The sequence below is a fragment of the Mustela nivalis genome (assembly GCF_964662115.1).
Source record: "Mustela nivalis genome assembly, chromosome: 2".
Classification (NCBI taxonomy): Eukaryota; Metazoa; Chordata; class Mammalia; order Carnivora; family Mustelidae; genus Mustela; species Mustela nivalis.
In genome coordinates, this window is record NC_139021.1 from 106,848,421 (window position 1) to 106,969,135 (window position 120,715).

A 120,715-nucleotide genomic window follows, 5' to 3' on the forward strand; every position below is an offset into this window, starting at 1 on the left:
CTACAGAGTGGAAAGCGGAAAGGGGCAGAGGCAGCAACCTTTTGCCCAGCGTCCTCGGCTACGGTCCCTGGGCTGTCTTCCTCAGCCTCTAGCCCCCTGTTTGACCACGGAATCCAAGACCTACAAATGTCACTCTAAAGGGTCTTTACTTTAAGCTTCCAGAATTAAGTGGTGTACAATGAGGCAAAGTAGGGATTTTTCCAACACCTACTTACATCTCCCAAAGATATTTACTTTAAATAAGCGACAAGTACAGTCCATTTGGTTTAAATATCCTGAGCTTTTTCCAGCTAGCAGATCACTCAAGTGCACAGAAGATGAAATAATTGGTAGAATTTTTAATCTTCCTTTGTTTTTCATGTGACCACTTTGTACAATTCAAAAGGATATTCCAACAATAGCACAGCCTGCGTCATGCTTGTTACTAATATGACTGCCAATTAATCCTGACATGGGAGCTTGGCGGGTTACCCAAAACCTGGTATTTTATCACCTCAGGGGGTGAGCACTTGGACATTTCTATGACATTTTATACTAATCAATCAACTTTCCTTTTTTAAAGGCAAGCCTTTCACAGGAACTACAGAAGAGTCCTATACGCCCCACACCCAAGGCCACCCATTTCCCCACAAGAAATGCATTTAGTTCTGTTGATTATTACACTTCGAAGCCAACTTTTGAAAATGTTTATTCTTATCTCTTCCCTTCCAAAGGGGAAATCTATCTCAAATGTTAAGACAGGAATTCAAGTCCCCAAGAGTTTCCTCATATTATTGTATATTTTAAAATATTACAGGAGGGTGCCTCTCGAGGGAAGTGAACTTTAGAGCTGCCAAAGATAGTTGACTTTCTCCAAATCTGCTACCTATGGATCCCAAGCTGGTTTAAGTCAGTTCTGTTCTGAGTAATGACACACGCAGCTGCGACAAATGCCATTGTAAGATATTTCCAGGACCCCCTGGCAAATGGTAATTTATCTGGAGACAGCCAGCCAGGCAGAAGAAGGACAAATAGGGAGAATGAATCTCCTGGGAGCCCTCTTACAAAGCAAGAGTCCTAAATCAGTGCCAGGGACCATGTTCTCGGGGTGAAGGCCCATCTCTTATCACTCACTCACCCCCCATCCTCTGGCCTCCAGTGATTCTTTCTACCGTTGTTAGGATAGGTCATTCAAAAGACATCGCCAAGCTGTGAAAATTTTACTGGCAAACTTTCAGTCTTTTCCTATTCCCTGTCTCCTGGAATTGCATGAATAACCCCAACCTAAAGCATGAGCTTTGTGCTTCCCCTATGACTTGAATGGCTGCCTTCAGGAAGCACCAAGGCACATGGTCCCTCACAAGGAGCTTTGCCCTGCCGCCATTTCTATCCTCTTCCCCCGTCACAAGCTTTACTGAGGTAACATTGAGAAATAAAAATTGTATGTATTTAAGGACTACAACCTGATGTTTTGATACATGTGTATCTGAGGAAAAGTTTATCACAGTAAAACTAATTAACATATCACTTAGGTAGCTACCATTTTGGGGGAGGGTGGGAGCAATTAAGATGTACTCTCTTGGCACGATCCAAGTATCCGATACACTATTACTAGCTGTAGTCACCATGTTGTATACTAGAGCTCTAGATCCCATTCATCCACGTGACTGAAACCTGTTCCCTCTGAGCGGCACCTTCCTGCCCAGCTTCTGGTAACCACCATTCTCCTCGCTTTAAAAATTGGAACTTGGGGCACCTGGGTAGCTCAGTAGGTTAAGCCTCTACCTCCAGCTCAGGTCATGATCCCAGGGTTCTGGGATCGAGCCCCGCACTGGGTTCTCTGCTCAGCGGGGAGCCTGCTTCCCCCCCACTCTCTGCCTGCTTGTGATCTCTGTCAAATAAATAGATATAATCTTTAAAAAAAAAATCTGACCTTATCAGATACTACATGGAAGTGAGATCAGGAACCTGGAGGCATTATGCTAAGTGAAATAAGCCAAATGCAGAAAGACAAATACTGTATAACTTTCCGTTTTTTTACTTCCTCCTTTCTGTCCATTTCTAATTCAAAGAAAGAGCCCAGGTTGGTTGTCCAAGGTCATGAAATAAGGTGGAAATATACCGGCCATTAGGCAGAAATCCCAGGCCCTCCAGAGAATTACTGTGTGATTCTGGTTAAGTTGCTAGCCCTTCCCTGACTGTTGCCTTATGTGTAGTAGGGAAGGATGTCTGTAAATCTGGCACAACACCAACTGTCTGCTGTCAAGAGACCCAATGGCCAACTGATTGGGGATCAGACATCACATGGGACATTTTTAAAGTACCATTCTGGAGTATTCCTTCTGCCCCAGGCCCTGAGGTATTACCCCTATTTAATCCCCCCCATTCTGGCAGCTTGACTACCCTTGAGTTTCGTGAAAGCTGAGGCTCAGAGAAGCCCGGGCGCTGGTGAGGAAAAGAGCCTGGGTCTGAACACAGGCTTGGCTGCAGAGCCCAAGCTCTCACTCTCTGCTTCACATGTGCAAAAATGGGTTCAAGCAGGCCGTTCCCTTAAGAGGAAAGGTGAGGTCTGGTAGAACCCTGAAGGGCTCCCCAGAAATGAAATGCCATTTAGCTCCAACTTATGTGGATTGTGTGTGTGTGTGTGTGTGTGTGTGTGTGTGTGTCTCCCAGGGAAGACAAGTATGGCTGCAACCTTACTCCTTGGTCAACCCCCACTGCCATTTCGCCCTCTGCAGAGAAGTTAACTAGCAGCCTCAATGTAAACATCATGCTTTAATTTTACTTTGCCCCTCTACTCAAGAGGCAGATTTCCTATCACTAATACAGGGGAAGGCAAAGCGTTGTTTCTCGGGAACAGAGCTCATGTGTCCCCTGACGTTGCCAGGGCAACCTTGCGGCAGCACCGAGTCCTCCTGACAGGGAGGGGTGGCTGGGCAGAGCTGTGTTCGAGGCACAATACTGTGGGGCCAAGACATGCGGGCACCACAGGAAGCAGAAGCCAGGCACTTTTTTAGGGGGGGGTGAGTAGCAAAGGCACAGGGAGGTGTGGAGAGTGTCTCCTTATGGCTGACAGAGTCCTCTCTCATGGAGAAGACTAATTTCATAGAATTTCCAATGACGGCTAGTCTTCTGAAGCGTCATCTATTAGTTTGGTCTGACGTCCCAAAAATGTTGACAAGCTGCATCCTGCGCATTATTTATAAGTTCACTGAGGAGAGAATTGTTTCTGAGTGCCCATCCCCATGAAGTTTCCAAAACACCGAAGGAGCTTGATACACAGGCTAAACACTGCCCCCACAGCCATGCTCCCTGCGCTCAGACACCTGCAGAAAAGAACCCGGTTTTTGCCATGGCCAGAGCTTGCCTCTTCTACCAGTCAGGAGCCATCTCTGGCCCAGTCTTATCACCAAAGTACACCAGGGTCCTATCTCTCATCTGGCCACTTGTCTTACAGATGCTAGAACCAAAGTGGACCCAGTAAGAGCAGCAGGCTGGCCTAGGAGGAAGCAGGACGCCGGGGACCAGCCAGAGACAAAGAACAGATCCTGTGTCTGTGGTGCGATGTCTGGCTCCAGACTCTCCTCTCCCTGGCTGGGGGTGGAGGATGGCGGGGGGGGAGAGGGGGGGGCTTTGTGCAAGTCACCTCCCCTCCCCAAGCCTGAGGGCTCTGCTGCAAGAGGGAGCAGTTAGAGGCTGTAATACTGCCCAAGCATCCTACTTCTAGCAGTTTCCGCACAGAGCTTTGGACATGGGACATGCTCAGGAAATGCTTCAGAAGCATGAAGAACATCTGGTTGACCTTGGGCCGTGTGGCTCCCCTCCCCACCTTCCCCCTTAGTGCTGTGCGTGTGAGTGTGTGTGTGAGTGTGTCTGAGGGTTTGGGACATGGGGGGACGGGACAGAGATCAGTCGTCAGCTGAGCGGCACGCAGGACATCCAAGAAGAAGGGAGACATTGGGGGAGAGAGACCGCAAGCCAATCAGAAGCAGAAGAACTGCCCCAGGGTGTAGGGTCTGTAGGGAACGAAGGGGATTGTGAGTTAAGAAGGTATTGGCCAAAGAAGGTTTCCGGTGAGCCTGGTCCTTGGTGGCAGCAGAGTGGGGAGAAAAGAGAATAAACTCCAGTGACCAGTATGAAATGACAGCCAGTGCTCGGCGCCTGTGCCCTCCCCTAGCACGACAGGAAACAGAGATCACCGCGCGGTCACTCCTTCCCCCCAAATACAGGAAGAACCATGAAAGCGGCGGGAGTCTCCTGATTCCCAGCACCGGTTCTGTGACTCACCAGCTCTGCGGGCTCCCGCGAAAGTGTTACTTCACCAAGCCCCGGGGCCCTCCAGTGCAAGCACGAGGCCGACAGTAACACTATTACTCTCCCACAGCCGTCAGGAGGGTAACGGCCGGAGACCTAAAGTGTGTGAAGAGACTTTGCAAACATATAAACACGTAATGTCTTGCTAAGTAAGTAGCTGAATAGTTGTTATTATGAAAAAAATCAATAAAAAGGCAGAATAAACACTCCGCTTTGACTAAAGGCAGGAAACCACTGTTCACATGCCATTGTGGTTCTGCCCTTGGGAGCTCTGGATTAACCCCAAGGAAGTCTCCTGGCCACTCTTCACTGGCCTCTAGTCCCACGTGAGGCTTTGCAGGGTGGCTCTACCCAGCTCCTTTGACTTCAGAAAAAAACGTTTTCTTCTGCTTCTGGAAGAACGAACCCATAGGAACTCTTGGAATTAACACCTCACTAGTGACAGTGCCCCTGGTTACCTTAAGACAGAGTTACACTCTCTGTGTTAAGTTTAAATGATACTGGTGGTGACCAACCCAAGAGTACTTTCTCTTTCAACAGGCTGCTGCTTTGGGGGGAACACAGAATAAGCATAATAAAGAAATTGATCCCAGTTTGACTCTGCCACTCCACAAATAGAAGGCCTGAAGATTCATCACCCCAGCCCCCTCCTTCTACAGGTGAAGACACCAAGGCCAGCTCCGGGCCCAATGACCAAAGTCACACTCCCAGCAAATGCGAGTCAATCCCAGAGTTTGTCCTTCTCCCGCTCTGCGGCGCTTCGCAATCTACATTTATCGTGGTTTAATGCACTTGTAAGATTCAAACCCAAGCAGCCCTCCCTCATTAGCCATCCATCTTTAAATGCATTGCAGGAAACTGGTCCCTGCTTTCCCCCGCCCCCGCAAGTGAGCTCCAAACGGGAGTTTGGTCCCCGCTCTTACCTGCAAATTTGCACAAGGTGGTAAAACGTGAGTGGGGATTTCATTCTCAGACCCTGCTGGCCCCAGGGGCTTATTCTTGGCCCGGAAGGCTGTGGTGGTGGTGGCAGTGGTGGTCTGAACTGGGAGGGCTGGCTGCCACACGGTCACATCAGAACCATTGCCAAAGGCTTGAATTGCATTTTCTGCAGTAAAACAGGAGGAAATCCAATTTCAAAGTCAAGCAGCAAATGTAACAGACAGGATACATGAAGCCAGAGAGGCACACTAGAAATTCTGATTACAGTATTGGACTTCCCTGAACAAAACCCAACCATCCCTCCGCGCGCGGAGAGCCAGCCATCGGGTCAGGTACTCAAAAATCAATTCATTCATTAAACACCGACATGGACACTTCGGTATGCTTGAAGCACAAGACAGATCATGTTCCTTTTTATGTACCAGGGGCTGAGCAAGGTCCTTGCCCTGAAATACTCATCAGTCAAGCGCTTCGAAACCCAGCCTCGAACCTGTTTTTGGGGGATCACGATCTTCTAAGAACATCCCTGTACTCTGTTAAAATACTATGCTAAAAGCAAACTAGTTAGTGATTTTTTTTTTAAAGTAACATATCCCTAATCATGAGGCAACTTGGTGACCCCCACGCTAATTTGGCAGGCGGTAAAATCAAACAGCCAAAGACGTGACTCACTACCATAGAGCACCCGGCACAGGCTCTGAGCAGCTACTATGAGCCAAATGCAACTAGTACAGATGCAACTAGTTTCCTTACAAGAAAAAAAAAAAAATCTACCCCAAATCTCATCAATACATAGTGAAAATTTAAGTAAGATTATTTTTTTCCTTTCTGCTCCCAGTCTTCCAAACAAAATCTGCATAATTAGGTAGGAGCAGCCCTGCTTAAATGAAAAGTTTAAAATGTAAAACTTTAAAAGCTTATTACAATTTCATGGGATTAGATTGTTTTTATGGCAAGAGTAAATTGGTTGTGTGTTGTTCCCCTCCCCAAAATGAATTAAAAACAGTTTTTAATCAGGTCCTCGGGGATTTGGCCTGGCTTTAGGAATTTTTTATTTCATATTCATTGTATAAGAAATCAAACTCCTCCATTTGAGACCTGAATGTGCAAATTGTTAATATATGATTCTTAGCTGGCATCTTCCGATATACAAGACAGAATAATTTAAGCCTAATCTTCCTCTTAGAAGTGACATTTTGTTCTAAAATTGTTATCCTTTAAGTTCAGCAAATTGGAAGCTTGTTTTCTCAAACTTTACATTTTTTAGGCCGTAAGAAACAGCCTGGAATTAATATAAATTTGCTCCTAGCGGTCTTACATGGCTTAACGGGTGGGTGCAATGCAGAGAAAGAGGGACAGGGGGACGGGTTTCTCCGAATGGCCGAGAACCACCACCACCACAAGCTGCAGAACGCTCCTTCCTCTTTCCTGTTCAGACACGGAGATCCAGGAAACCCCTACCATGTATGGGCACTACCTGAGCTTTTCCCCTGTGGTGGTCTTGCCTCCTGGGGTGTCTGTGCACTTGCTCATTTGTTTACTCGAATGTCAGTGGAAGCATGGACTGCGTGCCAGGCTCTGTTCCGTGGGCATCCAGCAGTGAACAGGAAGGATGGCAGCAACAGACCAGAGCCTCTGCCCTCCCTAGAGCCCGTGCTGGCTGGGGAGGGTATTAAGTGAGATAGAGAATCCATTCGGTGCTGAGAAACGCCTGGAGGAAATGAAGCAGGGGTTGAGAGTGTGACGGGGAAGCATAGCTCCCATACCGCGGTCCAGGGAGGTGAAGGAGGCGTCTGGAGAAAGACCCAAGTGAGTGGAACTCTGAGCCTACCTCCATCTCCGACTCATTCTTCTCTCTTCCCCTCACCCTGGCCATCCACTTTGGCTTAAAAATAACTGCGTTTCCCCCCAAGAACCAGAAATAAACAATCGGTTAAAGCTGTGTTCGTGATAGAGGAATCTGGGAGAGATCTGGTTAATCTGAAGGCGGCAGAACAGGGTTGTGACATTCGGGTTGGAACCTACAAATTTTAATGCCTTCTACTTTACAGCCTTTTGCAGGATATGAATTGACGGCCCTGTGTCTTTGGTGGGCTGTGCCCCTTCTCATCCAAGTCTAAATGGGATGACTGTGAAAAATTCTGGCTGGCTTTGGTCCCTGTTGAAGACCAAATGTATTTATTTTTATTGAGACGTCATCAGCAAAACGAGACCAGACCAGTCTCCCCTTCACCAAAATATTATTAAGCAGAGACACCTTTAATTTCTCCATGAGGGAGCGGTTTTCCAGGCAATGTGACTACAATCTTTTCTCACACTGACCTATACTGTCATTGCTTTATCTTCATTAAAACTTGCATTCTGCCAAAAGAATGTGGAAAAGGAGGATATATATATATATATATATATATATATATATATATATATATATTTTTTTTTTTTTTCTTTTTTTAAGTCAAGACCAAACTGGAGAGCCGAGGTTCAGTTTGAGGGTACCCCCAATATCTCAGCAAATGTCTCCATACTTCCCACTAGTTTTGTGGTTTTCCATTTCCCTTAGGTGTCCAGAAGCTTGTGTTAGTTTTAAGATGATTAAAGCATTTGGTTACAGCCACATGACTGAAGCACCTAGTAAGCAAATCATTTAGATCTGTCTTCTCAACAAAGGAAGCGATAAAGAGGTTTGAGAATAAGTAACACTTAAAAGCTTTTCCGTGTACACATGGTAAATTGTTAGCTAATTCTCCGGCCGTCAGTCACCAGACAGCAGACCATCATGGAGAGTGTTCACGGCTCTCAGAGGGGTGGCTGAACCTTAATTCCTAGAAGCTGGCTCCACATCTCTCACCAGGAAGTCCCACTTGGTCCCCGGTGTTCCGCCATATGTTCTCAACCAATGGGCCCTTTGATATGAGGCATGACACAAAAGCCTCGGGGCACAGGGGCTGCAGAAGGAGGAACTCGAGCTTCAGATCCAACTGTGGCCTGGAGGACCCATGTGAGTAACAACTGTTGACTCACCTGTGAAATGGAGAAGCTCCTACCTACACCTCCTTGCACTCTTGTGCAGAAAACAGTCAAGGAGACCATGTATCTATCGCACTTCCTGTGGAGTGAGTTGAAGGCCCCCAGTACACTAACGGCAGCTGCCACCAAAGGAGAGCAGGTCCTCAAGCATGTCCGCTGGATCGTCCCCTCAAACGATGCGCATCTCCACAGACAGAAGGGAGGCTCTGCACGGTCTGATGCCTGCCCATTGTTCACACCTGCATGCCTCTCGCTCTCCCTCTCCCTTTGGGAAACAGGTTTCCATATAGCCTGAAGAAAGTGGCAGTAACAGCCAATACTATTTCCAAGCAGGAGCAAGCTTCCCACCGCCCCCCAGCTCCCGGGTGCTCATCTCTGTCTCCCGAGATAACGGACATCCCGAGGCTCCCGCCTGCACCGCCAGCTTATCCCACTCAAGAACTGTGACTTCTCCTCTGAGCCAACCCTGAACATCCAGGGGGCTATTGATGTGAACGCTCTAATTTTTCTCAGCAAGCCCTCGGAGGCTTACCCCCACCTAATTTGTCTGAGCTTCTCACACCGCATATTAGACCCAGGTTTTAAGAACCTTTGGAACAGACTTCATGCTGGTGGCCAACATCAGAATTTGATCTGTGGGTAGAAGGGTTCTATCTGACAGGATACACCCTCTGTTGTTCGAATCCCTTGCTCTCTTAGGCCTTTGGATTCACAGACTTGGCAGCACCCACTCGCTCTGTTCCCTGCTGCCTTGTGTAGTATGGCCAGGAGAGGCTGAATTCACCATCAGCGAGCCGGAAAAAAGATAGGGGGGAGAAAGAGAGAGAGAAGAAGGCAGGCACAAGAAATGCAAAGGTATAGCTTGAACACAGAGAGGAAAGTGTGTTTGTGTGTTTGCCCCCCCCCCACTTTTTTTTAAACTCACTGAGACAAGTATTGTCCTTGAAGAAGTTCAAAAATTTCAGGCATTCTTCTATAGCGTTCCCACTGTTGCTGCAGTCACACCACGGGGCCACGCTGAGGCTGCTGGAGTCTATGTAGTTGGGGGTCATGACTGTACCTAAGAAAGTAGAAACAAGGCACCTTGTTCTTATGTGATCGTACAGAATTTACTCTAGCCTAAGGAGAGACAAATGTTCCTCTGACACGGACACATCACGGATAATTACAAACGTTGTGTTGGCTGAGTGGGAAATTATGTGAAGCAGTGCGTTTTCTTGGTAATTTATCTTGAGCACATAAAATAATTTACACATTTACTTAAAAAATTTTAACAGAACTCCTTGAGCTGCACTTAGGGTGTTTTTTTTTTTTTTTTTTTTTTTTTTCCCTGCCCAAATGGTATGGATGTTATGGAGCAGGAGAGAATTAACTTTGAATGCATGAGTTCCCAAATCCCTTGCATTTTCTTGAAAATGTCATTAATCTCCATAAATAGATAGAACTGGTTTCACGTATCTTAAAAAATCCTTTTAGGACTTTGCATCCACTTCCCTCAGAAGCAAATGGCTTCTTCAAAGGAACACAGAGGAGCTTCGAAGCTATCTTTTGGGTTCCCTGACATCCGGAACATATATAATGAGGCCTCTGCTCACCAGACACTCAACTGCTTTAAATAAAGTCTTCCAAGTTGTGAAGGAATTGGAAATAAACTGGAAATCCTCTAAGCTGATGGCTTCTAGAGTATTGTCTCAGAAGTCCTCAAAAGCCCTCAGAGAAATGCTGGGTGGTCTCTCTTGCCTACATCTTCCTATGCTCATGGTTTTTCTGATGAGCTCTGTGCTGGCACAAATAAGCAAAGCATTTATACTTAATACAACCCAAATGTCTTCTTCTGGGTGGTTCGCACCAGGCGATGCCTAGTCATGCCAAGAAGCCTTCTGTTTTTCTGTATTTTGTGGACATAAAAGTAACAGTGGTCAGTGAGTCACAGGATATATTTTGTTCATTACAGAAAACAAAAATTCTTTGTAAGCTCTTCTAAGTCAAAGATACGTCTTTTTTACCCTACATTCCTTACCAATTCAAACACCATTATCTCCTGTTATACCTTGGGATGGGAACTTTGACCCACAACAGAGAGTAAGCACTTAATTTGGACGAGAAAGGAGAAGGTACCCCAAACCCTGAGTCCAGAGGTTAAAATGTGTCTACTAAGTAGCCAGTGAATGCCGAACACCATGATGGGTCCCTGACATATGGAAGAAGCAGGCACAAGCTTTGTCCTGAAAGACACCAGAACCCAATGACCGGTGCGGAGGGAAAGATCCAGACCTAAGAGGGAAATAGATTTTGGTCTGTAAAATGCTTTGCTTCAACCATTTCATTCCATTATATGATGAGTCTTTCATCATCCTGGCCATGCGATGGCTTCCAAGCCAGAAATGCCTGGCAGCCCTGTGCCTTGGCTACTCATGGAGGATTTAATGAACACACATGCCTGGAAGAATATGGACTGAGGTATTCATAGGGATTCTATCTGGGAGTGGAGTTGTAGATCCTTCCAGCTGTCTCCTTTGGGTTTCTCTGTATTTATATTTTTAACTTTTTAAAATGAGCACGGCTTAATTATTTCCATTGTTGCTCACACCTGTAATTCCATAGTTGATAAGTAACCCCTCGCAGAGATCAACTTACTTAAGAAAAGGAAAGAGCGAATGCAAATTTGGGGTATTGACTCAAGGAAGTTACACTCGTTGGGACATAGCCACAAAAATGGTAAACAGCACTGGGGAAAGGTCTTGGCCAAGAGAACACAGGTATTCTTTAAAAAAAAAAAACAAAAAAACATGGGGATGAATGCACAGGCACCTGGAATATCCCCCCATTAAATACCGTCATTGATTTTCCCGAAAGCTCTTTCCAGTTTTAAGCCACTCTGGTGATAAAAAAAAAAAAAAAAAAAAAAAAAAAAATTTGAGTCTGTGCTGTCATTCTTGGTGGGAAGTTCTTCCTGCCCGGTGACTTGTGCAGTCGCCGTGGCTGAGCCATCACGCTTCTGACAAGTGTGATTTCCCTCATCCCTCCACAGCCTTCACTACACGTTTGTCCTCAAATGTCAGTCGTGACGGAACCCTGCCATCGGGGCTTCTTCAGGCTCCAGGCCCTGGAACACCTGCCTCTCTGCCTGCCTGCCCCTTTTAGCCATGGACACAAATCTGCCTCACTTCTGACCTTCTAACTCACTGGTACCCTAACCGCACTGTTGCCCCAAATGCCAAGACCCCGCTTCCCTTCTGGAGAGGCAGAAAACACTGTTTCTGCTAGGTCTGTTCTCCTGGAAACATCCTAGGCCACCTCACTCCCTGCACATCAGGAGCTGAATTACCAAAAATATCAATGGCAAGAAGGGCCCCAGTGGTTAGGGGTTTTATTTCCATTTCTGGGGAGCAGCCTTTTTTATATCCCCCGGACGGAATGACTTCCAAGTCCCCTAATTCAATGAGCTCAGAGGACTTACTCCCCTCTTCCTTTCCTGTTGTTCTGTGTGGTTGGTTCCCCGCCCCCCAAGATACTTCTCAGGTGCTCACACCACAGTCTTCCTGCACTGGGAGATTCCTTGCTTCCTGCCTTGCCTTGGCACAGCCGTGACCCCCAGGTTTCTTTTTTCTGCAGGTAAGTCCTAGAGGGCTTCATGTCAAAACCCCAGCATAAAGGTTACTGCGATTTTTCCTCTCGCAGACAGTGGCAGGCTACAATGGGAAGAGTCCGTGAGCATCTGTAAACCAGACTTCCCTCCCGTTCCGCTTCTCCCCCATCTTACCAATAAGCCCTGAGTACGCGAGGAGGCAGTCGGCATAGTTTTCCTTCAGACAGCTGCTGGCGGACCTCGACTCGGGTTGGCAGTTGGTAAAAAAATCCGCAAGGCGAGATCTGTAATGGGGAGAAAGGGAAGCTGTGTGTTTCGAAATACCCTAAACTTCTGGACCAACTTTTCTTTGTTCCTTCGTCAATACGCCTTTTTCCGCACCAAAAGAAAAGCTCTTAGGATGGGAGCACCCCATCTTACCCGACTCCCCCACCCAACCATCCCCTCCTTCCCCAGCCCTCTGCCCACCTGTGTGTCTGCTTATTTGCAGAGAAGTCTTCAGGGCCTGTAGCTGGAGAAATCTAGATGCTTTGAAGTTTCCATTCAATATTTATTTCTGACAGACTTATTTGCATCTTTAGGAAATATGCTTCTCTACACACTCACCAGAGATCTACACTGGGAAAATATTTACTTTATACAGAAACATGTCCCTGGCATCCAAATAGGATCCTACAGCCCATCTGCTCCCGTAATTCCTGCTGGCTTTAAAAATACGTGTATTTGTCTTGTAAGTTATCTCTCACTCCCCAGCCCAGGGGACAGGGATTGATTCCTGCCAAGTGACACTGAGGAGGGGCTCACTGCTCCAGAACCGAAGGAGGGACAGGCGATGCTCACTTGAGGCACTGTTTCACTGTGTGATGGGGCCTTCTGGGGGAGGAGGTACCTGGAGGGGCCGCTAACCATTGCTGCACCTGTCCACAGCTGGGAAGCTGCCCAGGGGCCAGCGCAGTCCACTGGGAAGCCATGAGTGGTGGCAAAACTGCAGAGCCCCAGAGATGAAGAAGGGCCACAGACACGCTGGTCTGGGGAGGCAGAAGGCTCTTTGTGGCCAAATGGCTGTTTTTCAGTCTGAAGAGCATATTGTTGGAGAGATCCTGAATGAGAGCGGGGCCACTGCCGAGGTCATCTCAGCAGACAACAGCTCTGCTTCTGAGCGAAGAACACAATGGACTTCAAGAGAATTTAAATTATCCGGCAATTATGGGAGACAATGGATGGTTGTCTCGGCTCTTTTCTCTTCAGCATACCCAAATTGGCAGACAACATACATAGTGCTGTTTTTCCCTCCTTCCACCCAAAAAACTGTCTTTACTTAGCATAACTTGGGTTATGTGCGAGCTTGCGTGGCGGGGCAGAGCCAGGTAGTGTGTATGGAGATCACAGGGGTTTGTAAAAGGTCTGCAGGAAGCCCATGATGTGTCCCTTTACTACAATCGTAGCTCACGGGGAGTTAAGAGGCCCAATGAAGTTGTCTGAGTTCATAGCACACTGCAAAGGCTGCAGGGTGTCTGTGAGGGTCTGCTCTCTCCTCAAACCCTTTTAAGCAGGGGTATCTGAGCCTCCCGAGCTGCGCCCATCTGGGCCCCGTCCATGTGTGCCTGGTGCCATCCCTGTCAATCCCCAGGGCAGGTGCTACAGCAAAGCTTTATTTTCTTTGCACAGCACCTGGAAGTCCTCAGAGAGGCCCCCACATCCCGCTTCCCAAGCAGGGCCATGTGCTGAAGCTAAGGGTCTTGGCAAAATCCTCCAAATGAGACTTGAGTGTGAGCCCGTCTGCGTGTCTGGATCTCCCAACCATCTAAGCCTCGTTGATGTTTTCTGACTCTAATTGAACACACTGGAGGGCATAAAACCTGGCCATTTTCTGTAGCCTGGTTAGAGGATTCATGTTTCCGAGGAAGTCCCTAAAGGTGGCCCGGGCTTACTCAACTGACTCCAATGGCATCCAGCTTGGACTGAGTGTTAATTTCAGAAGAATTTTCCCGGTCATGAAAGTTAATGATCTGGTGCTGCCGGGCTTCTAACTTTGCAGAGGCCAACTGTGGTTCAGGCAGCTGGGCTTCCAGTGCTGCCCACAACCTGAGCAGCTCTCTGACCTGGCAGCCCTGCACTCCCAGCCTGTCCCCCAGAGATGGACAAAAGGTCGCTTTGTCTCCGAGTCCCTGTTTCTCATAGTCTCTCAAGCAGACTTTTAACTGAACGGCACCGCGATGAGGATTACTATCCTTCAGCGCGAGGCTAATGCCACCAGACTCATTTTGCTTAACAACCTCAGAATTGACTCACAATTGGACTCTGGAATGAAAGGGTGGCTCGGTCGGTCAAGCGTCTGCCTTAGAACCCTGATTGGGAGGATAAAACCAGATACATGGCTCTGAGCAGAAGCCCGGACAGGCTGGTTTGTGACAGAAGACTGTCAGCACAGATCCCGGTCCTAAGATGCACACGGCTAGTGGACAGACAGAGTTTCAAGATGATGATGAGCCCAAGTAGTGTTGCCCAAACACCAACATTTGCCTGTTGTTTTTTTTTCTCTCTCATTCGACCCACCAACATTTCTACTTGGAGACAGGACTGTAACTTCAGAGGACTCACATTTTATAGATAGAAAAACTGAGGTTTACACAATGCTGTGCTGGAGGTAGCCCATGCTTGGATGACTGGTCCGTCCTTGCCAGTCGGTTAACATCACAGTGGTGTTCTGAGAGTAACCTCGAAGGGAGTATTTGCACCGCGGTGATGGGCAAACACCCGCCACATCAGGGCTCTGTGTCGTTCTTGGATAACCAGCTACTTAGCATGTATTGGCACGACCCTGTTTGAAGACCAGCAGGAGGTATTTAGTCCTACTGATAAAGCCTGTTTCATGCCTTGGGAGTGAAGTCCCAGCCCATCCAGTCTGACTTCCCCTTTATTTCCAGTCATCTTTGGGCCAAATAAAATGGTATAGGACCATTTAATCTCCAGTCCTTAGGGCCTCTCAAAGACCCTTCCTTCCTAACATCTTCTCCTTTGGACATGGTCCTGGGAAATCTCTTAAAGGAACATATGAAAATGGTAACAGATGGTTACATGTATCCTTAAAGCCACTGAGTCCTTGTCAGTTCCATAGTTCCATGGCCTGAATGATGTGTCAAGTGCCTGAGAGGCAGGAAGTTCTGTCTCTGAACTCGAATCACCCACCAAGACAAACAAGGAAACAGATTACACTACTACTGTGACGAGGCAGTATTATTGTAGAAAGGCAGAAAGGCTGCTAATAAAATAATATCTAACATGAATGAAGTATTTATCATATGCTAGGTATGTCTTTATATTTTTCCCTGAGAACTCTTAATAAGGTAGAGGCAATTATTTTCTTATCTGAATTTCACAAAGGAGGAAACCACAGCTTTAGTAGCAGAACCAGGCTATAAGCCCACGACTTAAGCTTTTAACACTCCTTGGCTAGAGATGTTCGTTCCAGAGAGCCTGGGAGTCAGAGGATGGCTCGGGTCCATCAGGCAGAGGCGGAGGGGGTATCTCAGGCAGAAGGAGGCAGCACAGGATAGAGTCAGTAAGTTCATACAACACCCGGGGTAATGATAATGGAATGTCTGTATGTGCCAGAGACTGATTTAAGAGCTTGACATGTGTGCACACGTTTAATACACCAACTTTAGCAGGTGATACTATCAGTCCCATTTTGCAGATGAAGAAACTGAGGCAAAGAGAGTTTAAGTGAACTCCCTCCAGGTCACAGAGCTCTGTGGTGGAGCTGGGACACGACTACGTTCAATCTGACTCCAGAGCTGGAAACATTCGCAACTGCTACACTGAACACACGTATCACCCGGAACATTGTTAGCTGTCCCCATGGGACGGCCAAGCCACGGGAGGCAAATGGTGAATGACAGGTAATGAGATGGCAAAGGCTTGAAGAGCCTTGAATGACCTCAGAGTTTGGATTTTATCCTCAAACCACTGGGAACCACTGAAGGTTTTTACTTGAATTTAATTTTATGTTTTAAGATTTTATTTATTTATTTGAGAGAGAGAGTGAAAGGAAAAATGAGCAGGAAAAGAGGCAGAAGGAGAGCAAGAAGCAGTCTCCGTGCTGAGCAGGGGGCCTGACGCAGGACTCCATCGCAGGACCCTGTGATCATGATCCGAGCCTAAGGCAGACGCTTGACCGACCGAGCCACCCAAGCACCCCTACTGAAGGTTTTTAAACAAAGGAGTAACATGATCAGATTTGCATGTTGGGAGGACTTTTGGATCTCTCAGCCGCTCAGCAAAGATTTGCTTGAGACGTATCCCATGCCCTCACTGCCCACAATGGGGAGGCAAGACACTGGCCAGTGGGAGACATTGCTGCTTAGGAGACTGCAGCCAGTGGGGAGCCAGCGGGGAGACCTGGAGGCCTGAAGGAGAGGAAGAAAGAAGGATGCACCGGAGGCAGGTTTTACTAGAACGGAAGTCAAGACTGTCGAAAGGAGGGGCAGAATCGAGGCATAGGCAGCTCGGCACAGGGTGGGGCTGCGGAGGGACCAGTCTGCAAGGAAGATGAGGCTATACAGAGTTCACTGCACCGTGGGAGGCAAGTGCCTTGCAGGTTCGAGCTTAAGATCTTCACCTGCCCAGTCACCAACCAAGGCCTGAGCACCTGCTATGCCCTGGTCCCCAGCGTCCACGGCTGCACACACTTGCCCTGCCTGCCTTGGGTTAAAGAGTCTCATTGTAGCCTGTTGTGGTTGCTCCCCTGCCTGGGCTGCACTGATCCAAACACAAAAGCTTAAACGTCCAGTGTGGGATTAACAAAGAAATTCCACAATTGGATCTCTTCTGGAGACATGAAATCTCCATGACTACAAGCGGTGATGAACCTGATTTTCTCTAAGAAAATGAAAAGGAAATGAATAGGCACTAATGTAGAAATGTGTCTCCCTCCGAAAGAGAAAATTCCCACCCTTAGAAAGGAGGAAAACACCGTAAATGCCAAGGTAGCCTCAGGAAACCGGCAGAAGAGAAAAACAGTGGTTTATGCAGAACGTATCACACTAAGGGTAGCGTGCTGCTGCTAACGGGAAATAGAAAAACGATTCTAATGATAAAATCTAGGAGAGTCTTCTCAAACAGCAGATGGTCTTTTGACAGTGGGTGGGGGAGTCATTTACCTACTTTTTCTGTAATATTTTTAGGAAAATAGTGTTATAGCAAAGAGTTAAAAAAAAATCCAACATACTAGTAATGCTCACTTTAACTCCTCCTGGATCATCCTATTCTTTTAAATGTGGTTTTTTTTTTTTTCAGGATGAATCTCACACTTGGACATAAGCCGTGTGGTTCACGGAAATGAGCTCTGGACCAGGAATCGTGAGGTTCTGAGTGAGATCCAGCCTCTTGACCCGAACTCCCCAGAACTCCCACATTCATTGCTGACTTCTTAGCTCTTGGATTTCTCTTCCACTTCAGCGATAAAATCTAGGGCTGCTTGAAGATACTTGGGAAAAAAGAGTACTTGTTTTCAAAGCATTATTATTGTTCTCACCCACGAGTCTACTTTGCTATGACACATGATTTCGCATCTAGGCATCAGAGATCCAGATTTTTCCAGTGGACCCCCTTCCTCTCCCAGGTAAGAAAACCCAAGGCCAAAAGGTTTAGCTCCTGCCTTGAGTCACACGGTGGGTGGCGGCAGATGGCAGGTGTCAGCCCTAGAAGGGGAAAATGCAGAGGGGATTGGCCAGACTGTTCTTCATTTGACCAGACTGTTCTTCAGAGCCTAATGTTGTACTCTAGCCTCCATGAGCGCTCTGAATGGCATGCGGGAGACCAGCAGGGGTCATGGATGCATCCAGGACCCTGAATCTGAGCCTGACGAGTCTATCGATGCATTAGGCTTCCCTTTACTGAGGGGCTCTGGGGCCACCGCTGGGGTCCATTGAGGACTGCAGAGCTTGACTGACTGGTCCAAACCCGGAACCTTGGGAAGGGATCCCTTTATTCACCCGCTTGGGTAAGAAATGACTAGCATTTGTCTCTGACCACAGCGGGACCATCAGGGCTTTCAAGTCTCAGTTTTCAAAGCAAGCCATGTAGTCTGGAAAGGTTTTCTTAATTAGAGGAAACCAAAGTCCGAGGAAACAAAGCACGCCAGGCCCAAGAGGGACACGCACCTGTCTCTAGCCCCAGCTCTACCTTTCATCTTCTCACACCTTAGCAAACTAGATCACTTCTCCAACTCCATTTCTTCACCTGGAAAATGGGGCGAATGCCATCCACAGTCGCTTTACGTGGCTGCTGTGAGAACTCATGGAAAGTTCTATAAAGCTCCTCACCCAGAATCCAGAATACACATTACCCAATACATTTTCATCTCGTAGCCCTTCTTTTTTTTTTTTTTTCTCCCCAATTTCTGGTCCATTTCAACCTGAAGCCCTTGTAGCCCAGACCCACAGCAAGTTCAACACAGGGGGACATGCCTCTTAGTCTACCTTCCGCCGGCCTCTTGTATCACACACGGAGGCTACGTCAGTGGAATGACTCTGACCAAAACAAATTTCAGAAGCCTGAAGCCAGGAATCCTGTGGTGTTACTTAATACCGCTCAGTCATATGAGCTCATAGAATAAAGGCACTTTTAAGAAAAAGCTACTTTTCCCCCTGGGACTTAGGGGGAAAGACATATTTTTTAAATGACTAAGTAGCAGTGAGTTTGTTAATACTGCTAATCTCTTATGCAGAATAAAAATAATTTGAAAAACATGCTGCTAATATTAGCACCGGGATGACAAAGCAAGAGTTCTAGAATGGTGATTTTCTGGTACGGTGACACAAAACAGATTTTTCTCGTTCCGTTTTTAGAAAATTACCTTAGCCCTTCTTCCCCGGCAGCCTACCGAGAGCACATCTGGAAAGCATCGTCTCGCAGATCAGAGCCTACTATATTCAAGACATTCTGCAGAGGTGTTTTCTTGCCTTGCTGTTCCCCACTTTGTGGGTGCATGTGAGCTTCCGGCGGGGGTGGGGGTGTCAAAGCCCAGCATGTTCTCTGGGGCACAGTTTGCAGAGCTGGGGGGATGCACAGGTTGCCCTTCAGAAAGCCAGGGTCTTCCCCAGGCCCGTGAGAGAGTGTGGCTTCCCTGGGGCAATTCTGGGGCAGGTTCACACCCCCAGACACACATACCCACAGCTCTGCGCACCTTGAGTTTCTCAGCCCCCTAATGTGGGTTTCCACCCTGATGGGATGATTAAAGCCCAACCAGTTAATGGACGTCTCATTGACAGCCAAACTATGACCCCCTATTTTCGGGAAAGTACTGTTAAGTCCAAGAAACTTTGCCTAACATCTCTGTTTCCTGGCACAATACAGCCCTCGCAGCCAAGAAGAGGTTTGCCCTGTTCCTCCCAAAGCCCTGCTCAGCTTCATCATGATACTTGGGAGGCTACAGCCCATTTAATACACGCCGCTGTCCTCACTTGCCCTGGGGAAGCCTGATCACAAGGAGCTGCTCGTCCAGCTCCTTGGTACCTCTTGGCCCAGCATGTGGGTCACAGGAGGCTATGATCACCACCTTCAGGGCTTGACCCCTGGTGTGGTGACAAAGCCCTTCCAAGGAAGGACTTCGGGAAGTGCAGGTGTCACCCAGGGCTTTAGTCCCTGTGTCCTGCTTGGGGGTTCTCTCCAGGGTGAGGGTTCCGGGCAAGCACGCCGCAGGGCAGAGATGCTGTGTTTCCTTAGCCTTTCTGAGGACGTGAAACAGCGGCAGCCCCCTGAAGGGCGTCCAGGTCGGCATCTGATCGATCTCGGCATCCCTCATGAAGCCACCTTGCACAAGCACTGACAGCTGTCAATCAGCAGCTGCGGAGGGGCTGACAGGGTTTGACAGCTAATCTCTACGTGGAAAATCTGAAAAGCAAGCTATGGCAGTTGGCAAGGGAATCCATTCCAACAGTGAAGGGGCTCTTGACAGCCTTAGGTCGGATGTCCCAGAGCTGCCCTCAGGCCAGAACTCCTCCCTTCAACCCCCCTCTCCAATCCCTCCATGGACTCACGGATGGTCATAGTGTAAGCAGACTGTAAGTCCCCCTCGGGCACAAAGACCCTGCCAACAGTCCTACACTGGCTACACGGCCAAGGCAAATAAAGTTGTTCTGTATTATCCACGCTAAGAGATGTCCTCCAGTGCACAAAACTCCACTTGGACAGTGCTTGTTTTTATGAGAAGCAATGGAAGGAAAAGAGAAATTTGAGGTTTTCTGGATGATTAAATTATCATAAAACATTCAGATATCTACTAACGGTCTGTGACAAATCAGTCAAAACTCTTTGAGAGTCCATCTTATCCAATCAGTCTTTCATATTTCTGCACAAGTATTAGTCATCAGTGTTGTGGCTTTGGGCCACAAGAAGAAACAGAAATCTAGACGCTCAACCAATCTTCATCAGTACAGCCACTCCTTAAAACTCCAGACCAACATAGGATGAATTTACTTCGTGAAACTCTGCAGGCCCCTCCATCTTCAGGAGTGAATTATAGCAGTTGCCCTACATTCAACCCGGGAACCTGAGAAGCCCCAAGTCAACTAACTGCTCAGGCACCCCTGGGGCAGCAAAGGTCACCCTCCATGGTTTTACTGAATTATTTATGCCCACTCTCACTTTAGAAAGAATTTCAAGATGCCTTCAGATGTAGCTTTCTTTGATGCAACAGATAAATGTAAACGGAGTGAAGGTCTTTGGGGCCACTGAAAAATCAGACAGAGGGAGTAGTACTATCACTACAAAATGCACACATACCCTCGGCTGGATGAAAGTTACATACTTGGCTCTGTGATTTCTAGCAATGACCGGGGACTAATCTGTTCTGCAGTTCATGATATACTACCGTAGTAGTAGGGGACTAATCTGTTCTGCAATTCATGATAAACTACGGTAGACAGAAGATGTCTATACTCTAATCCTGGAACCACGGTGTGAACATGTTACCTGGCCTGGTGATGAAAAGGGCCTTGGAATATGTGCTTATGGTTTTAGGTCTTCAGGTGAGCAGATTCTTCTGGATCACCAGGTGGGCTCAACATAATCACAAGGTCTTTAAAAGTATAAGACGAAGGCAGATGAGGAGGTCAGACGCCATGTGCAAAAGACTGGACCAGCCTTTACTGATTTCGAAGACGGGGCCATGAGACAAAGAATGCATGTGGGCAAAAGTCAAGGTAATGGATTTGTCCCTAGAGCCTCCAAAAGAAACTCAGTCTTGCGGGCGCTTGGATTTCGGCCCCACAAGACTTGTGTATAGCTTCCAATGTCTAGAAACGTAAGAGAATCAATTTGTGTTAAAGCTATCATGTTTGTGGCAACCTGCTATAAGAGCACAGAAAACATACACTCTTCTAAAAGTCAGTGTAGAGTAGAGGTTTTGAATACAGAATTTGAAAATGGACCAGGTCTTTAGTGTGAATTCAACCACTTGCTAAACATGACATTTGGGGTGAATACTTTAACTTCTCTGAAGCTTGATTACTCCAGTTGAATGACAGTAACGCCTTCACAGCAGTCCTGGAAGATGAGGGTGCCAGGCACCTAGCCCCTGTGTATGACCTCCAGTTTCCTGGAGGAGGATAGGATTCGTCAGTGTGGTGTCTTCTGTTTTGCTCGGGACCAGCCCAGGATGTCCACACTGCCCTGGAGACCTCTATGAAGCCTTAGGGTAGAGACAGTCACAGTAATCTTTTTCTTCAAATTCTGCTGCTAATAATTTGGTGTATGAAATGCTTCATCCTGAGATCACTAATCTACATGTCTAAAGTCTATATGTGCTCAAATAACATCATGCTTAATCCTACTGTTATCACTAAAGAGTGACGTCTTCTGTGAGTCCTCCGCATCTTCTAGCAGAGGAATGTGTTTTATAGGCCAATGGAATCACACTCAGAAACAGTTCAGGGCAATTCCACAGGTCACTACATGTGGTCCCCAGATGTGGTCCATAGTCTACTGAGCTGGCTGGCATCAGGCCGATATAAATTTAAGGAGGTGCTGTCTGACCTCTTGGAAAGAAGCGTTGCATCATGTAATGCTCAGAGCCAGAGAAACTGAACTCTAATTACTTTAGAGAAACATAAGTAAATTCTAGAAATTATCCCAAATGCTGCCTGGCCTCCTTCAGTCAAACCTTGCTTCTTTGGGGGTTCCCAGAAGATGAAAAATTGAAATTACACAGGCTCTCTTGACTTTAATAATTTGCAAAATTCCTCCCTTTGCCCTTACCCCCAAAGGACAAGCGCTAAACACCTCTGTGGTACCTGAGCTCCAAGCTCAGCAGAATGTTAATCTACCCTCCACACATTAAAAGAGCCTAGCTTCTGCCTGCCCTGGGAGGGGGTGGAGGAAGAAGGCAACGGATGTCTGAATGGCTAACAGCCTACACTTGCACAAATAGACTTTAAGCAGAAACATATGAAAATAAGATTCCCTATTAATCTTTAATAGGGTTGCAGACTTCCTAAGGAAAATTATGTTCAATAGTAAATATACACTAGGTCGTTTTTCTTCCAGGCAAGTTGTTTTAAGGTCAACAGAGACTTTGAGCTCAGCAAACAACTAGTCCCTAATATCTTCCTTTCCGGATGGGCCAATGCTCAGGAGACAGGGAATTGTGGTGTTACACGTCAAAAGAATAAATCACTTATTCCGTTGCCATCAGGTAACGCCCCCTTTTCCAGAATATCCAAAACTCTCCTCGGTAATCCCTTCTCACACTGACTGTCCTCTTGTCAACAGCAGCCCCTCCCCCACATCTCAGCCCCATTTTCCACATTTTCCCTAACACTCTCTGCTGAATTTAAAACATTTTCCCCTTTATTCTTTAGGGCTGAGGAGCCGGTTTTTATGGTCCCCATCAGCCATTTTCTAGGACACCGTCCCCTCAACCAGTCTACCCAACCAGGTGAGCTCCGGCCTTCCTATAACCCACTCACAGTGCACTCAGGGCTCTCCTGGGAGCCTCCCCCAACTGCGTATCCTTAGAGCCAGTCTCTGTGGGCAATGTTTTCTAGGCCCGTGTCAATGAACACACAAGAGCCTGATCACTGGGGTTAGCCCTCCTTTACAGTGGAGGACACTGGGGTCCAGAAAGGTCAACATCCAGCCGAAGTCATGGAGCTGGTTAAGAGTTAGAGCCAAATTTTCAAAAAAAAAACCATAGGTTCTCCAGTTCCTACTCACCCCCACAACACGGATAGGAACATGAACGCTCAATTAAAAAAAAAAAATTTTAGTCTTGGGCTTTTGATGCCATTTTGACAAGAATTGTGTGCTTGAGAAGCTGAAATCTGATTTAAGTGGATGTAAGTGATATTTACCGGGTCCAATAAAGTGTAATGACAGAATGAGTGGGCATCCTTTCAGTTTAATAGTGTTTGCAGTTTAAAAACATAAAAAAGTAATATCTGTTGTTACCGTTCAGTAAGGCTGAATGCAATCCCATGATACAGCTCCGTGAACAAGTCCCTCAGCCCAAGACTTCCCCCACTGAGCACCCTTTCCCCACCCCTGGCGGTGTATACACTCCCCCCGGAGGGTGCTACTGAAGTCAAGAAGTGCGGGGTGTAAGACAGGCCACGGGGAGAAGTCAGCAGCCTCCCCAACAAGGCCTCTCTGGACTGCAGAGAACACTCTTGAGGCCAGAGACAGAAGGCATCTGGCAGGAGCTGGCTAGGCTGGGGCCATCTCCCTGGCGCCTTCCTGGAAGAGGAGACACATGTGTGGTCCCTTCCCAGAGCTTGTGAGTGTGGGGCATCATGGTTTGAAAAGCCAGAAGTCCTGAAGTCAGACCACAGGTTCAAAGCTCCACGGTCCCTGCTGCTGTGTTTCATCTCTGCATCCTCCCATATGGGGAGGACTGAGGTCCAGGACCCACTGCCTGGCACAGAAAAGGGCTGGATACGAATGTTACTGTGACTACACTCAAGGTGTTCCAGCGCTGGCTCTTTCTCTCTCCTCCCCCACAAGCCCAAGTCCTGCGAGGCAGGGAATGGAGCAGGTGCCTCTCCTCCGTCACATGGAAGAGAAGGTATTACCTAGTAGATTATCAGGAGCCTCAGCCAGGGAGGGCCAGACCCCGCATGGAAACGGCTTCGGCTGGGTCACCCCCTGCCCCGCGTGGACAAGGAACACTTAGTCTAGCTCCCTGGAGGGGCGCTCTCCCCTGTGGGTTGGAACAGAATCCAGCGGACAGGTAGTGTTTGCTGGTACCTCTTGTACACCCAGAAAGCACCCCTTCTGCTTTCTCTGAGCTTGGGGATGCTGGGGTTGCAGCCTGAGGGCTTCAGGGTAGACACGTAAGGCCGTATCAGCATTCAGGCACCCATCGCCAAGACTGCTCACCTTGAGCTTGGTAGTCCTGCCCCAGCCAGCCCAGCACCTGGCCCAGACTGCAGATGGCTCCCACAAAGCACTAACCTTCCAATGACCAGACATGATACACCGTCAGTCCAAGACACTAGGTATGAGGCCGTGGCCATGGTGAGCTAGGGTCAAGGCCAGAGATCGGTTCCTTTTGGGATATGGCCTCCCCCCACCAATATCCTCCACTGTCCCTCTCTTACAATAAGCAGCGAGCTAGTTCTGAGACCACACTGTCACTGTCCAGGCCTAGGTTCAAGGAGACCTGGGCTCATGGAATCACAGCACTTTGGCAGGTCAAACACCCGCGTGTGTCTGAGTAATCTGCATTACAGTGCGTCACCAGCAGTGCTGCCCACTCCCACTTCCTCCTGACAACCAGAGACAGATGCTTCCACTCGGCAAAAGTGACAAGAGCAAAGCAAAGTGTCTATGTCAGCATTCCTCATTTGAATGGTTCAGGTCAAAGACTGCTCCAAAGGTCATTCTGGAAGGAGGATTTCTTTTCAAATAATTACCTCAAAACCCTCTGTTTTACTTCGTATTTTCCAGGCATAACTCCGCCAAATGAATTCCAATCTCTGGCCAAGCTCAGACTACGGAAAACAAACTATCTGTGTCCTCTCTGCAAAGAAGACAAGCTCCCGCCTGGCAGCCCTGCTGCTCAGGCGCCAACTTACTAGACACACGGTAGCCATTCCTCAGTAGCCTTGGCTTCTAAGGCCCTAGTCTGGGGTTGGGGGTGGGTATCAGAGCCTTTCACAGCGGATCCCCACAGCCTTCCAATTAGAGCCGGACATCAGTGCAGCATGGAATCTGAACTGTTGTCCTCATTCTGCCGCTGCCACCACAGGGCTGACGGCCCACGCCGCAGCCACAACGTGCTGTCCTCTCCTACGCCCCTCCTCACTGCCTCACAAGTCCAATCTGGCTACTGCTCCTTCTCAGCCCCATTTTGCAGACCCCTCTGAGAGCAGAGCAAGACCATCAAACCAGTGTAACTGGGTCAACATTCTCGTGGCTCTCCGGCCAAGTGTGGGCTCCAGCAGCATCACTGGGAATGCTCTAGAAATGCAAGTTATCAAGCCCCATCCTAGGCTTCACAAGTCAGGAAGTGATCCCAAAGCAGGCTAACATTGGAGAGCCACTGCTACAGAACAATGGAACCTAGAAGTCCCCGAGCCCAGCTCTCTTCCCTCCGTTGGGCACATTCACACTGTTCAGATGGCTCACTTGTCTCTGACTCTCTGGGTCCCTCAAAGCACCTGGCACTGCAGTCCTACTGAGCCACTGAATAATCCAACCACCAGCTAGTATGCGAAGCAAAAAAGCACATTTCTCAAGCCATATACCTAATTTTTAGCTAAACCAATTTTTTAAAATATTCTATTTATTTATTTGACACAGAGAGAGGTCACAAGTAGGCAGACAGAGACAGAGAGGGGAAGCAGGCTCCCTGCTGAGCAGAAAGCCCAATGTGGGACTTGATCCCAGGACCCTGAGATCATGACCTAAGCTGAAGACAGAGCCTTAACCCCCTGAGCCACCCTGGGACATGGAAGAGGTATTTCCCCTTTTGCTTTTGCCTATTTCCGAGAGAGGTTTTCCAGCAGGACAGTGTCAGGATTTTACACTGAGGTGAATATTCTTGCACAAAGGGCATTCTCTCTCCCCACACCTCCATCCCAGCAAGTTCAAAGCCATCAGATGGAGGCTGCTAACTCTCCAGTAGGCATTGCAACTGCTGAGCACTCACAACAAACCCTCAAACTTCCAGGATCCTGCGTTTGTAACTGGAAGGGTTCTCCCAGGTCCAACACCAGTATAATCCCGTAGCTCTCGCCATGGCAAAGGATCACGTGGGATGGCTCCCCTCAGGCTGTATCACCCCACCCAGCACACCAAGGAGCAGAGGCTTGCCTGCAGCATGGGCTCCTACCTATGAGAAGAGAACCACTGAGTCTTCCGGACACAGATGGATTTTACACGTCAGCCTAGAGCTCTGCCTCACTGAGCAGAACGTGACACTGAACCCCTCTGGCATGCTAGAACAGAGAAGGAAAGGCCGTCCTTGAAGGTGCTGCCCACCAGGAGGGCCTCTCTCGGAGTGAGGGGCCAGGCACGCCAGTCTGTCACACAGCCGTGGGGGTGGCGGCTAATGGGAATCAGCAGTTCTGTGGGGGATCAGCATCAATTCCACCTGGCACTTGGTGGCACCCCCCACTCTCCCAACCTCACCATTCTGACCTGGCAGAGCTGAACGGGTTGGGTACACACTCAGGATGTCCTAGTTCAAGGATGCTATGGGAACGTGTGTGCCCACACACGTCTTCCAGCCCGAGACCATTCTGGTCCTTCTAGTGCAGCAGTTGTCCCAGGGAGGTCCAGGGACCCTGGTAATCTCAGCTTTTTAGGGTCCATGAGGTCAAAGCTGCTTCCTACCCATACGAAGTTCTGATTTACCTTTCTGTGTCCCATGCTGTCACTGGAGGACCTTGTTTTTCCAGAAGCCACCCGATGTGGGATACTGCAACCAACTGAAAGCCTAAGCGAGTAGAAGACCCCAGGTGTTTTACAGGCAGACACTAGACTGGAAAAGTAGAAAACAATGCCTTATTTCACCTTATATTTTTTGTTTTGTAAATATAGTGATTTTCAATAAAAATATTTTCTGTTATTTTGAGTAACATGTAATGGGCTGCTCGGTGTTATTTTTTCCCTTGATGTTATTTTTAAATGAAGGACTAAATATGTAACCCTTTCTTCACCTTTGATTCTCAATATCGTGTCAGTTAGATCTGTCCCCTGCCCCCAACAAAAACCTCTTGGGATTCTCAGTACTTTTAAGAGTGTAAAGGAGTCCTGAAACCAAAAATTAGAAAGCCACTGTTTGAACGAGAAGTGAAATGTGTTTTGTGAGGGGCACTTGAGCTCTATCTGGATGAGATCCAAAGGTCTCTTGTCCAAAATTTTTGTTTTAAGAGGAATCGATTGTGAAAACAGAGTCCCCTCAGGTATCCAACTCCACACACGCTGAGCGGCTCAGGAAAAATTCTGTAGGCTGCTTGCAAGAGGCACCCACTTCGCACCAGAGACAGGCAGCACAGCGTACACAGAACCTGGGCTCTGGCTCCCACAGACCCTCTGGGCTCTCGTCACTGCCTCCACCTGGGTGACCTCCTCATCCATGAGACAGGGTAGGAGCTAGTGACAGCCCCGCTTCAGGAGCTGCGGTGAAGGGCTCAGCACAAGGGCCTGGCACGCCATAAATGTCACACAAATGTCACTCTCCTCATCATCCTTCTCATCACCATCACTGTTATCCCTGCCTTCCTGTCACGCTGTCCCCGGCTCCGCAGATTCTGGGCTCCGGAGTCCTGCACCACGAGCCACTCTGCCCCCGGCTGTGGCTAGCCTCCTAATGGGCTGATGGAATGATTCACAGCACAGAACCAGCCAGAGGACAGGAGGGACCGGTCTCAGTGGCCCTGAGTCAGTCACCGCCCTTTGCTGCATCGCTCACATCACTGACTCAGACCCAAGCCCCTCTGAGAACCCTTTATTCACAGTTACTCTGGGTCACTGAAGCAGCACGTGCCCCGAGAGGCTGCCAGGGGTCCCCCCACTGCCTATTCAGTTTCAACAATAGTGAATTTAGCACGTCAGGCTGAACAATCTCGTGGCCACCTCTGTTCATGTCTTACTGGGTTATCTTTGCATGCCAATAATTGTCCATTCGCGACAGGAATGTTCTTGAGATGACACATGCTCCAAAGACCTCTGGACTTGGTCCGCCCCCGCCTCTGGCCCCTACTTTTCTCGAACAGTGCAACACTGGAAAGACGGTGACGTGTCAAGCTTAGCAACATGGTCTCACATAACGCCGTTGACATTTCCACGCACTGCTTAATGCTGTGGGTGCACAGAAGTGTAAAGCAAAGAATCTACCCCCTCCACCCACCAAGCCTACTTTAAAGGTCTCTGCCTTTAAAGGGGAAGGGTACGTTACATCGGGGATTTAAGCTTCTTTATCCTTTAGGATAACAGCTTACATGCAAAGAGTGACAGATATCATTTATTGAGTGTTTGCAGTGTTAGGCGGTAGGCACGGCGTTGATGCCTTTGCATAGATACCTCCCTTAGTCCCTAGAGCTGCCCTGGGAAGAATGGAATCCTCAGCTTCCTTTACAAACACCAGACTGAGGCCTCCAGCCACCCGCTTCCTAGAACCAGCACAACCAGGGTGCCCACTCAAGCCCACCTCACTCACCAGCAACACTGACAACCACAGGGGAAGGAGAAGAAAAGTCCCAACTTCAGCCTGGAGTGGAACTTTGCACAAATTCTTGTTTTCCTTGGATGCAAAATTTTCTGCATAATTAATTGCTTTTGGAAATTACAGAGCAATTTCCCATTCACTGAATTGGAAATACTCCATAGAAATGTAAATGCCAACATGACTGTGGGATACCTAACTTAGGGTAATGCCTGAGTAGGGGTCTGGGGCCTCCTGGCTGGAGCAAGACTCCCAGCCTGGCTGTGACAGCCTGGCCCAAGCGTTGCACAAGAGCTAGCCCACAACTGAAGGGGCAGATCTCCTCCTACCAAAATGAGACTGCTCTGGGCCATGGGCTATGGGTCCTTCTGTGAACCCTAATCTTGTCTCCGGTAAAGGGCAAGTATGGAGAGGGAAAAGTCGGCTTCTTGGGGCCAGCATGCTGGTCAGCATGGGATGCCCCTGGCCCCCAAAAGTTATCGGTCTGGATGAGAGGGCTGCCCCTCCGGAATACTGAGGTCTCCCCTTTTCCCATTTTTTGTCCAGTGGATAAAACTCATTTGCAAAAGGAGCTGCAGGAAATCGAAACAACACCTTCCTTTGGAATTAAAAACAAGAAGACATCATAGACTCTATGTGGTTGGGATTAGGATGACTTGAGGAGGAAGCCAGTTTATTTGTCAGTGAACTTTGGTCTTAGCATGTGACATGGCAGCTGGGCAGAGCAGCAGACTGCACAGAGGAGCAGGGGATCGGCTGGGTCTCTCTGTGGCCGGCAGTCTTGGACAAGGCGTCGGCCATCTTGGGCCCCCCATGTCAGCACTTTCAGAAATGAGTCCACATCTCTCATCTACCCTCCCCCCCTTTTGCCCATGCTGTGGTCAAGATGCAATTCAGAAAATGGAGGTTTTCCTCTGATTAATGACATGGCCTCAGGGCAGGGAGAAGGTAGGCGGGCAAACACCTGGATGACCCCAACCTGGTGACATAACCGTGGATTATTTAGAGCTTGTTGTCACTCCGTGACAGCAAAGAATTCATCTCCCATGAGATACACAGCCAGGTCTCCGATTTCTGCTGCCTTGGGGTAGGTGAGGGTTGAGGACCCTGAACTCCCATGACAGCTGTCAGGGAGTTATGGAGCCCAACCGGGGAAGCGGGAGCTGCTGGGTGAGGGGCACATCACTTACATGTCCAGAACCCTTGAGGTCAAATAGACTGTGCTCAGTAAATGTGCTCCTAGTGAATGACTGAGTTAATAATAATAATAATAATAATAATCATCAGAGTAAACCAGTGTGGTCCACGAGGGTTTTCTCTTATTTGTAGAAACAGTTTTTGTCATCACTAAGCTGTCACAGAGAAACCACTCTGTAATAATCAGTGAGTGCTCAAAAGGAAATTAGATAAAGAACTTAATGAGCATGTATTACCTGAGTAGTTTTTTTTTTTTTAAATGATGCAAAGACGGACATTATGTCCTAACTGTCTGCGAAAGCGGTCTTTAAAACTGGTGCTGTCTTAGCTACTGAGCCATGAAGTGCGTCTGGATTCAGAGGCTGGCCGGGATCATCATTCCGCCTGTCTGGAACTGAAAACCGTAAGGCTGAACAGTGTGAGAACATTGTATTCTTGTCAGGAAAGACAATCATTTGGAAAAAAGGACAGAAACCAGGTTTCTGAGTTAGCAAGACCTGGCTGAACCAGGGAGGAACCAACCCCAGGGCTCCTCGCCCACCGCCTGTCCCTGCAGGGCAGCTGGGCTGCTCAGAGACCACCTTGTGCGCTGTGTTCAGTGCTGCTCGTCGTCAAAGCCTGGTGAGTAGGTTGTTGCTGACATCCCACGCCTTCCTCACACCCACGGGCCCAGGCCTCTGTCCCATGACCACCAAGCCTCTCTCTCCAGGGCTGCTCATCCCTCCAGCCCAGCTCAGAGGCAGCTTCTCCAGGAAGCCATGCTGACCCACCCTGCTGAGGTGGCTGTTCTCACCTCTGTTCTCCCATAGCACTTTGTCCCCTCTGAGCACAGACTACCACACCAGGCTGCAATGACTCTCGGTGCCTGCCTTCCTCTCTGCCCTGTAGATGAGAAGCTGAGTCTTTACTCCTGGCACAATAACTGAAGGCCAGCTGGATGGATGGATGGACAGATGGATGGAAGGATGGACAGACGTAGGTGGATGCATGGATGGAGAGACATCTTTATGAGTAGATGGTAGATGCACAAATGGATGGATGGGTGGATGGGCGGATGGAGAGATGGACAGATGGGGTGGGCAGATAATGGGTGGATGGGCGGATGGCTGGATGGATGGACAGATAGGTGGGTAGATGGACAGATAGGTGAGTAGATGCATACAGGGATGGCCTGATGGGTGAGTGGTCGCATGGATGGACAGATTTCCTATGTGCTAAAATCAGTGTCATTCTGAGTTCTACTCCTTTTCCCCCTCTGAGTGACTGACACCTGTGCTCACCATGATTTTCTTCCTAAAATTCTATTCTCCCCTCAGCTTTGGGGACTGTGCCTTTACCTCTGAGGGCCTCTCTGCACAAGCCTTCCCTCTCCGTGTGGAACATGGACATCCTCGTGCACCACAGACCCCATGTTGTTTTTCTGAGCCCAGCCCAGTCTACTACTACTCTGGTAGTAGACTCTGCCAACTCTGGCTTCAATTAAGCCAAAATATACATTCCTTCTCACCTCAGTGGCTCATCCAGGGATGAGCACATGCCACAGCCAAGGCCACTCAAAGTCCTTGTGCAGGATTTTTCTAACAGGTTATAGTGGGGAAGAGTCCGTCTTTGATTATGAGGTGGCAGCGTAGGTGCCTTGCAGCTGTGGGGGCAGCATTCACTGAGAAACAGGATGAGAAGGCAGCAGAAGGAGCAGCGAGGTGACAGTGTAGCTCCGGTGACACTGTGCCTGGCATCTTGGCTGTGACCAATTACCCTGCCTCCCCAGGCCTGAGTTAATACAAGCCCCCTCTTCTGGCCTAGCCACCTAAGCTAGGTTTCTCTCATGGAACCAAGAGTCCCAAAGAACACAGCCCGCAAACACGGCAGGGCCCAAACAATTCATGTCCTCTTCCCACCCCTCCAACCCTAGAGACAAGTCTGTTCCTCCTTCTCCTGTTCCCCGTCTTGGCTACTAACGCCATCATCTCTGCCTGGTCACCAGGCTGGAGAGACCCACGGTAGCCTCTGCCCATGCCAGACACTCTCAGTAAACTCTCCTTTCTAGGGTGCCTCACGCTTCCCAACTATCACCTTCTCCTCCTGGTTCAGCTCCCATCCCGCTCCACCATAAGAACCTCCCACCTGCCTCCTGGACTCTCCCCAAGCTGATCCCCCTCCACACTGCCTCCTGGGAGCCCTCTGAGGCCCAGCTGGTCATGTCTTTCTTCCTTCCTAAAGCTTCCATGGATAAAGTCAATACTTCAACATGGCACTGGAGGCTCCCAATCTCTTGTCTTGTTATCACACATACGCTTCTCTCTCCAGGATGGTCTTCAGGCCCCTATTCCCACCTCCACCACAGCAACCTCCCTAAACCCAGCACCTTCCTTCTGCTGGACTTTCCCTGCTTCTCACCCACTGAGGCCCTTGGCTCCTGAGACCCTCCGCTGTGACACCTCGCCCCCTGAGGAAATATGGGCTCTCTCTTTGGGCTTCCCGGGCAGACTCCATTCCATCCTTCTTCCGCCCACCTTCATCCTCGAAGATGGTCATACACAGTTCTGGAACCAAGGCTCCATCTGTCCATGCAGCTCTGGTAACTGACAGAATGTGCAAATATAAAGTCTCTGACTCTTTCTGTCTCGGGCCGAGAGAGGCAAAAGCAACACTGGTGAGGACGTGGGCAGGTGAGGGAAGGTGGAAGAAGGTGAGGCAGAGACTCTAAGCTCTGGGAGGCACCGGGAAGGGGTGGTAGGAGAGAGACAGGATGTGGTATAAATCTAGACCGGCATTTTTTTAGTGACAGACTCCAGCAGGAGCAGACAAATGGCCCCACACCCGCCTCTGCCCAAGGAGAGATAAGGAAAGAGAAACGAGGTGACAGGATTGCACAAGCTGTAGCGGGTTCTGTCTGATTCACCCTTCAGGTTACCCCTATGAGCTCTGACACCGCTTCCGCTTCCGGTGTGGACTTCCAGCCTACCTCAAGGGTGCACAGGCCCGGAACAGGGGCAGGGGCTGGGGCCTGGAGGACCTGAGTAGAAGCACGTTCTTCCCCCTGCTGCACTCAAAGGCAGCAGCAGCAGAGGTCAGAGGACAGCCTGGCTCTTCTCTCAGGATCCTGATGTTGCCTGCACACAGGACCTCCCCCCTCAAGAGTCTTGGCCGGGGGGCAGGTTCCAGCACACAGTCTGGGTGGCAGGCTGCTCATGTAGGTGGGACACATCAAAAACGCAGCCGTTCACCACTCCAGATGCATGGCTAAAGACTCCCATGTAATCATTTGAAGTAAAAACTGCTCAAATGAACTGGAAAATGTTTTACTTGTATTTTCTCATATTCCCGAACCTTTCTTTCCATGGTTCAAAAGTTTGCATTGTCTAATTGCTGATTTCCATTTGTGAATGTATCAGCGTAAAATAAAATTAAGTGCCAAATTAATCTACCCATCTAGTTTTAGGCATTAATTATCCTCTGAGCCATTTTCTCCCTGTGTTTGCCACATGTTGAGACAAGCCCAGATATAGTAATATAGAAGAAGCCAGTTTGCAACTCAGGAATGCAGCCCAAGCCATGGAGGAGATGTCCTTGGTCTCTAAGATCCACAGTTTACTGCGTGGAAGGGATCTGATTCTAGGCAAAGGAAATGCTCCTCACTTTTTTTTTTAATTTTTTTTTTATTTTTAAAGATTTTATTCATTTATTTGACAGAGATCACAAGTAGGCAGAGAGGCAGGCAGAGTGAGAAGGAAGTAGGCTCCCTGCTGAGCAGAGAGCCCGATGTGGGACTCGATCCCAGGACCCTGAGATCATGATCTGAGCCAAAGGCAGTGGCTTAACCCACTGAGCCACCCAGGTGCCCGCTCCTCACTTTTTAAAGGTTCACTAACATCTGTCAGACTAAGTTACTGGAGCAGAAATCTGTTGGATAGTTTTGTGATGTGTTTCTCAACTGCCCAGTTAATAAATTAACAACAACACATTTCCTCTAAGTGTAACAGAGTTGGGCCCAGGGTGGAGAGTGGTGCTCTCCACCTGCTACAGCAGGATTTTTGAAAATCACATAGCGGTTCTTCTGAGGCTGTATCAGAGAGACCTTCCTGGTTCTGCTAAAAACAAACAGAACTAAATACAACAAAAAAATGGGTCTCCAGGATGCAACTGTAGCATCCTCAGTCCCCAGGAACAGGTAGAATCATCTACTTGGTGACCTGATCAAAGCCAGCATTCCTGGAAACTCTGGGGTACACGGAGCCAAAGCACCAGGACAAGCAAGTGGATGGGGGACAGAGGGCACAGAGGCCCTGATATCTTCTCTTTTGAGGTTCAGCATTATCAGAATCCTTCCAGAAGTAACGAGATATCCCTGGCCAAGCACTGTTTCCTTAAAAAGGAAGAATTTCCACAATAGGAGACAACAGAAATGAACCTGGAGGAATTTATGCTAAGGGAAATAAGCCAGTCACAGAAGGACAAACACTGCATGATCTCACTTACACGAGGTATCTAAAACCATCCAACCTATAGAAGCCAAAACCGTATCACAGTTGCTGAGAGGTGGGGGAGGGGAAGCAAGGAGCCGCTAATTCATGTATACAAATTTCAGTTATGCAAGATAAATGAGTTCTAATGATCTGCTGCACACCCCTGTGCCTACAGATGACAACGCCAGACCGTGCGGTCAGAGGGTAGATGGCATGACAAGTGCTCTCACCATAATAAATTTTTTTTAAAGGAGGAAGGAAAGAGGACGAAGGAAGGAAGAAAGAAAGGAGATGCAACGCTGCAATGGCCACTTTGGAAGGTACCGCCAGTAAAGCAGAAGTCTTAGCTGGTGGGCGGGCTCTGGCTGGAACGTCTTAGGGCTCCACCCCTAGGGCAACACGTCATGCTTTGGGAAACAGCAGCTACACACTGAGCATGAACGAAATTACTCGGGTGCCCAAGGTTGCCCTTGTGCAGAATGGCCAAGAAGGGCCCCGCCCACAAACCAAGAACCCTCTGGGTTGTTCTCAACAGCGACACCATGAGGCAGCACCTAAAGCCACAGGCAGGTAGCTGGTCCACAGCCTCCAGCTCACTCTCGGCCTGGCATGGGAAGCAGAAGGGGTTTTGGAGTAGAACTCTGTTGCTCTTAGCTGAGAACAGAAGGGGGCATACTCCAGAGGAAGATGCCAGACCTCTTGGTAATAAAATTGAGCTGAGGCATCTTTTTTAGTTAGAAAAATAAAGGAGAGATGAACATATTTGAGCACCCAGAGCCGGTGAGCAAGTGTAGAGTTTATTTTGGATTATCAGACTTCGGGGGAAAGGAGGTAAGGCGGAGGTTTAAATTATGCATCTGTAACAACCTGCAGCAGGAATAAAGGACGATGCCTCCTTTATGGCCAAACCCAGTCCTGACATCCTTCCAGGCACTAAGGAAAGCAACCAGAGGGACGACTGGCAAGGGAGACGCTGTGCTTCAGGGGAAGAATGTGTGCCTTTTACATTTCATCACATCCTCCTCAAAATACCTCTGCATTTGCTGTTCTATAGACAAGCTTGGAGGCCCCAAACCCCCCAAGAGGAAAGGAACCAGCCAGCTTCTCTACAAGGGAAAGGAGAAAAGAAAACAAAGTCAAAAGGGGAGACTAGCGCTGCCTCTCTTCTGTGGGAAGGCACAAGGCAGGAGAGAGACAGGTTTTGCCCAGGGGCGGCTGGACACTGATGGAGGAACCCGTGTGCCGCGACCAGGAAACCAGCAAGTGCAAGGGGAGGTTTAATGAGCCCAGGCAGCTCTGTGATGGCTGCTGGTGCCGAGATGGAGGGGGGTGTCTGAAAGGGTGAGCTTTCGAAGAAAACTGTTTTTAGGAAGCAATGTTTCTTCTTGCTGTCCCTTGCCCTTTGGAAGACTCAGATCAGGGCCTCGGTCATCCCCTCCGCGACACCTCCCTGTCTCTGGGTGGGTACGCGTCGGAGCACCTGTTATGTGAGCCCCGCTGGGGCCCCAACTCCGGAATCCCAGCTGCTGCCCGGGGCAGCAGGCACCCCAAGGGCCTCCCCAAGATGGACGGAGGAGGGATGGAATAAAAGGGATAGGATTAAATACAAGATTAATAAAATATGATGAACGAAAACACCCTGAGCCTACCCGGCAGCTGAAATTACATTTACCACATCTGTCAGGGAGGAGGTCATCCTGAGTAATACGTCCAGGCCCTGGAAAGAACTTACAGTCTACATCCCTCACCGATGGGTACCACTGGGGAAGGTGCTGGTTTACTTTCCCAGGAAGTCTCAGCACAGGGTATAAAACCCTTCAATTCCACTGAGACAGATCTCACTTGGGAGCACCCCTGCGTGGTGCAGAATCGGGATTTCCAAACACCTTTCGAGTCATGTGCACCTGCCCTCCGCTGCGTGGCAGCTGTGGTCACCACATCCCTGCCTTGGTGTGACCAGGCACAGTTCTTATCAGGCAGGACTGTCCTGTGCTTCCCCCAGGACATTTCTGCACCATCAGCTGATGCCTTTCTGCCACGGAGGCTGTGTCAGCACAAATAATTCCTGGACCCTTCCTAGAGGGTCAGTCTGAGCCCCAAACAGCACCCAAATCACCCTGTTACCTGCACACTCCCCCTGCCATCCCCCCCAGAATACCGCAAGCTCCCCATCTCTCAGCTACTTCTCAGCAAAATACCAACCTGACTTAGCGAATCTACACCAACCTTCCAAGGATTCTTTAAAGGTTTTATTTACTTATTTAGAGAAAGGGGAGGGGCAGAGGGAGAGAGAGAATCTCCAGCAGATGCCAGGGTGAGCACAGAGCCTGACACACAGCTCCATCCCACAACCCTGAGATCATGACCTGAGCCGAAATCAAGAGTTGGACACGTAACTGACTAAGCCACTTGGACGCCCCCAGGAGTCTCTGTTTTGCAGTAACGCCGATGAACTGCTCAGGGTCGGCTCTCAGCCCATACAGGAGCTGTCTCAGACCTCCTCCGCAGCTTGTGTGCAAGACCAACCTCCTGAGAAGAGAAAGGAGAGGCTCCTTCACCTCTCCCAGCCCCCGTCCGCTGCTCAGCGGCCTCACACATCACTCCATTCCCCCCACTGTACAACTTCCTATCTTGAGGCCGCCTGGTTTGGACCCATCAATGAAGAAGACAACATCTACCAAAAAGCCAGGGAAGATCCTAGAAACTCAGTCCTGCTCCTAGAAGAGGGATCTCTTCTGCTCTTAGACTAACGGGGCACCAGGAACTTGAGTTTCAAATCCAGGGGTTTTCACAGGAGGGCTGTTCAGTACATCTGCTCCCTCCTGGCCTGTCCCTAGGCCTCTCCCCGTCCCACTCCTCAACCGCATTCACCTCCAGCGAATGGTTCTTCTAGTCTCTGGTTGATCAGCTTCCCCAAGTTCTGGATGCGTGGGGTCCTGCCTCATCCTTCCAGCAAGCTGCCCCTGCTTCTAGCCCGTACCTAAGAAGATCCCACGGAAACAGAGGTCCAAGAGGGTGCGAGCCCTTGGGGAAACTCCACTGTAGGAACCTGACTCCTCCCAGGACACAACTGCCCATCTGCATTCTATCTCATATAGCAAGTCACCTGCTGAGAACTTTAAAAAAAGGTGGAGGGACATTACTTCCAGAAAAATCTTGAGCATGCGAGAATTCTACAGATAACGAGGACTTTTAATTTTCTTTGGTCCCTGTTAGAACTAGTTTAAGGAAAGAATGGGATGCCATTGTCAGCTCTACTCAGCTCACCAGAACCTTCAGAATATAACATTTCACCCTTGCTCTCTGCTCTTTAGAAATGGGGAGCCTATAAGCCAATGAGCACATAGTCATACCCTCCTCTGTTTGTCTGCCTGTAAACACTCATGGAGTGCACAGGATTTGGTCAGAGAAGGCGTTCGAAGGCTCCTGGCTCTGCCCCGGGGACAAAACACAGCTGTTGTCAAAATGGTGCCCCCTCTGAACCTCCAGCCGGGGATCCCGCCCCCGTGTCTGGGAGCAGCAAGCTCATCACCTCAGGCTACAAAGACTTGGTCTCTGCTGATCAGAATCGGCTTGCTTCCATCAGCAACTAAATTCAACCCCAAGATTTAGAAGGACACCCATCAAATTATTGACAGTGACAGTTGGTGGAAAGTGGGTGCAGAGTGAAAGGGGTCACTCTATATTCCTTAAAACAAAACAAAACAAAACAAAACAACAACAACAACAAATAACAACCATGGAGAGTATGTTCATGGATTCCTTCAAAAAGTAAAATACATTTTTAAAAAATGGCCAAAAAGGCAAAGGAAGCCACAGTTTTCAACAACAGGGCCAGGCTTAGCAGGGTTTCCGCTGGGAGCTGAGTGGGAGGGTGCCTACTTTCCTTAGCCACGGGGATGACTGAATGGCCCGAGGCATTCTGGAAGTTCTTTTCAGGGATGGACACAGCTCAGGCTCTCACGATGGTCTCTCCCAGGCTTAGACCTTGACTGTCAAGAGCCTCTCTATTTGCCACTCCCCCCACCACCAACTGAGTTAACCCCTAAGATCCCAGCAGCAGCCCAGAGTTTGCTGAGTGGGCGTGAGTTTTCACGCTCACCTGGCCTCAGGTGACCCTCTATGCTTACTAAGCACCCCTCAAAGCATTCCCCAATTAAAGACGGGAACATCCCTCATTAAAAACACCTGACTAGCTCTGGAAGAACCTGGGGCCGAGGGTCGAGGTCTGTTTCTGGCCAGCAGGCTCCACTGCCTGCCCTCCCCTTGGCTTCCCTGCCCCAAACAGCCACCCTGTAGAAACCCAGAAAACAGGAGCTCGGCCAGGAAAGCAGCCGCAAAGGTTTTCCCGGCCGAGCTCCTTCATCACCCAGCCCCCAGCGCCTGCTTACCTGCAGGTGTAATTCGTCTTGCAGGAGTCCTGCAAATTCAGGCAGTTGGGCTTCTCCCTCTCCTCGTAGGAGCACACGGGCACGATGGTCTGCCGCCGCCGCTCGGTGCACGCGATGTCCCGGCAGGAGCAGAAGAGCATCCCGTAGCTGTGCTTGGCGGGGACCTTGTCAAAGAACTGCCGCAGGGCCTTGTGGCACTTGCGCCGGTTGCAAACCTCGTTGGACATGCTGGTGGTGCACGGGGTGAGGTAGGCGGACCGGTACTTCTTGCAGGTGTCGTCGAGGTTACAGGCCTTGGCGGCGTCCAGGCAGTTGTTCCCCTTGGGCACGGGCTCCACTGCAGAGAAGAGAAAGGCAGGCGTGACCCCAGGGTGGGGGGCCCCGAGGCTCACATTCGCTCTGTTCTACCTGAGGCTCGGCCGGGTCCCGGGCGATGCTGGGAGCTCTGATCAGCTCTGTGTCTTGAAGCTAATAGGTAATGAGTTCATGACAAGGAGAAAGTATATGGAGTGCAAAGGCTGGGAGCCCAGGGCAGCCCACAAGCCCCTAGCGGTCCCTTAGATGGATAATTAGGTGGTACTGAGTGAGGCCAAAAGGAGCCAAAGGAGCCAAGGCACCTGCCTGATGAGGTATAAACAAGGCAACAGGAGAACACGTTTCCAGCTCCTGGTTGGTAAACTGAAATTAGGATAAAAGAAAAAGGCAACAAATTATATACTTGTTCATTATACAGTATATAAAATGATATGCTGAATCTAAGTATAATTGCCATGCAATCCTCCAGGAATATAATTATGTAATAAATGCATATAGTACATGCTAATTACTATATGATTACAGAGTAATTACATGGTTATTTGAGCCCAGAAGACAAACTATTACGCCAGCTCTCTAAACAGGAAGAAGTAACTACAGCGAACTTGTGTTTAAGTTCTAGCTCACAGGCCACTGGAAGAAAACCAGAATACATTACGTGAAAATTTGCAAACCTCAATTACCACTTAACTTGCCACATACAATATGTGGGATCCATGAGTATTGAGGACTGCAAACTAGAAAAATTCAGCGAGGATTCTGGATAGGATTTCAATGGGCTTAAAAACCATAGGCCTCAGGAATCTTATAAAACATATGTTGCCTTCTACCCAAGCTCTCTGTGCTCGTGCTCAGAGAAAACAGGGTTGTCCACTGCCATGCTGCCCACTGTGCCTGGAGAGAGAGCACAGGGGAAGCAGGGCCCACTGCAGCAGCCAAGCAGACTGGCGGACAGGCCCAGGCCCAATGCCACAAGTTAAAAGATGAGCAGACAAGGTTAATGTAGCTTGACATGATGACACAGGTGTTTTCACAGGAGGGAAGTGATGGAAAAACCTTGTAGGGCCTGGTTATAAGGGGATCCATGGAAAACCGATCATTAGGTGTAGCAGTGACCTTCTGGAGACAGCAAAGAGGTAGAAGACAACCTCGCTCAGTTGTGAGAATTGTTTTCCCCACACCCTTCCACTAAGTTCCTGCTCAGGCCTCGGCCCCTGCTTTGGTTCTGGAACGCCCGTTCATTCTCCTTGTGCCCTGGTCAGTGGAGGCCACGAAGGCATTTGGGAAATTACAAGAGGCCAGAGAACTGATTAAGAGAGGAGAAAGGGTCCAAAAGACAGGGCAGTGCACTTAGTGTACATTCAAAGGGCACATGGCACATTCCCCAACCTTAAAGAAGGCAACCCTGTCAGCAGTGTGACAACAAGGATGAACCGTGAGGGCATTATGCTAAATGAAATAAACCAGTCATAAGAGGATAACTACTATATGACTCCACTTACAGGAGGTTCCTAAAACACTCAAGCTCAGACAAACGGAGAGTACAATGCTAATGGCCAGGGCTTGAGGAGGCAGAAATGGGGAGTTTCTATTCAAGGGGCATCAAGTTTTAGTTCCGCAAAAGGAGTAAGTTCTAGAAGTCTGCCATCCAACACCATGCCTACCGCCAGTGCTGCTGTATTGTACACTTAAAAATCTGTTGAGAGGGTAAATCTCCTGTTAAATCGTCTCACTACAATTTTTTTCTTAAATGTAAGTAAGTGAAGGGCACACAAAGAGAGTCTACATTTCAGGCAGCGAGAAAGACCCCCTGTTTCATGATGGTGTGTCTTGCTTTAAGAAAGCCCAGGAGGCAAAAGTCTGAAGTCACCCAATTACACCCTGGCACCACGAGCCAGTACCCTAGTATGCCTTAGGTTCGTGTTTCTGCGATGACATCTGAATCCAACTATTTAATGTGAAGGCAATAAACAAGACATGCAGCCCTTCTTGGGTAAGCAGGACAAGAAGCCAGCGGCCGCACAGAGATCCCTGTTGCTTTAACAAGCACACCTGGTACATTTTCTCCATCATGACCTTCCCAGACCAGCTTCTCTCTGGCTCCTCTGCCTTCACACTCAAGCTCCTCTGCACTCAAGAAATGAAATAGGCACCATGTGCCCGGACAGCATCACCAGGACCTACAGGCCTTGGTAACCCTTCCTGTCTTTTCCTCTTTTGAGACTTTTAATGTTGTGCTGTTGGGCCCGTCAACAACAGTGGTTTATATTCTCAAAGGTCTAGAGTTTCACAGAAGATTTCTAAATTATCCATTTTTCATGAGAGTCTAAAATAAATTAATATAACCAAAGACCAAATTCTGGACCATCTGGATTAGGCCCTGCAGGCGAGATACAGGAACATAATTTTACTGCCTGCATTTACACTTGTCCTGGTATTGAATGGTGTTTTACAATCTCTAGCTAAAAAGGGAAGAATAGAGGTGCAGAGATGCACCTAACACCTAAATGATGTAGCCAGTGATATAGGAACAAACAGTTGAAAGAAGTTCAGATGGAGGAAAATGGCGGAAGACTTAAGGCATCACATGACAGCCAGTAACACAGGCCTGCTCAACTCCAGAAAACTCAGGCTGACACAGGAGTCTATCCCAATTGGAAGCACTGATTTAGCTTCAACAAAATGGTATTTTACCCCTTACATGAATGTCCTTAACTTGCATTTCATTGTTTACAAAGTTCTGTTCATATTTAACTTGTGTGTATTGTTTTTACAGTTGTGTAAAATTACAAAATAAAAGTGTATAGTTCTGGGGCGCCTGGGTGGCTCAGTGGGCTAAGCCGCTGCCTTCGGCTCAGGTCATGATCTCAGGGTCCTGGGATCGAGTCCCGCATCGGGCTCTCTGCTCCACAGGGAGCCTGCTTTCTCCTCTCTCTCTCTGCCTGCCTCTCTGCCTACTTGTGATCTCTCTCTCTGTCAAATAAATAAATAAATAAAATCTAAAAAAAAAAAAAAAAAAAAAAAAACAAAAACGACCACCTTAGTGTTATTCTGAATGACATCCAGAGAAGGAGCAAATATTCTCTTACTGCAGTGCAAGACATGGTAAGCTAAATTTGTAAATACGTAACAATAAGGAAATCAAAGGACTCATCTGAACTCTGACATAGTAACGTACTCAATAAGGTTTGAGGATCCAATATCCTTGTTCCTCTGCGTGACCACAGAGAAAAACAGGCAGGGCTGAAATCATAATCGTCAGTGCGAGCATGAGATTATATTTCCCTGCAATGAAGCAGCTCGAGGCCCTTTCCCATTTGCCCGCCTTATGAGATTTAAATGCAAAACTTACTTGGCTTTGTTAAAAACAAAACAAAACAAAACAAAACAAAAACCAAACCACCCAACTGAAAAGATTTAGGTTTTCAATTCCTAGATTTTTCTTTTTTAACTCAATTTTCCAAAACTCCTATCGTGGTTACTAGGCCTTTCCTTATGTATTGATGCCATCCATTAGAAAGAAAGAAAGAAAGAAAGAAAGAAAGAAAGAAAGAAAGAGAAAGAAAGAAAAAGAAAGAAGGAGAAGGTTGATTAAACCAAAGTGAAGGTATGATACAATATGCTCTTAAAATTAATAATTGGGGAAATGCAGGGGAAGAGCTAGTCGTGACTCTCTATATCCATTCATTCAGCTAACATTTGGTGCAAAGTGACCCCTTGCCAGGTCCTGCGTGTTGGGGGCATGGGCATAAGAACCACCATCAGCGTCACCAAGGAATCTAGTGGATATTACATATAATGACAGAAATATACTTGTAATATAATACAATCACATAAGTGAATATTTAGGACTGAATATCTATAGTTCCAATGTAACAAAAACCAGACTAGAGCCAGAGGTCCTGAGTAGGAAGCAAGCTGTGCCACCAACCACCGCTCTGGGCAAAGAAAGAAGATTCTTCTGCACCTTGTGAGCTGCTCATGTTTTTACGTCCTGCTTCAATTATGTATGTACTTTGGATTTAGAACAAATAACAGTGTGTCTAATGTATCCTTCAGGTGCCCTGCATCTGTGTAGAACCTAGGAAGTTTCAGTTTCTAACAATTATAAAGCCCTCACTTGCTCTGATGTATACAAATGGAAGCAACTGAAACTGATGTTTTTGCAAGTCAAAACAATCAGCATGGTTCCAATGGTTCAGGCTAATAGCTTTGCTTCAAAAAGACCCTGCATCACTTGGTAATTAATCATTCCAATTCTGTTGAGGCATCAAAAATATTCTTTCGAGGTAGGAAGATTGAAATTATTAGCATTTTTATTTTGCTTTAAAAATTGACAAGGTGACTGCCAGTGCATATTGGCAAGATATCAAAAATTTGAACTAAATATCCTGAAAGTTCAGAAACATTTTTTTTGGAATCAGATGGTTTCCAAAAATCAGATGGAACAAAACCCCAGGGCTTTATCTGTAAGGCCCTGCAATTTCTGTGCTTGGAAGCACACAGGCAGGTCGTCCCAAACACGGAACTCCTGGTTTTGTTGGGAATGGGACAGGTGGTCGGTCACAAGCCAGAAGGTGGCATGGATGGTGGGGGGAGTCAGTCTGAATAAATACTTCTTATAAATGTGGGGCTAACACAACAAAATTAATTCCTGGTGTTAAGTATCAGGAAATGTTACAAATAAGCATTTTCATTCCTGTCATTGTTATTTTGGTAGAACATCTAGAGGGAAAATGTAAGGGCATTAGTTATTCATTGAGTAACCCTGAATTTTAAAGAGCCATTTAAAAGCTACATTTATAATGCAGTGAAAAGCTACACTTTAATTGTTTTTAGCAATGACAAAGCACAGAGAGCCCTGCAAAAAAACCTAAGGGAAATCATAATGGGTAATTGTGTGTGTTAAGGCAGATAATCATAATACATTCTTTTTTAATTCTGTTGTTTGCAAAGTAACTTCCTGAGCCTGAGGAAATTTTAAACAGCTCAGAACTGAGAATTCTTTCTCAGCACAGGTCATTCCCAAATGCCCACGCTTCACGTAGGACGAGATTCATTGCCAGGGTCACCAGACTCATTCGAAATCGCCGAACTTCGTTACATCTCAGGATTTTCCTTGCCTCTCCATGTTTCTCTCTTTTCCCCGAAGGCCAGAGTGTTGCTCTCTAGGCCCGGCAGCTCTCACGGTAGGTTCCGAGCACTCAGTGACGGGACTTCCAAGGCCGCTTCCTCTTGGTCTACCGTTCCCGGCGCTCTAGACGCTGCTTGCACGGGCTGTTTCGCAGAACACCTTTTCGCAGGTGCAGCACAGCCACCGCGACTCCTGCGTTCTGGGAAAGGCTTCAGGGAACACCGAGTCAGCTTTCCCGTTTCCTAATTGTTCTGGAGAAAGCGAGCCTGGGGACCAGGGAACCATCGCCGCCCGGAGCTCCCTGTTTTGAAAGCTCCCGGGCTCGCTCTCGGGCTGTGCTTTTCCCTTCATTCATCCCCTAGGAAACGCCCTCCGTCAGGAGCCTGCGGTCCCCTGACACTCCAAGTCCTGGGGGGCCAGTCTCCCGTCCTTGCTTCCACCTTCAGGACTGCCATGGACCACTGCTTTCCCACGTGCATCTTTCCAGCGTCTCACTGTCCCAAACACTCAGCAAATAACTGGCATTGGAATGAAATGGAATCAAGAAAATGAAGTTTTTCCCACTCATGGCCATCATGTGATATTTCCATTTAGATATACCTTCTTATAATCTCATAATAAAACATAAAAGTTCTGCATATTTCTGTTATCTTTATTGCAGGATCTACAGTCTTCATGCTGATTTTGCAAGTGGTTTTCATGATATTTTCTTACGGTAATAAGCTCTTTGTAGGAATTCAGTTATTCTAAGATTCAGTGGGAAGCCCTACTGAATTCTCATTAATTTCAATAATATTTGTGTCTATCCTCGGGATTTCCTGGTAGGCAACTATATTTTCTATGAATAATGTCTTCATTTCCTTGATTCTAATCATTTGTGGCTTTGAAATGCCACCTATATTTTTGTCCCTCTGTTAATCATTTCTAACCTCAGTGTCCTGTAATCAGAGAACTTGTCCATACCATAACAACATCTGTAAAATCTTTGGGGTTTTGCTTTATGAAACATTAGGAAAATCAGTTTGCAAAAATGTGCCATGTGTGCTTGAGAAAATTATATACTCTGTAATTTTCAGGGCCTACGAAATCAATCCATTGATTCCATATAAAAATATTCCATATCCTTTATAATTGTCATCTGCATGATTTACCAGTTGCCAACAGATGGATGTCTAAACCTCTCCTTACAATGGTTGATTTGTATATTCCTTCTTTCAATTCAGGCAATTATTTTCTATATACATTTTGAGTCATGTATGTTAGAAACATACAACTTTAGGATTACTAGGGGGTTTTGGTGAAATTAAAAAGCATCATTATATGGTAATGCTAATCATTCTATATTAAGACTTCAAAATTTTGAGGTGTCTGGGTGGCTCAATTGGTTTAACATCAGACTTTGGCTCAGGTCATGCATGATCTCATGGTCCTTTGGTGAGCCCCAATTCATTGGGCTCCCCACTAAGCAGGGAGTCTTCCTCTCCCTCTGCCCTTCCGCCACTTATGGGCACAGGCACCCTTCCTCCCTGTCAAATAAGTAAAAATCTTTAAAAACATAAAAAAGACTTTTAAACTTAAATTACTTCTGTGCACATTTGTTTCATAGGTTGTTTTAAGATTTTGAGTTCAACATTTCTAGGTGTACAAACAAGATATACTTATTTTTAATTCAAAATGACCTATCTGCACTTAAATGGCTGTTTTGTCACATTTATTGTGTCTAATTACTCATAATATTCTTTTTTTTTAAGATTCCATTTATTTATTTGACAGAAAGAAAGAGATCACAAGTAGGCAGAGAGGCAGGCAGAGGGTGGGGCGTACTAAGTAGGCTCAGCGCTGAGCAGAGAGCCTGGTGCGGGGCTCGAACCCAGGACCCTGAGATCATGACCTGAGCCAAAGACAGAGGTTTAACCCACTGAGCCACCCAGGCACCCCCGTAATATTCTTATGTCATTTTGTTGCTTGTTCTTTCTTCTTCCTTTTTAAATTTTATTTCCTACCTTCTTTTGAATTAACTGTTCTTAAAATCCTGTTTTTCCTTCCTTCCCTCTTTGGATTTGAGTATTACACTGTTTCTATTCTTCAGTGCTTACACTTGAAATCCTAATGCATGCACTATGAGCCATTTAATGCTGACAAACTTCTACAAAACAAATTTTTAAATTCAATCATATTCTTATTTCTAACCCTGGCTGTAGTCCTGGACAGGACCACTCCCTCCTGTTTCAGTATGGTACATGCCTGACACATGACTAGTGTCTTGTATTTGCCTCTTATGTGTCTGTTAACCTCTGAGTTTACACATTTCTTTCCTCGGTATTTCTTCTAGGGTCTGAGACTCTCCTTACCAGATCACCCACTTTCATTCTAAAAACCATTCTTGGGTGAGCCTGGGTGGCTCAGTGGGTTAAAGCCTCTGCCTTCAGCTCAGGTCATGATCCCAGGGTCCTGGGATCGAGCCCATGTCGGGCTCTCTGCTCATCGGGGAGCCTGCTTCCTCCTCTTTCTCTGCCTGCCTCTCTGCCTACTTGTGAGCTCTGTCAAACAAATAAGTAAAGTCTTAAAAAAAGAAATTAAAAATTTTAAAAAAACAAAAACTCTTCTTTAAACTGTCTTTTGGAATTGGCTGGTGGTGTATTTCTTCTGTGTCTGTTTGTCTGGGTGTCCCTGTATTTTGGCTAGAGACACACTTGGAATCAGACAGTACTGTACTTACTGAGGCACAGCGAGGGGAGTGCCAGTGCCCGCAGGCTTTGCTGGATCCACAGAGGGGGTTTTGCCTGGCTCCGACAGTCCTTGCTTTGACACCTTCTGGTCACCTCCACTCCCTTTCACATTCTCTTTCATCTTCCTTGATTTTAGCATGATGCTTCTACAGGTGGATTTACTCTTATTTACCCTACCTGGTATCCTAGTATTTTCTCAAGTCTGGCCAATTCTTAGCTATTTTAGCCCTTCATTATCGCCAGTTTCCTCTGTTAAAACTTGACTCTGACCGCAGCTCTCCCCTCCCTGTCCCAGGTTTCCTTCCTCCCATGCCGGTCTCTCTAGGCTAGAGTCCCTGCCGCTTATCTACATGCATTTTCCGTTTCACCAGTGTCCTGATCCCATGTGTCTAGTATCTGATCTGACAAGTCTTAAATTTCAATGAGAATATTTTCATTTCTAAACGTTCATTCGGTTCTTTTGTAAATCGCGATCACCTTTGTCGATAGTATCTGGTTGCTTTATCAGTCAATCCCAGGCCTTATTTTTCCAACAGCTCACACATTTATTTTATCTGATGTTCTTAAGTTATCTGTGATCTGGGATTTTTAGGCATCCGTTTACTCCATTGTTTCTTCTGCCTCCCACTTCTGTCCCCTGGGGCTGTGTAGCCCTGATTGTGAGCTCATGTTTGGTGGCATTTTTATCTGTGGGAATCCTTGGGGAGGACGGGCCTCTAGCAAGAATGTCATGTACTTCTACGATGAACCATTGGTACTGCTGACATGTGGACACACTAACTTAATCCAAGGATTCCGGATCTGTGTGAGGGCAGGTCTGTGGATGTGTGTTTTCAGGGAGTTATTTCTTGCTACCTGGGGGGTTAGCTGGAAGATCGCTCCCTTTCCACCTTCCCTCTGGGTTTGGAAGCCTTCTGAGACCTCCAGTGACAGGGAGAGGTTTGTGTCTCCTAACCCCCTTTTATGCACCCTAGACCCCGTTTGATTTTCCCTATGAGGCCATTTAAAAATGCAGCTGGCAGCGAGGGAGGTGAGCAAGCATGCTGGGGCTGGCCACGGGGCCGTCGTCATCTATCGGGTTAAACTTAACCCTAGGAACTCTGATAATGGTACTTTCAGTGAATGGGAAACATTAATCTGGTATTCATATCTTGTCTTATTAGGAAAAAAATTAAGTGGACATGATTAGTTACTCACAGGTAAGCAGAAATAGCTACCTTAATGCCTCAGTCCTCAGATTAATTACACTGTACACATCAAAGCTTACACCTTGAACTGGCTGGAAAATACTTTAATCTGTTCTCTTTATACAACTGTCTTGTCCAATGTCTGCCTAACTTACACAGTTTAAGCAACACAGAATTACAGTTTGCACAGGGAAATTATATGGAAATCACCATTCATTCCGGGCAGCATCACAGTTGCAGTGATATTGAGAATCAAGGCAGTTCCCCTGTAATCCACAAGCACATTTTTGAGCACCAGGCAGAGAACCTCCCCAGTAAGTGTGTGTCTCATTGGTTCTTCCAACCCACCAGTTCACTGGGGTTCTATCTGAAAGACAAGTATGAGAAAGGTGACACCTACTTTGCCCCCCACTGCCTGCCTCCCCAGCACAGTCCTTTACTCCCCTCTGTCTAAAACACAGATGAGCAGAGGTTAACTCCACAACAGGGTCCTTTCTAAGAGGATTTCCAAAGATTTAAGACATATTTCCACATCTAGACGTACGTTCTCACTGTATGTTTTACTTTTATTAGAAAACGAGCGAGTCATCCCTAACTCATTCAGGCATGATATCTACACATTTCTCCTGAGGACTCCAATGACATCATTTATTTGGACACAACACTGAAAGAACTGTCATTTTAAAAAAAGGAATGAATGAAAACCAGAGTAATTTGTACACTGCATCCAAATGCTGTTCGAGAGCCTAAAATGCCATTGAAAGATGTAATATTTTTAATACTTATACAAAAACAATAATCAAAATGAAAACAAAGCCCTAAAAACAAAGAGCAAATGAAAGAAATCAATCAAATTGTGTCTCAATTTGATGGTATACCTCAGAGAGGAAATACCTGCTAAGCTTAAGATACAGGAATGTGACTATGTGCCACAATGGGAATACACTGAAGGATAAGAGAACTAAAACAAACAAAACAAAATACCAAAAAACAAAAGAAAACCATCGAAAAAAGATTCACAAATCTGACCACATCAACATGTAAAACTTTCATATTACCAATGATGCCACAAAGTGAAAAAATAAGACAAACTTTGGAGAACATATTTACAATGAATAGAACAAAGATTACTATACAACACTCATAAAGGATATTTATCAATCAGTAAGAAATACAGAACAAAATTAATGGAAAGGTATGTAAAAATATACAAAACATATAAATCAACATTTCACAGAAGAAAAGTGAAAGGCCCAATCCTATCCAAAATCAGAGAAATAAAAAAACAAAACAATAGGGTTTTCATCTTTCATCAGACTGGCCATAATTTTGAAATAACGGTATCAACTGTGAACAAGGAGACAAAGAAAGCTGTCCTGTCACCTAACAGCTGGTGGGAGTCGTATGGTCACTTAGACCAATTTGGCAGCATAAAGTGACACTGGAAATGCTTAGTCTCTCTGACCCAACAATATGTATCATGCGTGTACACTACAGAATACTTGAAATGCTTGTTCTTCTACAGGGAGAGAAAATGTAAAAGATGGTCACTGCACAATTATTCATAATAATGATAAACAGAAATGACATAAGAAACAGACAACTAAAATGTATGCTGTCATAACAGAATATTAAAAGGAATGAAGTAACCAGTTTGGATAGATCTTAAACACAATATTAAATTCTAAACAAAGGGCCACCTGCGTAGCTCAGTTAGTTAAGCATCCAGCACTCGATTTCAGCTCAGGTCACGATTTCGGGGTCGTCAGATCAAGCCCCATGTCAGGGTCAGCAAGAGATCTGCTTGAGATTTTTCTTTTCCCTGCCCCTCCTGCTTGTGTGTGCTCTCTCTCGCTCTTTCTCAAATAAATAAATAAATCTTTAAAAAAAAAAAAGGCAGCCAAAACAATCCTGACAAGTTTGTCAAGAAGAATTTGTTCAGTAGAACAAACTGGAGAACTTACATTCCTGACTTCAAACTTGCTATAAAGCTACAGTATCAAACACAAGGAACTAGCATGATAATATCCACATATGAATATTATCATCTCCACAAATGAACTGAAGTGGGAGTCCAGAAACAAACCCATACACCTATGGTCAACTGACGCTCAACAAGGGTACCAAGATCATTCAATGGGAGAAAAAAAGAGTCTCTTCAACAAATGGTATTGGAACTGAATATCCACATGCAAATGAATGAAAATGGACCCCTTCCTCATATCATATACAAAAATTAACTCTAAATAGATCAAAGACCTAAATGTGAGAGCTAGAAACAATAACACTCTTAGGAAAAATACACGAGTGAATCTTCATGATCTTAGAATGACAACAGATTCTTAGATATGACCTCAAAGGCAAACACAACAAAGGAAAAGAGATCCTTTTGTGAATCAAAGGATATACTTTCAAGAGAATGAAGAGACAACTCACAAATAGGAAGAAATATTTGAAAACCACATATGTGATAAAAATCTATTACCCAAAATACTCTTCAATAAATCCAATTAAAAACAGGCCAAGGATTTGAATGGACATGTCTGCGAAGCAGATACACAAATATCCAACAAGCACTCGAAAAGGTACTCATTAGACATTAGGGAAAAGCAAATCAAAACCACAATGACATGCTACTTCCTACCCACTATGTTGGCTATAATATGACAACAAGTGCTGTCAATAAAGAGGGGAAACTAACCCTCATGCATTGCTGGTGGAAATATAAAATTGTGCACATTATGAAAAACAGGCGGTTCGGCGGTAATTTAAAACTACAACTAATGCATGATCCAGCATTTTCACTTCTCAGTAAATACCCAGAAGAACCAAAGACATGTATTCTATCAAAATTTGCACATGAATGTTCAGAGGGGCACTACCCAACAGCGGTAAAGCAGAAACAAGCCAGACGTCTGTTAACCAGTGAGTGGATGAACAGAACTCAGGTCCTTCTACACAATGGAATATTCTTCAATGATAGAAATGAAGTCTTGGTAAAAAGGCACACTTAGTTATAAAACGAAGGTCTGAGGATCTCATGTATAACACGGTGACTACAGCTGATATCACAATTAAAATCTGTTGACAGCAGAGCTTAAATACTCTCACCAAAAAAACAAAAACAAAAACAAAAACCCAAAACAAAGAAAGAAAGAAATATGTGAGATGAGGGATGTGTTAGATTAGATGGGAGGAATCCTCTCACAATGTATACGAATATCAAAATCATCACAATGTTCACTACATACCTTATAGTTCTGTCAAATATACCTTAATAAAGCCAGAAAAGAAAAACAATGAAGTCTGTAATGTGCTCCAATATGATGAAGTTTAAAAACATTACACAAGGTGAAGGAAGACACACATAAAATATACATTTTGTATGACTATACTCCTACAATAAATCCAGAAGATCCAAGTCCATACTGACAGAAAGTAGATTAGTGGTTTCCAGGGTCTGAGAATTTTGGAGTTATTTTAAGGACGTGCGGTCAACTTATTCTATAAAAATTCGAGGTTTTGTAAAGGGAAAACAAAAACAAACCAAGACCGGGGGAAAGCTCTCTACATGGGCTTTAGTAATACCTTCTCCTAAAAAACCTCATTAACTGGGTTCTGCTTGGTAATCTGTCTTTTGTTTCCACTGAAGAATAATTATAGTCATTTATTTTGTGGTTTGCCACAAGAAGGTTGTTCATCATTTATATAAAGAGAAACAGAAGTTTTTTATTTAGCTCTTGATCCCAGAAAGTCTTCAGGCTCCAAAAGGAATAGGGATGCTCTATGTATGTTTTTTTTGGGGGGGGGATGGGGAGGGAGTGTGGGGGAGTCATGGTCAAAAGTCTGAAATATTTGCAAGTTTGATAACCATGTGACTTTATATGATGTGTGTGTGTGTGTGTGTGTGTGTGTGTGCGCCACTTTGCCCTATTGATCTGCTAATCCAATGCTACTGGTCTACACACCTCAACATCACCTGCAACCTTGTTCAAAACCAAAACTCTCCGGCCCCATTCTATGGTTTAAAACACCTCCCAGTTTTGATCTGATGCACACTAAAGTCTGAGAAACACTGTGTCAGGCTGGTTCCCTCAGGTTCATTTTATCTATTTCTACTTTACTATTTTAAACACGAGTCATAATCCTCATAAGTTCCATTATAAAACAAAGCAGAAAATGACTTCAATAACTCACACAGGACTTCTTCATATTTTGCTGGTCTCCCTTGGAAAAATGCAGAAATCTCTGAAGGCAGAGCTGGGATGGAGAAAGAGGAATGAAGTCATTAAAGGTACAGACTGCCCTCTGAAGGCAGAGCTGGGATGGAGAAAGAGGAATGAAGTCATTAAAGGTACAGACTGCCTTGCAGTTCCCGGACCTGCCTTCTTAAAAAGCTGCAAACATCACCTGGGTGAAATGCCCCTTTGTGGGAGAATACCCTTTTCACCTCGCAGAAGGGGCAGGGAAGGACCTATGTAAACCACCCACACAACTACGTCTGACTGTGATTTGGCCATGCAGAGCTTGAGTGTGCAATTTTTCACTGGGTGAATGGAACTATCATCTAGGACATTTTTAAACAATGTCTGTACCCCTATGTTCTGTTTCAAAGAAATTTTAGAAATGAGAAAAATTGGTTAAGCAAATTATAATACGCTAAATGAAGGAACACGAAACCTTCAGCAAAGGTTGTACAACAAAAGTTGTTACATCTGTATTTCCTTGTTTACTCAAGTTAGAGAAGGCAACCAAAGCTAAGAAAAAAAGGATGGAGGCACTTTCAAGTGAGTGTACGTTTTGTTTTTCTAAAGCATTGCAGTTTCTCAAATGGCTATCTTTTCTTAAACCAGTGGTGATGTGGTCAGTACAGGACTGGGGTAGGAAAACTCAACGTTTCCTCTGGGTTCTGCCCCAACACAAAGACAGGGAAATTCACTTACATTTTCAGCACCAATTTCTTCTCAACCTTCAAGAAGAAAAATAAGTAACTCTCCTTGTACTGCTGTCTTGTAAAGAACTCAACAGCACAGCTTTCAATGCCAGATTCATTGTGTGAGCAGAGCTTAGAATCTGGGAAGAGGGAGCACAAAACAAAGAGTAAGGGTTGAACTGGGATTGGTGAGACAAAACTGACTCACATCTAGTTTTAAGGCCCTTTCCCACAAATCCCTGGAATGCCTCCAGCTCAGTTCTATTTCCCAGGTCATCTAACCATCCTTCACTCCTTCCAGCCCAGCTGCCCTGGTCCAGGCTTCTCTCCATTAGGCAGCCTGGGAGCTTCTGAATGGGGCAATATTCTCAATTCTCACTTGTTGTGAACACGCCTGTGAAAACCTAGGATCTGCTCCTCTCTCCGAACTACACTCTGCTCAAAACTCACTCAAGAGGTGCCTGGGTGGTTTGGTTGGTTAAGCAAACGACTCGATCTCAGCTCAGGTCTTGATCTCAGGGTCATGAGCTCAGCCCTGCAGTGAGCCTACTTAAAAACAAAAGAGAGAGAGAGAGAGAAAGAAAAAGAAAAGAGAATAACCACAAATAGTTGTAGGATTCTCTCCAACTAACATATACTTAGAGACTCCTCCTTCTTACTTTCCAAGATGTGCTTTTCTAACGTAGATGAAAAAGACACCTGAGGGGCAAATTCATTTTAGCTGGAATTGTCACCCAGGCCCAGAGTTCCAATGTATTTGTTATTCCATAGACTCTCAGGTCAGACCTTCTATAAATTCAAATCAAGACTGCTGACAACTGTTACAAACCTAACTTGGATACAATTATACGGTCTCTATTAGAGGCTTTGAAGACATCTAGAAATCTCATACACAGAGCTACTACATGGTTAAGATTCAAACGTTCAGATCGTTTATCTGCTAGTGTTGTGACATAGGGTACATAATAATAGCATGGGTGAAATGAAAAGAGTGGAGAGAAAGGAGCTGATCTGAGAAAAGGACCAAAAACATGAATGAATCTTTTTTTTTTTTAACACAAATGAGTCTTAAATGAATTTTGCTAAGTGAAATAAGCCAAACTCAGGAGATACATATTATATAATGCCGTTGACATTCTGAAAAGGGTAAAATTGTAAAACATAGACCAAAGGGTTGGGTGAAAAAGGCAGGGTTGAGTAATGACCACGGGGAATGAATTAGATTATCCATGAGCCCGTACTGACATAAACAAATGATGGAATAAATAAATGAGGAAAATGAAAATCTTTCCTTTACAGAAGAATCCCAATAAACATATAAGTAAAACAGAAAAATCTCGTTTTAGAACACCACAGTAAAAGTGGTTGCAGGCAAGACCCAACAATGAAAGCGAAAATTAGTGGCCAAAACTATAAATATAAACAGGATACCTGGGTAGCCTCAGAGTTTCTCCTCAAATTTACTAACACTCCTGGTGGTTTTAAAATATGACCATAAATTCGGAAAGGAGCGAATTTCCTCTGTCCCTGGGTGTGCACTGGACTTAGCCAATCCACTCTTAAGTGTAGACTAGATATGGAAAAATCCTAAATATATAGTGCAGAAACCCCGCTGATACCACCTTAACCAAGTACTAAAGGTTAGTATGACAAATCATGTTGATATCTTGTGTCACCTGATACATAGGTAGGGCACATCCTTCCAAGGGTATTCTTCCTAAAAATATATACCTGTCCAATAAGGAGAAAACATTGGACAAGCGTAAATTCAGAGGCACTTTTCACAATACCTGACCACTATTCTTCAATCATGTGAATGCCATGAAAGACAAGGAAAGACCAAAAAAACTTACAGGTTGGAGCAGACATAATGATTAAATAAATGTATCGTGGTATCTGGACAGAATCCTGGATCAGTAAAAGGGCATTCGTGGAAAACCTGACGGAATCTGAACAAACTCTGTAATTTCGTTAATACAATTGCGCCCGACTTGCTTCCAGTTTTGATAACGGTACCATCGCTCTGTTAAAATGTTAACATTGGGGGAAGTTGCGTGAAGTGTATATGGGAGGTTGCAGGAGATGAGAGCGTGCTTTCTTCAAGTTTGGTATACTGACAGTTTTTTACACATGAACAGTTTTTAGTATTAATACCGAATTGCTAGCTTGCTGCTTTTCTCATTCCAGAATAACCATGCTGGTCACAGATAGCGGTACAGAGATGAAATCCAAACACAGCTTCCCTTCTCTTGGCTTGCGTCTAAAATTTGGTCGAAGGACCAGGACAAAAGCCTGGCTCCAGGCAGCAGGCGTGAGTACCTCAGACAGCAATCTCTCAGCTCAGCCGACTGGGCAGAAACTCTCCAGCTGGTTTCTCAAGAAAAGCGCCTGGGGTACACCGGGGAAGAGAATCTTGAGAGAGGTAATGAATAATTTATGCGCCAGATATACATGGTAAACGCCTCTAATCTTCACTAAACCCCTGCTAGCTCAGTACGATGAGTAACTTTTTAAGACTTAGGGTTAGATAGCCCTCTTCAGGGTAGACGCACTTTCCCAGCACTAGCTGCCAGGAGCAGAGTTCTAGCTCCTCGCCGCCACCTCAGCGCCGCTCCCTCCGTCTGCGCAAGTGCGTCCCCGCCTTCTCCTCCCCGCTCCTCCGTTCCGGGCCTCCAGCTCCTCGCCGCCCCGCGCCCGCGCCGCGCTGCTCCCTCCCTCAACAGTGGTGCGTCCCCGCCTTCTCCTCCCGGTTGGTCCTTCACCCGCCTCCAGCTCCTCCCCGCCGCTGCGCCGCTTCCTCCCTCTGCGCATGTGCATCCACGCCTTCTCCTCCCGGCCAGTCCTTCACCCGCCTCCAGCTCCTCGCCGCCGCTGCGCCGCTCCCTCTCTCTGCGCAAGTGCGCCCCCGCCTTCTCCTCCCCGGTCGTCCGTTCCTGGCCTCCAGTCCTCGCCGCCCGGCGCCACGCCGCTCCCTCCCTCAACAGAGGTGCGTCCCCGCCTTCTCCTCCCCGCTGGTCCTTCACCCGCCTCCAGCTTCTACCCGCCACCGCGCCGCTCCCTCTCTCTGCGCAAGTGCGTCCCCGCCTTCTCCTCCCCGCTCGTCCGTTCCCGGCCTCCAGCTCCTGGCTGCCCCGTGCCGTGCTGCTCCCTCCCTCAACAGAGGTGCTTCCCCACCTTCTCCTCCCGGCTGGTCCTTCATCCTTCTCCAGCTACTCGCCGCTGTTGCGCCCTTCCCTCCCTCTACCGATGTGAGTCCCTGCCTTCTCCTCCCCGCTAGACATTTCCCGGCCTCCCGCCCCTCTCCTTTGCCGCGCTGTTTCCTCCCTCTGCGCATGTGCATCCCCGCCTTCTCCTCCCCGCTGGACCGTTACCGGCCTCCAGCTCCTCGCCGCTGCGCTGTTTCCTCCCTCTGCGCATGTGCATCCCCGCCGTCTCCTCCCCGCTGGACCGTTACCGGCCTCCAGCTCCTCGCCGCTGCGCTGTTTCCTCCCTCTGCGCATGTGCATCCCCGCCGTCTCCTCCCCGCTGGACCGTTACCGGCCTCCAGCTCCTCGCCGCTGCGCTGTTTCCTCCCTCTGCGCATGTGCATCCCTGCCTTCTCCTCCTGGCTTGTTCTTCCCCGGCCTCCAGCCCCTCCTGCGAAACCTTCTCTGGCCGGGTTCACGAGGTGAGGGAGTTAGGGGTGAGTCCCGGGGGATGGGGGCGAGTGCCTAAGGGGCCCTGTGCGGCCCGGGGGTCCGGCGGGGGCGGGGGTGCCCGGTTGTGGGTGGAGCTCCGCGGGCACCAGACGGACCCCTGGATTCTGCGTTGCCTGCAGAGTTGAAGGGCCGGCGAGCGGCGGCGTCTCTGCATGAGGGACCAGGGTCCGGAGTGGGAACGTTGGCTCTGGGGTTCCCAAGGCCCGCAGGTGTCCGGCTGCAGCGCTAAGCTGGCCGCGCCGTCCTGCGGCGGCGGGTGGGGAGTTTGCATGCGTGACGTGTGCGCCAGACCCACGGGGAGGGGGTGGGGCTGCGGGTAGGGGTGAGTGTGCTTGTGCGACATGCGTGCACGCTTGGCGTTATGACGTGTGTGTGTTTGCGCGTCTTAAGTGCGCCGGGCTTCCTAGGAGGGGCGCGGTTGTAGGAGAACCAGGCAGGGTGTCTGATGTGAATGAGTTGCTCTGGCCGAATAGTCGACGTGATTATTCTGAGCACTCACATTATTTTTTTTTAAGATTTTATTTATTTATTTATTTATTTGCCAGAGAGAGAGAAAACATAAGCAGGCAGAGTGGCAGGCAGAGGCAGAGAGAGAAGCAGGCTCCATACCGCGCAAGGAGCCCAATGCGGGTCTCGATCCCAGGACCCTGGGATCATGACTTGAGCCAAAGGCAGCGGCTTAACCAACTGAGCCACCCAGGTGTCCCCTGAGCACTCACATTTTGTTAGCTGCTCTTGTATTTGTTGTGTATGTAATAACGTGAGGCTGGAGCTTTGACAATTCTCTAGGGCTTTCATTGCTCGGTTAACTCATTTGTGCAGTGGAGGAGGGGAGAGGCTGTACTAGCTAGCCACCAAGGTCCTTTCCCCGCTCTAACATTCCCCAGGCCCCAGTTATTATTTATTATGTATTCATTTGTTATTTGTTATGTAAAAGCATGACAGTATCCTGAAGCCATCGCAGGCTGTGTGACTGTGGAAGGTCTGGGACAAATTTAAGAAGAGCGAGGTGAGCTGGAGCTGAGAGGGTGGGCATGCAGGCTACACAGGAAATGTCACTTCTTTGGAGAGTCTGTGAGGGCAGACAGGGCAGCAGCCATAGCGAAGGAAATTCTGTCATCACCCCTCCCTGAACACCCGCTCCTCCCCTCATTTTCCATTCCCCATTTGCCATTGTTGATGGCATCTAGAAAGATGCAGAGTTTCCTGCTCTCCTGGCCTTATAGACATATAGGATGGTAGTGCAGGCACGAGGCTATCTGTTTTGGCCTTATTTGAGAAATGAAAAAAAAAAAAAAAAAAACTTGAGCCTGAGAAGGTGACTTACCAAGATCATGCAGTTTGTTGGTGGCAGAACCATGGTTAAAAGTGAGGTTTGCAAATTCCCAGGCCATGTCTCATTTTGTCACTGTTAATTACGTCAAAGATAGTTTCTCATTAAAAGACCTTTTGAGGGACGCCTGGGTGGCTCGGTTGGTTAAGCAGCTGCCTTCAGCTCAGGTCATGATCCCAGCGTCCTGGGATTGAGTCCCACATCGGGCTCCTTGCTCAGCGGGGAGCCTGCTTCTCCCTCTGCCTCTGCCTACCATTCTGTCTGCTTGTGCTTGCTCTCCCCTCCCCTCTCTCTGATAAATAAAATCTTAAAAAAAAAAAAAGACCTTTTGAAAGTTGTAAGAAACAAATATTAAACATTTATTTTTTATCTTGCCTTAAATACCCCGATCTCTTTTTTCCAGAGGTTTCTTGGATTTTCTGACCTCAGGGGATTAATAGTGTTCACAGGAAAACAGATGAACAGTGTGGCTTGAGATTTTTAATTTTTAATTTTTCCCACATTAGTTCTGAAAAAGCCATAATGTTTCCTCCTTTAGGTTACTGTTAAATGTTCAACTCATCTTCTCATGTTTTTAATTTTTCTGTGTCACAGAACCTAAATTGGTAATAAATCAATAAGAAACAAATGTTTACATTCACTCAGTGAAAAGTATCATGTCTAAGCTCAACATCTATCGGAGCCACACATGGAGACATAAGTATCTTGTATGTGGAGCTGTGTGGGCAGGTAAATTCAAGAACTGTAAGGCAGGCCAAGTCTCTTCTAACTTCCTTCTTCCTTCCTTCTTCCTCAGCTGTCCCTCCTCCACTAAGAGCAGAAAATGAACACATCCCAGGTGAGCTTTTTGTTTGTTTATTTCCACTTTGTTTGAAAATGAGTTTTCTAAAATTTGAAAGGATTCATATTTTTAAACCAAAAAATATAGAGGGGCTCCTGGGTGGCTCAGTGAGTTAAAGCCCGTGCCTTTGGCTCAGGTCATGATCCCAGGGTCTTGGGATCGAGCCCCACATTGGGCTCTCTGCTCAGCAGGGAGCCTGCTTCCCTTCCTCTCTCTCTGCCTGCCTCTCTGCCTACTTGTGATCTCTGACTGTCAAATGAATAAATGAAATCTTAAAAAAAAAAAAAAAACCAAAAAAATAGAAATAGGCAAGAATTACTTGAAGGGAAGTATATCAAGTATATCAAGCAAATTCAAAGAACAGTTGGTAGAATGAGAAGCAGGACTCTTAATTTCACAGAGTTGTGCAAGTTGTAAAACTTCCTTTGATTTTTCTAATAACACTGAAATTGCCTATAATCATTTCTGATAGACACAGCATTGTGCTAGAAGTGTATGGATGCTTTTCAGGGGACCAAGCAATGAGGTCTGAGTAGACAGCTCTCTCATGGTACTGCTTGATGCAGGAATAGGACTTTGAAGATCTGGTGGAATGGAGGGACCACGCGTCCTCCAGATGACTCTCCCTAAGGGTTTGTGTCAGCTTGTTCACATCTCTAGCTTGAATAGCCGACTGTTCTGGCTTTGGTTTCTGCATTTCTCATTCATATTTCAACTTCATGAATGCATTCTTGCTTCTTCGACATTCACCTGAGTCAGCTCTGGAAAAGGCTACCAAATTGTAGTCAAATCCAGTTTTTGGCTTTGTCTTACTTGACCATCCTGCAGCATAATCCTCAGTCTCTATTGTCTCTGACACCTGCCTGCTAGCTTTCCTTTCTTAACTCTGATACATCCCCTTACTGTTCCTCACAAAGTTGTCTTTCCCTTTAGCCCCAGACGTTGCCTCTCCTTGGGTTTGTTGCTCAACCATCCTTGGCTCACTGCTTTTTTTCAGTCTGTGCTTTTTTTCTGACTGGTCTTCTCTCTCTCTCTCTCTTTTTAATAAAATACTTTTGAATTAGTAATAACATGGTTAAAGGTTAAGTGATGTTCCCTCTAGGAAGGGTGACATTTTTCATCTCAACTGAGACACTTCCACTGAGAATGAAAGAGGTTCCATAAAGTTATGATGGGACATCTGGCTATATTGGGACAGTCCCAGACAAACTGGAGTTATGGTCTTCCTGCTGTAGATATCTGTCTGTCTTGTTTGTCCTAGCAGTGCTGCTTTTTTCAGTTAAAAGATAATCTTGTATGCCCCCTACTTTTATTTGGAAGGGAATCCATCATCTTTAGGGTTTCTGAACTTAGATGCAGCTGTACACCACTGGCATCCTGTTAAAATGCAGGTGTTGATTTAGTGGATCTGGTGGGGACCCTGGGTTTTGCATTTCTAAAAAGCTCCCAGGTGAAGCTGACTCTGCTGCTCAGGGAGCCACACTTTTTTTTTTTTTTTTTTTTTTTTTAAAGATTTTATTTATTTATCAGAGAGAGAGGGGGAGAGAGCGAGCACAGGCAGACAGAATGGCAGGCAGAGGCAGAGGGAGAAGCAGGCTCCCCGCTGAGCAAGGAGCCCGATGTGGGACTCGATCCCAGGACGCTGGGATCATGACCTGAGCCGAAGGCAGCTGCTTAACCAACTGAGCCACCCAGGCGTCCCAGGGAGCCACACTTTGAGTAACGAGTCTATACGTGATTTTCTGTTCTTCCTTTGCTTTTTTGTCACTTCTTAAAAGCCTGTCCCAGACATCTGTATCTAAACAGAACATGGATTGTTTCTTTGTTATAACTGCACAGTAATTCAAGCATGGACGTTCCATAGTTCGTTAACTGGTTATTGTTAGTTATGCATTATTTCAAACCTTTTGCTATTACAAACCATGTTCTAATGAATGACCTTGTACATATAGGTTTTTTCTATCCAATAAATTCCCAGAAGTGCGCTACCAGGTCAACGGGTGCATAGAATTGATAACTCGATCATTCAGGATTATGGTATCATTTTGTATCACTCCCATCGACACCGCCTGAGTGCTTGTTTGTCCACAGCTTCACCCATAAAACACGTGGTTCAACTTCTGGAATTTTGGCAGTGGAAAGATAAACATGGTATTTTATGAAGTTTATATCTGCAAGTTTCTTAACTATGAGTGAGGTTAAGTATTTTTCCATGTATCTGAAAGAGGTATTTACGTTTCTGTGAACCCTCTGTTCATATCTTTTGCCCATTTTCCTCTTAGGTTTGTGGCTTTTTTTGTTTTTCTTCTTCAGTGTCTAGCTCTTTATAGATTAGGGATACTAGTGCTTGTCCATTTAATGGGTTGCAAACTCTTATTTTATGGGATGTGATTTGTCTTTCGATAGTTGACCCTGGTGTTTTCTCCCCATGCAGGTATTCTGTTTCAGAATGCCACATTTCACTTAGTCGTTTCTTTAGGCTCCCCTTGGCTGTGACAATTTCTCAGACTTCCCTTGTTTTTGATAACCTGGGCAGTTGTGAGGAGTACAGTTAGGTGTTTTGTAGAATGTCCCTCAATTGGGAATTGTCTGCTGTTGTTTTCATGATTAGACTGAGGTTATGGGTTTCTTGGAGGAAGACCACAGAGATAAAATGTGATTTGGTCTTATGATATTAAGGGTTAGTGCTCTGGACATGACTTATTACTTTGTTTTCTCTGTCCTCATACTGGACTCCTTGGAAAGAAGTGGGCAATTACACTATACCACTTACACTATACCTCCTTCCTGTTGGAGTAGCTACATGATTATGTACATAAATTATCAGGAATTCTGCATAGGAGATTTTTCTGTTCTATTTACTATCAGCATGAATTCATGGCTAGTTATTTTATATTTTGGTTATAGTACAATGATACCTTGTTCTTTTTGTTGCTCAAGTTGTTTCAGGTTGGTTAGTAACAGCATCTTCTAGGGGCACCTGGGTGGCTGAGTTGGTTGAGTGTCCAACTCTTGATTTTGGCTCAGGTCATGATCTCAGGGTCCTGGGATCCAGCCCCACGTTGGGCTCTTTGCTGAGTGTGGGGCCTGCTTGAAATTTTCTCTCTTGGGGTGCCTGGGTGGCTCAGTGGGTTAAAACCTCTGCCTTTGGCTCAGGCTCAGGCTCAGGTCGTGATCCCGGGGTCCTTGGATGGAGCCCCACATCTGCCTCTCTGCTCAGCAAGGAACCTGCTTCCCCCCCCCTCTCTCTGCCTGCCTCTCTGCCTACTTGTGTTCTCTGTCAAATAAATAAATGAGTAAGTAAGTAAGTAAATAAATAGAAATTCTCTCTCTCTCCCTGTGCTCCTCCCTGCTGCTTATGCTTTCTCTCCTTTTCCTACTTTCTCAAAAACAAGTCAATAAATTTTTTAAAAGGCACCTTCTGTTGGTTCCCTTGTCTATTGACATACCCTGTTATTGTTTGAATATTTCTTCCTTACTCTGTTGCAGTAGGTTTTCCAGGTTCATCTTCTGTCTTTCCTGCCCTAGGATTAGCCATTTCCCCCGCCTCAGTAGTTCTGGTTCTTTTCATTGGAGCATAGTATGAGAAACCAAGATTGGGGGACTAGGTGTGTCTGTTGTGACTGGGAAGTCATTGCTCAAAGACCCTCTCAGCTAACTCAAGAAGGGAATATGTATATACTCTCTCGTGTATATACATGTGTCTATAAATAGTTTAGTATGTAACCATCTGTATCTATAGTAAGCTAAGTATTCCCACTGTTGTCTCCTGTTGTAATCATTACCAAATGGAACATTCTAACCTTCTCTCCTTGCTTGTCTGTAATCTCCTGCATTAACAGTGAGAATCTAGCTAATATCTGAATTTCATTTATTTGATAGTTCAATTTTAGAATACATACACATGATTTCAGAATTACATACGTGATTTCAGAGTATTCGCATGTAGGTTTTAAAACATAAGTTTTCAAAAACATAGGGTGTGAAATTGCTGTGTTGGTTATGTATGTATGTATGTATGTATGTTTAGCTTTGCAAGAAATTGCCAAACTATTTTTACAGAGTGGCTGTATCAGTTTTTGTTCCTACCAACTATGAATCAGAATCTTGTTGTTCTGATTCTGGACCTGAAATTGGTACTGTCATTATTTTTGATGTAACCATTCCAATACCTGTGTCATGTTGTCTGCATATTCCCACTGAGGTGATGTGGAGCATCTATCTGTTCGTGTATTTATTTGCTATCCTTATATCTTTGGTGGAGTGTTTGTTCAAATCTTTTGCATATTTTTCATTTGGTCATTTGTTTTCTTACTATTGAAGCTTTAAGAGCTGTTTTCTCATGTTGGACACAAAGCCTTTATTAGATATCTGTGTTCCAAATATTTTCTCCCTGTCTGTGCCTTATCCTTTCATTTTCTTAAAAATGTCTTTCACAGAGCAGACGACTTTCTTTTTAATATATCCAACGCATGTTTTCCCCCGTGGAATACGCTTTTTCTGTTCTATCTAAAAACTCATCATCAAATCCAGTGTCCGAGAGATTTTTCTCCTGTATTCTTTATTCTTGCAATTTTACATTTAGATCTCTGATTCATTTTTAGTTAATACTTGTGTAAGGTCTGTGTCTAGTTTCATTTCTTTTGCATGAGTGTTCATTCAGTTGTTTGAGCACTATTTGTTGAAAGACTGTCTCTTCTCCTTTTATTCCCTTTGTGCCTTTGTCAAAAAATGTTTGACTTTATTTTGGTGGATCTATTCCTGGTCCTTGTAATCTGTTCTGTTGATCTGTGTGTCTCTCTCAGCACTAACACACTGTCTTGGTTACTAGTAGCTTTATAGTAAGTCTCAAGACCAGGTAAGGTGAATTCTCATTTTTCTTCCACATTGTGTGGGCTGTTCTGTTTTTTTTAAACTTTTTTTAAAGATGTTATTTATATGTCAGAGAGAGAGCACAAACGGGATGTCAGAGGCAGAGAGAGCAGAGGGAGAAGCAGGCTCCCCTCTGAGCAAGGAGCCTGACTCGGGATTTCATCCAGGACTCTGGGATCGTGACCTGAGCTGAAGGCAAATGCTCAACCACCTGAGCCACCCAGGTGTCCAGTGTGTTGGCTCTTCTAGATCTTTTGCGTTTCTGTGTAAACTTCAGAATCTTCTTGTCAGTATCTGCAAGATAACTGGGAGGTTTTATTTGGATTTCATTGAATTTATAGATTAAGTTGGAAAGAATTGACCTCTTAGCCATATTGAGTCTTTCTACCGATGAATACGAACTCTCTCTCCATTTATTTAGATCTTTGATTTCTTCCATCAGGTTTGTCTTCCTGTATATATGTATTGTGTTAGATTTTATACTTGAGTACCCCTTTCTAGGGGTGTATTGTAAATGGTATTTTTTTCATTTGAAAATATGGAATTCAATTCTTTATTCAGATATAGGAAAATAGTTGACTTTTTTATATTGACCTTGTATCCTATGATGTTTTGGTATTTCCTCATTACTTCCAATAGTTTTTTTTTCTTTTTATAAGTTATTTGAGATTTTCTACGTAGACAATAATAATGACTTCAGATCGAGTTTTGTTTTTCCTTTTCAGTGATACACCCTCGTTGTCTCATGCCCTCTTTCCACCCACCTTCCCTCTAGTAATCACCAGTTTGTTCTGTATATTCGTGAGTCTCTTTTTTTTGTCTCTTTTATGCTTTGTTTTGTTTCTTAAATTTCACATATGATTGAAATCATAGGATATTTGTCTTTCTTTGACTTATTTTATTTAGTTTTATACCCTCTAGATTTATCCATGTTGTTGCAAATGTTAAGATTTCATTCTTTTCTCTGGCCAAGTACTATTCTATTAGAGATCTGTCTATCTATCTATCTATATATATACGTCATGTCTTTTTTATCCATTCATCTATTGACGGGCTCTTCCATATCTTGCTTACTGTAAATAGTGCTGCACTGTAAACGTATCTTTTCAAATGTTTTCCTTTTCTTTGAGCAAATACCCAGTAATGGAATTACTGGAACATATGACATATGAACATATGACATGACAGTTCTATTTTTAATTTTTTGAGGAACCTCCCATTGTTTTCAATAATGGCTGCACCAGTTTTCATCCCTACCATCAGTACACAAGGTTCCTTCTTCTTCACATTATCACCAACTCTTGTTCTTTCTTGTTCTTTTTCTGCAGGCAGAGTCCCAGGCTGGCAGGAGAGGTGGGCGTGGTGGCTGGGTCAGGTGACCTTTCAAACTCTGGGGAAGTGAAGGGTTCCTCACATCACAGCAGCACGTAGGCGGGTTTTTCTGGACCCTTCAGACAACCTGTGCAAGATGTGAGGATGAGTGAAATGCGCTGCCTGGAATGGTGGTTGTGTTGGCTTCTGGGGCTTCCGTTCCGAGGGGATATTCAGGGCGGTGGGGTGGGGACTAAAGGGCAGGTTATTTGGGGCCGATGTGCCTTGCTTCTGAGGGGAACCTGTGTTTGAGCAGGAGGGTGGGGGCTGCAGTTCGATCTGGCACCTGGGCCCATGTTGGTTACCACGGTGGTTGGGTTGAGCGGAGCACAGGGCCGGCCGGCTGGAGTCTGCGACCCTTCAACTGCCTCCTGACGGCCTGCACCCAGAGCCCGGAGTACCTGGGGCAGAGCCAGAGTACCAGGGCCCAGGCAGATGCTCATAGGAAAGGACTGGAGCCAGGGAGGGAGGGAGGCAGGCAGGCCCAGGCAGCCACGGCAGCCAGCCAGGTCGCTGGGGTGCCCAAGCCTAGCTCTACGCTCTGTGCTTTATTGGAGGGTTGACGTTTATCAGGGCAAAATGCGCACAGTGTGAAGTCTGCCTTAGCCACGACCCTATAGTGGAAGGGTGTTGGGGAAGGGGAAGGTAGTTGTTGTTGTTGGGGTTTTTTTTTTTGGTTGGTTTTTTTCTTTTCCTGTGTTGAGTTCTGGAAGCCAAATCTCTAAGCATGTATTAGGGGAAGGTCTTCCAGCAGCCATGCTAAGACTTTGACAGATGGCAGGGCCCTGTGATTTTGGCCTTTTTGAGCCTGCACTCCCTGCTGGGAGGGAGGGGCCTGCTTTCCGTTATGGGTGACTCTGTGTCTCCCCATGTGTGGGTCCTGAGACCTCGACTGAATGCTCTCCTTGTTTTTACAGGGGGTGCTTCGAGGCTCAGGGGACGTGGCCTCCTGGGCAGCATCCAAAGCGTCTGGCCTCTGTCTCTTCAGTGCAGATGGAAGTGCAGCACGTCCAGGAGTGTGACCGCTGCCATCTCCCTGTTGCACGTGCATCGCAGTGGTAAGTTGTCTTGGTTCTGAATCTCCCCCCTGGGTTGAGGTTCAGGCCTTGACTTGGGTGTCTTTCTTGCCGGCTTCATCTCTCTTCCGGAGGAAATGATAGCCTCTTCTTGTTGATTAACTTGGAGATGTACCCTTAACCAGAATGTCTAGAGTTGGCTGTGGGGGAAATTTACTTCTGGGTACATATGGAGAAGGCTCTGCAAGTCCCTGCCCCACACAAAACCTCTGAACTCCATGTTGCCCCTGGTAGCAGAGTCCTGAGTTATTGCAGCCTGACTTAGTAAGACACACGACTGACTTAATAAAAAATAAATTCTTTTATATAAAATAAAACTTAATAAATAAACATTCTCTCGACCATCGACGTTCTGCCCACACTTGCTTTATTGGGCCATTCATCTAGAGCCACGAATCCCGGGCATCTTTACAAATGGATGTCTGAGTGGACTTCGGCACACGTTCTCTCCTCTCTCTCTCTCTCTCCTGTTTCTTTTTGGTGGGGGTGTGGGAGTTGCAGAGGATGAGAGGGACCCTTCAGCAGGCTCCCCATGCCTTCCATAGCCTGACTCCGGGCTCAGTCCCATAACCCTGACATCATAACCTGAACCAAAGCCAAACATTGGTCCGTAAACTGAAGGAACCTTGCAGGCATTCCTGGACAGGCTTTGTCTTTATGGAAGGGAGTGTAAGAACCCCCTCCTGTTCTAAAATCTTCCGAATCGGGGAGTATTTCCATGTCTGCAGTGGTCGTACACCCTCTCGGGCCCAGAGATACGTAGCTGACTTGGTGGTGGAGAAAAGCCCTTGGCTCCCACGTTCTCATAGACGGGGAGGAAGCCCTCACTGCCTGATGCTGAACTGTCGAGGTTTTCGTGCCCTGGTCCACACAGGTCTTCCAAAGAACACCTTTGTATGAGATGAAATTAATTTGCAAGCCCCAGGTGGTGCAGTTGGGTAAGCATCTGCCCTTGGCTGAGGTCAGGATCCCTGGATCCTGGGGGATCAAGCTCTGTATTGGGCACCCTTCTCCGTCTTCCTCGCTGCCCGACCCTGACTGTTCTTGCGCCCTGTCTAGCTCTGTCACTCTCCGATAAGTGAAGTAAATAGAGATATTTCTAAGCGTGTAATTAATTTGTAAATCCTTTGCACCTTGTGAGGACAATATTAGTAGAATGAAGGGCGTGAGAGGTAGATCACAAACCATGTGTTTGTTGAATCTTGTGACCATTTATCCTTGCGATCTACCTACATGGTTAGGTTCATGTTTTCGTGAACATCCATTGATCGCCTTGTGTTCTGAGATTCCGAGCTTACCCTCGACTTGATGTTCTCATGGATCCCGGGCGCGTTACTTCCTGTGACCCCACTTGCTAGCAAGAGACAGTACCTGTGTCAGTTGTGAGAGGTCGTAAAGGAAACGTCCCCCGTTCTTACTTGGCACAGTGTGCAGTGTTGTGAGACCCGCCTGTTCGGTGAGACTGGCCTTTATGCAAGTACTGCTGGATCGGAGCAGATGTGCTTGATTTCTGGCTATTGGTTACTGGAATAGCACATTCCGCATCCCTCAGAACGGGGCCCAGCTGTCTGTGTTTGCAGTGTCTGAGTTTGTATCTCAGTGTCACCCCGAGGAATTCCTTGGGAGGTAGTTGCCCAGTGATTCTCTGATGGGAGTGTCCGGGGAAGAATTTCCCCTCGTTGCGTTGGGATCAGTGATTCCTCGGTGTGAGGGTGTCATTGCTGGCTAGGGAAGAAGGGATAGCTGAGCCCGTTCCTTTGCTCATCAGACTGGGAGGATTTTCCTGTGTGCGAATCCTCCCAGGTCCTTCCTGGGTTGGCTCCGTGAGGAATGGGATTCCCATATTGGATGTCCTCGGCAGTCAGCCACAGTGATGATGCAGGGGTCCCAGGGGTGCCTGCACCTTCGCTCCCGTGTGAGGGATGAAGTACAGTCTGAGATGGTGGCGGGAGCCTCAGGCCTGAGCCCCACCTGAAGCTTCTCCCACCAGGATACCGCTCCAGTGACTCTCCCCGTGTGAGTTCTCTGGTGTTGGGAAAGGGCCCACTTCTGGCTGAAGGCTCTGCCTCAGTGACGGGAGACAAGGGGTTTGTACTGTGTGATTTCTGTGGCGGTGAGCAAGGTGGGCGCTCTGGGTACAGGTGGGGCCCCAGTAATGACAGACACAGATTTCGCTGCTCTGAGTTGTCTGGTGTCCCCAAATGTGAGACCTGTATCGAACGGCTCTTCCACGTTGACTGCATTTGTCGGGGTTGCCGCCTGTGTGGATCCTCAGATACTGGCTAAGGGTGTGGCTGGCCTAAATGCTTTCCCCTGAAGATGGCATTCAACCGGTTTCTGTCTGTGGGAACGTGCCCATGGCCTCGAAGGGATGCCTGTTGCTGCGAGCTCTTGTGCGGCCATCCCAGCACATGGCTTCTATCCCGTGTGAGGTCCTGGACATGAAGAAGAGCAGAGCTCTCTGAAGGAAGGGTCTCCCACCTTCGTTCCATCCCCGAGGTGCGTCTCCGGTGGTCTTACTGTGTACAAAGGTGAGCACTGCCCTGGGGTGGTTCCCCCTATGTGTGTCATGTCTCCGTTCCTCAGAAGGGTGAGTTCTCTCGTGTCTCCCGAGGTTAGTGCCCCGACTAAGGGCTCTCCCACACTGGGGAGACGGGTGTGCTGCGATCCAGGATGAACGAGCTCTGATTTCCCTGGCACCAGGGACACATGGCTGAGGCTCTTCCACATTATCAGCAAATACAAGGCTTGTCTTCCCAGGACACAGCACACCCAGAGTGAGGTGAGGCACGTGAGACATCTCCGTGCTGTGCCCCAGCATTGCCCGTGTTCCTGTGCAGTGTGAACCCTCTGCTAATGGCCAGAGCACGTGGGGCTGTGGCAGGATCGCTCCCTCACGTTCCTCCCTTCCTGACTCAATGAACGCGTTCCAGCCCTTCCCTTCAGGAATGGTCGCTGCGTCTACCCCTGCAAGCCACTTGTAGTCGGGTGCCTTGTTCCTTTCCGGAATTCAGATAGATCTTTCTACATGGTAGCCTCACCCCCACGTCAACTGCTGATTAAATGAAGTTTCCGTTTCAAAGACTATATACCCGTGAGTCGTGCTGAAGCCAGTTGACTTTTCCAGTCACTCGGGCGGCGGCTTGACTCGAGGCCCATTTCAGCCGAGAAATGAAACTCTTCAGGTCTCTGGTGGGACAGCCCGTATGCTCAGGGTCTTGGATGACAGGGGATTGTGGGGAATGCTTAGCGTAGCCCGTGTCCAGCTCTAGTGTGGAAGGCCAGGGTTCATGACCCTAAAGTTTCCCATTGACTTGCAGAGAAGCCGACCTTTGAGATGCCCCCGTGTGGGTCTCCCTTCATCCTTTATAATAGGGAACGAATTGCCGTGAGCTCCTGGGTCTTGTACACAAAGAGTGAGTCCCGGAACACTAGATGAAAAAGTACTGAAGTGCTGTGTGGGGACTAACAGAACAGAAGGAGAAAAGGAAAGAGGGGGAGGGAGGAAGGAATACAAAGAACGAAAAGATCATGTAGGGAAGGAAGGAAGGGAGGGAGGGAGGGCGGGCGGCTTGAAAAAGGAAGAAGAGAAACTGGTAGAGAGGCATTAGGGGAAAAAAGAATTTTGAAAGTTGTGAGACAAACATCTGAGACTTAAGATTTGAGCTTGAGGACAAAGGAAAGGAATGGAGTCCTCTACTCAGGAGCAGAAACTGGTTGTAGCGTGTTGGTGATGAGAACCTATGGACCAGATAAACCTGCGAGACAAAGAAAGTGAGGATGGGAGGCTGGGGAGTTTCAGAAGGGCAACGTCCGCCACGTCGAAGACCGAAAGAGGGGCCATGTGAGGGTTTGAGTGCAAGAATCACAGAAGGGTCCAGTCCTCGGAGGACACAGAATGTGCAGTGGGTGAGGTGGATGGAGTCGGAAGGGTTGACAGAAATGGGTTCGTGTTGCAGGGTTGTTTCCACAGGAGCCCTACAGGAGACAGGACTGATGTAGGAAAGAGGTTAGCATTCAAGGCCGATGGTCAAGAAAGAAGTCTTGAGACGGCTCTGCTGGCAGGAGGCAGTTTTTATTAAAGAACAGGGATACGACCCTTGGGTAGAAAGGGCTGCTTGCTGGGGTCGTGACAGGAGGCTGACTTTCTGGGATGGCATTGGAGGAGGTCAAGCAAAAGGGAGGTTTTGCAAGAATGTGGCAGGAGGGCAGAGGACATTGAGGATACAGTTGGCTTTGCTCTTGTGAAGGGAAGGTGGTTTTTCCTGCTAGGAAGGCATGAGTTGAAAGATGGTGCGGAGCTTCCTGGAGGAATGTTACATTCCTCCTCTCACAGGTCCATCCCAGGGACTGCACGTTTGAAAAGAAACTCTGTCCTACGGACATTTCCTTCGGCCTCAGCCTCCCTCAGTGTCGTGGAGGGGAGGGAGATGTCAGGGCTTCAGGAAACGGAGATCCGGGCCTCTGGCAGGTCGCTAGGCTCTTGTTAAGCAGGCCTCTTCCTAAAGAATCACGAGGACTTTTACAAACCGAGGGAGACTCCGGTCTTGCCGGGTTTTGATCTCCATCTGTGGAGAACCTGTTTTTTCCTTTCCTCAGCTTGAGGGCAGTCAGAGCGCCTGAGGGATGTCCCCCGTATCACAGGTTGGGGGGCGGTGTGGTGTGCCAGCTCCTGCTTGGCGCTCAGCTAGCCTTCCCCTCCCTCCTCGTGTGCCCCTGACCAGTGCGGAGCCTTGCGTGGTTAAGGTTGTTGAAGGAGGACGGTCTCATCTTCTGTAGCTTCTTCCTGCTGAATAGGGGCGTAGAGCTGTCCCTCCGCGTGGGTCGTTCCTGGTCAGGTGGCAGAGGCCCAGCTGGGGGAGGCCTCTGCTGTCTGAGTTGTAAAAGGAAGAGGCCGCTGAGTGCAGGGGAGAGCCTCTCCTCCCTAAACCTCTTGCTGCTGCCAAACACACAGGCTGAGCGGGGCCCGTTTTGTGGGGCTGCTGCCAGTGTTGAGCCCAGCATTGGTCACGGTCCTGTGCGTCGAAGCGACGGGGGCGGTTCGGGTGCGGCACCCTCGGGGAATCCAGCAGGGGTAGGGCTGCTGCCCCTCGAGTCGATCCCAGGGTGGTCAAGGGGCCCTGGCAGTGCCGCTTTGTCCTGCATGTGTCATGCCCTGCAGGGTTGTCGGGGACTGCAGGGGACAGCGGGAGGAGGAGCAGCCCCTGCAGCAGACAGGGGAGACAACGGGAAGGCTGCTGTCCCGCCCAGTCCCAGGTGGCCCACTCTCCCCACACAATGGACTGTTGTGGGCCCAGGTGGTTGCCTCGTGTTCCAAGTGTCCGTCATCGGCAGGGCCCGGGCAGCCAACTCTGGGTGTGGTGGCCGACTCAGAGGGTCCTCTCGTCTTGTCCTCGGGGCTCCAGTGCCGTCCTCTGGTGGGCTGCCCAGAAGTCTTCTCTTTGGCCTACGGAGGTCAGGCGTAAGAGAGCCGTTCCTGCAGGCGTGTTTCCCTGTACGTTCACGCCGAATCCTCCTCCGGGCCCAAATCGGAGCAGCAAGTGAGGCCCCAGGGCCCGCCTCGCTTCCTTTGTCGGAGCACCCCAGGAGCCTCTGGTGCCTTGGGGTGGTGGGCACACTGTCCTTTGGTGCAGCTGTGGAGACAAGGGTAGAGTGGTGTGAGATAGCGAGTGGCGTGTGGCCTGGGCCTTACCAGAGGCCTGTGGGGTTTTGCGGGACGTGTCTTCTGAGGTGTTGAGGTAGAGGTTTCCCTGCAAGACCCATGCATGACCTGAAGAAAGGGGAATTTCCCGTGGGCCCCCTGGAGCTGAATGAAGGCTACACTGCCAGGGTCCCTCAGGCCCCTTCCCTGAGCGTCCTCCTCCATGACGGCGGGGTCCTCCTCCTGCTGGGCTGTCCCTTCCCCAGCCTCTCTGAGAGCCCTGGACGTGCCCTTCTCTGTGGGGGGAGCCTTTGCCCACATGAGTGTTGCAGGTGGCGTGGCAGAGACGACGTGCTCCCGACCCCCATGGGAAGTGAGTTCACACAGTCCACGGGCTGTGGGCAGGTGTTGGGCAAGGTGGGAGTAGGCAGGGTGGCCTTTCCCTGGTGGGTCTCCCCTGCCGACTGAGGGATCGAGGTGAGTCTCTAGAGTATGAAACTCACAAAGCAAAGTGTGCCATGAGGGGACCCACTACCTCCCACGAGGCATCTTGGAGGCTCGGGGGACTGGAGGTGTTGGTTAGATTGTATGGGAGTCGCCGGCGGACATGACTCAGCTGGAGACCGGGCCTGACTCCCCGCCCACAGGGATGCAGCGCTGGGAGGGGTGAGCTGTCCTGCTCCTGTGAGCCCGGGGGCCTTTCTTGTTTGCTCATTTCTCACGTGCCTGAAGTGGGAGATGAGGCCACCTCACCACTGTCTCTTCGCGACTAGTGTCGTCCGGGAGCAAGCCGTCTGCTGGCTTTTGCAGGGTGGGAGGGCAAGGTTTGGGTCATGCAGAGGGAGGGGCTCAATGGGGGGTGTGGAGCCCTTTGCCAGAAGGTCACTGTGCCTAGGCTGCCTGGGGTCCAGTCCCTCCAGGCAGCCAGGGCCCTTCCTCCAAGATCAGCAGCTCCTGGACGACAGCGCCCAACCACCACAGGGAGTTGCAGGGATCAGGTGGAGGTTCCCCGTGGGATGTTCTCAGGACTTCCTAGTGCCTGCAGGGACTGGGATCTTCCTCTCCTCTCCTCTTTGTGGTCAGAGGCTAGGGCAGCACCCCGGGTTTTGTGCTGTTTGCTGAGGTACCCACAACAGGGACGGGGCAATGATAGAAAAGGTGTATCCATGTTCACCGGCCCCTTTTCCTGCCCAACTCACCCCGTTCCCGAGTCCTCCTCTTCTTCTGCTTCCCTTGTCGTTTGCGCCAAGTCCACTGAAGGAAAGTTTCTTGAGAGCTAAGAGCAAGAGCAGAAGTGGGCATGAGCACAGACTCCCCGGCATCAGAGAACCAAGTGGGGACACCCAGGCCCAGACTCCCTTCCCGAGGCCTCTCCAGTCGGGTGATCCGTGCCCTGCCGATTCCCAGCCCTCCTCCCTGCTCTGCTGTCCGGGGCTGCTTCCCAGAGTCCGCGGTGAGGGGTCAGGGTGATGGTAGGAAAGGGGTGAGGAGAGCTTCCCAGGGATTTCATGCAGCAGTTCCCATGCAGAGCCCGAGTGCCTGCCAGAGACGAGGACCTCCGGGGTTGGCGTCCTCAAAGCAGGGAAAGGGGAAGAGCTGGGCGGAGGCACTTAGGGACAGAGGAGAGAGGAAGCCCAAGAGATGGAGGTGGAAGTGAATTACAGGCGCAGGGTGGCTCCTTCCATCGGAATCGCCTTCTGTGGAATCCTTCTTCGGGTTAGGGAGCAGCGAGGGTGCTGGGGTTGGCCCTGAGAGAGAACAAAGGGGAGTTAGTGCAGGTGACGACCCACGGCCTGCTGCTCTGGGGATGCTGGGCTCTGCCCTCAGTGGGGTGCGTCCCTAGCTCCGAGTCCTCCCTGGCCTTGGTCGTTTGATCTCCGCAGGGTACAGGGGGGTCTCTGGTTGCCCAACTGTTCTTCCCACCTCCGATTCTCTCCAAGACCCGGAAGCCTGGCTGTGTGATCCTTTCCCTCCTGGAGGCTGTCACTGTCCCTAAGACTGCCTCTGCGGGACGTTGTTTTCCTCTGTCCTTTTTCCTGTCCTTCCCTGCTCTCCTTCGTCCTCCTCCTCCTCCTCCACCTCCTCCCCTAGAGATGCTCCATGTCCTTCCCCCTGCCAAGCTCCACCAGTCCTATTGTTGTCCAGGAGGGGGCCACCAGGAAAGAGAGGAGATATCCTGGGTCCCCTGGAATCAATCCCCCGATCCGTCTGTGCTGGGAGCAGCTGTCATGGGTCTGGGATTGCTGGGGAAGTGCCGGGAGAGATGGCCCACCACGTCCCCACAGCCCATGTCTGCCCAGGGACTGGGATGACCTTCCCAGGGACGTGTTTCAGGGAATGCAACACCCTCTGTTTCCCTAAGTGTTACAGAGGTTGAATGGAGACAGGAGCATGGGAAATTGTGCAGGCGCCCTCAGCTGTTCAGGGCTGGAAAACGTCCAGCGGTGTGGTTACTGAAACACGGGATTCCTGCCAGTGCTCCTGCTGAGGCTTGCCAGGAATGGACGGGGTCGGGGTGTGTGTAGGGCCCTGGGCAGGCCTGAGGAATGTTTGCCGTTTGGGCATGCCTAGGGAGTGGGGAGCATGGCCAGGGCTGTGGGCCAGCGAGGTGGGTTTGTGAGAGGAACCATGACTCCCTGGCCCTGCTCCCAAGAGGCTCGTGCTATGCTTCAGCGCCAGCTAGTGAGAGGTAGAGTGGACCCGGGGCAGCAAGTGTGTGAAGCAGGTCCAGCAGCCCCTTCACACAGGCCCGGGGGACCGTGGCCCATGACAGGGGTTCTCCAGGGCAGCTGCATGGGGCCATCCCACCCTTGGGAACACGTCCCCAGGTCAGACTCGTCTGGGGTGTGAAGGCTGGCAGAAGCTCTGATTTACGGGAGCCTGTGTAGTGAACCCAGGGGAAGTACGCTTTCCCTTCTGCAGCTCTGGGCGTCCCCTTGAAGTACAGCAGCTTGGAGAGAACCAGGATGGTTTGGTAGTGGAGGTTATGAGGGAGAGAATTTAGACCTGTCTTATACCTCCTGGCTCAGACCAGAACGGAGTGTCGCGTAGTGTCTCTTGCCCAGGAGAGTGCGGTTGGGGCCGCCAAGTCCTGAGCATGACTAGGTCTGGGCCCGTGCCAAGAATGATGCAGAATCTCTTGTGCACCATTCCTGAGAGGCCATGAGCAAAGAGGCCAAGCTTTGATGTGTGGCAGTGGCCAAGGGAGGCACGAGCAGCTTTGATGGGAAAGATCCTTCAAGGAGCCACGCAAGGAGTCGAGTGGTGATGACAAAACCAGCCTACCCTAAAGGCCCGTGGACACCTCGTCTGTTCTTTTCATCCTGAGAACGTGACATGAGCAAATCATGCCTGTGCCAGAGCATCGCTTTCCTTGGTGGTTTTTGACCCACCTTCTTCCTTCTCTAGAGCGGCAGGGGCAACCCCATGTTGTTCCCCTCCTCGGTGCCATTCCCTACCTGAAGAGATTTCGTCCTCACTGAAGGAGTAGTCCTCGATGCTCTCTATCAGTAGATCTGCAAGAACTGAAAGAGGAGCAATGCCGTTAGGAGAGAAACCGCCTCACCCCTTCATCCCAGGTGCGTTGAGATGTCTCTGGGCCGTGCAGCATCTGCCTGACCTTTCTGCAGTGCTCTCAGAGGTTCACGGGGCTGGCGGAGCCGGAGCCCTTGGAGGAGACAGGGATTGGAGTTTCATGCCTTCTAATGAGACCAGGACGCTGCAGCAGTCACCTCAGTGTCAGTTCTGCATGCCCATGACCGCTGTCCCCTCCCAGCGCAAACATCAGAAACTCCAGTCGTTATGGGACTCTTGACGTGTGGCTAGTGGGAGTGAGCAACTGGACATTTTTGTTCCCTTGATGATTTCCGTGTACTGCGCTGAGATAATAAATGACTGTGTATGATGGATCCTAGACAGACTCTTTCCTGGATCACTCAGCACTAGACACAAACCAGGAGCGAGAGAGGAGGCCTGCTCTCCTGTGTATTGCTCAGGCATCAGTGGCTGGCTTGACAGGGATGTTGATCAAGGGAAGACGTTCCTGGGCTCACACACACCCACCAGGTGCTGCTGGAGGTCTTTGGACCCGAAGAGATTAAGGTGAAGCCCCAGTTCCTAGAATAAATGGGGAGCGGATTCTGTGCTGCACTGATCTAAAGCATACAATGTGATGCTCTCGGGACAGAGGAGCTGCTAGGATAGATAAGGGAACCATCAAGGAACACAGCGAACCACGACGTTTCTGAATATGAAGAAGTCGGTGGTGGGTCTCTAGAAACTGACCTTCCAATACCTTGGATGATTCCCCCGAGCCAACAGGAGGGTGCTGGCATACAAATAGGCAGGGGCACCTGGGAGCGGAAGAGAAATGCCCAAGGAAATGCGCTCATGTTGGCATCACGATGCTTCCCAAGAGGACCGCCCAGGAAAAGCATCCTCTTCTGAAACAGTGAACAGAGTGAAAAGGCAGCCCACAGATTGGAGACACCCTTGGCAATCCTTATTTCAGAAAAGGTGTGTTCACTGACAAAAAGGAAGAACAACAAAGAAAACCAACCAAACAAAAGAAGACCGGGATTTCACCAAATGAAAGAATCGAGAAAAAGACTGGAATAGTCTGTGCTGCAAAGGGAACGAATGACTCGGCCAGTCAGACAGACATCGTACGAAAAGATGCTCAACGTAAGGCATCGTGAGGGCAATGCGAATCCAAAGGATGCTGAGCTGTGGCATTGTCAGTTAGGGTGGCGAGGACCCAAACCAGGAATTCAAACCCAGGACCCATGTTGGAAGGAGGCAGAAAATTAGAGACTTTGTATGCAATTCATGGAATGCAGACTGGTGCAACTACCCTGGAAAAGCCCGTTGAGTGTCCTCGGAGAGCAGCGAAATGTACTCCCGTGGATTCCGCGCATGCGAGTGAGAAAAAGAGATGTTGGAAAATCAGATTCTGTTCCAATACATGTTTCTCATGAGAGAAAGTCTTGTTGTCTGCCAAAGAACCCTGAAACCCTGATTTGGCTCTGTTTCCATTCCCAGGCACTGAACTCCCTTGAGTTGTCTCTTAGCCCAAACCTTCCGAATCTAACAAGGCCCTCTTGCATGGACAGATGGCCAGCGAAATGGGTGATGATTGTTCTGTCACCCCTGTTGAGGTTTGAGGTTCTCTTTGGCCACCTTGCGATGCACAGATAATCCTTCGTTCCTGCATGGAGGGGGCCCAGGTGCCCCCAGTGATGCTCAGTCCCTGAAGACCACCTCATTCCCCTTGTATAGGACACCTTTTGGACCCACCTCCAAGATCCCCAGCAAGGACCAGTGGTGGGTGTGGGATTTCCCTGGGAGAAGGCCAGTTGCATTCTCAGACATAGTATCTGCAGGGAAATGGTAGATCTCCATGGACAAACACGGAGTGAATTGGCCCCATCTGTTCCCTGGCCACTACCCCTTTGTGCAGGTCATCCCCGAATGGGCTATTGTACGCGGCTGCCCCGGAAGCCACCTGCAGAAGGGAGGAAGTGTGTCCCCGCACTCAGTGTTTTCGATGAGGTTGGGAAGACGCATCGTGGGGCCTCTGATGCAGAGATGTGTGTTTGTGAGTGCAGTGTCAAGAGGGAGGTGCTGTGACCATTCTTGCCCGAGACCTAGCTTGGCGGGAGAGCCCCATGAACACTGACTCAGTAACAGGGATTGGAAAAGACACACTTGTGTCTTTGGGGCACAGTCTAGCCCTTCCTAGTTAGCGACGGGATTTGTTTTCTGGGGGGATTGATGTGTATTTGCAAGGAAAGAACACCTCTTTCAATTGTAGGTGTTGAAGAGTTTTCCCATGAATGGACGTTCATGACGTGACAGTGATGGGAAACATCCCTGAGAACGCGGACACCATTAATTGCCATTTTGAGGGGACCAGACACGTTCGAGAGCACAGCATTCATCCACCTGACACACACACACCAACCCTGCGAATCACAGCACATGGATTCCCATGGAAACAGACCTTGTGCTCAGCACCCGATCCTACAGCACCTAAGAGCAGCACGGTAGCTTCCAGGGCCAGGGTTACGAGGCCTCGGGTCTCGGTCCGGAACATGACCCTTAGTCTCGTTGCAACAGGATCTGGATTCTGGGTAGCTCTCAAGATGGAGCCTGCAAGGAGGCCCCACCTTGCCCATTGTCCAGGTTGCTCAAAAGCAATGAGTGACTCTAGAGGACAGCATACTTACCATGCTCCTTTTCCAGCAGGGCCACCTGTGATTTCAGAAAAGAAAACATGATGAACATCAAGTCCTGCCTCGTCCTGTGTGCACAGCTCTTTTGGTCTCTTGGTGATGGGCAGGGTCATGGGCAGTGATATGGAATCCACCTAGAGGTCGCAGGCCCTCGGTCCATTGGTGGCACGGCAGTGTCAGTAGCACCCGTGAAAAAGCTAAGGACCCTGTGGACTGTAACTGAACCTGCTGTTTCCTTTAGGGTCTTTGAAATGGGGTGTCCCTGGTTAAGAGTCGCTCCCTCAAGAATCTCCTCACCAAGGACATTGTACGTGCTGAGGTGTTCGGATCTTATTGCGAGTATCAGGGACATAAGGGATGCTGTACCTCACCTGAAGGAAGGCTAACTTACCACCTTGGTGAAAAATGGGACCTCTCCTTCTGTGCTGTCCACGTCAAGGTCATCGAACAGACTATCGAGGGGATCTAGGTGGATACACACAGAGAGTGTCGGGACCCCGATGGGACTCTTTGGGAATCGCTCGGGGAGCTTTGCTTGGCGTGCACGTGTGGACAAGTGTGTGGAAGTGGGGAGCTCATCAGTATGGACTGAGCTGCAGTGGGCCCTTCCTGGATGGAGGATGAAAGGTCCTGGAGAGGAGCAGGGATGTGAATAGAAACTCTGGCTCCTGTTGGAGCTACAGGGCCTAGGTTGGCTGTGAAATAGTCCATCTCCAAGGCACACCTACTGCCTGCCCCCAAACCTGCACCACCTAAGAGCAGCGCAGTAGTTTCTGGGGACAGGGCCATGAGGCCACGGGTCTTTCCCCAGAAAATCCCTTTCTGTTACTCCGACCCTTCTTCTCAGTCCCGCCGGACCTGGAATCAGGGTGGTTCTCGTCGTGGAGCCTGTGAGGAAGCCCTGACCTTTGCCCTTTTCCAGGTTGTTGCAAACAAGTGAGTGACTCTAGAGTACAGAATACTTACCGCCATCCCCTTCCAGCAGGGACACCTGGGATTTCAGAAAAGAAAACAGTATGAACATCAAATCAGGCTTTGTCCTGTTTGCATGGCTCTTTTGTTCCCTGGGGGATGGGAGGAAGCCCGATGCAGAAGTGTGCTAGAGGCCCATGAGCCACAAAGTGTGACAAGAGCAAAATGAGTCCTCTGCAGATGCGCCCAGTCTTCCTAGAGGTCCCACGTTCCAGGTCCCACTGGACAAAATAAGTGGTAAGGAGGAATAGCTGCTACCCGTACCAAAGCTCCCTGCCCTCCAGATGGTAGGAGATCCTGCTGTGGTTGTCCCAGCCCCCCTGCAATGCCTTCGGGGTTAGGTAGCATTTGGTAACAGATTCTCTCTCAAACTTCTCCCTACCCTGTCAATGGGGCATGCTGAGATTTTTTTTATGTGACCTTGATTTAAAAAGCCAGAAGAGTTTTGTGTCTCCCCCAAAGAAAGGCCAGCGTACCACTCTGGTGTAAAACGGGGCGTCTTCCTCATTCTTTCCTGTTGAACGCTCACCCGCCTGTCCATCCAGCCAAGCTAGGGAGAGATCCACAGAATGGTCAGTCCACTGGTGGGGCTTGGCAGGAAGAGCTCAGGGAGTTTCGCTTTGGGTGGGCGTGCCCGGGAGTGTATGGCGTGGGTATGGACTGAGCAAGCTGCTGCTGCATCGAGAGAGGTCAGGGCAAGGAGCAGGAATGGAGGGAGAAATATTGACTCTGAACTTGAGCTACAGGGAGTGGAATCAGGGTGACCTCTTCAAGCAGAAAGGGTAAACACTAAGAGACATGTTCCATACTGACAGGCAAGTTCCTCCAACCAGCGCCTGTGTCATGGTCATGGTCAAGACCGTTTCTTGGCCGCTCCCACCTATCTCTCACCTCTACTAGGAGATTGTATTTCTGCAGAAGAACACTGTGTGGCAGGGTTGCATTCAATGCAAGCACAAGTACCCTAGAGGTTTTCTATTTGTCCCTGAGTCATGCAGGGTCAGGAAAACCAAAGACCCAGGATTTCTATGTACTGACATCTGACCATTCCAACAGAGTCCCCATCCGCAAAGTGCTGATTCTTCCCAGTCTTTCCTTTCCTGTGGCATGTGGGTGTGTCCTTGGAGTCCGCGGGACCCAGTTTCCCAGGACCCAGCTCCCCCAGTCAGGATCCGGCAAGTTCACGAGAGAGCGGAGGCCAGGCGAGAGGGGCACTCTAACCTGGCCATGTAGCAGATTGTCAGGAAGTCGGATCGGGCCCCGAGCTAATGATGAAGCTTTCCTGGCCATTGCCATTTCCCAGTGAGCCTTCCCTCTATGTGCATTCAAGATGGGAGCATTTTTGTAAGGCTGGTGGTGATGTTTGGGTCGACTAAAGTAGCTTCTGATTCCTTTGTGTTTTGACCCTGTCTGAGAAACTTCCCGAGCTAGGACAGATGTGGGCCCCTTCCTTTCTCCCCGTCCCTGTCTGAGGAGACGGAATCCTGAGCAACCCTCCAGGTGGAGCTGTGGTCAGCGAGGAATGTGGTGTCCTAGCGGGGTGTGTGCAGCAGGAATGAAGGAGGTTTGGCTTTGAAACTTTGACCCGTGCCCTCAAGTCCATTCAGTGGGAGATGTCTTCTGGTGAAACGCACGCAGTCCACACACCCACATGCCCGGTCCCGTCGCATCGACCCACGCGAAAGCGAGCCCCAACCCTCCGACGCACCAAGCACACCGCCCGAATGACCTACTGGTTTGCAGGGACTGTAGCACAGGGTCCTGGGTTTCTGCAGGACACTCCGTTTGTTCAGTCCGCCCCAGCCTCTGTTCCCGGGAGGAACTCAGAAGGGGGGAAGCTCTCCAGACCAAAGGAGGAGAGAAAACCCTACCTTGTTGAGTTAGATCTGTCCCCCTAAGGGGAATGATGGGGGTATAAGCATATGGGGTGTATCCAGTCGCCGCCTCCTGCAGTTGGAGAAAGGGAAACCCAGTGAGGATCCCCGCACCCTGTGCACACCGTGTGCACACATCTCTGTGCCCTTGGTGTGTGTCGTAAGCAAGCTAGATGCGATGCGGTCATTGAGTCTATGATCCAGAGGAGGAGGAAATGACCTCCCGAAAATGACCCCCTTGTCCTTGGCTCCAGCATGTTATGTCAAAATTCCCCCATCCATTTTCGTCAGCAACTCATTCCAAAGCCATTTCCCATAGACAGAACGACCTGGTGGGAAATGCTCACGACCATCCATTGCCTAAGCAATGGTGGTGCCCGTCTCAATCTGCTGTCCGTTAATGGTATAAACTCACGGCAGGCTCTCAGCACCAAGGACATGGTCTCTCCCCTCTGGCATGTCCATGCTCAGACACTTTCATGGAAAGAGAAATCAAACACTGGCTGTCCCTCAGAAGCACAAAATGACTTTAGCGAGGTGACTGAGCGGCTCAGACATTGAAGCTTCTGCCTTCAGCTCAGGACCTGATCCTAGGATCCTGGGATGGAGGCCCACATTGGGCACCCTGCTCGAAAGGGGAGCCCGCTTCTTCCTCTCCCTCTGCTACTCCCCCTGCTTGCGCTTTCGTGCACTCTCTGTCTGTCTATCTGTCTCTCTCTCCCCTTCTCTGTCTTTCTGTCTTTCAAATAAAATCTTGAACAATGAGTTTACCTGAGGGAGAGTCAGAGTTTCCTCCTCGGCCCTCAAAGTGGGTAGTAGCTCTTCCATCAGGTCATCGTGGAGAGCTAGGAGGATACAGAGGCACCATGAGGACACTGGTGAGGCTGCTCAGGAAGTAGGCGTGGAGTTTGGATGGATGAGGACAGGAGGGGTGTGTGCACGTGTGGGGGCTCGTAGGAGGAACAGGCCGCACTGCTGCCAGGCCTTGTCCTGGTGCAGAGGGGAAGGGACGGGAGAGGAGCAGGGAGGAAACGCGAAGAGGGTTCTTGTCTTTCTAGCTAAAGTGAGCCCGATCAAAGCCAAATAGCCAGTCCAGGACATGGGAAGCCTAACCTGGCTTCTGTGTGAAGACCGAGTCCCATAACCTCTCCTGACTGACGTGCCACTAAGGTGTCCCACGCTGCTGCTTTGGACATCAGCTCTGGGCCCAAGATCCCCACCTGCTGCGACTATATGCATCACGTCTGTGTAAGATCTTGCACAGCATAAAAAGCAGCCTCGCTTGCCAGGCTGCATTCAACCCTCAGGAAAGGAGCCTAGTAGTTTGCTTCACTCATCCTTTGTCTTCAGAAAATGCCATGTGCAACACTTGAGAGCACGGACATCGTAGCTTCCGTAAACAGCCGGCACCGTCGATGAGTGTGATAGATTCCTTCCACTGTTCTTGAGCTGTCCCATGTGTGTGTGTGTGTGTGTGTTTCCCCTGAAGACAGTGGCTGTCTGAACCCTCCCAGGTGTTCTGACCAGTGGGAAGTTGCTTACACAGAGGAGTCTGGGAGTGTGTGCTGATCGGCTGTAGGCCTGCTTTGCAGGAGATTTTCTCCGGGGATGTGGGTCCAAAGCTTCCACCCAAGCTTCACCTTGATTTCCTATTGGCCAGTGGTGTTTGAGTGTGTGCTTAGAGAATTTGAACGTTCCTGAGGCTTAGGGAAATCTTATCAAGTACAGTCAGTTCCCTCCGTGATGCTTTTCTGCCATTGGTCAGTCGTGTGTACACACTGAGACTGGCTATGACCGATGTTGCCCTGTACTGTCCTCCACGGGTCCACACGCTTTCCAGCCATGTTGGCTTGAGCATGAGGATGTGGCTTTTCTCTGTGCACTTGACTCCAGGGACCAGCCTGTAATCTTTAAGGTGGGCTTCTAAGCTTGCCCTGGCTTCTGTGTCCATGGAAGCCACTGTGTCATGTTGGGTCCTGTCGGGGACCATCATAGAATCTAGGTATTTGGCTGTGTGCACAGATGCTGATGGCCCTTTGCTAGCTAGCACCCATGGTACATCATGACGCCCTGGCTGAGGGACTAACAGAGGTGGGTAGGCCAGAGCAACTTTCAGATTGGAACCTGAGCTCCAATCATGGCTTTCCAAGTAGGAGGTCAAGGGTTTGGACCCTTCATCTCCGCACCATGCCCGTCCCAGGAAATCAGAGGGAAATGTCCTCCAGGTACAGCTGTGGGGAGTAGGGGAAGGAGTATGTAAAGTGTGCCAGGGTGATGAGAGTATTTTGGAAGAGGGACACTGTGATTGTGATGGAAGTGTGAGAAAGATCTCCTGGTAAAGGCACACAATCATGTTCACAAGCATAACGCATGGGGACACACACACACACACACACCCACGCACACACCCACGCACACAGGGCCTTCATCCCACGTGCACACAGATCACCCCTTCCCTATGTACAAGTTCTTCCAGGCCCTGTTTGACGTGGTGACCGTGCCTCACCGGACAGTCTCGGTCAGTATCCCCCAACCCCCGTTCCTTGTTGGAACCCAGAATCAGGGGGCAGGCTTCTTTGTACTCTAGATTTCCTCCCAGAGCCCGATGGTCTTAAATACGTACAGCTGTCCTTGCTCCCAGCGTCTACCTGCGATTGGGGAAAAGGAAACACAGTGAGGATCCCAGCATCCTGTCCTCTGTTGGGCCAGCTCTTTGGTTTGGGGAGGACTTCAGGCAGTTAATTGGATGAGGTACCGTGGTTGAGTCCATGTCCTCCCATCTGAGTTCAAGAGGACCATTTGAATGATGCTGGAGCATCATTCAATCTCCGAAGTCCATTCTGATCAACAGGCAGAACGTTCTCTTTCAAGGAGAAACCTTTTCTGCTGAAGAAGGTGTTTGATCCCATGGAGTTTGTAACTGAGGCTGTCCTGTGTCCTCACCCTTTTTGCGTCCACTGTGTGTAAGAGGTCAGACCCAGCATTCCTCCACGAGGGGAGACTGCTGCCCCCTTCCCCTGGGAGGTAAAGTGCCAGATGTTCATCAAACTCCACTGATGGTGAAATCAAGGAAGCACCATTTCTGTCTCTGAGAAATCAGAGAGGCGAGCTTACCTCAGGGAGAGTTGGGGGACCTACCTTTGTCCAGCTCCTAGGAAGGTCCTTGGACTGGTCCTCCACAGGGTCTAGGAGAACAGAGAGGAGCTGTCAGGACATTGGCTGCGCTACTCAGGAATGAATTGGGGAGATAAGTCTGCTGGATGTGGATGCGGGGCCAGAGGGAATGGACGTGAAGGGTGACCTAGCAAGGCCTGACTTGCCAGTGGGCCAACAGTGGTGGACTCAGAAACACAGAGGAGGGGAGCAGGATGGAAAAGGGAAATGGGGCCTTGGCTTTCTAATGGAGGGGATGTCATCAGTGGGAACTCTCAGTGTCTGTCTGGGAAACACTCAAGGCACCCTGGGTTTCAGGGCGCAGTCCCCTGAGCCCTCCTGCCCACTGTGAAGCCAAGCCAGCTTGCCACTTCTTCTCTGGTCATGGGGCCTGTTCAGCTGTCTCCCCTGCACCTCTGCTGTGTGACCCTATCGTTCCTCTATCGTGCCTTGGAGTAGTGGGTTTTTCGGTGATGGAATCTAAGTACTGGGGACGGGTTGTATTTGTTCGTACGTGTCCGTTCAGTGACACTGCTGACATCCGTGATGCTTTGTAGACCGCACTGCCATCTACGGGGAAAACGTTGCCATCCTATCTCATGGCACCTCTGTACCTGTGACGACATGACCGTCCCACCCCGTTTCCTCCCTGCACCATCCCTTCCACTTTCTGGGTCTACGAATGTCCCTACTGGAGTGTCCTCAAAGCCTGGGATCGTGTAATGTACCTCTTTCCTTGTGTGCTTGCTTTCAAAATGTGTGTTAAGTTTCCAGGTTCTATCTGTTTCGTAAAATATTGGAAACCTTAGTTTCTTCTTATGCCTGAATTGCACTCTATGATGTGTATGGATGCCACTGAATGTGTTCTTTCCTCCCGTGATGGATTTGGGGGCAGTGCCTCTCTGGGGCTATTGGGAACCCAACTGTGTGAGACATTAGTGCGCAGATTTCTGTGTTTCCAGAATGAGAAGACGTCACCGAATGCATTGGCCCCATTTGTAGAACGGTAACCACGTGGAATGTATTGGGTACTTGAGTTCCCCAAATGTGGTGAGGTTGTTCTGTTCCTTTGAAGATACGTAGCACACCCATGTAAGATGTGGCTAATGGGCGGAAGTGAAGGGGGGACATCGTGAAACCTCCTGTCGTATTCTGTTCCATTTTTCTGTTTTGCGTTCCTGGCAAAAAACAGTCTCTTCCTTCCTACACATCTAAGAACCATGTTTCCTGGGGAGACCTATAGGGACCTGTGTGTTCCAGAAAGACCTAAGATCCATCCCTTCAGCTAGTAGACACTTTTTTCCTGTGCCCCTTGGATCCAGTTGGAATGAGGATCTCATCGTGACTTGTGGACTTAAAAGGGGATGGACGGACGGCATAGAGGGAAATGGCTACCAGTGAAATCAGAGGACAATGTGTCTCAGCAGTTTTAAAAGCTTCGGTTATGTCTGTGCTAGTGAACGACAGAATGCGTCTCCAATCGCCGTAATGAGTCAATCCCCAAGGTACCTTCCTCGGGGTCCTCAATGGTGAAGACCTCATTGTGGAGGGAGAACCGGACTCTCTTCTTGTGGTGGTGTCGTGGAGGGGGCGGCGTGGGTGGGGGCGTCTCCACATCCTCCAGGAGACACTCCCCACAGATTTCTGGGAGACACACAGAAATAGAGAACAGTGTCGGCACCTTGTCGTCAGGAGCCCACAGGGGGATTGGAAGTCCTTTCCTTCTAGTTCATCCGTCTCCTGCCCCTACTCGCCAGCTGCCCAGCAGGCATTCCTCCCTCCAGGTGGGACTTAGGAAGGAGTCACCATGTACTGTGCTCTGAATTCCGCCCCCTCCCACACCCACAGGTTCTGTGGGCAACGGCTTGTATGGAGCAGAGACAGGACAGAAAAGCATGCTACAGAGTGCCATGAGCATGCGTGATAGCCTCGGTCACATCCACTGAGCAGCCACACCTACCCGAGAGTGTTCCCCAGAACCCTCTGTGCCCTGTTTCCCTGCCCTCGGGCCTAGACGTTAGTGTGCCACCACGGTGTCCCAAGTGATTGAGTCCAAGGAGTGCCTGGGACCTAGGGGAGGACTGGATGCTTCCCAGCCGTTCGGCAGGTGTTGAGGAAGGGACCACCTAGGGACTCAGCTAGACAGCTGGCTGTGGGTGAAGCCACAGTGGAGGATAGTGGAGGGCCCTGAAATATAGGGTGCCGAAGGGACCGTCCAGAGTTGCCACCCTAATGAAGGATGGATCTGGGACAGGAAAGTCGTCGTTTCCCTGTGGCTGGAGATCCCTGAGCCCCTGATACCAACCCACAGCCCCTGCTAAAAGGTCCTGAAGCCCTGAACCAAGAGCTGCCCTCACAGTCTCAAATCCCTCTGTGCCAGGGTTTCTGTAGGGGAGAGCCAGGGCCACGAGACCAGCCTCAGTGCTCACTCACTTCTGTGTTTGGTGCCCTGACATCAACTAAGTGGTGGTTTCTGCCCAGCGGGGCCCTAGTGAAGGACCAGGAACGGGTAGCTTGAGCCACGTTCCCTCACCTCTCTGCAAGGTCAGCCCAGTCGCCCAAGGCCGTCCTGAAGGCCAGTTGAAGCCCAGGCTCCTGGGGTTCTGCTTGGCTCCCAAGCTGATTCAAACTCCCAACAGTCGCATAGGACCTGGCTGAGAACTCGCTTGCCTTGAGCTCGCCAGTCCCGAGGAGCAGTCGATGGGTACAAACGGACATGTAGGTGGCCATGTGGGCTGGGAGTGGTTGGTTTCAGGAAGGAGACGGATGATGCTGAGTGGCCCGCTCTTGCCGTGCAGACTGCTCTGAGGAGGCTGGATGGAAGTGAGGCTACCCTGGCTGGCGTGAGTCCCTCCCTGCTCTCTCATTCTTCGCCAGCATCCCCTGTCTACTCTCAGGTCTCTTGATCCCCTCTGGAGACTGTAGGTTTAGCAGACAGTCTCCTGTCTCCCTCCCTAGGCCGGGCCTGGAGAACCCAGCCCAGCAGTACCTTTGAGAGCAGCAGACAGTCCACTGTGCAGCTGCTGTGTGTTCTGTCCACCCACCCGGTGGCACAGCCCATTCTCATGCACTCCCAGGCATCAAGCAGACGGCCCGGGAAACCCTGCACATCAACCCATGAGACCACCCCGCTATCCTCCAGTGTCTCTCCTAAGAACAGCTGCATTTCGACCTCTGACCTTTCCTCTCCGATTTTGTCATGTCCATTGGGAAGAGGAGACCGGCAATTCGTTCCCCTCAAATGTGGTGCCTGGGTCGCACCAAGATTCTCCTGATGCAGGGACAGCAGTGTGGCGTGTGACCTGTGTGTTGTCCCTGTAGGACTGTGTTCGAAATGGGCATTCAAAAAGAGTACGGTTTTCTGAACATCGAAGTGCTTTAAGGAAGGCAGCTTCCCCACGAAATCCCAATGAAATCACCCAGACAAACGAACAAACACAGGCATCCAACCAGGAGGGGGAATCAGAGGGGAAAAGCCAAAGAGAAGAAGCCGATCTCTGTGAAAGGGAGGCAGCCAGCTCCAGAGAATAGAATTGAGAAAATCGATAGGCACATACCTATACAACAGCAGTTAAGGTTCCCCATCGTGGGGACTGTTAGTCCTGTTCACCCAACCGCCAGGGGCTCGGCTCACAGAGTGACAGTTGAAATGGAACGTTGGATGCGTGTCATCAGGTCACCGTGGCGATGGCTCATGACAGAACTCTGAGGGTGTCATGGAGGGAAAGGGGTGGGAGGGGGGTCGATGGATGATGGGCAATTAAGGCACTTGTTGTGGTCAGCTCTGAGTGGTGGAGAGAAGTGATGAGTCCCTGAGTTGTACTGCAGAATGCAATGCTGCGCTGTACATTAACTACCTGCATTTTTGGACATTAAAAAAAGGATACTCCTGAGGGCACCTAGGAGACTGAAATGTTCATTTTCCTATCTGCTACTCTGGAAAACTCCTATTTATACGAGATTGTTTCACAAAGTTTCTCCAGGAGTTCTTGGGTGGCTCAGTGGGTTAAGTATTGGCCATCGGCTCAGGTCCTGCTCTTGGAGTCCGGGATCAATCCTAGCATCAGGCTCCCTGCTCATATGGCTCATATGTATAGATGAGAATGAGTTAGGAGTAGGTTAACTAAGTTTCTTAGGCATTAATGCTGCAATCAAGGTGTTGCTTGGGACTCCTTATCTAAGGCTTGGTTGGGTTCCCATCTGTACATATGTGGCAGAATTTATTTCTGGACAGCCGTAGGAGTCACAGTAGCTTGTTTCTTCTTTGAGGTCAGAAGAAGGGTCTCTGATATCTTACGTTCCTTAAAAGACTCACATGTGGGACGCCTGGGTGGCTCAGTTGGTTAAGTTTCTGCCTTTGGCTCAGGTCAGAATCCCGGGGTCCTGAGATCAAGTCCCATGTTGGGCTCCTTGCCCCTCACCCTGCTTGTGTGCTCATGCGCTCTCTTTCTCTCTCTCTCTCTCTCTCTCTCTCTCTCAAATAAATAAAATATTTAAGATAAATTAATAAAAGACTCACATGATTAGGTCAGGCCCACCCAAGTAACTCTTCCCTTTAGACCAAAGTCAACTGATTAAAGGATTTCATTTATACGTCCAAAATCTGTTTTGTTGTAGAATGTATCACAATCACAGGGACTTAAGTCTCTTCCATTTAAGAGGAGTTTATGTCACGTTGTTGGATCCATTGCAGGTCATCATCTTAGATTCTGCCTGTATAATTAGTGTGAGTTTATCCATTCTGTTTTCCAAGGTAGTTTTGGTTATTCTTGGCCATTCAAGTTTCTATGTAAGTCTGAGAGTAAAGTTATCAGTTTCCACAAAAATATCTGCTAAGATTTTAATTCTGATTGTCTTGAATCTATAGGCCAATTTGTGGAGAAATGAGATATTTTTGTAATATTAAGTTGTCCAAGCCATGAATATAGTATATTCATTTACTTAGGTATTCTTTGTGTTTTGTTTTCTCAATAATACCTTATACATTTCTGGAAAATAGTCTTGTTTTTCCTAGTAATCAATTTTTAGTGTATGACATGAACATTGATTAGCTGTTTGTTTTGATAACCTGGGAATGATATGTCTCTCTTCTTGCTATATTTTCCACAGTGGTCATTTTATAAATGGGTGGTATAAAAGCTATGAACTTTATAAGACAGTCAGTTCAGTTATGGCAAGAAAATATTGGGTATCTCCCTAGATTTATTGTAATCCATAAAAAGAAGAATGAAGAAATCTGGTATACAGTGAAATGGATATACACACTAATGTGCTGTAATTATGTAATACGATAAATACAGCTACATTGGCAATCGTTACAGTATATAAGCCTATCAGAGTTATACAATGTTACATGCCAAATATATTCATCTGAAAAAATAAAAGTGACTTAGGAAAAATAACAATAATGGAATTTAATATATAAATTGACATTGTAAGTTTACTGTTTATAAAAAAGGGTTTCCTAAAAAAAAAAAAAAAGAAAGAAAGAAAAAGGTTTTCTACATGGAACAGTAACCAAACATTTTGGACACTCCGTCCTACGGGAGTTATGTTCAGAATTATTAAATAGCATTTTCCCTGAAGACGACTGTAGCTCTTTATGTGAACATAGTCCCAGCAGTCCTTTCCTGTGTGTTCACTGACTCCTTTAACTACATTTTAAAAAGATTTTTATTCCTTTGACAGAGAGAGAGAACACATACACACAGGGGGAGAGGAAGAAGCAGACTCCCCACTGAGCAGGGAGCCTGACATGGGGCTCGATCCCACGACCCTGAAATCATGACCGGAGCCAAAGGCAAACACTTAACCAACTGGTGCCCCTTAACTCCATATTTTAGAAGTGTGCATAGTTATGCTCTTGGCCCAGGCTCATGAATGATACTATGTTATCAGTGAAACCTGCCCTAATAGCAGGAATAGAACTTTTCTCCCTTCTGTAATCTCACTCTACTTTGCACCTGTTTTACTGTAGTAGGATTTCATGCTACATGGTAGTTGGATGCTTCATGCTTGTGTCTGTCAGATTATATGCTCCTTGAGAACAGTGATATGGTTTTATTGGTTTTCAGATTCTCAAGGTAGCAGAGTTCTTTATGGCATGTAGGCACATGGGATGGGATGCCGGTAATTTATCACACTGGTGAGGAATGTCTGCCATGCTTTCTCCTCCAACCAAGTACAAAGGTAGGCATGCCAGAACACATCTTCTGATTGTGAATAGTGAACTCCGTAACAGTTCTTCGACAGCTTTTCCATGTCTTCCCATTGTGATTACTTAAATTTGAACACAAATGTGCTGTTTCAGGGATCCTTATCATTTGCGGATGTGACTGTGGGCTTTACCCAGGAGGAGTGGCAGCATCTGGACCCTGCTCAGAGGACCCTGTACAGGGAGGTGATGCTGGAGAACTATAGCCACCTTGTCTCAGTGGGTAAGGATTGTTTCTCGTGTAGACTCCTAGTACGCACTTCCATTCTTGGTTTGACACCTGTAGAAGCTTTGTTGAGTTTAATGATATTTAAGTTTGAGATTCCAAGTATTAAGCAGAAGGATTGTTGAATCACTGTAAAGAATGAAGTGTTGTAATTGGCCCCTGAAGCTTCATCTTCTGTCTTCTTCAAGGGCCCTGAAGCCCATGAGCCTCGCCGAATTCCCATGTCATTTCCCAATTACAGCGTGTTGCATCCCTAAACCAGAAGTGATCCTGAAGTTGGAGCAAGGAGAGCAGCCATGGATGCTAGAGGAAGAGTCCCCAAGTCAGAGCTACCCAGGTGAGTCAGTATGTATTAAACAGATGGACACTAGGTGACATGGTATGAATTGTTTTTATTCTCAGGTACTTGCTTATATGTTCGTTTTCACATTTAACAAATACTGGGTACCTGCTGTGCCTCACTCAAGTTTTAGGTGCTGAAACACATGATCAAACTGAATTTGTTCCTGACCTCATGGAGCTTACATTCTGATAGGGAAAGAAAAGACATAAACACACATACACATACTATACACATAATATGTCATAATATACATAATAGGTACACACATACACATACTATATACATAGTATGTCAACAAAATAGCAAGGAAGTTATAAATTGAAATAATGAAATGTAATACTTGAGAAAAGGAAGGCATTCAGGAAGGCATTTGGATGATATCAACTTGAATGAAATGATTATAAAATGCACAGGTTTACATGGGAATAAGAATAAGCATTTGGTTGTATGAGCAGAGGTGATATAGGGAAGACCCCAGGTTGGAGATACTTACTTGGAAATTATCAACTTATGGTAGTATTTAAAGTTTTTATAAAATTAGTATTTGAAGCTAAGGGATCAGGTAACCACCTCTCAGAAGTAAGAATGAACAAATTTGAGAGGTCTGAATGAAAGCTGTCCCCTGGGACACTAATGTTTAGAAGTCATGAAAATGAGAAGAAGAGAAGGAACAGTCTGGAGAGAAGGTGGAAACAGAGAATGTGGTGTCCTGTAGCTGAGTTAAGATGGTTTTCATAGACAAAATGAACTTCTTGAAGAAAAATGTATAAAGTCAGCGTTTTCTGCCTTTGTCTGCAAATCATCCAGAAGCACTAAGGGAAGTGAGCAAGACAAGCTTCATTCTATGACATTAGTGGATATCTGAAATCCCAAATCAGTGCAAGTGTACCTGCAGCAGAGCTGATGATGGATCAAGGAACGTGTGTGTGTTAGCAGGTGGGTAGAAAACAAAAGCATTTCTGATGCGCACGGGGTCTGGCAGTGCGCTTCTCATGAACAGAGCACATCCACACCTAAAACTTCCATGAACAACGGTGCCATGAACTAGATAGCTGAGCTCCCTTGGAGACAGTTTCGTTCTGCAAAGGAGACGTACTGAAGTGTAGAAGCACAAACCACACTTTTCAGTAGCCCTGTTTCCATGATGGTGCAAGAGAGACTGTACATGAGGGAAAACCACCTCATAGACACTAAATGTGCAGAAATAATCTTACATGCCATCTTAGCGGGTACTCCTCTGACATAGAATTTGATGCAAAAACTTACTTGACAACGGTTGATCGGGATTTGCAGACCTTCTACAAAAGTGAGGGAAGCATGGGGGACGGTAAGGCTGGTTAGGAGGAGGGGATTGCTCAGGGGGGTGGTTACCTCGTTGACTGTAGCTTTGTAATTAGCACATCTGATTGTTCAGACTAGCAGGATATGTTCCGAGTCTCAGTGTGAACCACTTTGTGCCAGAGCAGCTGGTCAGAAAGGTGGAAGGGAAAAGGATGTGGTCTTTTGTCTTGTTCCTCTCTCTCAGATGAAACTGTTCTGTCGAGTTTTAACTACCTTTCTTTCCTGGATTGCATCAGACAGTTGGCCTAGGCAGATGCTGGGGAAGTCGGAGCCTCCATGGGCCCAGTTCGGCCTCTGGGCTTGTTTCTGTGAAATGAGCCCAACACTTGGTTTTCCTCAATTTGGAGCTGCAGCAATGCCAGCCCCAGTGAGCTGGCTCTGTGATGACCAAGAGAGTAAGCTGTTGTGGAGACTGTTCCAACGAGGAAGGAAGGCACATCCTTGTTGATCTGTAAACTGAGACCAACACATGTGCTGAACACTTGTTCATAATGCATTACCCCTCTAGCCTAAGGGATGACTCTGTTCCATCTCTCAAGTAAACCTTTTGCAGTGTGGTCTTCCTTGAAAAGCTCTCATCCTTTTAGCCCAAGTAATGGAAAAGGAACCAGCACAAATGCATGCAAAACGATTATGAGAAAAAAGGGGTGAAAAGTATTGGGAAGAAAGCTAGTTGGTGATAGAATTGTCATCTGATCAAAGTAGTCATAAAGTAGGTAAATTATGTGACCAAATATTAAATCATGAGTTTCCAAAGGGTGTACTAATTGAATTAATTATCTCTGTGATACAGGTATTTAAGAAGGATATTAATAAGGGAATAGCAAACCCATGGCAAGGTGTCAAACTGAGAAAGGAGAACAGAAAATATAATTACAGTAAAGAAAGCAAATTGGAAGAACTACAAGGATGAATACATACTGGCAAAAATCTCTTCAGGGCCCGCCCGGGTGGCTCAGTCATTAAGTGTCTGCCTTCGGCTCAGGTTATGATACCAGGGTCCTGGGATGATCATCGCTAGCTTCTATTTTAATGCTCTTATTTGGAGCAAGTTCTTAGTTGAACTACCATCTTGCTAATTTTTTAAATTGAAATACTTCTTTTTATGAGATGACTACAGATTCCAGTGCACTTTTAAGAAACGATATATGCAAGTCCTGGCAACAGTTCACCCAGTTTTCACTAATGGTAACATTTTGCAAAACTGTTGTATAAATATCATATCCAGAAAAAATATATATATCATATCCAGGATATTGACATTGATAAAGTTTTGGGGCCTAAGAAAGATCTCTCCAGTTTTTCTTCTCTTCATTTGTTTGCATACATTTAGTACAGTACAACTTTGTCACTTGTGTATCTTTTGCGTATCTGCCCCATAGTCAAAATAATCTATAGTTCCATTATCATAAGGACCTCTACTGTTGGCCCTTTTATAACCACAGCCTCTTCACTCCTGTGCGCTTTGCCACTGTCAGTTCAAATGTTACATAGATTTGTATGTATGTCACTTTGGGATTAGTTTCCTTCCCTCGACATAACACCTTGAATATTCATCTAAGTTATTGTATCAATGGTTCATTCCTTTTAGTTGCCCATTAGTGTTCCATTTTATTTATTTATTTATTTATTACAGAGTTTATTTTTAAGAGTCATGTATTAAAACAGGGAGATAATTTTAACCTTATTAGCTAAATGATGTCTTGAGCAAATGTATTAATTCATGTACTTAGAACAAAAGTATTGAGGAAGAAACAAACTCTTCTTTTTTTTAAACAAAATTACTTGTTAGAGTAACATTTTTTAAATGAGATAAAATTCTTTCAATAAGCATAAGGAAATTTTGATCTAGGTATACTATATACCTTTTTGGTACTAATGGAAATGAAGTAATGGTAAAAATACTTTGTAAATGTGTGCATCTATGTTTTTTGAAAACTGAAGAAGCAGTCTGACATCTGGATAGTTTTCGTGGGCTAGTTGTAGGAAATTTATGGAAAATAAGAATCGGCACACCAAAAAGTCTGATGCATTTTTGCATATCTAGTTTCTGTTCACTATGATCAGGATTATAGATAATACTGTAAAATACACTCACGTGCTGGTTATTAAGGCTATTTGGATTCTTTTTAATACTGAAAAGGTCACACAGATTGTGATTACTGTGTAGTGTCCAAGAACTAAGGTTTGCCATCTGTTACTCAAATACAGGAAAAAGTTAAGATAATCTAGTGATATGAGTGGTTTTGGCATTTCTGTTTTTTGGAGTCATCTATTAATTATAGTCTTTAAAGACCAATACCAAATTGCAGTGTTTATATTTTTCTTATAAAATGTGAAGATATTGGTTGAGAACTAAAGCTTATGTAATGGAAGTCTGGCTTTTAGTCAGTTAGTTTTACAAGATTATTTGGATATTTAAGTGGGAACACCATGTTTTATCTTGAGATATTAAGTTATATGAGATTTTGATAGTTTTAAGCTGTAATTTTCCTAAAAGTTGATATATAGAAATTCATTATTATGGAACTTCATCAGGGAACTGATTTAATATGTATTCCTTAAATATTTGCTTTAAATATTTTTCAGGTCCTCTGCTTTCCTGTACAACTCAGTTCTTGTCTTTCTGCTGTGAAGTGATTTTTCCCATTTAAAATTTTGCTTTTTCAAGCTACAATATATAAGTTGTTTCTGTAACATAATTCCTTTTCACACCCTCCCTCCCCCACCCCAAGAACTGGTGTTGCCAGGTTGGATAGATGTCTTTAAAATTGCATATTGGGCTTAATAGGGTCTGATTAGTTTTAATCTACTTTATTTATTGATATTTTTACTGAGAAGTTTATTATGCCAAATGATTAATATGATCAGGCATACTATTTCAGTGTAGATAGGATCTAACTTTGTGTTTAGGGCCTCTATTTTTTGTGTAAGAATCATCTTGCCAATTTAAAACTCATGTCTGTTGAAAGTAGATTGTTTGACAAGCATCACTTTATAGAATTTGTTCGGGTCTGAGTGGTAGGTCATGAAGAGAATGGTGCCCTTTTGGATAAACAGATAATATGTGTGTAAATTCTGTCTCTTATATGAAGTGAGGAAGCATGTATGTAGGTGAGATTTTTATCCAAATATTCAGTCTTTACCTGTTTTGTTTGCCTAATAGTATTTAAAAGATGTGAGTTGTTATGAGCTCCTTTCCCTTGTTTTCATTTCTGTCCCTCCCATCTAACTGTTGGTATTTTTGTTTTTCTGTATGTTGACCTTTTTATGTTTTTAAACAGTTTTTTGGTTGACAGTGTTATCTCCCTTTTTATCTTTCATGTTTCAGCTTACTAATTTTCGAAGTATTTCTGTATATTCTCCTTTGCATATGAAGGTTCCACAACTAATTGATTAGTAATTGTGCTTTTTTTCCCCCAATTGTGATAATTGGATTTATACTAAAATGATACTTGCTTTAGGAACAAGCATTTATGGGTAGCTGACTAAAACTAAAAGTACTGCCTTTTCAAACCAAGCAATGTAGACTTGCTCTCATATTTTTTAGTATATTTAAATCTGCATATTACTAAACTTGAAAATATGAATTTTGGCTAGTATTTTAGTATATGTAATTTCAGAGGTTTTTTTTGATGATCCACTTATTAAAGTGATTATAAAGTTGATATAATGATAAAAATATCCTCAGTGAGAATATAAATCATGTTTTTCAGTATTGGAACCAAGGCAGTTTTCATAAAATCAGTAATATGATTCTTGTTAATGTAGTAATAAATGCCAATATCTGTGCCTTAATATTTTAAAGTAGACCTGTATTTCTAGTTTATATTAGTATAAACCCTTCCAGGATTAAAATACAGCAGTTAGGCAAAACTATTTTTGCCACTTGGGGGAAAAAAAAAAGAAAGCAAGTCATTTCTAGATGATGTCCTGGCTTAGATATAAAATAAAGAGATTTGGGTCTGTTATATTAAAGCCAAATATAAAATGAAGCAGCCTAGCACACACTTGTTTGGAGCTTTCTTCCATTAAAATGGTTCAAATTAGCAGTGGTTTCATTGAAAGGTAAATTTGATAGAAGTAAATTTAGAAATTTTACAGTTTTAGCTTAATTAGTAGGAAAATGAAAACCCACTTGCTGGCGATATGTTTTGTATTGAGCTTTTTTCCTTCGTATTATGTATGTGTAGTAGTTTCGAACATTAGGAAATTTGTGCACGGCTGCATCTAAAAGATCAATAGAGTTGGAAAAGTTGGAATCTGTTGTGTTTTTTTTTTAATGTAGTTTACTAGTATTGAGTAAATTTGCACTAAATATTATTAGGCCTTTGTTCTCAAACTATTGATACATCCCTTATCATCTTTTTTGTCTTACCTGTTGGAATGTCTTTCTTTCTGTGGAAGTTGGTGACCTTAAAGAGCAGCCCAAACCTAGTGTTTTAGATAGTTATCTCTGGTAAATTAAATGATAAAAAGCATGGCTTTTATAATGAAATGAACTACAGAAGTACCATAAACCTAACACTGAATATAAAGATTAGAGCATAAAAGATACACTCTTATGTACTTTACAATAATGCTGGATTGATGTCATAATTTTAAGTTTTTTAATTTTTCATATACTTTATTATGATTTTGCTGTAGAAAATTAGGTTAGCATTTGGCTTATAGTTCAGGTATATAATGCTGACAAGTATATCTAATGCATATTGGACTGATGATCTTTCTGAAAGTTGTTCTGTAAGTTACAACCATGTTTTATTTGATTTGTCATTGGTAGTCAATCTTGGATGTTTGTTAGTGGGAGCAGAACCATGGCAGGGAGGGGGCGGGGTTTACGTGTGTGTATTTTAACAGCAGCAGAGTTCTGAAACAGGAAATCTGCCTTATCGTATTCATCCAGAGAGCTAGGAAGGAGGTAATTGTTTCTTACGCTCGTTAAAACCAGTTAGTTGGGCAACTTAAATTTTAGAGATTCACAGATGTAGGTTTGAACAGTTGTAGATACATTATTTCATAACAGCTCTGAAGAAAAATTGATTAAATTTGTTGAGAGGAATAATCCCTTAGCTAATACACACAAGAATTGTACTTTGGGTTTTAGAGCATTGCTAGCATTATCAGTGACTTGATTAGATATTTTTCTGTGGTTCTGGTTTGCTTACATTTAAATAAAGTTCAGAGGGCCTTGATTGTTCCTTTAAAAAGTATTTGTTTAAAACTGTAATCTTCAATTTAAAGAATAGAAGAAGTTGATTCTGTGTCAGGTATTTGTCACTGGAAATTATAATTCCCTCTGTGTTAATGTGTTTATGCTCATAATTACATTCTTAGGTATTCACAGCTTAATTTTTAATCTGTCAGTGGGTATTTGTCATTTTTAAAGCTATATAGGTAGCATTTCATTGGGCTAAATATCAGGCATTGCTTACTGTGCTGTGTTAGGGTTATTTCCATTTTTTTCCCTTTAAAAACAGCATATTGTGACTATCCTTGCATAGTTTACATTGTTTTCTTAGTGCACATTGTTAGAGTGGGGTTTCTGGAATAAAAGGTAAAACAGTTTCATAGTTCTTTGTTACAGATTGCAGATTTTGTGCCAAATGAACCAATTTATGGTATTGCTACTAAGTAGAAGAATTACTAGCAATTCTTGATGTTACCTTTGAAGAATGTGGTATTTTCCTTCAGAAAGTAAGATCTAAGCCTGGCTCAGTTGGTAGAGCATGGGACCCTTAAACTCCGGTTTGTGAGTTCAAGCCCTGTGCTGGGCATGGAGCCTGCTTAAAACAAACGAAACTACAACAGCAACAAAAAGAACTCCACATAGTGACATCTAAACTTTTCAAAGCAAAAATGTGTATAAACTCTTCAGTCAAGGCAAGTTGGTATAATGTAACAATTTTAGAGGAAGTTGTGAGGTCCTAATTGTTTGGAGGAATAGAAAGCTCCAGTAGAGCTCATAAATTACTTGGCAGTCAGTTTTCCTTTCTGGTTTGCCATTGTGGGCAGCTAATTTAGAAGTGTTAAAAGGAACCTAAAATTTATGTTAAAGTGGATTTAAGTGAATATATTGGAATTCTTTTCTTTTATAATTTTTTTATAAAAACATCATATTGAGTTGCCTTGTAATGAGACATTGAAACTAAAATTAAATAACAGGATATTTCTAGTCCATGCAACCTCAAATCATAACAGCTTCTTATTACAATTCTAATAGCCCTTTACAGTTTATAGTTTTAAAGATATTTCCAGATACCGCATTTGATCCTTGAAACAACCAATAAAGAAATTACATCAGGTGTTAGGATCATCATTTTGCAGAAAAAAGAAACAAAAATATTTGAGGCCCAGAGACTTAGTAACTTACCTGCAGTCATAGGCTTTTAAGTTGCAAAGCTGAGAATGGAACTTTGGTCTTCTATTTAGTAAATGACACTATGCACAATGAATCATGGAACACTACATCAAAAACGAATGGTTTACTGTATGGTGACTAACATAACATAATAAAAATAAACAAACAAACAAATGACATTATGCATGAAGTATTTTGTGCAGGCCTGGCACCTTGGGAATTTTTAAACAAATGTTCCTGTGTCCTGTGCTGTTTCTGACCACTATACTTTATTCTTAAAAATCCCCAATTTTTTTGGAGCAATATTTTTTATATTTCTGTAGTTTTCTGTATTTTTTTGAGAAATATTTTTAATATTTCTGTAGTTTAGGCTTTGGTGCTTACGCACCCTTTTCACTTTATAAAATCAGATTTTAGGCAGCATTAATTTGCTCTGTACAGGAATATTTATATGCTTTATATGTTAGGACAAATTGTTCTCAAATAATGCAATTAGCACTTTATCAACTGGAAAAATCAGCATCTCCTTTTTCTGCTTTCCTACCAATATGAATCTTCAATTTAGAAACCAGATACAAACATTTGACACATTTAATAGAGAAAAAGAATACCTAGTCAGAAATAAAAAATCTTGCATTAAATGAGACTCCCATATAAGTCTATGAGTGGCAGTTGTTTAAAGCATAATTTGATTAGTGAAGTTGCTAATATGGATATAACTGTGACATACCTGGAAACTCTTCGTTAATTTTAAACTTGTTAAAATTTGTTGGGAAAAAAATGTAGACCTGATGTAGCTTATGAATCAGTGGCTGAATTTTTTTTCCCCTCACCTGATCCTTAAGCATCTGTTGGTTGATAGCCCTGACAGAAAGCAGGGGAAAAGCTCCAGAAATTCCTGGAAAATAGAATTAAATGGTGCAGTCTTGGTATTTACTAACTAGCTTTCGATTCTTCTTGTCTCCTCTTGTTAGTCTGATTTTATTCCTTCATTCCTGCTGCCGATTCAGCTCAACGTCAGTTCCTCCTGTGAGCTAGGCAACTTCAGGTTTGCTCTTACTGCTTTTTGATCACTACCTCTGTAATCTACATGTCACTTTCTATTTGCCATCTGCGTTCCATGTATGTTACTGCTTCCAGTTAACTAGAATTTTTAAAATAACTTATATGTGATCTGTGGAAGTAATTTTTCTTAAAATAATTGTGGCAGAAAAAAGGTGTTACTGGTTTGAATACTAGTACTGTATACTGGTATTTTAGTTTATAACTTGTTTGGGGATAAGTATATCTATATATTATGTTGAGTAATACTACAAAGAAACTTCAGAAGTGCTTTATTTTTAATAATTGTACTTAAAATAAGACTGTCTATATTCAGGGACACATAAAATAAGGCTTAAGGAGCTATTTTTGGTTATTCTCTATTTGAAAATTCTAGTTAAATTTGTAGTGCAAATGACATTAATTTGGGTACAAGTAAAATTTTGAGATAAGGTAAATATGAAATCTCAGCTCACATGCTTTTTTCTAAAGGCATTTTGTTAATTTGGTGTAACTTAGAATATCCTTTTAAGTGTTTTAAGTCAGGATTGGATGTTAAGAACAACCAGTAAAAATTGAGTTAGCTCATATACTAGCTGCATCATTTTATAGTGTGTCAGTTCTGTTATTGGTGAAATTGACTTCTGTGGACAGGCTTTAGAACTTAATTACCATTTATTATTTTCTTTCTTGCAGTCAGCATTCTATGTTTGAGATGGGATTGTTGCAGCACTTGAATCAAGACTCTCTAACATGATATATATGATTATCAAAACTCATCAATGAATCACTTAAGATCTTGTATTTTATTGTATGTAAATTATACCTGATTTAAAACAAAACAAACTGAGCATGTTTGCATAGAGGTGGGGTGAAAGGTCATGTACTGAACATCGTTTGTCTGTGTCTGCAGATCTGCCATAGCAATGGTAGCTGTCCCTCTGAGGGCCAACAGAAATTCCTTCTACCTCTCTGCTTACTTCATGTAGCCACTGATAACAAGGGGAAAGCAGTCTTTTGTTTTGTTCCCTTTGGGAAATTTGGGAATATTTTACATTTGTTCTGAAGTTAAATACTTAAAAGGCAAATTGCTATAGTCAAGATTTCAAAGAGTTAAGGTTTCTGTTAGACTTTAATGCTCTTTAGAAGGATTAGGTTATTCAGTAAAGAGTGTCATTGGAAAAAAAAAATACCCAAATTGTTACAGTAAGCCCTAATGGTATAGGTCTGTCCCATTTGTTTAACTGATAGACAGCTATCACTATGTTCTAGTTGTTTTCCATAGGTTAATGCATTTAATCCTTATCACAACCCTATGTGATAAGTACTTTTTTTTTAATGAAGGTAACACTTTCTTTTCTGTTTAATTTTTAATTTAAACTTTTATTTAAATTCCAGTTAGTTAGTATAGAGTTAACTACATGCAGTTAATTTCTACACCTGGTTAATTTCTATACCTGAAATTAATATTATACTGTATGTTAACTAACTGGAATTTAAATAAAAGCTTGAATAAAAATTAAGCAGAGAAGAAAAGAAAATGTTATCTCCTACCAGTCCCATTTTACACAGGGAACTGAAGATGGGTAACTTGCAAAAGATGACTTAGTAAGTGAAGCTAGAGTTCAAATCCAGGCATCTTGGCTCTTGGAGCATATGTTCTTTTTTTTTTTTTTTAAGATTTTATTTATTTATTTGACAGAGATCACAAGTAGGCATAGAGGCAGGCAGAGAGAGAGAGAGAGAGGAGGAAGCAGGCTCCCTGCAGAGCAGAGTGCCCTTGCGGGACTCTTCCCAGGATCCTGAGATCATGATCTGAGCCGAAGGCAGCGGCTTAACCCACTGAGCCACCCAGGTGCCCGGAGCATATGTTCTTGACCATGTTGCCACATTGCCTGCGAGTAGATCACTAGATGGCAAAAATATTTGGCTTCCTGCAGTGATCTAGTTAGTATAATTCTTTATGCGCAGCATTTATATAAGTAATAAGATGAGAATTTCATATGAAACACTCTCGCTATTTGAAAGTATATCCGGTAATTGCAAGTTAACACTATTCCGTATTAGAAATATATATATAGTTTTCTCAGTTATTTTTATTTGGTAAACTGTCCAAAAAAAGTATGTCAGAAATTTTAACATTAGGAAGCAAAAAAGTCAAATTGGACATGCATTGGTATAATTCTTGTCATAAGAAATAATGTGTCTTATAATTCATTACTCAGTTTTGGAAATTCCAGTGATTCTGTATTGTCTTTTAAAAGTTTTTCAGCTTTAACATTTGATTAGTAAATTCACTTTCATTTTAACCTGCTTCCTTTGAAGCTTTTACATTTTTGTTACTGATTTGGAAATATAAGGAAATTTTCATCTTTTATGAGGCAGCATGGTATAAAAAGCTGGGTTTGTACCTAACTGGTTTGAATCATAACTCAGTACTTACTGGCTGTGGAACTTAATGCAAATTATGCAGTCTTTTTGACCCTCAATTTTGTCATTCATGAAATGGAAATATTACCTTGTAGGGTTGCTAGGATTAAATGGGAATGTATTTCCTGTAGTGTGGCACATGTTCTCTGCATCTTTCTAACTTATGATGGAGGTTAAAGTCTTGGGTAAAATCTCAAACTGTGAATAAGAAAGGTGAGGATCTGTGAAAAATGAAACCTTCAGAAGACTGGATGTTTAGATTCTATGTAAAGGAAGCATTGGATTGTTGCTCTGTCAGAGACCCCCACGCCGATTCTGGCCTTTGACTCCTTATATGTCTGGTTAAATTGAACTCCCTCTCACAGCTTCCTTCAAACTAAATGCAGTCTTCTGTCCTGCCTTCTCCATACAGCTCTGTGTGTGAGCCACACTGGCCTGCTTGCTGCTTCCTAATGTTGTATGTATTTCCGCATCCCTGTTCTGTTCCCTGCCTGAAGTGTTCTGATTGCTTGTTTGTTTTTCTGTCTACTGGTGTCTGACTGACTTCTTAAGGATTTTCTAACATAACACCTATTATGTGAAGCTTTAATTAGAATTAGCCCCTCTCTCTTTATCTCTTAAAATATTTCGGTCTTATATTCAGTAGAATGTAAGTCATGTGGCACCGCTGCATGTCCGTGTGTCTATCTGTCTTTCCTGACAGAGTAGGGACTTTTCCAGTGCAGTAGTCTTTGCTTACTTAGCCTCTGCTCTCACTGCCCCTTGCACGGAATGTTCACTGTGTGTTTGAATAATTAAGTGAATGAAAGGGGGCCAACTGAGTTTACTTTAATGAGTATATAACCTTCCTATTTATGTATAAATAGAAACAAATGGTTTTGTTTAAATAAGGTAACCAAGTCCTTTGCAACTTTAATTCCTTTATTAGTATTCATAGTGGAAGGATACATTGGAGTTTAGTCCTGGTTAAAATGACTGGATTTCAAGGGGCATTGTATTATTGTGCTTTTCTGTAAGGCTGAAAATCATACTAGTGTCTTTACTGAAATTAAGCATTCAGTTGGAAAGTTCATTAGGAGCAGTAATTACTATTACTTTGAATAAGAAATATTTTGCTGTTGCATTGCTCAGAAAAATTCAACTTAAATTTCTTACTTATATCTATTTATAATTTTTTATGTAGGAATTCTGGATTGGTGGAAGCTGCCACGGCTTTGGGTCCCTACTGCTGCCTCATTTGTCTTCTGAGTGTTATTTTCTATATGTTGGTGCTCCCTAGACAGGGTTACAAAGTAAAGATTATTCACTTTCAGGAATTACTACTGCTGTAGGCTTGATTTGAGCCTCCAGTCTCTCTCTCTCTTTTTTTCTTTCTCATGAACGGACATAATACCCAAAATATTTTGATAATTGAACATAGTTCTTTGAGTGAGCTATGTTTTTAGGTGGAACTACTTTCTTAGGTGAGAATAATAGATGACAGCTATTATTTGTAATGTGTGATAATCCTAGTAGTTTTGGAGTCTCCATAGTAGAAGAACCCTTTGAGATTGGGGGTGAATTTATATATTCTTAAAGTGACAAAATTGCCACATAGTAAATGCTACTTAAATCTTTTTTCATTACATATTTGTGTGTATGTATGTGTATATACATATATATATTGATAGAAATTCATCATTTTTTAAAAACTAAATACAGAGCTGAATTTAAGTCACGTGGGACAAAACAATATTTTGTCATGATACTTGGTAAATAGACCTGGAGGTAATTATAAAGCAAACAATTTTTAAAAATCTGTTACAGAAATAGTGCAGGCATTGTATCAACAACAGAAAATAAAAAACAAAAATGAGAAAAATATATATATTCCCACCTCCTAGAGATGATTACCTTTAGTACCTTAGTTTGTAATCTTTTTGTGTACATATGTCTATCTGGGTATATATGCATTCTTATTCGATTATGGCATAATGCTGTGTATTCTCTTTTGAAACCTTTTTTTTAGTCAGTAATGTGTGCTTTTCCATTTCAGTCATTTTTTATCCCATATAATGCCCAGATCATTTTCAAATTTCTCTGGTTGGCTCAAAAATGTTCTTTATGGCTTGTTCGTCTAGAACAATATCCAGATAGCATTGTACCTATGAACTTGGCTCTTAGAATCCTTAAGTCTTTTTTTTTTATTAAAAAAAATGTTTTGGAAGATTTTTATTCATTTATTTGACAGAGAAAGGCACAGTGAGAGAGGGAACACAGCAGGTGGAGTGGGAGAGGGAGAAGCAGGCTTCCTGCTGAGCAGGAAGCCTGATGTTGGCCTCGATCCTAGGACCCTGGGACCATGACCCGAGCGGAAGGCAGAGGCTTAACGACTGAGCCACCCAGGCACCCCAACCCATAAGTCTTTTAAAAATAAGGGATATCCATTCCTCCCCTCCTTGCCTTTTAAAAAGACATTTGAGCAGAGACTGGGCCATATGTTTCAGACCTTTTGAATTTGTCCAGTTTATTCTCATGTCATTTAGCTTGTTTTTCTATCTCTTGTATTTAATGTAAATTAAAATTTATATCTAAATACTTGGTTGAGTCTCAGGTTGAAGATACCTTGGATATCATAGGTGATGCTGTGTCCTTCATATTGTATCACAGAGAAAGTTACAGGATCTCTGCTTAACTTCCTTGGTGATGCCCAGATTGACCACTGAAATTGGGTGATGGCAGTCTTTTCTGCCCGCTGTTCAGTTACATTGGTCTCCTTACATCAGAATGTATTTTGGGTGGTGTTGCTTTGGCTCTCTTAAGAAAAAAAAGTTGAGTTCTTCATCATCCACTAACCTGTTGGTTTAAAACCAGTTGTTGATCCTTGCCTAAATCCATAAATTTATTAGGGTTTGCAAAATAGGACTTTGAAAGTTCTATTCTTTTGTGTTTATTAACACAATGTTTTTCTGTAAAGTAGATCTTTACTGTATGAAATGGTGCTCTTTGGTTGTCGTGAAATACAGCACCTACAGGAAAAGTAGCATAAATACTTAATCTCCCCCTTTTTCTACTTTCAGAGTAGAGAAAGAACTGTTCTAACAGCCACTTCAAAAGGTGATAAATGAAAAATAGTTTGTTCTTTTTTTCCTTTGAGAGTCTTTATATAGACTCAAGGGTTTTAATTTTATTTAGGGTGTTTAATTTACTACCATTTAAATTGTTTCTTTGATACTCAGTTTGTTAGAGCTTTAGGTCCTGGGATGTCCTTCATTTTAGCTCCTATATCTGTCTGATAGAGATCATTATCTCTTGAGTACCTTCCTTGTCTCCTGGCACAGAAAAGTATCCCAGACTCATCTTGTACCTTCCTGCCACAGACCTGGCATCCATTGTAGTTCCAAGTTTAGTACCTTTTAGTATATTAAATACTAGAGATGCAGTCTGGGTCCATCTAGGGATTGTTTGCTGCTAAGATTGATATGCTTTTAGGCCATTTCAGTGAAAAGACCTAGAGAACATAGATTTTTATAAACATGAGTTCATATTGATATTTCTTTTTTTTTTAATTTTTTATTTTTTATAAACATATATTTTTATCCCCAGGGGTACAGGTCTGTGAATCACCAGGTTTACACACTTCACAGCACTCACCAAATCACATACCCTCCCCAATGTCCATAATCCCACCCCCTTCTCCCAAACCCCCTCCCCCCAGCAACCCTCAGTTTGTTTTGTGAGATTAAGAGTCACTTATGGTTTGTCTCCCTCCCAATCCCATCTTGTTTCATTTATTCTTCTTCTAACCACTTAAGCCTCCATGTTGCATCACCACTTCCTCATATCAGGGAGATCATATGATAGTTGTCTTTCTCTGCTTTACTTATTTCGCAAAGCATGATACACTCTAGTTCCATCCATGTTGTTGCCATATTGATATTTCTAATTAAGGTTTTTACTTGATTTCTTGATTTTATACCTATAATCATAAATCTTAAAATCATTAGTAAAATTTCATTTTTTTGTACAATATAAAGAAGAAAGCTTGAGGATATCAATACTGATAATAGTAAAAACAAACTTGCAGAAGAAGTTTAAAGTTTCTTTGTAGTTCTTTTTTTTTTTTTTTAAGATTTTATTGATTTGAAAGAGAATGGGCATGAGAGAGAATATGAGCACAGGGAGAAGAGAAGCAGACTCCTCTGCTAAGCAAGGAGCCCTGTGTGGGGCTCGATTCCAGGACCCTGAGATAGATGTGTAACCAGCTGAGCCACCCAGGAGCCCCTCTTTTTAGTTCTTTTTGTTCTTACAGTGCTTCCTACCAAGAGGTACAGTAAACTTGAGGTAGCCAAATAACTCCTGTGAAATAAACTCTATCTCCTGGTTACCAATTTGATATTTAATCGATTTGTTTGTTGCTGGTTTTAGTGTATGTTTTTCCCCTTTGCCACCCCTTCTCTATGAAGCAAACATGTTTATTGGTTTCTCAGTTATCATTTGTGTGTGTGCAAATGCACATGCGTGCTGAGAAGTTCAGATTCAGGCAAATTGTGTGTAAATCTTACTCATTTTATCCAAAAAGAAAATATTTTTTGTACAAAAGGTAGCATATTGTATATGCTAGTGTGTGGTCTTTTTTCTTTTAATGAAAGGTTTTTATTTTTATTTTATTTTTTAAATTTTATTTATTTGAGAGAGAGAGAGAGAGAGATGGAGACAGATAGTGAAAGAGCATGAGCAGGGCAGAGGGAGAGGGACAGAGTCCTGGTTGAGCAGAGAGCCTGATGTAGGGCTCTACCCCAGGATGCTGGGATCATGACCTGAACCAAAGGCAGATGCTTAACCGACTGAGCCACCCAGGTAACCCTGTTTTTTTTTTTTTTCCCCTTAAAATATTTTTAGGTCTGTCCAATCAGTGTGTGGTATAACTATGGATAAAACCTTTAAAAAAAATAATTTAAAAAAGCTTTTAGTAACTTGATAATTATTTTCAATTGAAAATAATACCAAAATTAACTCAATAATGTGAAAGCAGCTGAAAGTGATGAAAAAAGATCTACAAAAAGGCACTGGATTTGGTGAATTTTGGATTGTACTTGAAGATCAAATGGGGTCCAGGAGTAGGTAGGGAGGGTGTTGAAGGGAGGCTTGGGGCAGATGAGCTTGGCTGTTTTGGAAGGTCCATCTCAGAAAAATCACAAGATTAGAGAGAGGAATAGTGGTACTCGGGAAGAAATGAGGTCTGCCACTATTGACAAATGCATGGAAATGTAGATTGGTTGGTATTTTTTGTTTTGTTTTGTTTTTTTAGTTTGATGCAGATTCTTCTGGAGCACAGAAGTTTGTTTTTTGCTGACTACAGTGTGTAACATAAATAAATAGAATGGCATGCTAAATGTTGATTACCTTGATGGTGAATGAGGAAAACTTTCTACCTTAGTTCAGTATTACTAAGTCACAAATACCAAGGACTTGGAAGAGATCATTGTGGTTCTCTCAACCTAATCTTGTGGAGTAGGAAATTGAAGCCTGGAAAGATGAAGTCATGTCCAGGTTATACAACGGGATGGCGGCATAAGCCAGGTCTTAAATCTGGCTTCCTAATTCTTTTTTTTTTTTTTTAAGATTTTATTTATTTATTTGACAGAGAGAAATCACAAGTAGTCAGAGAGGCAGGCAGAGAGAGAGAGAGGGAAGCAGGCTCCCTGCTAAGCAGAGGGCCCGATGCGGGACTCGATCCCAGGACCCCGAGATCATGACCTGAGCCGAAGGCAGCGGCTTAACCCACTGAGCCAACCCAGGCGCCCCTGGCTTCCTAATTCTTAATTGTATCTACTTTTCTCTATGCTGTGGTGCCTTTTGTAACAATGAAAAATGAGAAGTTGTGTAGCTTTTTTTGATACTTGGTTTTTGTCCCAAGGTAACTTCAGTTCTGATTTATAGTCTGTGGTTTTTGTTTTCATGTTTGTGGGCCTAAATAGTGTGAATGTAGAAGTTACTTTTTTCCTTAATTTTTATGTACTTACTTTTAATGTACTAGGTAAAGAGATTTGAAAATTATTTTGCCATATAATTATTTTGAGAATTTTTGGGGGAATTAATTTAATGTACCTGTGTTTCTTAATTACACATGATGGTTTATAGATAAATACATTTGACATCCTTTTACTAGCATAGGTATAGTGATTTTTATAATCAGCTAATGTTTTACAAAATGTACATGTAGTTTGCATTGTTGTATATTTCAGATGTTTCCTTAACTTAAGTACTCAGATATTTATCCCAACATTATTGCTATGGGGTTTCCCGCAGAAAGACTTGAAGGCGTATACAGGAACAATATTGATGATGTAGTAAGGTAAGAACTCTTAATTTTCTGTTGCAAATATTGATGTATTCATGCTATATTTTCATTTAGAGAAGATTTCTAAGTCTTCGAAAATGATGTGTTTTGTGATGTGAACTCTTTTTATTATGTTGGTGCTCTATAACTGCTTTTTGTTTGTTTAATGGACCTCAATGGGATACAGCTCATTTGATAAGAACTAACCTTTGACATGGTTAGGTGTATGTAATAGGATTTCCTGGATTCCTTTTAAGGCTTCTTACCAATTTAAGTCCTGGATTCAGTTACACTATGGTTTTTGTCTTTTATTTCACAATGGGGGATTAGATTTAATCCTTGAGTGTATTCAGTCACTTAAATTTATTCATTCTAAGGTAGAGATAACTGATACCATGTATTTTTTACATAGAACAGTTTATAATGGAGCATAAGTATACTAAGCATTTGAAGAAGTAATTTGGTACAGAGGATCTGGACAGGAATTGCTGGGCAAACCAAGGCCTGACTTTGTCTCTTGCATGATTTTTTAAGTGTAATTATTATCCAGCTTGAAACCGTATTTCTCAAGACTGATTTAAATAATTTTCACACATGTATAACCTAAGAATATGTGATCTATTTTATGAGAGAAGGAATTTGTTTCTGTTGTAGTCTTAATATATTTTCTCATTTCAAAGCAAAAATATATATGTATGAAAAATTAACTGTAAACATCAGAAAATTTAATGGCTTTTAAAGTTTAAAATTTTGGATTATTTTGTTTATCTTCTTAGAGAAATCTCTTTCTTGGAGACTTTCAATTTAAATATTTGATTAGAATTAATGTTATCTTGAATGGGAGAGCACTTTGTAAAGCATTATGCAAATGTAGAATCCTTATATAATTGAGTATATGAATTGTCTGTGCCCTTATTATGAGCTAGCCATAAGTTGTTTTGTTAAGTGGTTAATTTTTAACAATTTGCTTTGAACCAATGTATATATTTACATTTTGCAGTATTGAGTTGTGTCCAGTTGGACTGTTGTTGTGTTTAAATTGTTCAGAATTTTAAAATCAGTATCAGTATCTACAAAAAGTACAGAAAAACCAGACTACTTTTTTGTAGTTTTATTACAGTTAGAGGTACATGGGGCTGTCAGAAGTACTGTTTAAGAATTTGAAAATAGGGAAATAAATGTGTCTTCTCATGGTTGGGCAGGACACAGTTGGAAGGATGCATAATATCAGATCCACGAGAGCAATAGCCTGATATGGCTTAGTCAGTGATAATACACATCTACAGAAAACACAGTGGGTGATGGAAAACAGAATGACGGGTGTAAATTTTGCATCGAGAGAGATGGAGAATCTGGAAAATGAGCAGTGCATCTCCTGAAGTGCAGGAGTGTTTATTAAGCCCCCTTAGGACCTAGATGAAATACCTTGCAGGTTGATCTGTTTTATATTACTACTATATAATTCTGTATTCAACCAAGTACTACTTAACCAGATCAGATTAGTACTCATGTGGAAAAAGAGTATGGATAGAGGACAGGTTTTTGGGTCACTGTAAGGGCCTCCTTGTGGTGGGGTTTACCTGGGGTGCTTGCTCCCTTTGCTCTCTTCTGACTGTGAATAAGTCACTGAAGCTGATTGATCATCTTTAAGTTACTGATAAAGTTCGGTTTCTGGATCAGCACATTTCATTTTCAGACCTTAGACTGATACTCTCACCAAGAAAATACTGTGCTACCAGTGCTTTGATCTTTCATCTTCCAACTTTGCAACTCCTGCCTTTAAGCCACTGAATTAAGATTCACAAATTTAATTTGTGAAATAGTAACCAAAGTTGAAGTTTATTCTATCCACTTTAATGTATCTATTTTATCTAGCTTTTGTCTTTTTCAAATCTGTTACTCCTTAAAAAGATTTATGTGTATGGTTTGTTATTTAGCCAGTAGTTGCTTTAGCCAAATGATCTTGTCACCCTTTGGCAAGGGTGGTAGCCTGTAAATGACAAAGAATGATCTGCTGAGTAGAATAGCTAGGGCGTGCATGCCTGGCTTGTCTTGCCCTCCTGCTCCCCTCCAGTTTTGTGACTGGGGATATATATGACTATTGAGGCTTTCGTTGGCTTCATTTGCTCACTCCACTCCACTTCTTTTATGAGAAAAAGGAGGAACAGTCACCAGGAAGGTAGCTGTAGCTTTTCCCCTATGAATAAAATAATTTCCAAGAAGAGGATTAACTTCTCTAAGGGATTGGCTGTCTCTAATACCTAAATGATTCATTTCCTTGATTGGTTCCCACAATATGGGAAATAGTAGTAATAAGCAGTAGTGATTTCTTTTTGGTTCAAAGATGATAAAGTGATAATGAAAAGGGTGTCTTTTTATCTTCTTACAAGTTTTCTCATAAATGTATTTCCATTTGGATTTTCCTTTGCCCTATCTATTTGAATTTTTACTTCTCTAAATCCATGTTTTTTTCTATGATTTTCCCCCAAACAAGAAATATTGTTCCAGGTTCAGGTTTTGTTGGTGTTGTACATCTTTGCTCTGAGTAAAAGAAACTGAAATTGCAAATGCCTTTATGCTTAAATTATGCAGTATTAAACTGTTTTGGGATATGGTTGTTATGGCAATGTGAAATTTTATACTTAAGGTACTCAAGTAACAAATATTTAACTTCTCCTTTTGAGGTTACCTCCTAGGGTTAGGAATTAATGTAAAAAAATAGAAAGTGGGGGAGAAGTGAACCAAGTTGGAATTTTTTACTATCTTAACTGCAAATGTTAGGCTTAATAATCAGAATTGACATGTCAGGACAAGGACATTTCAACAAAGGAAGATGAAGAGCTAACTCTTCCCAGATTGTTTTTTCTTCTTTTCCTCTTATTCCTACCTTCTCTTCCCCTCCTTTATTGCCATTAAGCTCTTGCTCTGACCAGCTGGTAATTTGAAACAATGTTTTATTCAGATAATTGATTATTCTTGAATATGTGTGGTAATCTGATCCCCCTGGGCTAATATTGAAATTACCCTAATTTATATGTTATCTGGTATAAATCTAAGCAGCCTTTAACAAAATGATGCATTATGTGTTTAACCGACATAGCTTAAGAACTGTTCTGTACTTAATAAATCAGCCAAATGTAGGTTTAATAGACGTGAACTGGCTTTCTTACTGCAGAACCTTTAATACACTACTATGCCTTGCAAATCTCCCAAGAATGAGATTCGAATATGCTGCTTTCCTTTTCCTTTTTCTTCCCCTCATTCTCCCTTCTCTCATTTCTTTTGTACTGTGTTAAAATAGCATCTTTCTAAAATAGTGTTTCTTGGAGCACAATTTGGGAAGTGTTGAAAATGAAGAAAGATGCATGTAACAATATTTCCCCCTAGTCTGAAATCAGTAGGAAGTAATTTACTTCCCCTTTTATTGGAAAGATTTTAGATGCGGTTAGATTCCCATATTTGTCATAAGAGAAGGCTTAGAGCTGAGCGTTCTGATACATAGTGATTAAAAAAAAAAAGACTTTATCCATTGTCTTCTATACGATCAGCTTTTTTGTTCGTGTGTGTGTGTGTGTGTGTGTGTGTGTGTGTGTGTATCCTCCAACTTTCCTGTTTTATACATTCTTCCCAAAGAAATTTAAAATAATCTTCTCTTAATTATATGTCGATCTCTCAATCAGCCTTTTATTTATGTGTTAATGTCCGATAAAAAAGGAATTGTTTGTCTTCCCAACAATATCATTATTGGCTGTTCAGTTCCAAGAATTAAAAAGAGAGCATATAGAGGAAAGTGTCACACTAATTTAGAGGAAAGAGTATTGTTTCCATTCTCCATTTCAACAACTTTTGACTTCTCTTTTACACTGCCTTTCTTTTTCCTGCTTCTTTTTTTCTCTTTATTGTGGCAAAAATTATATAACATAAGATCAATCATTTTAAAGTCAACAATTCACTAACATTTAGTACCTTTCCAGTATTTTGTAACCACCACCTTTCTCAAGTCCCCAAACGTTTTTAATACCCCAAAAATAAAAGCCTATACCCATTGGCTGCCTCCCACTTCTTTTGTTAGTTTTATTTCCTTACAAATAGCAGATCCTTGATAGATTTGACAGTGTTTATAGTATCTGCATCCATCTAGCTTTTAGGATTTTAATAATAGGTAACACTTATTTTTTATTATTTCAGTTGTATAAGCTGTTTACATGTGTCATTTTATTAAAAATCTCTACAATTATCCTGTCCCCATTTCATATATGGTTTAAAAGAAGTTAACTTCCCCAAGTGCCATAGTGGGTAAGTAGTGAGCTGAGGGTCGAGTCTAGTCTGTGAGATTCCAGAGCTGATTGTCTCAGTAGCCATATCTATCAGAGGATGAAATGTTTTACCACATACATATGTACACCAGAATATGCCTATATAGGCATATTCCAGAAAATTTATTTAGGATTTGAGTTTCCAGGTTGAAAAAAAGCTATAAAGTGCCAAGCACAACGAATGAAAGCAGGCCAATACCAGGCAGTTATTACAGAATTTCTTTAAGAATATCAGAAATAATGAGAATGTCTCAAAAGCTTTTGGGATCATTTAGGAGGGATTAGGAATATATATATGTCATCTAACTTCTCATAATCTAAGAATCTAATTTAAAGATGGAAGATGGAGGACTAGCGCTTTACAAGTTCTGCATTCAGCCTAGAGTTCTGTATCCAGCCAAACAATTAGTCAAGTGCAAAAGGAGGAAAGAAAGGCCTTCAAGAATAAGAAAAAAAATATATCTACCATGCAACATTTCTTAGGAAATTCCTAGACCATGTGCCCTAACAAAATAAGAGAATAAACCATCAAAATAAAGAAAGGGGCTTTAAAATTTCATTTTCAATTTTTATTTTTCTTTTCTTTTTTTTTTTTTTTTGAGGGGTCAGTGAGGGGGCAGAGGGGAGAGGAAGAGTCTTAAGCAGGCTCCATGCCCAACCCAGAGACTAATGCAGTGTCCATCTAACATCCCTGAGATCAGAACTTGAGCTGAAGAGTCAGATGTTTAACCAACTGAGCCACCCAGGTGCCACTAAACTTTACCATTTTAACCATTTCTGAGTGTATACTTCAGTGGCCTTAGGTACATTCATATTGTACAGCCTAAAACTTTTTTTTTCTCCTACCACACTGATATGTTGTACGCATTAAATAGTAGCTCCCCCATTTTCTCTACTCTGAGCTCTTGGCAACCATTGTTCTACTTTCTGTGTCTGTGTATGTAACTTTTCTGGGCACCTTATATAAGTGGAGTCATGCAATCTTTGCCTTTTTGTGACTGACTTAGCATAGCATGTGACTTCGTTTAGCATAATGTCTTCAAGGTGCACTCATGTTGTGGCCTATATTGGCCACGTTTTCTTCCCTTGTATGTATATAGCACATTCTGTTTATTCATCCATGGATGGACACTTGAGTTGCTTCTGCCTTTTGACTGTTGTAAATAATGCTGATATGAACATGGGTGTACCAGTATCTGCATCTTGCTGCTTTCAGTTCGTTTGGTTGTATACCCAGAAATGGAGTGGCTGGGTCAAATAGTGATTCTGTGTTTAATTTTTTGAGGAACTACCATATTGTTTCTCCCAGCAGCCGCATCATTTTTCATTCTCAGCAGCAAGAATAAATGTTCGGTTTCACTACATCCTTGTCAACACTTGGTATTTTCTGAGCTTTTTTTTTTTTTCCTCATTCTTTTTTTTTAAGATTTTATTTATTTATTTGACAGACAGAGATCACAAGTAGGCAGAGAGGCAGGCAGAGATTGGAGGAAGCAGGTCCCCTGCAGAGCAGAGAGCCTGACATGAGGCTCGATCCCAGGACCCTGGGATCATGACCTGAGTCGAAGGCAGAGGCTTTAACCCACTGAACCACCCAGGTGCCCCATTTTTTTTTTTAATAGAGCCATCCTAATGGGTGTGAAGTGGTATCTGTAACTTGAAGAAATCACACATGTCAGCTACAGAAGCAGAAACCTGAGAAACTTCCTTCTCTCTATGAGCCTTGGTACTGACCTCTCCTGCAAAGCCCCTTCCCCAAAAGCAAGAGGAAAAGGACGGGGCATAAAGCACCCTTATTTTAGCTAGACTCTAAGATTTTTCCCATTCTTTTTACTTCTGGAGTATGATAGCTGATGATTGCTTTGTTTGCTGGGAACCAGCGCTCTAGGAAATTCGTGTTAGCCACTTGGCCACTCTCATGTACCCTGGCCCTCTGTTTTAAAAAATGAACAAATGCTATGATCTCTGGATCATAGAAACAGAGGTATTTAAAATGTGCACATTGGACACATCAGTACTTCTAGAGTATACACTTAGAATGACTGTAATTATCTTGAAACAACTTACAAAGTCTAAATTTGAGGTCTATGGTCTCCCTTCTTGGAAGGCCTATTTAAGCATCTGGTTGATTCAGTCTTATATTTCTCATCACCTAATAGGAGGCCTTCCATCTCTTTCCTCTTCTGTTCCTCTTTTAAATTTGAGTCTAGACAATATAGCTCAAGTTCCAGAGGAACCAGAAAAATGACCAATGATTTTCAGTTTTGGGGACTCTAATTTTGTGTATGATCTTTTTGCCGCATGATCTTTTTTCTTTTCATTGAAGTATAGTCAACATATATGTTATATTAGTTTCAGGTTTTTAATGTAGTGATTGGAAAAATCTAACAAGTATAACTGCCATTTGTCACCATAGAATACTCTGACTTATATCCCCTTTCATCACCATGACTTATTCATTCCATAACTAACCTGAATCTCCTGCTCCCCGTCACCCATTTTTCCATTTTGTCCATAGCCATACCTGCTCCCTTTTGTATTTAAGGGTCTGTTTCTGCTTTTTGTTTGTGTTAAATTTTTTTTTTCAGATTCTATATATAAGTGAAATCATATGGTATTTGTCTTTCTGTGACTAACTTACCTTGCTTAAGGTAATACTCTATATCCATCCATGTTGCAAATGCAAAATTTCATTCCTTTTTAATGGCTGAGGTATAGTCCATTGTTTGTGTATCAATCATCTCTTTATTCATCTGTCATTGGACACTTGGGCTGCTTTCATAATTTGGACATTGTAAATAATGCTGCAGTAAACATAGGGGTATATGTATCATTTTGAATCAAAGTTTCTGTTTTCTTTGGTTATATATACTTATTAGTGGAATTACTGGATCATAAGGCAGTTCCACTTTTAATTTCCTGAGGAACCTCCGTACTGTTTTCCATAGTGGCTGCACCAATTCACATTCCCACTAACAGTACATAAGGGCTCCTTTTTTTCCACATTCTTAACCAATACTTGTTTCTTGTCTTTTGGACTCTAGACATTTGGCAGTTGTAAGGTGGTAAGGTGGTAACCTCAGTGTGGTTTTAATTTGCACTTACATAATGATTAGTGATGCTGAACATCTTTTCATGGGCTTATTGCCCATTTGTTTATCTTTTTGGAGAAATGTTTAGCAGTTTGTGTTTTTGTTGTTGAGTTCTAGGAGTTCTTCATATATTCTGGATATTAATCCCTTATCAGATATGTGATTTGCAAATATTTTCTCCCATTCGCTTGCTTTGTTGATAGTGTTCTTGATGAACAAAAAGTTAAAAGCTTGAAGCAGTACATTACAATTTAACTATTTTTTGTTGTCTGCCTTTGGTGACGCACCCAAGAAATCATTGCTAAACTGGTATTATGAAGCTTTTCTTCTGTATTTCCTTTTAAGAGTTTTATAGTGTTTGGTCTTTTTTGCTTAGATCATTAATCCATTTTAAGTAATTTTTGACTATGTTTTAAGATAAGGGTCTAACTTAATGCTTTACATGTGGATATCCACTTTTCCCAACACCATTTGTTGAAAAGACCATCCTTTCCCCCATTGAATGGTCTTTCCACACTTGTCAGAATTTTTGACCGTATGTGCAAGAGTTTATTTCTGGGTTCTCTATTCTAGTCAGTTGGCATACATATCTGTCTTCATGCCAGTACAACTCTTTGTACCTTTATGGTAGATTTTGAAATCAGTAATTGTGAGTCTTACATCTTTGTTCCTCTGATTCGAGTCTTTTGGCCATTGAGGGTTTTTGAGAGTCCATATGAATTTTAATGGAATTTTTTAGTTCTGTAAAAAAAAAAAAAAAAAGTTTTGGGGATTTTTGAATGATATTAATCTGTAGATTTTGTTGGATGATATTGAAATATTAACAGTATCAGATTGGTGTGTCTTTCCATTTTTTTAGGTGTTTAATTTTTTTTTTTCAACAGTGTTTTATAGTTTTCTCTGTATATCACTTCCTTAATTAAGTTCTTTCCTAGATTCTCTTTTTTTGGTATTTATCATGGATGGAATTTTCCTTTTTGAATTGTTCATTGTCAGTGTATAGAAGTACAGCTGATTTTTGCACATTAATTTTTATGCTGCTGCTTTGCTTAGTTTGTTTATTCTGATTATTTTTTTTTTTTTTTGATGTGGAATCTTTAAGGTACATGTAAAAACATATAGAACATGTCATCTGCAAACAGATAATTTATTTCTTCCTTTTTAATATGGTTGCCTTTTTGGATAGAAATAGCAAAACAGACTTCCTGTTTTGTTGTTGACCTTAGAGGACAATTTTTGTCTTTTATCATCGCATGTCATGGTAGCTATAGGGTGTGGAGTTTTTCTTTTTAAATTGACTTTAGTTTTTGGAGCTATTTTACATTCACAGCTACATTCAATTAGAAGGTACAGAACTGTCCTGTATGCCCCCTGCCCTCACACATATATGGTCTCCTTCATTATCCTTGCCCTCTACCAGAGTGGTTTATTTGTTGTATTGATGAACCTGTACTGACATCATTATCATACAAAATCCATAATTTCCATTAGGCTTCACTCTTGGTGTTGTGTGTTGTATGAGCTTGGAAAAATTTTAATGACATGTATCCGCCATCATAGTAACATACCTAGTGGTTTCACTGCTCTAACAGTAGTCTGCAGTCTGCCTATTTGTCCCTTTCCTCCCAGCCCAGCCGCTGGCAACTGCTGATTTTTTTTTACTATCTCCATACTTCTGACTTTTCTATACTGTCATATAGGTGAAATCATCCAGTATGTAGCATACAAAAACTCTGGTACTATCCAATATGGCAATATATGAAAAACCCACAGCATGCAAAATGGTATGGCCACTTGGAAGACAGTTGGTACTTTCTTAAAAAACTAAACATACTCCATAAAATCAAGCAATTGTATCCCTTTGGGTAGTTACCCACAAGAGTTGCAAACTTATATTCACACAAGAATGGATGTCAAGTCTTTAATGCCTGGCTCCTAAATGAGGAAAAGGGGGGAAATGAAGGGAAAAAATGGGCTCTGGATCTTTAAGTCCCCTGGAAGCCTTTTCCATCAGTGGGGATTTCAGCAGTGGTGGCCTGCTTCTGTGTGTGCAGGTGTGTAATCAGAAGCAGCAGCCAATGATCAGAACACAGATCTCTGATATTTGGAGGACAAGGGCCCATAAACTGGTGTAGGCTGTGCTAAGCATATGTGCATGGCTTCCTGTTGCGAGGTGAGGGGGTGGGCACTGGGGTGGGTAGCTGCTACCATAGTGAGAGTTGAAATTGACTGAAATTAACTGTGATTTACTGTCTAAGCCTTTCCCTAGAAGCTGCAAGCTTTTGAATAGACTCCAGGATTCCAAAATAGTTACACTAGTCAGATTATGCCAGTACAATTCTTGTTTAGGTGGGGAGATGGATTCCTGGTGACTCCTACTTTGCCATCTTCCCTCAACTAATTTCTTATTACAAGTTTTTTTTTTTTTTATATCTTTTGGAATACATGTTTATGTATTCCTTTGACAAAAATAATTTTAAAATGCACTTTGGCAGCTCATAGGAGTTCATAGGAATTGAGGAAAGAAAAGACTTCTAAAAACTAAAGACTGTATTCTCACAGCTGTCTTTAATGAATTCAGATTATTATATATTGAAATTATTTGAAGTAAGGTATAGTGTGTCTTAGATTGTACTCTATTCCACATTTTGAGGGTATTACCTCTCTGCTCTTAAGTTTTTAGTCTACTTTCCAAGTTATCTGTAGTTAAATTTTCCCATTTCCCTTTGGAAAGTGCTGTTTTCTTGCTTTTTTCCACTTTTCCATTGTATCAAATTTATAAGGCAGTGAGCCAATTGTGGGCATGAAATCCTTGGGAGGAGAGAGGAGGAAGTGGGAGGGGCAGCCATGGTGAATGTTTTCCTAAGTAATATTCAAGTTCTTTGAGAGAACTTACCCTCCCCCCTTTTTAAAAATGCTGTGATATTTTCTCTTAAATAGATTGTTTATCCTCCTGCCAGTCTCACTGTTGCGCAAAGTGCTAGATAAGAAATCGTATAGTTCACATTATTAAAGGGAGTACAAAAAGTATTTTACCAACCCTTAGTCAAAAAAAAAAAACCCAAAAAACAAAAAAAAAAACAAACAAAAGCCAAAAAAACAGAACAGCTATAGGATAATAAATAAAAGAACAGGGTCAGAGTTCTGGGTTGCACATGACAGAAAGTAGCTCTAATTAAGCAGAAAAGAATTATTTGAAAATTATTAGATAGCTCATAGGTAGAGAATCAGGCTTAGAAATTTTGCAGAAGCAAAAGACCATGCCATGCTTTGAGGGAAGCAAGGCATGGTCAAGAGGTTACAATAAGGCAGTCTCTGCTTAGGACATGGCTGCTTGAAAACTTGCTATCCCAGTACTGCTGCCTTGACTGCATGTTGGTGACTGTGCCTATAAGCTTTCAGCACTTCTGGAGCTTTCTTTCAGTGATCTGACTCCTTTGCCCCTTGCTATCACCACCTAGGATTCAGTGTCCAGAGTAGGAGGACCCATGCACCCATGATGAGGAAGATAAGGAAGGGAATATTTGCTTCTCACTTCTTGAAATTCTCTCCAAATTAGAATGGTTGTGGATGCTGAACAGCCTAAAGAGTACTAATACCTCCTATAAATTTCTCTTACTTCACACGTCCTATCCTCAGACTCTCTTCCCAAAGATACCTACAATTAAAATTTTCAGGTATTCTTTAAGAAACTGTTTTCTTCTTACATCCACTTTTTAAGAGAAATAGTTGGGAACATAGTGCCTACTCTTCTGCATCTTGCTTTTTTTTTTCTTTTTTCTTTTTTCTATTTACCATACTTAGGAATTTTCCATACTGACATGGAAATGGAACTGATTTTGTTATTGGCTTTTATTCCATTTTATGATCATTCCATAATAAACAGTCCCCTCCAATCCATATTAGGTTATTTCTTGTTTGTCACTATTGAAAACAGCACTCTAATAAACATTTTCACACACATACCTTGGTGTCCTTTAACAGGTATTTACTGAAGGTAGATCCTTAGCAGTGGAGCAGTGGAGTTTTTCTCTTCTTCACAGTGGAATTTATTCTCACCAACATGTATGACAGCATCTTTCCCCCTTCAGTCTTGGCAAACAATATTATCAAACTTAAACTTTTTGTAATTTGTTGGGTAATTTGAGTTTTATTGCATTTCTTTAATTGTGAGATTAAGCGACTTTGTGATCTTTATCATTCCATATGCCTTATATATCAAAATTCTTCCTCTACTTAAGAGAAAATCCTCTGGTAGAAAATAATAATTCTTCCATTTTCATCACTTTCTTTCAAGGATTGTTATTTCTTTGACTTTTTCATATCTCACTCTGAAGTCCACTTACATGACATTTAAAATATAATTTTATACTTTTAGCCATTTTAATAACAGAATTCTATAGAATTCACTATTATGAAGAGGGGTGTGATAGAAAATGTTTATCTGTTGATTGTTCAGAACAATACAAAGTAGCCTTAATTTGTAACATTCGTTTGCTTCCATGGGGATGGGAGGAGCCCCAGGCAGCAGTGTAGCAACAGTGGGGGGTGGGCGTGGTGGGCGGGACCATCCTGGGCGCTAAGGGGGCAGGGCAGCCTGGGGCACAGGGGCCTGGGGCACAGGGCCGCACCTGATCTGCGGCAGCTAAGGTAAGGGGGGCAGGGTGAGGCGCACAGCAGGGTGTCAGGATGCATGTTGTTGTAGCAATGTGGAGGAGGCGAGGGGAGGGGGGCGGATATCCAGAGCGGAACTAGCGGTAACATGCCTGGCAGCGGGGAGGCAAAGGAGCAGGGGGAGGGGGAAGCCGTCAGGCAGTAGTGGGGGGTTAGGGGCGGGACAAGCTGGGCATTAGCGGGTCCTCAACGTCAGGGCGTGGTGGTCTGGGCTGCATGAGCCGGAGGGGTTTGCAGCCGGGAGAGAAAACTGAGGTAGGGGGCCGGTATCACGGAGGAGGGAGCAGGGGTCACCATAAGCATGGTAGGGGGCAGGCAGTAGTCGTACAGGGAGGGGTGGGAGCTGCGTGGCACCCGAGTGGGGAAGCCATGCAGCACCTCTGGGGGATGGGTAGAATCTAGGCAGCAGAGGGGTGAGG

General features: G+C 45.1%; 4 protein-coding genes and 2 long non-coding RNA genes across 20 annotated transcripts; 2 read left to right on the plus strand and 4 right to left on the minus strand.

Annotated features, from left to right (window-relative positions):
* Positions 1-3,172: 3,172 nt before the first annotated feature.
* Positions 3,173-39,544, minus strand: LOC309859328 (GDNF family receptor alpha-1-like; the record flags this gene model as incomplete). Its single annotated transcript, XM_082719981.1, has 6 exons — positions 3,173-3,190; positions 5,217-5,398; positions 9,185-9,319; positions 12,023-12,132; positions 38,575-38,911; positions 39,517-39,544. 6 exons carry the CDS (start codon positions 39,542-39,544, stop codon positions 3,188-3,190), a joined length of 795 nt encoding a protein of 264 aa, XP_082576107.1. The 3' UTR covers positions 3,173-3,187.
* A 3,638-nt stretch (positions 39,545-43,182) lies between these two features.
* On the minus strand, positions 43,183-56,080 carry LOC309859797. Of its 3 annotated transcripts, XR_014308910.1 has the most exons (7): positions 55,920-56,080; positions 55,192-55,743; positions 53,323-53,418; positions 52,883-53,012; positions 52,137-52,199; positions 48,150-48,306; positions 43,183-44,541 (listed from the first exon to the last, which is right to left on the minus strand). It is a non-coding gene; the product is annotated as an uncharacterized lncRNA (long non-coding RNA). The 3 variants fall into 3 exon arrangements; XR_014308911.1 differs by lacking the exon at positions 43,183-44,541 and having other exon boundaries at positions 48,045-48,306; positions 53,323-53,421; positions 55,920-56,077; XR_014308912.1 differs by lacking the exons at positions 43,183-44,541; positions 55,192-55,743; positions 55,920-56,080 and adding an exon at positions 54,726-55,079 and having other exon boundaries at positions 48,045-48,306.
* Positions 52,136-53,053, plus strand: LOC309859803. Its single transcript, XR_014308919.1, has 2 exons — positions 52,136-52,233; positions 52,294-53,053. It is a non-coding gene; the product is annotated as an uncharacterized lncRNA (long non-coding RNA).
* A 9,324-nt stretch (positions 56,081-65,404) lies between the features above and the next one.
* LOC309859794 (zinc finger protein 37A-like) lies at positions 65,405-109,714 on the plus strand. 13 transcript variants are annotated; one of them, XR_014308901.1, is made up of 7 exons: positions 65,405-66,045; positions 90,011-90,125; positions 90,247-90,373; positions 90,618-90,717; positions 91,527-91,655; positions 108,120-108,229; positions 109,417-109,714. XR_014308901.1 is itself a non-coding variant. In XM_082720903.1 (6 exons), the coding sequence occupies exons 2-5, from the start codon at positions 90,060-90,062 to the stop codon at positions 108,223-108,225; spliced, it is 399 nt and encodes a 132-aa protein (XP_082577029.1). In that variant the 5' UTR covers positions 65,405-66,045; positions 90,011-90,059; the 3' UTR covers positions 108,226-108,229; positions 109,417-109,714. The 13 variants fall into 13 exon arrangements, 5 of the variants coding, with proteins under 5 accessions (XP_082577029.1, XP_082577030.1, XP_082577033.1 ...); XR_014308902.1 differs by having other exon boundaries at positions 90,618-90,713; XR_014308903.1 differs by lacking the exon at positions 91,527-91,655 and having other exon boundaries at positions 90,618-90,713.
* On the minus strand, positions 70,170-77,957 carry LOC309859790 (uncharacterized protein). The gene is made up of 5 exons (XM_082720898.1): positions 77,932-77,957; positions 75,163-75,228; positions 73,367-73,452; positions 72,904-72,980; positions 70,170-71,696 (listed from the first exon to the last, which is right to left on the minus strand). Exons 3-5 carry the CDS (start codon positions 73,387-73,389, stop codon positions 71,212-71,214), a joined length of 585 nt encoding a protein of 194 aa, XP_082577024.1. The 5' UTR covers positions 73,390-73,452; positions 75,163-75,228; positions 77,932-77,957; the 3' UTR covers positions 70,170-71,211.
* LOC309859789 (uncharacterized protein) lies at positions 80,337-87,640 on the minus strand. Its single transcript, XM_082720897.1, has 6 exons — positions 87,494-87,640; positions 85,446-85,580; positions 83,898-83,968; positions 83,407-83,431; positions 81,555-81,628; positions 80,337-80,856 (listed from the first exon to the last, which is right to left on the minus strand). The coding sequence occupies exons 1-6, from the start codon at positions 87,519-87,521 to the stop codon at positions 80,503-80,505; spliced, it is 687 nt and encodes a 228-aa protein (XP_082577023.1). The 5' UTR covers positions 87,522-87,640; the 3' UTR covers positions 80,337-80,502.
* Positions 109,715-120,715: the final 11,001 nt, after the last annotated feature.

Bases quoted from the DNA above. Each gene is read 5' to 3' on its own strand.
- LOC309859789 (XM_082720897.1), bottom strand. From the start codon at position 87,521: ATGGGGAACCTTAACTGCTGTTGTATAG. The intron at 85,581-87,493 runs GTATGTGCCTAT...TGTGTCTCCCAG, and splicing joins CCTTAACTGCTGTTGTATAG to AAATCTGTGGGGAGTGTCTC. The intron at 83,432-83,897 runs GTAAGCTCGCCT...CCCCAATCGCAG, and splicing joins GTCCCCCAACTCTCCCTGAG to GTAGACGCTGGGAGCAAGGA.
- LOC309859790 (XM_082720898.1), bottom strand. From the start codon at position 73,389: ATGGAAGGAGCCACCCTGCGCCT. The intron at 72,981-73,366 runs GTAATTCACTTC...TCTTGCTCTTAG, and splicing joins GAAGGAGCCACCCTGCGCCT to CTCTCAAGAAACTTTCCTTC. The intron at 71,697-72,903 runs GTGAGTTGGGCA...TTGTCTCCACAG, and splicing joins GAGGAGGACTCGGGAACGGG to CTGCACCAAAGGACAGTGTG.
- LOC309859794 (XM_082720903.1), top strand. From the start codon at position 90,060: ATGCCGGTAATTTATCACACTGGTGAGGAATGTCTGCCATGCTTTCTC. The intron at 90,126-90,246 runs GTAGGCATGCCA...GTGCTGTTTCAG, and splicing joins TCCTCCAACCAAGTACAAAG to GGATCCTTATCATTTGCGGA. The intron at 90,718-108,119 runs GTCAGTATGTAT...TGTATATTTCAG, and splicing joins AGTCAGAGCTACCCAGGTGA to ATGTTTCCTTAACTTAAGTA.